The sequence below is a fragment of the Filicampus tigris genome, chromosome 9 (genome assembly GCF_054856515.1).
Source record: "Filicampus tigris isolate MCC_2025a chromosome 9, RoL_Ftig_1.0, whole genome shotgun sequence".
NCBI lineage: Eukaryota > Metazoa > Chordata > Actinopteri > Syngnathiformes > Syngnathidae > Filicampus > Filicampus tigris.
Genome location: NC_141225.1, coordinates 4,366,981 through 4,511,159, shown reverse-complemented (window position 1 = coordinate 4,511,159; position 144,179 = coordinate 4,366,981). Strand labels below are relative to the sequence as shown.

At 39.7% G+C, this 144,179-nt stretch overlaps 6 protein-coding genes across 10 annotated transcripts in view; 3 read left to right on the top strand and 3 right to left on the bottom strand.

Moving 5' to 3' along the window:
• Window positions 1-8,632, bottom strand: part of rdh5 (retinol dehydrogenase 5 (11-cis/9-cis)) — an 8,980-nt gene extending 348 nt beyond the window's left edge. The window contains exons 1-6 of the mRNA XM_086040525.1: window positions 8,495-8,632; window positions 7,193-7,267; window positions 5,401-5,723; window positions 2,593-2,851; window positions 740-903; window positions 1-146 (exon numbers count right to left, since the gene is read on the bottom strand). The exon at window positions 1-146 is cut by the window's left edge and continues 348 nt beyond it. Of these exons, the coding sequence (XP_085896651.1) occupies window positions 1-146; window positions 740-903; window positions 2,593-2,851; window positions 5,401-5,723; window positions 7,193-7,218 (918 nt within the window). The 5' untranslated portion in view covers window positions 7,219-7,267; window positions 8,495-8,632. The remainder of the gene's footprint in view (window positions 147-739; window positions 904-2,592; window positions 2,852-5,400; window positions 5,724-7,192; window positions 7,268-8,494) is intronic.
• A 1,882-nt stretch (window positions 8,633-10,514) lies between these two features.
• On the bottom strand, window positions 10,515-15,058 carry bloc1s1 (biogenesis of lysosomal organelles complex-1, subunit 1). 2 transcript variants are annotated; one of them, XR_015088107.1, is made up of 5 exons: window positions 13,922-15,058; window positions 13,643-13,715; window positions 12,237-12,369; window positions 11,378-11,516; window positions 11,164-11,300 (listed from the first exon to the last, which is right to left on the bottom strand). XR_015088107.1 is itself a non-coding variant. In XM_086040404.1 (4 exons), exons 1-4 carry the CDS (start codon window positions 13,986-13,988, stop codon window positions 11,190-11,192), a joined length of 384 nt encoding a protein of 127 aa, XP_085896530.1. In that variant the 5' UTR covers window positions 13,989-15,051; the 3' UTR covers window positions 10,515-11,189. The 2 variants fall into 2 exon arrangements, 1 of the variants encoding a protein (XP_085896530.1); XM_086040404.1 differs by lacking the exon at window positions 11,378-11,516 and having other exon boundaries at window positions 10,515-11,300; window positions 13,922-15,051.
• LOC147141692 (E3 ubiquitin-protein ligase Itchy-like) lies at window positions 14,447-36,635 on the top strand. Of its 3 annotated transcripts, none has more exons than XM_086040403.1 (24): window positions 14,447-14,606; window positions 15,668-15,724; window positions 17,748-17,889; window positions 17,991-18,115; window positions 19,859-19,990; window positions 20,293-20,338; window positions 20,480-20,634; window positions 20,747-20,984; window positions 21,225-21,320; window positions 21,844-22,018; window positions 22,126-22,195; window positions 22,741-22,825; window positions 24,105-24,233; window positions 24,312-24,384; window positions 26,702-26,773; window positions 27,472-27,560; window positions 27,936-28,095; window positions 30,404-30,537; window positions 30,673-30,813; window positions 30,903-31,023; window positions 31,112-31,216; window positions 32,755-32,851; window positions 32,975-33,047; window positions 35,532-36,635. In XM_086040403.1, the coding sequence occupies exons 2-24, from the start codon at window positions 15,700-15,702 to the stop codon at window positions 35,629-35,631; spliced, it is 2,583 nt and encodes an 860-aa protein (XP_085896529.1). In that variant the 5' UTR covers window positions 14,447-14,606; window positions 15,668-15,699; the 3' UTR covers window positions 35,632-36,635. The 3 variants fall into 3 exon arrangements, with proteins under 3 accessions (XP_085896529.1, XP_085896528.1, XP_085896527.1); XM_086040402.1 differs by having other exon boundaries at window positions 20,480-20,658; window positions 22,132-22,195; XM_086040401.1 differs by having other exon boundaries at window positions 20,480-20,658.
• Window positions 36,636-37,343: 708 nt separating this feature from the next.
• Window positions 37,344-40,201, top strand: pxmp4 (peroxisomal membrane protein 4). Its single transcript, XM_086040928.1, has 4 exons — window positions 37,344-37,614; window positions 37,754-37,816; window positions 38,641-38,839; window positions 39,786-40,201. Exons 1-4 carry the CDS (start codon window positions 37,502-37,504, stop codon window positions 40,053-40,055), a joined length of 645 nt encoding a protein of 214 aa, XP_085897054.1. The 5' UTR covers window positions 37,344-37,501; the 3' UTR covers window positions 40,056-40,201.
• Window positions 40,202-42,492: 2,291 nt separating this feature from the next.
• On the top strand, window positions 42,493-56,170 carry LOC147141690 (protein-glutamine gamma-glutamyltransferase 5-like). The gene is given in 14 exon segments (XM_086041434.1): window positions 42,493-42,740; window positions 42,983-43,216; window positions 45,031-45,149; window positions 45,244-45,372; window positions 46,348-46,438; window positions 46,441-46,524; window positions 46,641-46,776; window positions 49,830-49,933; window positions 50,062-50,301; window positions 51,704-51,772; window positions 51,858-52,058; window positions 53,628-53,785; window positions 54,912-55,048; window positions 55,715-56,170. Coding segments are annotated over 14 exon segments (2,028 nt in total). The 5' UTR covers window positions 42,493-42,565; the 3' UTR covers window positions 55,866-56,170.
• A 605-nt stretch (window positions 56,171-56,775) lies between these two features.
• On the bottom strand, window positions 56,776-104,237 carry eya2 (EYA transcriptional coactivator and phosphatase 2). Of its 2 annotated transcripts, none has more exons than XM_086040499.1 (16): window positions 104,038-104,237; window positions 86,457-86,537; window positions 85,928-85,970; window positions 85,227-85,353; window positions 81,563-81,679; window positions 77,271-77,347; window positions 76,270-76,453; window positions 75,906-76,054; window positions 74,938-75,021; window positions 70,512-70,601; window positions 61,634-61,692; window positions 60,284-60,444; window positions 59,069-59,183; window positions 58,491-58,612; window positions 58,301-58,401; window positions 56,776-57,536 (listed from the first exon to the last, which is right to left on the bottom strand). In XM_086040499.1, exons 4-16 carry the CDS (start codon window positions 85,342-85,344, stop codon window positions 57,456-57,458), a joined length of 1,458 nt encoding a protein of 485 aa, XP_085896625.1. In that variant the 5' UTR covers window positions 85,345-85,353; window positions 85,928-85,970; window positions 86,457-86,537; window positions 104,038-104,237; the 3' UTR covers window positions 56,776-57,455. The 2 variants fall into 2 exon arrangements, with proteins under 2 accessions (XP_085896625.1, XP_085896626.1); XM_086040500.1 differs by lacking the exon at window positions 104,038-104,237 and adding an exon at window positions 98,466-98,595.
• Window positions 104,238-144,179: the final 39,942 nt, after the last annotated feature.

Below are 144,179 nucleotides of genomic sequence, written 5' to 3'. Positions count from 1 at the left end.
CGGGATCCACAGGAGCTTGGCGTCCCACCCGGCGCTGTAGCGGGTCCGGGGGTACACGGCAGTCAGTGCGTGCTCCATGCAGCCAGTCACCTTGGTCAGGTCCGAGTCGCAGATGGCGTTCATGATGAAGCGCTGGATCCTAATGTCTGCAATTGATCAATCACCAATTGTTGATTGGTGAGTAGTTTTACTTTATTTTAGTTGTAATGTACATGCACATGAGGCAAGGTCTCCCTTTAACTTCCACCAACAACCTGGGCTAAATTTAGCTTCTCCCCGACAAACAGTATGTTTGTGTGTCTAAACAGATGATGATGAAACAGAGATGGCCCACTAGGCATTCTGATTAATATTGCAATTGTGGAATGTGAGTTAAGAAGCAAATTCCACCCCTTTTTCAGCCATCTCAGGGGATAACCATTTTGTCACTTCTGTTGACTGAAAATGAGACCACAGTTGCTCAGGGCTCAGATAACGACCAATCATGGCTCAGCTTCAGAAAACAGGTGAGCCGTGATTGGTCGTTAACTGAGCCCTGAGCAACTGTGATGTTATTTTCAGTTGACAGAAATGATCAAATTGCTGCTCCCTGAGATGGCTAAAAATGGGTGGATTAACTCTTACTCCACAAACGCAATATTAATCACTCAGAATGCCCTGTTTCAACTAGTGGGCCTGCATAGAACATTCTTGAAAAAAAAACGTTTGGGTTGACTTCCTCTTTGAGCATCTCACTCACACTTGTCCAGGTATTTGTCCCCGTAGCTTGCTTGCACTTCGGGGCTGAGCTGGTTCCACAAGCGGTGCAGTTCCCTCTCGATGGGTTCCAGGTTGGTCACAGCTGTCTTGAAGAAGCCCGGCTCAATGATGCACACGTTCACCCCAAAGTAGTTGATATCTCTCCTGTGGAAAGCCCCATCAAATGTTGCTATTATTTTGTGTTTGCGCTGACAGTAGTGTAGAAAGACAATCACTTGCTCTTCATATCTGTTTTACTGTTGGACATTTTATTTTACATGGGATATATTATGCATTTTATTCACAATCAAAAACAGCTCCCTGGTGTATTAGCAAAATTACACTAATTTGTGAGGTGGATCTGCTAATGTGGCACAAGCACACATTGCCAAAGACAAATATCCCTGCCACAACTTCACAGCATTTGAGTATCTGTTCGCAGAGAAATTTCTCACATAAAGGCCATAGCCAAGATTTGAATACCAAACCTGCTAATCGCAAGGATGTAGTGCTGCTTGTTATGTTAAAATGCAGCATAATTCAGATCAACATGACCATAGACACATTTTCACTAGGTAAAGAATAGGTAGATAAAAGATTTATAGTAATTTCACACGAGACAAATTTCACACAGAGACCCAACTATTTGTATACAACCAATCCATGTACCATTCTTTCTTTCCATTTTCCATTGGCAAGCAAAAATCAAAAAATGAAAAAGTGACTGATTATCAAATAAGTTTTTTAAAGCTAACAAAAAAGAAACCTAATGTTTCATATAGAAATTATAGTTTCAGATCAATAACACAAATAAAAAAAAATTGTTACATGCTATATACAGTACCTTACTCTGAAGTTTTGTAGTAAGCATTAGTAAAGAGATGGTATCTTGTAAAATAGCCTAATAACAAAATAACTATAGTACAGTAGTTTAATCTTTCGATTTTCCATTGCCGATTGAAAGTGGATGACAAAAGACACAAACAACGAAAAAGTAAATTTTCCAGATTATGTCACCATTATGGCAGTGGAGACTTGGTGAACAAACAATAACCTTTGTCCCAAACAATGCAATGCGTCATTTTTGACTCTGAGCTCAGTTTTATTCCTCATATTAAAAATGTAACCAAGATTGGTTTTTATCACCTTAAGAATATCGCCAGAGTCCGCCCGTTTCTCTCTCAGGCTAACACGGAAGTGCTGATGCATGCCTTTATTTCCTGTCGTTTAGATTACTGTAATGCCCTGCTCTCTGGCCTCCCGAAAAAGAGCATTTCACCACTGCAACTACTGCAGAATTCAGCCGCTCGGGTGCTGACGAGAACCAGAGGGCGGGAGCACATTACGCCAGTTTTTAAATTGCTGCATTGGCTCCCTGTGTGTTTCAGGATCGATTTTAAAGTACTTTTATTAGTTTATAAATGTGTTAATGGTCTTGGGCCATCTTATTTATCTGATTTGCTTTTATCATACCAGCCCTCGCGGATCCTGAGGTCCTCTGGCGCCGGCCTTTTATTTATTCCAAGGGTGAGGACCAAAATGCATGGCGAGGCTGCATTCAGCCATTTTGGTCCTCACCTTTGGAATAGCCTGCCAGAGGATGTCAGGTCTGCAGAGACTGTTGATATTTTTAAGAGGAAGCTCAAGACACACCTTTTTAGTTTGGCTTTCAACAACTTTTAAATAATTTATCTTTTCTTTTGATTGAAGATAATTCTATGTTTTGCTTTGAATGTTTTAAAGCACTTTGAGTTGCATTTTTATGTATGAAAAGTGCTATATAAATAAAATGTGATTGATTGATTGATCATTCCAAATAGCCTGAAATCTGAAATCACGAGAAGGCCTCCTCACCTGAGGCAGTCGGAGAAAGACTCCACGGCAAACTTGGAGATGCAGTAGCCACCGCCGTTTGCCGCCACTCGCCCCAACACGGATGCCACGTTGACCACGCGCCCGCGGGCTTTCTTGACCAGGGGCAGGAAAGTCACGGTCATGCCGATCACGCCGTTCATGTTGACCTTGAGCGTGCTGTGGAAGTCTTCCACTTTCATCCACTCGGTGGGGCCCATGGGCAGAGAGCGGCCGGCATTGTTCACAATACCCCAGAGTCCTTGTGGGAGAAATGACGTACAAATATAAAACATGAATATATAAATGAAGAAAACGGTCACAACTGCTCAGCAAGCTGCAGTAATATCTATCATTTTTTTGCAAATCAAATACAATCAAAGTAAAATGGAAACTATGTGGTTCTTTTATTTTGAAAGTTGTGCTTTTATTTTATATGCACACATGTGGATGTTACATACAAGTGAAGTAGCAAGCAAGAGCTATGACTTGGCTGAAGTGTTGACAAGCAAATATGACAACAGTCCTCATGTTCGCAACATTCTTATTTCCTGCAAGGTGGAGGTTAGAGAGCCAAGAAGATTTGGCCAGATATTACCGTACGCAAATCTACAGTTTCACATACTGTACAAATTGGTTTATTTATAAGTCATCACTGTCTCATTATACATTATTGTCAATCATATTACATTTCTCGCTTAACTATATATTTGGGAGTCCGGACTTGGAATGGCTAATGAGTTAGTGGTTGATGAACAAAATTTATGTTATCATGTTTAAAGTGGACAATGTCATGTCCACTTACAATTTTGCTTAACATTTGTGTTTCCTGATTTATAACAATACATACCATATCTACACGTGTAACAATTTATTGAAAGAAGACAATGTGCTTTTCCTAAATACAAATTCAAAGACAAGGTTAGCATGTTAGCTTGGCCCTCTGCAAGTATTCCAGTTTCTCATGTGGCCCCTTTGCACAATTAATTGTCCACCACTGCATTAGACAATAATAAAATAGTACAGTAAACTTCCACTGTATTGTTGCTCAGTTTTGGTTGTCCTGTTATATCACCAAAAGTGTTATTACAGTTGTATATATATTGTTTGGATAGTATTTTTGTGTTATCCGTTGCTCTTGCTCTCTCTCGATATATTATGTGTTTGAATGTGTTACTATTCAGGATGTCACAATATCGGCAATATTGTGATATCGCGATATTAAAAATGCCACGATATATTGTCGTCGGCATGTCACAATATTAATAGCAACATATCTGTTTCAAAGCCCGTTGTTTTCCATTTGTGCAGTTCCAGCACCCTCTGGTGGTTAATTTATTAGTGGCAGATACCACCTATGTTTAAGAGCCATGCTAATCGCCAGATGGAGGGCAACAACACATTTGAGTTCCTCCACAAATTGACCAAATTCCCAATGTGTGCATGCATTAGCAAGTAAGTGCTGTTATGTACAAGAATTTAGTGATTTTTTTTTTAGATTTCTTTTTACCAATATCGTGAGCTTTTATACAGTATCGTGAATTTTTTATATATCGCCAACCTTCCCACAATATCGTGTTAATTCTCATACACTGAGGTTCCTATAGTGATATTATCGTATCATGACATTTGGATATCGTGATATCTCTAGTTTTTATATTTTTATAATTACGTTTAAAGACCTTGAAAAATGTTTAAGAGCTATAAATCATGCCTAGAGTGCACGGGCGTAGCTACAAATGTTTCAGTGGAGTGGTGAGAGTGATACAACACCTGATACAACTGAGAGGTGGCCACTGGAAGGTGAAATCTTTGTGGGGGAATCTCTCGGGATTCCCACGGGATGGGAGTCGACTTTACCTTTCATCGCAGGATCAGGACGGTGCAGGATAAAATGTTCACGGGAGATGCGTAGCCATTTTTAATGTAACTGATCTCCAAAATGGAGTCATTTTCACCGGTAGAGGGATGAGATAAGATTTTTTTTTTTTTTTATAAACTATGGTTGAGGACTGGGACAGGACGACATTTTTACTGGGGTTGTGGGATGGGATGGGAGTGAAAATTCACTTCCGTGTCACCTTCTAGTGAAATAAAATTCACAAATATACAGAACCTTGCCCAACACACTCATAATAGAAGCAGAATCAAGTAAAAAGCAGCATTTTGCTTAATTTAACTCGATAATGCCATTTTATTTGCTGTTGTTTTACTTTTGTGTACTATCGCATATTCTACTTCTATTTTGTATACTGTGATAGATGGCTCATTAAAAATTACGGTGACGCAAATATTTATCATAATTCTAAATGTTCCTTTTAACTTGTTTTTTTTTCCCCTGATTGTTATGAGTGTGCTCGGCAAGATTGCTGTGCATTTTATGGCATGAAGCCGTGACTGTGGATGGTATGATAAACAATGACATCTCGGCCATGTTGGCCACGTTAGTTATGGAGTTGAAGTAATGATTTTCAGTTACATTGACTGCAAGAAATAAAAATGGTCTTTATTAAAGAGAGATTCCTATAAATGTACAATTATTGTAAATGTATTGTGGCAGAGAAATAGGGGATTTAAGAATACTATATCCATTTGAAAATAGCAAGAAAGTCACAGGTATTAAAAGCTTTCCTTGTTGCGGTGTTGGCGGCCAGAGAGTGACCACCGTTGGCCACCACATATAAGCCCTGCCCCTGCTAGGGTGTATTTAAACATGGTATTTCTATATCATGGACTGAGGACGGGATCTCCTGCGATGATTACTGAGTGGAATTACTGCATAATTTAATATTTGCAGGCCAATTCGCTCACCGCTGTCGCCAACCTCCTTCTTGGTCCATTCCATGGCTCTCTGGATGCTGTCCTGACTGGTCACGTCCAGCAGCACCGTCTTCAAGTAGGGCCCCGTCATCTTCCTCAGCTCCTCGGCTCCTTTTTCAGTGAGGCAGCCGGCCAGCACGTGGAAGCCCTTTCGCTCCAACTTCTTGCACAGCAAGTTTCCAAAGCCTGAGTCGCAGCCGCTCACAAAGACGTATTTGTCGGACACGTCTTCGATCTCGAGGCTGTCTCTGTACAACCACGCGGCAATCCACAACACCGCAAAGGTGGCGCTTATGTATAGCCAAGCATTGTCCCTGCAGACAGTAAGGATGTACGTAACCTATATGAGAAATATTATACTTGACTTATGAAATGGTGCGTACCAAGTGTCACTGTCGAAGTTTTTTTTTTAACTTATAAGAACGATAAATCCATTTATTTCAGTACAGTATTTCAATTGAAAAGTGAAATTGGATACAATATAGAGTCAATGAACACACAGAAAATTACTTTTAAGAAGGCTAATTCCAAACTAATTGGATTTTCTATAATCATTTAGATTTTTTAACGTGAAATGTTAATTTGATTTGATTAGCTATAGGTGATAATCATCAAAATCATTTTTTAAAAATCATTAAAAATGTCACTTTGTATGAGAGTGAGTCTGCATCTAAATTTTGATACCTTAATAGCATGTCTATTCATATTAGCAAGGGGTAAAAACCAAACAAACATTTTTTTTCTTATTGCTATTAAGTTCGCTGAAAAGGTTGTTGGTGAATTTACTCAGTTTTATTTTGTCAAGTGGTAGCACGAAATAAAAATATCTGGATCCAGATACATTTTTTATGCAGACTATATGTCTACTTAAAAATATATCTGGATGATGTGTGATGACTATCTACAGGTGGGTATCAATAAATGAGAAAATTGTGGATTTAAAAAAATATATATTTCTATATCTTAATTCAAAAAGTAAAACTCATATCGTTAGCCTAATTGTTTATCACCAAAGTTATTTTTAACGTTTACAAAATGGTATGTTGAACTTACTCAATTTTATTTCATCAAGTGGGTGCACAAAATGAAATCATCTGGATCCAGGTATATATTTTAAGTGGACATATAGACATTTAAAGACATTTAAAATGAGTTGCATTGACTCTTAATCTTGGTCAATTAGTTGTTGCTGGGCAGAATTCTTGGGGGGCAGTCAACCCCAAAATTAAACAAATGCAACATTTTTATGTTAAACAATTGTGTGGAACAGACAGTTAAAAATATTACTTAAAGTCATTTTATTTTATTATTTTTTTAAATATCAGCGTTCATGCTGATTCCTTGACAACTTGGGCCAGGGAGCGCTGCTGCCCCACACATAAAAGTAAGGACAAGGAAACACGGTGAAACTCATTGGCAATTAATGAAAGTAAACAAACAAACAAAAAAACATTGTTACGATAGTACAGTGTATCTGTATTCAATATAAATGAGGGATTTGGAAAAAAGGAAAAACAATTTTTTTGCAACACAGAACGAACTACTGGATTTGTTGCCTAAACTGCAAAATCATTGTGTTGTTTCTCAGGAGCAATTATGTTATGAGTCACTTTGACCTGCAGCATGTTTAATCATCCAAAACTGTCGACCTCATTATTAACTTATCTTACCAACTGTTGAGTGCAATTGCAGAAGTTTCATACTCAAAAACTTTTTTTTTAACTTTTAAATGGGTCAATTTGACCCACAACACAACATTAAAGGACAGTTAAACACTTCTTACCCTAAAAGCTCGTAAACAAACTCCATGTTTACTCTGCCTCTAGGCTCTGAAGTGGCTTTGCGGTCACCTGGAGGACTGCATAGGAAAAATAGTACAATATTACATGAAAGGAAATTGTCAAATCATAAAAATTATTCATTTATTATAAGTCTGACTGTAGCGCAGCACTACTCTCCATGTATGTACTCTACGTGTAGTTTTGCTGCTTGGGGCCACATGAGAAATCTTTGCTTAATACTCTTATGAAGGACAGAAAGGCATTTGTGAGGGATGGTGGGGGGTTTGGGGGGCGCTGCATTGTTTGTAAGTGGACATGTAATGCCCGTGACGGAGCTGCTTAGAAGCTGCTGGTAACCAATAACTTTCAAGTCCTATTACTGGGCCAAAAAAAGGTAATTCTATATTCAAATAGCTCAATGCTACACCACTTTTGCCACAATGTCCAGTTCAACTTGTGGGAACCCTGGGTTGGGCAAAGTATAGCCCACGGGCATATGGCCCTATCTTTTATACGGCCCAATGAACATTTACATTAATGAGAATTGTGTAATATTTGTTGCATAATTTTAGCCATTATGCCGCTGAAAATTGGTTAGCTAAAATGCATATATTCATTCATCATCATCATTTTCTTAATTTATTTTTAATGAATATGTCTAATTATTCTCAATAATTCGATAATTGAAAATAAAAATAGCAATAATATGAACTAATATTAATTAATTTAATTTAATACTATACGGAAACAATTTTACATTTAATGTTACATATATTTATTATTTTACTAATTAGTTAATTAATTAAACCAATTTTAAATAATACAAATTATTTATTTAATTATTTATCTAATTTGTCACACTTTTACATTTAACTTCTTGTTTTATCTTATCCAAGCAATAAATTACATTTAAGTTAACAACACTTCAATGCCAAAATAATGATAAATGATGAATTCAAGTGTAATATCCTGAAATATGACGGATACGCTTATAGCCAGAACACATATTTTACATTAGAAAAATCTCATACTTTGGCTCACCTCCAACAACGTCACAAAAACTGAACAAACAGGTGAATTATGTACCTTCTGCCATCTAGTGGAAAAGCATTCAATTATTTTACTTATCACTTTATGTCTCTAGCAAAGATAGATGAAGCAAGAATATACTCAACATTATTTGTAGTAAGTAAATAACTTTCAGACCATTTAAGTGAAATTGGGCAATTAGGAAAAAGTTAACAAAATTATATGCGAGACAGTGTATGTAATCAACCAACGTTTAAAAAATATTTTCATCCTACCTTCTTCCTGTTTTGGAGTAGTTATGGATGTGTACAAGTTATCCCTGTTCCTCCGTGTATGCTCACGTCCAACACCAAGGAGGCCACTCAAAGAGAGGCTTTCTCTCGCACTGCTGCTGCTTTATCCCTTAAGACAAGTCCGCCATTGCTAATCCCAAATCCATCAAGGCATTTGCTTTGTGCACTTTGAGGAGAAATATAGCAAAATGTCAGCATTTTGTTCAAGTCATTTAGATTAGCGATCTTCTGATTGCTGTATAGCATTGCATTACTTTCAAATTACTTTGGGATCAGTAAAGTGTTCTTTTCATGTGCAAAAACACAATAAGGCTTTTTTTTAAGCGTGTTAGTTAACGTAATCCCACTTGTGAAAGCCTTTTGTAAGACTTAAACATGTGCCAGATGTAAAGGGTGTCGTTTGTTTGCACGTGTAATACAAATGTTAAATCTTATTTGTGACAACTGGAAAACTATCTGTTCATTCATTCATTTTCTATAGTGCTCTGGCTCATTAGGGTCACAGGTGGGGTAGAGTCTACCATCTCACTTTTGGGCGAGAGAAACACCCTTGAGTGGTCGCCAGTCAGTTCATGGGCAAACGTAGACAAACAACCAATCACGTGCTCACAATATCTCTCGAGTCCTAACATGCATGTGTGGAGTCTACCCCAGTTTACTTTGAGTGAGAGAAGTAGAGTACATGATGGACTGGTGCCAGACAATTGCAGGGCATTTACAGACAAACAAGCATTCCTAGCAGTGGACAATTTAGCCTTCACACAGTTTAACATGCATGTTCGGAATTGCCGCCATGTGTGATATTCTGCATTCATATTTTGCCACCATTACAAAGCTAAAGTCATAATAGTTTCATTAAACACATCAAAAACAAAACTAGTTTACCAAGCATATTGTAAACACATCATTGCAGTGTATTCTTCTGTTCTGTAAGCAATTATTGTTCTACATCACGTGATCAACTGATTTTTTTTTTTCATCCGAATATTAGCAGCAGTGCAACAGCCTTGTGGTGTGCACCGGCATAACTTTGCTTTCACCCGTTACGCATGCCGCAAATAGTTTGGTCACCATGCAAACACTTATCTGTCAGTCATTTAGACCTTGAGAGTGACGCTTGTTGTTGTTTTCATCAAGTCAAGTGTTCTTTCACGCACAGCTTTTTTGTTTTTGGTAGAGAGCAAATATCATGGAAAATGGCTTGTATTGTAAGTACCGGTAGTGGGGTCTCCTTAAAGCGGAAGTTGACCCACAGATATTTTTTTCAAGAATATGTTCCCAGCAGGCCCACTAGTTGAAACACCGCATTCTGATTAATTTTGCGTTCGTGGAATATAAATTTATATAAATAGATTTTTAACCATCTCTGGGGGCAGCCATTTTGTCTTTTGTCGACTGAAAATGACATCACGGCTGACCTGTTTTCTCAATCTGAGCCGTGATTGGTCGTTGTGAGCAGTTGTGATGTCATTTTCAGTTGACAGAAGACAAAATGGCCGCCCCCCAGAGATGGCTAAAAACGAGTGGGTTAACACTTATTCCACAAACGCAATACTTATCAGAATGCCCTGTTTCAACTAGTGGGCTTGCATAGAACATCCATCCATCCATTATCGATACCGCTTATCCTCAGAAGGGTCACGGGGCGTGCTGGAGCCTATCCCAGCTGTCTTTGGGCAGTAGGCAGGGGACACCCTGAATTGGTTGCCAGCCAATCGCAGGGCACACAAAGACAAACATCCGCACTCACAATCACACCTAGGGGCAATTTAGAGAGTCCAATCAACCTATCAAGCATGTTTTTGGAATGTGGGAGGAAACCGGAGTACCCGGAGAAAACCCACGCAGGCACGGGGAGATCATGCAAACTCCACACAGGGAGGCCGGGGCCGGGATCGAATCCATGACCTCTGAACTGTGAGGCGGACGTGCTAACCAGTCAACCACCGTGCCGCCTGCATAGAACATATTTTTGAAAAAAAAAAAAAAAAAAAAAAAAACGTTTGTGTTGACTTCCACTTTAATGCCTGTTCACCCATCAAGTGTTGGTCATTTACAAACAAAAAACCCCCACAAAATGTCTACATCTATAACCACAAAACCAGGCTGAGTACAGATCAAACGCCACTTTGAAGCGATGGCTGGACAACACCGTCAGAGCCCATAAGGTTTTGACGTATAACAGGGGCAGTCCGCCCCCCACAACCAACAGTAGCTTGTTCCTGCCTGTCATTTCTATCGTTTAGCTTTTGATGACAGTTTTGTCAATGACATTAACACATTTCACTTCATTTTGATCTTCTCTATATTAAAAAAGAAATCAAACTTGACACATATCGTTGACAGTTAATACACATTAATACTGACATGCATGATTCCAGAGATGCTCTTTTACAAAAATGGACAAACAGGTTCATCCTCTTTATGCTCTGCTAAAAAGCCATAATTCGGTTTTCAGCAGTGCACATACTGTACATCAACTTTATAAATAAGCAAACATCATCGTGAGCTGACAGATTTTTTCATACTGATACAAACATTTCATTAAAAGAAAGTTGCCAGCCTTCACAATTTATGTTTAAAAAAAAAAAAGTCAGATTTTTTTGCATGACACGTCCATGTCATGTTTCGTTGTTTCATGGATCTTGGTAGCTTTCCGACACCTCTGCGGAAGCACCTAGGAGGGGGCTGACTGAAGCGGACCCTTGTGCACGTACTCCAGAGCTGTGGCGATGGTCCTCATGTCCATCTCGATGCTGCGGGCCCAGTTCTCCACATCACCAATTTCCTGTTTTCAAAACAAGCGTGTTCATTTCTTCCAATTATGGCAGAAGTTTGCAAATGCTTTCATTTCTACTAGACAACCTTTTTCTAAGGAGCAAGTTAGGATTAGTAGAAGAAGATGCCACTGGACTGGCCCAACTCAATGTCAGATTAGTCATTGTAAATACTGAACAGGTTTAACATTTAAAATTGCTGGTCCTGATCGATATCCAACCAGATCCTAGAGGGAAAAAAAAAACAAATCACTCCTAACGTATCCCACACCACAGGATAATCACTCACTCAGGATAATCTTTTCAAGAGATCCAACAATCACATCTTTGCTGACTTTGATTGGAATGTGGGAAAAATATTAATCTGGCCCAATTTTCAGTATGTGTGCACACCCCTTAAGACTGATTACGCAACTTGAGTTGATTCTTTCATTCAAATAAGTAGGACAAAGATGGATGACAAATACAATTTTTAGTAAAATGGCCAGCTCTGATTTCTACCTCCTCTGTCGATCTGAAATTTTTGTGCGTGTCACTCAACGTCATGCTTTGTGTGCATGCGTGTCACATTATGGGCTCATTACGTTCACAGTAGAAGTTGCATTTGTTTTGGGAATGTGAACGAGTACATAAAGGATTGGATTTAACAAAAAATCTGAATCGGGCATCACACCCTGCAGTGTGAATGCAGTCTTTAAAATGATGTTGCCTGGCTGACACCGCCTGGACAGCTAGCCAGCTACAATGTCTATCTAATATGTCAATATAATAAATGAACATAGCTGTAGACTGCGCATTGTGCCAGACGTGCACTGGGTATGAAAATAGGGCCCTTGGAATTTAGCCTGTTTTAAGTACCTCTTATCTTTTCTTACCCGGTTGGGTGTTTTAGACCTGGAAAAGTTGTTGATCTGTGTGAACTGTGGGCTCTTGAAGCCACATGTTACCTTCAGGGCCTGATTGAAGCCTTCCACCATGCTGATCCACTGTGCAGTCTGTTTGGAAAACTGACCGGCCTGCACTTGAAGTGTTTTCACCTCGTGGTCGAGCTTGCGCTGGTTGACATATGCCTGGGCCACGCTGAAAACGAGAAGCACCTCAGCTCAAAAAGAAGCACAAAATCCTCCACCGATGTTATGCTAGATAGCGGCAAATGATAACCCTACACAACCAGTAATGGAACATATTGCAAAAAAGTGGCTATGCACCAGCTACTCAGCACGAGCATGGCCAATGACAAGGTTTGGTGAACATGTTTGATAAAACAAGAATGACATATTACATGATTTGTACACCTGCTACATAACTTTGCAACTTGAATTATATTGGATTTTCCTTGGTATAATAAGACAACTTGTATCTTATAGTTCATATTTTCCTATTGTACTTCTCACGTCACCACACCAGACTCCTTTGTTTTGTAATGCTATGTCTCAATGTTATATTTTGCTTTGCAAATATTAGGGTTATCTGTATTTGTATCTTTTATATTTTATGACAATAAACGCAGGGCGGCACGGTGGTCGACTGGCTAGCACATCCACCTCACAGTTCAGAGGTCGTGGGTTCGATCATGGATCCGGCCTACCTGTGCGGAGTTTGCATGTTCTACCCGTGCCTGTGTGGGTTTTCTCCGGGTACGCCGGTTTTCCTCCCACATTCCAAAAAAAAACATGCATTGGACACTATAAATTGCCCCTAGATGTGATTGTGTGTGCCGATGTTTGTTTGTCTCTGTGTGCCCTGCGATTGGCTGGCAACCAATTCAGGGTGTCCCCCGCCTACTGCCCGAAGACTGCTGGGATAGGCTCCAGCACGCCCGCGACCCTTGTGAGGATAAGCGGTATGGATAATGGATGGATGGACAATAAACGCTATGAATTTGAATGTACATCGCAGTTAGAATGTACATCACAGTTAACTGTGTCCTCTGCATGCAAGATATGTTGGTTAACCTTTTTTGCCGCACTTATACTACAGGTAAGCGCGTCTGTTGTCAGAAAGTTGGCTTGGCAGTGAATCAAAGTTTGATTTTTTTTAAGACCACCTGGAATGTGGTAGACTTGGGATTTTCCACTGAAATTCCAACAGTGTAATAGTGTACCTTAGGTCTATTTAGTCACATTTACTATCATTTTGATGTCTAATGTTTGGGTCAACTGTTATATTATAAAGTTGCATCACACTACAGGAGAAGCACTAAGTGTGTAAACTGATTGTCTGTGTTTCTCAACATTTACAAATCAAATGTCGACCCAATTGAAAGTCATCATGTCAAAGCACCTAATTTACTACTTCTACTAAAATTAAATATAAAGATATTAAACGCCGCAAAACGTGAGGACGTTCTTACCCGACGTTGAGATGGTCCACCAGAGCTTCTGTAAGGCAGGTGGCTGCGGAAATAGCTTCACGTCTACGTCGTTCTGCGAAAGGACCAATAAAACGCAAAAATATTGAAATATATCACTATTAGCAGTGACGTTATAACGAGGCGTTTTGGACTGTAGTGTCGATTTTTTTATTTCTATTTATAGCACAGAAATATCCGGCTTTGACTTTTTTGTTTTTAGCATCTGCTAAATAGTGGCCAATCGGCTCAATAATGGCCGGTCGGGACAGCTCTGCTCACCCTGCTGCTCCTTCCGCTCGTTTTGCTTCGCCTGGTGCTCCTTCAGCAAACGAGACAACATCTTCATTCAAGTGGAAGTGTTTGGGAAGTTCGCAACAACGAATACAAAACACTGGCAAGATGCTCACAGCTGACAAGCAGTCACGAGACCACTGCGATGACGTCCTAGCGGACACTTCCGCGTTGCCCCTTAGATAAATGCCACTTTATTCTGATGAAAATAAAACTAAATAAAAATATGATGGAATGTAACAAAATGGGATATGATACACAATTTAAGTACGCGTTTGTGGTTTTATTTTTAATTCGTCTTTTAGAGAGATGACGTCAAACCAAAACAGCCTTTAAAATAAAAGTTATGCATTAAACAGGAACAGTCTTTCACGTTTTCGCGGTCATTGAGTCTACATCAAACTGACAAGCAGTTTTTTCATATGTTAGCTGTTACAAATTATCAGCCTTTACGAACAGTTTCAAGCAAACCTAGGGCGTATTACTTATAATTTATGTATTTTTATTGTGAAAATCTTACCACCGGAAAGGCTCGCATGTCTCTTGCTAACTATGCGAGCCTAAGGACTGGATGCAATGATGGCAAACAGACCGCAACCATAACGTGACAATAACCTCGGCCCGACGTAAGGAGGAATCAGCCCCGTGTCTCTTTATCGCCTGCCCACGTCAGGTACGCTGTGGTCTCGCTTGGGGCTCCCAATTTCCTCGACGGAAAGCCCGGAGCGCCGGTCGGCGTTAGCACAAATGCTGCGTTCAATGATTGTTTAATTATGTCAAGTTTGTCGACAACGGTACTTTCACGGCCAGCGCAAGAACTTTTTAGCATGTTTAGTCTTTTTTTTTCCACAAATTTCAACACCTGTCATAATAATAATTTAATGTTGATGTTATCCTTTCGGCTTTTCCCCTCAATAATTATCATAACAATTATTATTAGTATTGACGTCGACGTATAGCGTGATACGGGGGCCAGTTTGGCAAGTAGGCACCAGACGCAAAAGGTGTTAAGTGTTAACTATGGAACACCGTCCCTGATATTTTCTGTAAATTACAATGGACTATTCGGGGAGAAAGAATCGCATGCTAGCTTTAGCTCAGGGTGGGATTTTCTATGCTGCGGAAGCAACTCCCTCACTCCTCGAAATAGCCAAGCTTAACCAACCGCGTCATTGCATAACGTGATGTGAAGGCAGTGTCATTGGCGGATGGTATGTTGTTTAATATGCACGACATACACGCCTTCATGATATTGAATACAAGAACTGGATCACACATTTTCCATGCACTAATTTAGCTATGCGTTGATTACTGTGACTGTAGTCTCCTTATAACCTTATTTATCTTATTAAGACACCAAAACTGTCCAGTTATGAATTAGTATTTTTAACAAAAGTAATTGTCAGCATTTAATGCACTTAGCTGAAAGGTTAGGATGACTTTGGTAGCTGTGTAAACATCAAATAAACTGCTCCTTGTGTTCGCCAAATAGTGCTCCGACAGCTTGTGTTTGTTCTCTGGTAGCACCTCATCAACCTTTGCCACATGGCAATGGGACTGGCTGTGTAGTGCAGGTTTATATAATGTTATTGATAAACTTTTAAAGTGGCTAATTGTAAAAGGTTGTGCCTTTCATGTGCACATTCTATGGTAATAAGCGCAGGTGGCGATCATCCAAATCACTCTTGAAGTTGGTTGCATGTAATAATGCTGCATTTCCATCTCATGTTACAGTTGCTGGTTATTGGCAGTGTTATGGATGAACTATGAAGGCCCAATTACAAGTCACAGGTATCATATTATGCTTTTTTTTTTTTTTTTTTTACATTTTAAAACTATTCTCAGGTGTCTTAATAACGTATATGTGACAGGATTTTGTCTACAATATTCCAAGGGTCAAGAATTCTAGCTCGAACCCTTCTAGCCACAGATATTTGAACACAAATGGTGCATCAAGACATCTTGACAGACAATAACAATACTCACAGCCGTATTTTTTTCATGGTCACTTTCAGTAGTAGTGAACCTATTCTGTTTCGTTTGTGTTTGCATGACTTGAATTTTTTTTATTCATTTTAATGAGAAAAGATGACTTAAGATATGAATGGTGTGAGTTACAAGTGTGGTCACAGAACAGAATAAACTCGTATCCCACGGCACCACTCTATTTGCTGCTTATCAGAAGCTAGCGCTGTTAGCTGGCATGAATCTGTGAATTCAGCCGAAGTCAGTGCAGCTCTGTTTACCTTTTGGCCGTGACATGCTAGTGTTTTCAACCTTTTGAAATTGTTTTATATGTGTTTATGTCTCTGGCTTGAAAGTAGCTCTGGATATTTGTGCTGCCTACCTCCAATTCATGAGCAGAGAAGTATTATGTAGGGCAGTATTATGCAAATGATTTTCAATTAATATAATAACTTGTTAATTTCACACTTGATAGGAGGGCAGGCACAAACCGCATAAATTGTATTCAAGCAATGGAAAAGTCTTATTTTATGTGCCCTTATGTGCCCCTTAAAAGCCCATATCATGATATTTTAAGCGTTCCACAGTTTACTATAGGCATATGAAAAGTGCTATACAAATAAAATGTATTATTATTATTATTATATATATGATTATACAGTATATTACCTTTGGCACAATGGCGATCTAATTTCTTATTAAATATTAGTTATTTTGGTGGCTATATAACGTGGAAGTAAGATGCCTGGCTCACTAAAACCCGCTTCTCCCTAAAAGCCCTGTGTGGCTGCCTCGCCCCTTTCATGACGTCTCCCTAATGCTGTCCATGAAACAGTAAATAGTAATAATTAGGGCTGCAGCTAACAAATATTTTTGAATTTGGATATCATATTGAAAATTCTAGCGAATAATTGGGTATTCAGATAAAAATTAAAAAACATTTGTTTTGTCTGCTTGAAGCGGAAATCAACCCAAACATATTTTTCTCTAGGATATGTTCCCAGCAGGGCCACTAGTTGAAACACGGCATTCTGATTAATTTTGCGTTTGTGGAATATAAATTAAGCAGCAAAATGCAGTCATTTTTAGCCATCTCTGGGGGCAGCCATTTTGTCTTCTGTCGACTAAAAATGACATCACAACTGCTCAAAATGACCAAACACGGCTGACCTGTTTTCTGAATCTGAGCCGTGATTGGTCATTTTTGAGCAGTTGCGATGTCATTTTTAGTTGACAGAAGGCAAAATGACCAGTTAGCTTGATAACTTTTTCCTGACAGTGTACACGTATACAAGCAGATACTCAAGGCCTTACGTCCTCGATCCAGAGTCAAGTGGCAATCTTTACATGCGCCTCGGCCAGGGAGGCCGCTCTGAGCGCACTTTGATTTGACGCGTGTGCACGCGCACATACGGAGGTAGACTTCGGCAGAGCTCCGGCCAGGAAGGCCGGAGTCTTGCTCAAGGTGGCCGCTCATAGCGCCTCTTTCCCGGATACACTTGTTGGGCGTCCCGCTGGCTGCTTTGAGAAAGTGGGCGTGCGATTAGTCTGCAGGGGCGGTACGGTTGTGACTCACTCAATCCTATATGTATAAGATTGAGGACCCAATCGTTGTCTTGGTTTGGGCAGAGCTGGTTCTTAATGAGCAGGAATGCTCAGAGATGGGCAAATGGAGGAAAACACCACTTTGGGGGTCTTTTTGATGAGGTTAGGGTTTTAATATGGCTAAAAGCTCAACAAAGTTGATTTTGCATGATATAGGCCCTTAAAGATTCTAATTGAAAAATGATGTTGTTCCTCAGCAATTTTGAGCAATTATTACTATGTGATGTTTGGTATCCCTTCCCAGTGCTTTCTGCCAAACTCAAGGAAAACAAAAAGAACTGGTTCGGTCCCAGCCCATACGTAGAGGTAGCCGTGGATGGTCAATCAAAGCGGACAGAAAAGTGCAACAATACGCACAGTCCAAAATGGAAGCAGGCTCTCACCGTGTAAGTACCTTTTTTTTTTTAACCCTGCCTTTTTAGTGGGATATATTCCTTATTCTTCAAAACTTCTGCCAGGTCTTAACACGTCTCAGCTTTGCTTACAGAATCGTGACACCTCTCAGCAAGCTGATATTCCGCGTGTGGAGCCACCAGACGCTGAAGGCGGACATCTTGTTGGGAATGGCCACGCTGGAGATCTGCGACACCCTGAAGGCCAACGAGTTGAAATGTGAGCACTTGCTATTAATGTGCAGAGGAGTTGATATTTCCCCTCGGAGGTATGAAGGACTGGCTCAGACTTATCTGATCCAGGATCTATCAAGCGTGGACCCGTGTCTTGAAAATGAATGTCTATCAACAGCTTATCGTCCACGCTTTGCCAGAGGTTTTGCACCCTCATTACACAAGAGGCACCTGCTTTGTTTAGGGGAATGTTTTATAATGTGTTAGTGTAATTAACCTGAGATACTGGTCCTATCTTAGCTCTTGTCTCTACTTGTGTGTGTGTGTGCGTACATTCACTTGTGCATGTGTGTTTGTGTGTGAAAACTAGTGTAGGCCCCATTTTGCCAAGTGCAAGCCTAGCGCAAAGGCACAGTCTAATTGTGCGCATTAGTGGGGTTTTGTTTCTCCTGGTATTTTCAGACACCCACAGTTAGAAACGGGCATTTGCGCAGCTGTGGGAACGAACACAGCCGACTTGCTTCCCGACCAATGGAAGAGGCTCCTGGCATTCCCTTTAAATTCATTGTAGGAAAGGTGCACGGTCTACATCAGTGGTCCCCAACCTCTGTTCTACCATGGACCGGTTCATACAAGTCTATACCCTTCGCAGTCCTGGGGCAGGGGTGGGGGGCTTCGCAAATCTACCGTTTTTTAGAAATAATTTTTCGTCAATATTGAATGACTTTTTAGCCTAAGCGAAACGGCCCCCAAGTATGATGCTCTCAAGGCACTTACATTTGTTGACAAATCAGTTTTGAAATTTGCATTGACTGCACATGCTGTTGTGCATAGCAGCCTTCCTTCCTGCGTGGGAATCACTTTTCACCGTAAATCCTAAGTAGGTCTTCTGCTATTGTCATGTACCCTTCTTTTTCTTCATGGGCATAGCCTCTTGTGTTCAATTCTCACTGGGCCTTTTCCCCATTGCAAAGAAACTTTCCAAATATGTCTGTTTATCATTTGCTAGCTTGTGCATTTAATATTGGCGTTATGTGACGGAGACGACGTTACATACGTTGAGTCAGTCATAGATGGATGTAACGGAGAGAGTCCGGTCACTTTTCAAATTAAAATATTTTCAGCCTCAAGATAATAAATAAACCGGAAGTACTGTATGGTTTTTTTTTTCTTTCATCTGTACGGACAGCCGCGGCCTCGTCCAAAGTGGCCTGCCGCCCGGTACCGGTCCGCGGCCCGGAGGTTGGGAAGGGCTCTTCACCCTCTGACAGAAAAAAATGTTTTATCGCTATTCAATCTGGTGACCTGTGGTGCTTTCATTTCGCCAATCACCATGCTGACTGTGTGTATTATGTATATGAGGGGTGGGACTCAATTAAAAGCATTAATCTCTTTAATTAGAAGCCTTCTAATTAATTAATTGTGATTAATCACATTTTAATCATATAACCTAATTTGTCCTAAAACACTTTAGAAAATATATTTTAATGTATGAATGAAACAACGACAGATGTGAATATTTTTAACTCTGAATAAATGCATTTAACTACATTTCAATCTAAAACAGTAGAAAAAAATAACTGAGTTAAAGTCTCACTTTAGGACCAGGACAGTATCGGCTCTAAATGATTTCTGCATGGCATTTGAAAAGTTATACCACATGCACATAGCACGTTTTCTAATGATCTATCTTCTGCCACTAATAGTGGTCTACAGTCCAGAGCTACTACTTTGCTACTACTATTTTACTACTTAACTTGCTGTTTTTCTGTGGTTGTGTGGTCCTCAGTGTGCGAGGTGGTCCAAACGCTGCAGCTGTGCTCTGACAGAGATTCCCGGGATATCGTTGGTGACCTGTCTGTCTGTCTGGACGGCATGCATGTGGACCCGGAAGCCTTTTCCGCAGCAGAGAGAGACCATGGTGAAATGATTCTTCTACTACAACTCCAAAATACAGCAGACCGTGGTCCATTTTTCATTCATGTTGATTGTCAGTTGTCCTCAGCTTTGCAGAGTGCATTGCTGCCACCTACAGGACTGGAGTAGAATATTATAGATGACAGTTTTTATTATTGGAGTTGCAGTTTTCGTTAGTGCATAACTGCATGTGCAATTGACGGACCAAAATGTTAGAAAACACAATCAGTGCAGTTCTAGGCCACTGCAAACCAAAACCATCAATAATTAGTCAAAGGAAACATTTTTTCTGTCTTTTCATTCCAGCTTCTATTCTAAAAGATGGGGCGAGACCAAATGGAAGCGCTGGCAGGTGGAGTAAACTTTTTACTTTTCATCAAAACCCAGGACTCAACTATTTGTATACAAGCAATTAGAAAATAGATTTTCTCGAATATGTCCTCTTTAAACAAATAATAAACCCTCATCACAACCTTACATGCAAATATTGCAGGGCAAGCAGAGACGCATCACCCTCTAGTGACTTGGATGAGTGGGTCATAGTACCCGATGCTCGCACTGTCAATGGTGCGAGCTCCCCTTCCCATTCTCCAGGAGGCGGCGGTGGCTCTCGCCGCTCTGGATCGGCCCGGCCTTTTTCCGCACCCGGTAGACCTGCCGCCTCACCAAGTAGTACGATCACGTGATAAAGCTATGACATTCATTTCAATTTTTTAAATTGTTTAAAGCATCTCTAATTGTATGCCGCTGATCCTTCCAGCTTCGTCCAGCAGTTCCTCTCCTAGCGAGTTAAGCGAGGGTCCAGCAACTGACGCCTCCTCCCAGGCGTCCGCCAGCGGGGTTTCGGATCAGCACGTGGACTCGGGGGCAGCAGGAACGGCAGCGGGAGCTATTGCCAGGCCCCCTACGGCGAGTGGACCCAAACCAGCCACCCTGACAGCACCTGCCACAGCTGCTCCAAGAGTCTCGCCCGTGAGCAGCGGCCCCTTGCCACAAGGGTACAGACATCTTGCATTTACACTACTCACAAAAAATTACGAATATTCCGCCTTTGGGTGAAATTTTAGGATGAACATAATTCCACGATAGCCTTTATAGGTAAACTGAATTTGAATGTCTCTAAAGTTTTGAATGCACATCCAACTGCTCAGTGTTTCAGTACTATTTGTGGGTAATGTATGTTCTGCCTTGGGCTTGACATGCAGTCACACTGACGTGTCTCCTTTTGTTCAGTGCAGTTGGGAGCAGCGAGTGGACCAGAATGGACGCATGTACTTTGTAGATCACATTGAGAAGAGGACTACCTGGGAACGACCCGAGTCGCTGCCTACAGGGTAAGGCCTGCACCTGATGCGTGATAGTAAAGTCGTAAATAACAAGTGATGTGCACAAGTGCACAGATCCTGGTTTCGGTCCATTAGATACTGTAAATGACTATGTGTTAAATATGCTGTCAGAAGGCAATCCATTTGACACACAAACCTTTTTGAGATACACTCTTCATGCTATTTTTTGGCCACTTATTGCAATTTTGCTTACAGTGGTAGGCAAAGTATGGGTGGGCACATAATCCTGCTCATGATTAAACCTAACAACTTTGCCTCAAAAAGAGGATCCATCGTTAGTCCTGCAGTAGCTAAATTCACATGTAAGAGAAATTGTCAATCAAGTGGTCGTAATAGTGATGAAAGTACTAATTTGCAAACTATGTAATCTGCTCTATTCAAACTTGTGTATGTCACATGTTGAAAAAAAGCACACTTATGTAGAGGTAACTGTATACTACACTGTACATGGAGGTGTGTTGTAGAAGTTTTATTCAAGAATTAGTGGCTAGTGATATCATTGTGTGCACAGGTGGGAACGTAGGGTAGACCCCATGGGCCGTGTGTACTTTGTGGACCACATCACAAGGACCACCACTTGGCAGCGTCCCACGCAGGAGTCGGTGCGAAACTACGAGGAGTGGCAGCATCAGCGCAGCCAGCTGCAGGGGGCCATGCAGCAGTTCAACCAGAGGTTCATCTACGGGGTGAGAAGAGGTGGACCTTTAAAAATCAAAAGCCCAAGTTAAAAGAGTTTAGATGTTAAAGGCATTTTTTGTGCATTTTTGTGTTTTTTTTCCCCCCTTTCTTTAAGCTCCAGGACCAGTTGGCAGCCACGTCCAACAAAGAGTTCGATCCGATGGGCCCTTTGCCACATGGCTGGGGTAAATACCACCCATAACTGTAGTTGTTCACTTACGTACTCACTTAGAGGGGAAATCAACCCAAACACATGTTTTTCAAGAATATGTTCCCAGCAGGCCTACTAGTTGAAACACGGCATTCTGATTGTTACGTTTGTGGAATATGAGCTAAGTAGCAAAATCCACCCCTTTTTAGCCATCTCATGGTGCTGCCATTTTGTCACTTCTGTCATCTGAAAATGACATCACAACTGCTCAGGTCTCGGGTAACTACCAATCACGGCTGACATGTGTTCTGAAGCTGAGCCTGTTTTCCAAAGCTGAGCCGTGATTGGTCGTTACCTGAGCCCTGAGCAGTTGTGATGTCATTTTCAGTCGACAGAAATTACAAAACAGCCGCTAACAGAGTTGGCTAAAAACGGTTGGATTAACTCTTATTCCATAAACACAATATTTATCAGAATGGCTTGTTTCAACTACTGGGCTTGCATAGACCATATTCTTGAAAAAACATGTTTGAGTTGACTTTTTCGCTTTAAATGTTTTTCTCCTTTTTTTAATATCAGAAAAGAGGACAGACACAAATGGAAGAGTGTATTTTGTCCACCACCCGACTCGGACGACTCAATGGGAAGACCCCAGGACACAAGGGTGGGTGTGCATGGGCATAATGCTAATCTGAGCATGGTTGCTGCACAGTGAGTGTTGCGGCTAATCTGTCGCACAGTGTGTGGCCAATCACACATCATGGTCTTTTTCCATTTTGGGAAAAAAAAAAAGAATGAAAAATAAAACTTTGTCATCATTTATTTTATAAAAATACTTTTTTATTATAATTATAATTTTAAGAAAACATTCAGCTCAAAATGTCTGGCAGGACACCTTGTAATCATATACACTGTACCACATATAAAATAAGAATATATCCTGCCTTATATTGTGTTTAGTTGCCTTCTTAAATCCTAAACGGCCATATTAGACAGTAGGAGTTGATTTTTTTTTTTTTTTTTTGTTATGGGCAAAAGTGTTTTATAAAATAAATGAAGAAAAAGTTCTATTTATCCTTTTTTTTTTTCCTGCTGATCTGAAAAACTATCCGATCCGTGACCGATCCAAACCGTGACTTATGTGATCCGTTGAACCACTAGTGAGTACAAAACTCATGTGAGTAACCATGAAATCTGCACCCCTGACTATATTTTTAATATCCCATGTAGTAGTGGATGAAAATGTGAAATGCACGAGTATAAGCAATGAATGCAGCCAAAAGCCTCTTAAATATCCACTCTTCTTTTATTTCTGTACCATCTCCTCATTTTGTGTTAAAATGGCTACAGTGGCCAAGGCAATCTGCTTCTTCCTCGGTAATAGTGCCATGTTGTTTGTAGTTCAATGAAAAAAGAAAGTACAGTGTACGTGGCACCTAAACTTACAGGGGCTCCTCAGTTTGACAACATAGTTCCGTCACTACAGCGGCAACATAGGAATTTACATGTAAATTTTTCTGTAGCGCTTGTCCTCATTCGGGTTGCCAGTACGCTGGAGTCCATTAGCTATTTTTGCAATTTACCTTCCAAAATTAAGTTTCCTGAATCTGAATCAGTTTGAAATATACGACTGTTGTAATGATGTAGTCTTACCTGCAAAGGGCGCTATCCTTTCACTTTGCTCCTGTATTTCCTTTTAAAGTAACAAAGTGGATACGTGCAATTTTTTAAAAACTTTTTTGAAACAGCATGTGGCATTTCCGGTTAAATTTTATGTTATTTCTACTTCTCATGTCATGTGGCTATGCAATAATAATAATGCTAATGTTATTTAATCTGGGGTTTTGTTGGTATGCCCGAAATACTTACACATAACGCAAACTCAATAATGTAATGTAAACTATTCAGCACTATTTCAACATTGCTGTGGTGGTGCTTTTTAGGCTGCTGAATGACAAGCCTCTGCCCGAGGGCTGGGAGATGAGGTTTACCGTGGACGGCATCCCCTACTTTGTGGATCACAACAGGCGAACCACCACCTACATTGACCCTCGCACGGGCAAATCCTCGCTGTGAGTTGTCGGTTAAGCAGCCATAGATTTTTGATGGCTTTTTCTGGCTAAAATAGTCATACTGTTATTCCCCAACAGTGAAAATGGACCGCAGATTACCTACGTCAGGGACTTCAAAGCCAAAGTGCAATACTTCAGGTTCTGGTGTCAGGTAAGAAAGGCAGATTTTATTTGCATTGGAATTGAAACGCATTAGGCAAGGCAAGGAAGCTCCATTTAGGTAAGAAAGGCAGATTTTATTTGCATTGGAATTGAAACGCATTAGGCAAGGCAAGGAAGCTTCATTTAAATAGCACATTTCATATACAAGGCAACTCAATGTGCTTCACACAAGCAGAGACACAGCCCCTAAAATTATTCACAAACAAAACAGCTAACGACGTTTAGAATTAAAGCAGAAAAAAAACAAAAGTATCTTACCAAAATTACTATAAGAATGTTCATTGACAACATTTAAACACATTTGTGTTTGAAGACATTTAAAAGTAAAGAAATAAAAGTAGGTTTCTAACATTACTAAAAGGAAAAAAAACATAAGAGTGTTTAAAAGATTTTAATCAAAGGTATAGGAAAAAGAACCTGGATTTAAAAGCATTTACACTCGGGCTGACTTCACTTCTATTGGCAGCTTATTCCATTTGAGTGCAGCATAACAGCTAAATGAAGCTTTACCATGTTTACCTTGAACAGTGGGCTCCACTAATTGATCCAAGTCTGCAAATTTATTCCCGGTTTATATTCAGTCAGCTTTTCTTTCATATATTCAGACGCAGCGGTGGGCAGTTTACTAAATTTTACTGGTCCGTCATTCATCATCTGTCAGCGGCCAGGGTACAAGTCTGTCATTCGTCAGTCCGTCATCTTTTAAGCCAAACTGAATGGTAATCGTCAGTTGGTCAGTCAATCCATCAGTTAAATCTGTCACTTACTCTGTCAGAGGTCTGTGGGTCCGTCAGTCGATCAGTCAGTCCGACCCCCTACTCCCCAGCCCCAAAGAAATGTCAGCAAAACAGGACTCAGTCCGTCACTGACAGACGCGGTTAGTGACGGTCACACTTACGGACGAAATTCCACTACTATCATTTTTAAAAATTGTCCCGTTTTATGTCAATCGTCAGCAAAACGGGCGTTCATCACTGATGGACTGACGCACCGGTCCGTACGATTGACGGGAGCCAGTGTAAAATCTTTGGGAGTGGAGTACCCAAGCTGCAGCAGTCTGAATGTGCTTCAGCTGTTTGATGCTGTTTTGAGGGGGCCCACTCAGAAAATTATCGATCGTCGTTGATCGTTACAATAATCATGTTTACTGAAGTTAAAAACATAGATAAGTTTCTCCTGGTCTGCTTGGAGCATGCAACCCTTTAGTCTGGATATGTTTTTCAGATGGTAAAAGGCTGTTTTCGTCGTTGATTTGATAGGATTGCTGAAAAGTCAGCAATAATATTATCATATCAGCATCCCAAGATTTTGGACTAGGTGTTTGGTTTATAAAGACTCCAGGTGTTTTCTTTTTTTGTATTGCAGAAAACAATTACCTCTGTTTTGTTTTGTTTTTGTTTTGTTTTAGCTGAAGGAAAACTTTGATTCTTCCAGCTGTTACTTTGCTCCAAATAGTGACACAACACATTAATTAAAAGTCTGTCATTTGGGGACATTGATAAATATAGCTGTGTTTCATCTGCATAGCCATGATAACCAACATTGACGTTCTGAAGATTTTGACAGACAGAGGGTCCAAGGACTGACCCTTGAGGGACGTCACGTGTCATGGCCATTCGATCAGATTCAAAACTTTCAATGGTCACAAAACAACTCCTTTCCTGCAAGTAGGACCTGAACTATTTTATGACTGTTCCATTTAATCCCACTCAAGTTTCCAACCTGTTCAACTGAGTATTGTGATCAATTGCATCAAACTCAGTCTCTATCTCACTGCACTGAGATCCGATAAGACCAGGACGACACCTTTCCTGTATCAGTGTTCAATCTTATGTCATTTAGTACTTTAATAAGAGCATTTTCTGTACTTGGATGAGGTGAGAAACCTGATTGAAATGCATGAACAGTTAATTTAAATTCAAGAATTTGCTGAGTTGATTAAAAAACACCTTCTTGATAATCCTGGTTAAGAAGGGAAGGTTTCAGATGCGTCTATAATTTGCTAACAAGGAGACATCCAGTGTTCTCTTTTTTAGAAGGGGCTTAATGGTGGCTACTTTCAAAAGCTCGCCCGACTGCAGTGAGCAGTTGATTATTTGCTGTAACTCAGAGCAGATTTAACACTTGTTTTGAGAAAGTCATGTGGTATTGAGTCAAGACTAGTTGATGGTTTCAACTGCTCAACCAAATCTGTTATGTTTTGATCCATTATATTTGTATCAAATTCTGTCATGGTAATTGAATTATTCCTGGGTGATTTTAAGTGCTGCTTCATTACTATTTTTTATACTTTTATTTCCTCACAGCAACTGTCGATGCCTCAGCACATTAAGATTTCTGTATCCAGGAAAACCTTGTTTGAGGACTCATTCCAACAGGTAATGAAAAGAAGCCTTCATGACTTCTTCTGCTGGTGCTCAGTCATGTAAATCAGTGATTCTCAACTGGTGTGCTTTGGCACATTAGTGTGCCGTGAGAGATCATGAGGTGTGCTGCGGAAAATTATCCAATGTAAATTATTTTGACAAAAAAGAAAAAATAATAAATATATATATAAAAATAATATATATATACTGCATGTATATATTTATATATATATATATATATGTGTATATATATGCATGTGTATATATGTGTGTGTATATATATCTATGTGTGTGTATATATATATATATATATGTATGTGTATATATATATATATATATATATATATATATATATATATATATATATGTGTATATGTGTGTATGTGTATATATGTATATATATATATATATATATATAATGTTTATATATATATATATATATATATATATATATATATAATGTTTATATATATATATATATATATATATATATAATGTTTATATATATATATATATATATATATATATATATATATATATATATATATAATGTTTATATATATATATATATATATATATATATATATATAATGTTTATATATGTGTATATATGTGTGTATGTTTAAGGTACGTAACTAAACTGTGAATTGTTTTGCTAAGTGGTGTGCTGTGAATTTTTTTCTGATGTGATTGAACTGTTTCTTTCAAAGATCATGAGCTTCCATCCTCAAGATCTAAGACGGAGACTGTGGATTATTTTCCCCGGGGAGGAAGGTTTGGACTATGGCGGTGTAGCCAGGTAATCCCCTTCCCTTGGGTACTCTTTCCTCATATGGTTTCTCTGTGCCCTTCCATGTCTCTTTTTAAGGTTATATGTGTGTGCGTTTGTGCATGTGTGTGTGTGTGTGTGTGTGTGTGTGTGGGTGAGTGAGTGCAGGTGTGCTTGTGGATGTCTGTCTTTGTGTATACTGCGAGGGAGGGAGGGAAGGTGGCAGCGGGTTCTCTTTTTATGCTGTATTTTGACGTTCTTAATGTACAGCACTTTGAGTTGCATCTTGTGTGTGAAAAGTGCTATATAAATAAAATTTGATTTGATTTGATAATCTCACATCAGTGAACAAGGAGTGCATTGCTCTCTGTTATATTTATTCTTTCCTTGTGTCTCCACATTCAGGGAATGGTTCTTCTTGCTCTCTCACGAAGTGCTCAACCCCATGTACTGCCTGTTCGAGTATGCTGGCAAGGACAACTACTGTCTGCAGATCAACCCCGCCTCCTACATCAACCCCGACCACCTCAAGTACTTCAAGTTTATCGGGCGCTTCATCGCTATGGTAACCGCAGCTCAGTGTTCCATCAATCCGAAGTAGGCACAAGCAGCAATTGATGAAAAGAAAAAAAACATCAATTTGGGATTTTTTTTTTGTATTTCTACTGATATTAGATCAATCAATCACATTTTATTTATATAGCACTTTTCATACATAAAAATGCAACTCAAAGTGCTTTAAAACATTCAAAGCAAAACATAGAATTATCTTCAATCAAAAGAAAAGATAAATTATTTAAAAGTTGTTGAAAGCCAAACTAAAAAGGTGTGTCTTGAGCTTCCTCTTAAAAATATCAACAGTCTCTGCAGACCTGACATCCTCTGGCAGGCTATTCCAAAGGTGAGGACCAAAATGGCTGAATGCAGCCTCGCCATGCATTTTGGTCCTCACCCTTGGAATAAATAAAAGGCCGGCGCCAGAGGACCTCAGGATCCGCGAGGGCTGGTATGATAAAAGCAAATCAGATAAAGATGGCAGAGAATACTTAAAATGAAAAAAAAAGCACAAATGTCAAAATTGTTTTCAAGATTTTTGTTCACAAATAAGCACAAACTTCTTTGGACAGCTGAAGAGCAACCCAGGATAGAAACAGACCAAGGCTCGGAGCTAAATCTCTTCTACATGAAATGCATGCAAGAAAAATGTAACAAAGTAAAGGAACTGCAACGTGCTGACTGAAAAATATGAGTAACAAGTCTACAAGCAGCTTTGGATGATCAGTTTATGAGCTGAAAACACCCTCTCTCAAAGTAAGCAGGGAAAGAAAGAAACCTTACTCCATGTAATATTCCACTCCATTTATTTGTTTACTACAAAACAAAAATGTTGTTAAAACGTCTTGCACATGATCCTTTTGACAGCCTTTTTAGCCAGCACACTATCCATCCATTTTTGAGATGGCTTGCCTTCATTAGGGTTGAAGGTGATGAGAAACTCGGCTGACTTTCAGGGAGATGCCCTGGACTGGTCACAAGCAAATTACAGTCTACTTACTTATAGACAAACAACCATTCACTCGCACTTTCACACCTGTGCTCAATTTCCAATCTTCAATGAACCTATCGGACATGTTTTTGAATCAGGGAGAACCCAAAGTCTACACTGAGAGGCCTGAGCTGACATTCAAACAGCGAACTTCAGAACTGTGAGGCAGATGTGCCAACAACTTTTTAGAGTGCTGCCCAATTTGAATTCATTATGCCTTTCATACTTTTTGTGCGCAGCATAACTTTACTAACGACTTTAACACATTCAAGTGAGCTTTGTGTGGTTGAATAAAATCGAAATCTTAATGATCAAAAACAGATTATTTCATGGCCCTCTGGATCTGTTTTGGCAATGTTAATCTGCTAATTGAAACTGTTGCAATGTACTGTTTTAGACACGCAGGGCCTTATTTTTGTAGGCTGGCACATCATTCATTCATTTTTGTGCCATGGCAAGTCTCGTTTAGCGTGTTTGGGAATTTGGCAGACCGCAATGCGCTCGTTCTGGCGGACCGGGGACTTTTTCTTTCACACGCCACCGCCATACCTGACAATTTGGTGACAGAAAGTACACTACATTTTTGACAAGTTGAAAGCAGGTGTAAGGCACAGATGGTGAAACACAATTTTGGTGGATTTGATCAAGGTGCAGATAGAAAAATTCTGAGCTCCGCAGACATGTGTGGTCAATGTATTTATACTTTTTTCATAAATATGACAACAATGTGCATGAAACCCTCTGAATCATTGCATAAACCAATTCATTGAAAGCATTATTATCATCACCTTTAATATATTTTTAAAAGCACTCGCTTGGCTCAGCTATGTTGTGTTTGTGTGTGTGCACGTGCATGTGCGTGTGTGGTTGGAGGTGTGTCAAACACGGAAATGAGAAGGCCTGTTGAAGGCGGTCTCCAAGTGCTCATGTCAGAGCGGCCAACTTTAGATCATCCACCATTAGAGATGTTCTTGCTGTACCTTAGAAACGTACTTTGCGCGCCTCCATCTTCTATATGCACAGCGAGTCTGTTTATGCTTCCGCCATGTAGACCGCACGCTTTTCCTGCGCTGAATGTAAAGAGAATGAGTGTAACCACTTCCATCGGCATGGTTCCATGTCAACTGTGTTCACTCCCACAACAGCGCAAACGACTCTTTCTAACTGCGCTTGTCTACGAAAATATCAAAAGAAAAGTGCACCCATGTACACACTTGACTACAAGAAAATCGGGCCCGTAATGTGACTTTGTCAAATTTCTCTCTGTTCTGTAGTCAATGTACTGTAATAAATTAACTAGCTTTTCCCCCACGTGTTGTCATCTTAGGCTTTGTTCCATGGCAAGTTCATCGACACAGGCTTCTCGCTGCCCTTCTACAAGCGCATCCTGAACAAGCCTCTGGCCCTCAAAGACCTGGAGTCCGTGGATCCCGAGTTTTACAACTCGCTCATATGGATCAAGTAGGTTGGGGTGCGGGGGTTTCTAACTTTCGATGCTTGTCGATGGGTAGAAAGATGACAGTCTTTATTTGTTCAGTTTGTTTTGTTGTTAGAACACTATCAACAAGCTAATGTTATGAACCTTGGGTTTCCAAGGGATAACAACATAGAAGAGTGCGGTCTGGAGATGTTCTTCTCCGTCGACAAAGAGATCTTGGGTGAGGTCACCACACACGAGCTCAAGCCGGATGGCGGGAATGTCCAAGTGACTGAGGAAAACAAAGAGGAGTACATCAGGTGCCATTTTCGCACTCCAAGCATACACCTTGGAATCAAAAACTTAGGCCGCGGCGGGCAGCACATCCTTACTTTTTTGGTGATGTCAGGTTGGTGGCCGAGTGGAGGCTGTCCAGAGGTGTGGAGGAGCAGACCCAGGCCTTCTTTGAGGGCTTCAATGAAGTTCTACCGCAGCAGTACCTTCAATACTTTGATGCTAAGGAACTAGAGGTACTTGTGGATACCGTCGCGTGTGAGCTGTGAGGTCTAAACTCCGCAAGGTTTTTTTTCACTTTGCCCGCTCGCTTGCCGTCTTTAGGTGATGCTTTGCGGCATGCAGGAGATCGACCTCGTGGACTGGCAGAGAAACACCATCTACAGGCATTACGCTCGGACCAGCAAGCAAATTTATTGGTTCTGGCAGGTCGGTACTGTGCTCTTCTAATATACAGTACAAATATACAGTAGTATATGTCCTCAAATGGTGGCTTCTCTTATTACTGTATAAGCACAGACATGTTCTTATTCTCTTTTAAGCAGAACAGTAACAGGTGCTGCCACTAGGTGCATATACCATGGTGCCTGGAGATTCGAGTTTTGTTCTGTGACCATGATTGTAACTATGGCTGAACGATTAATTGCATTTGCAATATAATCCCAAGTTGGAAAAGTGTGATTTTGTCATCGCGAAGGCTGCGGTTTAAATGGTCATTACTTTACTGACAGAGGGGGGGGGGATTCACCGAACACTAAGATAACGCTGCCGCAGCTACAGCATGCTTGATCATTTTCACCTCGCATGGTTAATACTTCCAGCGCGTGGGGAAAAAACCTCACCATGGACATGTGTTGTCTCTTTTGTAATGTTTTGGCTGCCTTCGTATGTCGGAAGGCGTGTGTGAGGAAGTGAATACCATCAGAATCTAATATCGGCCCATGCCTACTCAAAGCCCCCGTATCTCGAATCATCATCCCACCCATTGAAATAAATGGAAATACCTTTAATCCATTCCAACATTCCCAATTGGCATTCATCAATACAATACAATACATTTGTATTTATATAGCGCATTTCATAACAGCTAGAGCTGTAACAAAGCACTTTACATACAAACAATCAAAATAACATAAAAAAAACATCAAAACTTTCATTCAAATACATTGTACTTAACAAAGATGCTAATACAGACCTCTTTTCATTGCTCCTGCCTTTCTGTGTGATCTACCAATAGCTCTCGTACATGCTGCTCTGAAAGTACTCAAAAAATATTTTCTGGGTTGATAAAATCCAGCTAGCAACAGTGTTGGTTGGCCTAGCCTCAGAATGTCTGTTTTTTTTTCTTGAAAATGTATTTTTAATCATAGTCAACATTGCCCTTGCCTATAAATCAATCTTTGGTGCACATATTTAGCTGAACCAAAGTGCCAGCCAGTTTCAGACACTCCTTTATCCTAATACAAATTCATTATATATAAATACACTAAGTACTGTACCTAGCATTGAATGTCTGGACTCATAAAAATACATCTTTGAGATTGTATTATCAGAGAACAGAAAAGTGCCTGTGTCACTTTGAGCTTTCACAAACGCGCAGAGTAGATTTTTCTTGTGATTGGTTAAACAAAACAAAAACAACCATGTCAATGGTGTGTGTGTGTGTGTGTGTGTGTGTGTGTGGTCGCCGCCAGCATTTGGATTTCTGACGGCCTTCGGCAAATTACATTTACATGGCAAGTGGCAACACATAGAAGCTGAAATCTGATTGGAAAAAAAAAAGAATTGAATCAACCCACAAACTCCTGGAAAATGCACAGCCAAGACACATGCAATCAAATGAAGATAATACACCGTTGGAAACAAATTATCACAATTTCACCTACGTTGTAAATGTCGGTCCTTGCCTCTGAAAGCATTTGGGTCAGCAGAGAAGGCCTTGAACATCCAACAATGTCTGTTTGCAGTTTGCAAAGGAGATGGACAATGAGAAGAGGATGCGACTGCTGCAGTTTGTGACTGGAACATGTCGCCTTCCCGTCGGCGGCTTCGCTGATCTCATGGGTACTTAAGTCACATTGTCCTTGTTTCTTATTATTATTACTAATTTGGTTTGCTTCATTTACATTTTCCACCTTATTTGATTTATTTTTGTCATTTTTTTTTTTTTTTATATAATAAATGAAGGAAGCAACGGCCCGCAGAAGTTCTGCATCGAGAAGGTGGGCAAAGAGAACTGGCTTCCGCGAAGCCACACATGGTACGTCAAGTTTACTTCTTACATACACATACTGATACTCTGGCTCAGTTTTAGTGAGCCACATTAAACATGCAATCTTGCAATAGTTTTACAAACCCCCCCTTCTTTGTTTTGTTTTTTAGCATATGTAGTGTTCAAACCTCCAAGCAAGATGAAACAAGTGTTAAATAAATGGGGAACAACTGTGTCTATTTTTTCTACCTGACCTTTCAAAAAGACCAACTTGTGCTTGCGAAGTTCAGTCCCCTTTTGAAAATTCCTGGTTGATGTTGGCATGGAGGGAAGTGAAGTACCGCTGAGGATGTGAAGCCTTGCTCAAACGAAGCCAAACATATGAGGCAGAATAATCCTGCAGAAAACCTCCCAGCATAGACCAGCATATGCTAGTTTTGCTGTGTATTTGTGTTGGTGTTGCTGTTTTGTTTTTGTTGTTTGTTTGGTTTTAGTGGGGTTGCCATTACATTCAACAAAAAACTGTTAAAACGTCCAACGTGTTTGACTTCACATTTTTTATTTTATTTATTTATTTTTTTTATTTTTTTTTCCCCACTCCTCCCATTTTGAGAGTGAACTTGGTAGGCAACACCACTCAGCGTTCTTGTCCCTCGATCTCATTTCCGTCAAAGTGCATGAGTGAGATTGCACGTAGCTGGTACCTCGCTTGCCGAATGTAATCTGTTCAATCACTGCGTTCAGACAAGCTCTTTATCATACGTGCAACAACATGCCCATATTTGGAAGTGCTGACGTAGCAGCCGACCAGGAAGTAAAAAGTGATGCCTTCCCCACTGGTTTTAGATGAGAAATCCATCTTTCATTGTTACAAAAGTAAGCCCAGTCTTTGGTCGTTTTTAAAAATTCAAATCAAGAGGAGACAAGATGTATCTTTCAGTGCCTATACAGTAAATGCACTTTATTTATTAAGGCTTCCTTCATTGTTCTCATGCCGCCAAAGTAGCAGTAAATCGCTTGCCACTCCCTCTCCTATTTCAAACACTTTCTGATGTCACAACGGCGCCACCGTAAAGTAGAATATATTTCAATCCGTGGGGATTTGGCGCCGTGGCAGATGTCCGAGTACGCACAGCGCCGCTCAGCAATGCTCCATTCTGTGGTGCTGCCCCTCACCACACACACAGTGAATGAGACTGACAATGGCGCGCTGCCATTTCAGAGTGAAAAATGCTTTAAGAGCCGCATGAAACCCTGCAAAGAGTCGCGGGTTGGCCAGGCTTGTTATAGCGCCTCCATAGTGGCGACAGCTGCAACTGCAGTTAAAATACGTGCTGCCGCAGACATCAATCAAGCTGTGTTGCCTAATATCAATCGCTCTGGCTGGAGGCGGGCACCAAATTAGCTGGAGGCCGTCGGCTCTCAATTTTGAATGCAGGAAAAACCCTGGTTATTTTAAAAGGAAATGAAAGACTTCCTGGTCGTAGGACGGCATTGGCAGATATTTTTACATTCAAGAGATGTGCCAGTTCCAGATAAGGACGTACTGTACTTCGCATGAAAAGGTATAAGGTATGTCCTGAATGTTAACAGTTAACATAACAAATTTGTGATCCACCTTTTTCCTTCACCCAACACATACTTTATCCCAGATTACACACACAAGACGGGCTCGTTGTGTTTCTGCCAGTCGTCAGTGAGTGAAATGCATCGTTTGGCATAATCCATGGTATTGCATGTGTTGAACCACTGAAGGGCAGACTTTACCTGTGCAGTATTACGGCAGGGAAAGCACATGAAAAAGTGTTGTTGCAGGCAGTTAATAAAGGTGGCTCAGTGGCATCGCAGAAGAGAACAGTGGTCTTGCTTTTTAAAAGAACCCAAACAAAACACCTCAGCCGGTACTTCACATGGTTAGGGACGATTAGAGGAACGGATGAAAACCCACTTCCCTCCTTGCTTAGTCCGTCCTTTTAAAAAATGTCTCATCATCCGTCCGTCAACAAAATGTCCCGGATGGAGGGACCGGTCCGTCCCTGGGACAGAATGCCCATCTCTGGTACTACGTCAGACATCTCGTGTGGGGGAGGAGACTCGATTATCGCTTGGGAGATTATGCGTGTGGTATGATTTGTGGGTCATCTGTAGTACACCACACACTGTAAAATCAGTAAAGCACACATGCCGATTTTTTTCAGGGTGTCTCACATTTAAAAAAAAAAAAAAATGGTTATAATATTGAAAATCATAATGTTTTGCTTTACCTTGCTTTAGCGTTTTGATGGTATGAATATTGTGGGATAGTTACTAAAAAAACCAGGAATAAACTATTCTTTGTCCTTATTAGTTAAACACATAATGACGTTTTTCCTTAAGAAGAGCAAGGGACTTCTTATGGGTGGAAAAATAACGTTACAGCCACTTGGAGATATGTTTTTTTCCATTTGGGGAATTGTTTCTTTCTTGTGACCTCATTCACACTAATGACCATTTCTGATTGTGTTATTTCTGTCCCTCTTTTGTCCCGTCAAGCTTTAATCGTCTGGACCTGCCTCCGTACAAGAGCTACGAGCAGCTAAAGGAGAAACTCATGTTTGCAATCGAGGAGACAGAAGGTTTCGGGCAGGAGTAACCACAGCACGCTGCACCTTCTTCATGGCGTCTCTACAGCCAAGAGCAGCGTTGATCTCAACATCACATCAACCGTATACAATCATAGCTGCTTCAAGAGCTGTTTGAGTCCTAGTCAGACAATTCTCCAGCTCCCCTCTGCATCGGCTCTGAAGTCACAACATTATGATGTGCGAGACCATGCACTCAGATTTTATTTTCAGAATTCATTTCCACTTTAATCCCAACAAAAGTGTTCTGACGGGACTAAGATGTAGCACACGATGTTCCTTTCTTCACCATTTAAAAAAAAAAAAAACGTGTCACTTTTCATTTCCCTGCTTTCTTGAACATAGTTTGCACATGAACTCAGAGCGGCAAAGACCGCGTGATTGTCCCGGAAAGAGCTTGTATTTTTTTAAGTGCAATAGTTTTGTAGCTCTACCAACAATCGTTTCTGATCACTTTATGAGATAAGTTTCCACTTTTTAGTGCTGATTTTACGCTCAGAATAATTTGTTTTTATTTCATAGGACCAAACTTTCCAGAAAAAGGGACACCTATGTAATATAAATATGTTGGACCTTGAGGGGCCGTTTTGTAATTGCGAATGAGTAACAAATAATTGGTTTTAAAAAAAATGTTACTGATGAAGTGGGAACAATCCTGTGTGATAGATTTGTAAAATAATGTCCTATTCCCACTGAGTGGTAGCAAAGTCTTTTGTGTATGTCTTTAAAATAATCCTATAGGTAGATAACCAAGAAGCGTAATCATAAGTATTTAGTAGGTTAAGTGACTAATGCAGTCGAAATACACTTGTTTACTATCTAAATACATATAATTCACACGTCGTCATTCTTTTTGTGATTGTGGTTTGGAAATAAAACACGGGTGGCTCTAGTTTTATAGGGCATCTTACACGCTGTTTGCAAGACAGCCATATTTAGAATATAAACAAAAAAAACAACACAAAACTGTCAGTAATTATATAATTTACCTATAAAGTTGCATACCTTAACTTCACCTTTGTCACTGTGTGTGATTCTTGATTGTCATGGCCACAACATTAGGTACACCTGCGTGTCTTATATTTTGCCCAACTTCACGTTAATTATCGTAGGAATGGCTTTAATATGGTGGAATGCAGTCGTACAGTACACACACACACATATATATTATATATATATATATATATATATATATATATATATATATATATATATATATATATATATATATATATATATATATATATATATATATATATATACGTTTTTCCTTTTTGGATGTTAAGGTTCTTTATGCTATGGCTGCTGAGTCTGTATTCACTCATACTGTACAACATTAAAATAATTTCACAAACTAGTGGTTGATTACCTGTGATTCGGGGGAAATTGTTTTTTCACTCCAAGGTTTGCACCTCAAAATGATTTTAAATGATCCACTTCTCTTGGTAATTGGAGATTATATAATATTTCAAATTAACAAAAACAAACAAATGTAAGATAGAATAGTAGATAATTGTATGATGCAGATACAATGAACGGGCTCTATACACCAAATGATGTAACTCCAAAAAAATACAGCACTTACGCACTTGTGCTAGGACAAGTGTAAGGACTGTACGAATTACATATCGGAATTACACAATCAATCAATGCAAAGCTCATACAGATAAAATTACATTGTGTAAAAAAAAGAAAGAAGATAATTTCATTTATAGTACTTATAGAAACAATACTAAGACCGCTTCAGCGTAATGTTACTTTTTGTCTCGTTGCAATTTGTATGTTTCACGACGGCACCATTTCAGTGTGACGCAGCGGTCTTTATTGAGCGTGTGTAACGTCAATTTATGCCCCTCTAACTAGACTTGTCAGTAAAAAGTCATGGCAGTTTCAGGGACGCTTAAAACTTTACTTTATACCGTCAATCACCTTTTACAACAAGAAAAATACAAAGCAGCTCTGGCTATTGTCAAAGGCTTCCGAAATGGTGCCGTGTGAGTGAGATAATTCAATATGACTCGTTGTAATTCAAGGTGTTAGTGATAGGATAATTTTGTGTTTTTATGTCTGTTTGATAATGACATTGAGTATAAAGTACTTGTCCTTAATTTGTCGCCATTTTGTGTGTCCCAGATATGGAGCTAAAATCAGAGCACCACATGCATTTGTCATGACTTTTTTATTCCGAAGTGGAAGGTAAGTTGTCAATAATGTTATTTCTCATCAGGACTGCTCCTGCAATTGTCCATAATCAATGGCAAGGTGTACATTTTATGACCATTATTACCATAGACACTCATCCATCTGAAGAGTCGATTGATTTACAGGTGCACAATTTGCACATAGATTATACTGTATGTGAATTGTATTGGGCTATCACTGAATGAAAGCGTTTGATTTAGTGTGTAAAGTATAAAAGCTTTACAGTGAACAAACACATTGGGAATGGAAATTAACCCTCGAAATTCTCCACATTCCTGCTACTGGATCATCAACCATCATGCTAAAGTTTTGGCTTGATTCATGCTGCCGTCCACTGCATTTTACTTGCTCGGTTTTGGTTCATAGACTAATTGAATTGTTATAACACACACGCTAAACAACAACAACAATCCAGTAGAACAATGATCTTCCACTTCTTCCTACTGCTCCGTGAGAGATGAATTTGATCAAAGAGGAGACTGAGGAAGCTAGTGCAAAGGTGGACAGTTTAAAGCTTTAGCAACCAAAGATAAGGCATAGCCGCTTGGTAGTTAGTCTGGGTATTTATTGTTGATATTTCTCAAGTGTTAAAATGGAAATGCGGGAGCAGAGTAGTTTCAAGGTGAGTACAGTTAGTACCATGCAATAGGCAATAACATTACATGGACGTATTGTTCATGTAGTGTTCTGCATGCTCTTATTTTGGTTTTAGTACGGGCATGTGTTGGTCCCACTTCTGAAGTATTTGCTACTATACTTCTTTTTTCCTGAAGTCAAAGTTATTGATTCAGTGTTGTGTTCTTTCTCGCCTTTAACAGTTTGGCAGAAAAACTCAGAGCCATTTTGAAGGCCACCTACACACACTCACGCAACCTGGCGTGCTTTGTGTTCACGTACAAGGGACTGCAGGCCCTGCAGGAGAAACTCCAGGGCCGCAGTTTGCAATCTCACTCCTTCCTGGCCGCCTGTGTAGGAGGATGGTTGGTGTTTGGTGACAACAACAACATCAACAGTCAGGTATGACAGGTCCATTGTTCTTCCTCTTTCCTTGTTTTCACAGTATTATATTGCAGAAGAATTTGGGCAGAATAGCGTGAGAGTGTTTTTTTTCCCCCATCATGTAAATTGAAACTGTAGCCGTCATAACGCCTTTATTAACTGCAAGTGATTTTTAAGTAACATTATAACATTCCTTGTCATACAAATATTAAGAGAATTCTGACTATGTAATGTAACTTAAATTAGGTAAAACTACACACTCTTCAACTTCTATAGTAAAACCTAAACAAAGTAATGGTACTTTATTCTTTCAATGAAAGTAAAGTAAAACTACCCACACATTACTGTATAATACAACTAAAATAGAGCTGCAATGATTAATTGACAACTAATCAATTATCAAATTAATTGATAATTATTTTTCATATTTGATTAATTGCTTAGATATTTTGTTTAATTCAGTTTCACAAAGTGCTCGGAATTTCAGCTTCCTTACAGTAAATATTGTCCAATTTCTGTAGTCTTTTTATTACAAAGTAGAACTACTTATTTTTTCGACTTCTATAGTAAATCTAAAATGAAGTGAAATCATGCATCGTTTGACTGAAAATAAAACTAAAGTAAAACTACTCATCCTTCCTCTGTACAACAACACAAACCTGAACTACCCATACTTGACTTTATAATTCACCTAAAGTACAGAATAGCTGCTCACTCTTGACCCTATAATAAAACTAAAATAAAGTCAAACTCCTCATATTTAGCATGTCGACTCTTTGACTGGAATATTCACCTAAATTAAGGACCAAAACTATTCATCCTTTGAAGCCACCTGACAGGGATCACATAAACACCAAAAAGCTACCATATTGGCATGATTCGTCTTTTGTCTGATCCGCGATCAGAAGTCCTGCGAGATTTACTAACATAGCACATCACCTCCGCTGGTCTGCCATGGTTCCAGATCAACATGTACTTGCTGTCCCGGATCCTGTTTGCCTTGTCGCGGCTGGCCGTGGAGAAAGGAGTGGTCCCGCAGCCTAAACGAGACCCCTTCCCGCTTTTCGCCACCCTGGTGTGGGGGGTGGTCTTGTGGCTCTTCGAGTACCACCCGCACACTCTGCAGCCGTCACTGCAGTCATCCATGAACTACCTCTACCACGACAGCAATGTGTGGCACGACATCTCGGACTTCCTGGTCTATAATAAGTCCAGGACTGCTGCTTGCAAATGACGCTCTCACGTGATGGACCACTTGTCTTGAAGAAGAGGGAGGACATGATTCATGTCAGGATGCCGTTCCATTTATGAATTTAAGGTGTATATAATTTATCTGATATGAATGCTGTCGCCACATAATAAAAGACTGATTGGACTGGATCTTCTGTTGCCGATTGTGTTCCACTGAAGCGGCTGCAACAGTTTTTAGTGCCACCTAAAAATAAAACTTAGCTCTCCATTACCACCATAATGACCAAAGGATTACTGTTTTATGAAAAACGTAACTCATTTCAGGAGTTTAAGTCAAAGGGCCATCATTTGGTAGACTGGCTCCTGTGCGCTCGTTGTAAAAATTGGTGTAACTTCCGGTGTGTTTGGCTCCGTATTGTGCTCATCTGGGCATGCTGGCGCACGAAGCAGCTTCGCCCCCGCCGTTCCTGATAATTTGGTGACAGAAAGTAGTCTGTGCGCCCCCCCCAATCCCCCATTGACCTAAGGTGCTTGTTGATCGGCTTTCAATAATGGATGAATTTGCATGTTGAAGTTGCATTCTGCGAATATGAAAATATAGAGTAACAATTGCCAGCCTCAGTTGTACCTTTCGCTGCAGTCATAATGCAATTCGGCAAGCCGACAGCCCTGATTTTTATCTTAGCGGTTAGAGCAACTTGGGTTTAGCTATTTATCTTTTTCCATGTCTAGGCCAAACTTGCTTGGTGTGCTTTTCTTCCACATATGAATGGTACTGCCCCCCCACCCCCCACACACACGCACACATGCACGCACATAGACAAAACAAGTTCAGAGCGTTCCAGCTGCTTTTGCTAACCTTTCCCTTAGAGCTGTGCTACCTTTCAGAGTGTTCCAGCTGCTTTCGCTAACCTTTCCCTTAGAGCTGGAACACCTTTGTAATCAGGGACTCCTAAGAAAATAAAAGGGAGGAGGCGCAGGAGCCGGGCAAATGATTTTAGGAACTATAATCGTACACTTCCCTGCGCTCAACCTTGCAAGTAAAAGACAAAATTGTGTTGAGTGCCTTCTCTCCTCATTGTGTGCGTTGTTTACTAATCTCTCACTTGGTGTGAACCTGACAGCTTCCAAGCTGGGGGCAAGAGTAGGCCTAAATTGGGTGGCTTTTCGTTTGCGCAATGTCACGCACGGCGTCCGCCGGCCGTGCACTCCGTACCGCCCTAATATGCAATTGAGGGATGCTGCGAGTATTGGCAAGGAAAAGTCAACTTCCATCCCACAAACGCCCCGTTAAGCCCGTTTCAACCTGCGCAAAGTCAAACAAAATTGCAAAAGAAAGAAAACAGAAAATTGCAAAAGAAAGAAAACTCCACCCACATGCACAGTTGCGCTAGCCTTACACTTGGCATGACCAAAGTGATTTTTTTTTTTTGTTGGGGGGGATGTGAGGGAAGTGATTTTGCGCTTTAATAAAAAACAAAAATCACCTTCTCAATTAATGTTACTTGAAGTAGTAAAAACGGCTTTTAATAAAGAAATTAGGGAGTGGCCTTCAGATTTTTAAAAAAGTTGAATTCATCCAAATTTCACCTTTTGAATTTAACCACTGATACCACGGCCACTATATTGGATTCTGCATTCCGAATAACACTAAACAATAACAGTGCTTGATGATTACTATAACGGTGCATAGATGGAGTCGGATTGCCTGTAATCTGCAGAAACAATAAAATATAAAGGAGTCAAAATTACACTGTAAATATCGATGTCTATATAAAATCAAATTAAAAGAGGTCAAATCAAATAATTCCAAGTTTAAAAAAAACTAACAGCGATTGAGGAATAATTTGCTGTCATCTAATTGATTCGGTGTAAAAAGGATTGCCATTTTAACAATATCGATAATGCAGCTATACATATAAGTATAACATATATAACATACAGTACATGTACACTAACAATCACAAGAAAGTCTCAACTGCATAGCAAATACATTTGTTTATGCAAAATAAACTGTTAAATACAATAACAGTTTTTAAAAGGAATTGCGCATTCATGTTTCAAATGATTGTCAACGATTGTCTGTAAAATTATAATCAAGTGTGCATGGGTGTGATTAGATCAGATTAGTTTCGATAATTAGTAGCATTACTTGAGAACGACAGTGTGTGTGACCCAAAAGCAGCTGGAAAATCTTGTTTAGTGTCGTCACTGATGCGCTGTAAATATGATAAGTTGGGTGAGTTCGATTAGTCACGCATGCCAATGAGCGTCGGTGTTTCCCTCCAGCAATTTAGAGGTGTGTGCATAACGCCAGTGTATGTTTTCATTGGAAACAACAATTAAAAACACAGTGTTCCAATTTCACTGAATGGAATGCCGGGGGTGGGTGTGGCAAAGGCGTTTATAGCTGGAATAACTGTCGCGCCGAGCTTCTGTCTATTGTCTAGAGTATAATAACGTAAGGTGAGCTACATCTCGCAGTCTTGTCTTGTCTTAAACGCAGACATTTTCCATTCCATTAATTTTCTGTGTCTGCCATCAGATTTCAGCATGCAACAAATCGAGTTGGAAATTGGGGAGAACCTGGAGCGCCACCGGACGGCCGGCTTCGGCCACTCCAAAGCTCTGGTGGTTCGGAGAGGGGAGCCGTTCAGAGTCAGCCTGCCCATGAAGAATCGCCCTTTCGACCCCCGCATCGACACGCTGAGGGTTAAAGTCATGCTCGGTATAGGACGTTTTGTTTGTGTTTGTTTGTCATCTTGAGCTTAGATTTAACATAAATACATTAATAATGCATCAAAATATTTATATATGTATGTATATATATATATATACATACAAACGTATATAAATATTTTGATGCATTATTAATGTATTTATGTAAAGAAGAACACTATGCAATTAATCTATTAATGTTATTAAAACCAATATTGATTTTTCAAAGAAAATATCTCTTTCTCTCCTCAGGCCGCCTGTACGTGACCATGCCCGTCACTATGTCTGAAAACTCTCCTTCGTCCCGTTGGGGGGCCTTTATGGACCTGGAGGGCCTGGATTTGACAAACCCGTCGGTGTTCATCCGCGCCCCCGCCTCAGCCTCGGTGGGCTGCTACAGTATCAAGCTGTTGTTATTCGCTCAAGACAAGCTGAAGTTTCGTGCTTCGGGCAAATTCATCCTGCTATGCAACCCCTGGTGTCGTGGTGAGTCACCCTTGAGACATTTTATTACATTTTTCTCATAATACTGTACAATTGTGAATAAACAAATGCAGGAATATGCACACAGTCTCATCCGTGCACCTTTAAAAATAGCTTGAGAACTGTTTCTAATATTTTGATTTCCTATTAAATGCTGCTCCGATCGATTGACCGCTGATCGTGATCGGACGATATCTATGGATAAGTACGCGACTGATCAACCTATGTTGATCATTGCCTTTCATTGCCGATCTCAAGAAAGAATCCCCCGCAGCTTGTACTTCGCAGCCTGCAGCGAATTAGAGACCAGCCTGTGTGCAGTGTAGTATCCACTGCTTTCCTTGACATTGCATGTGTTACGGAGCAAACCAGTAACTGTATAATACGTGTTTGTGCATTTTCGATTTGAAATGATGTCTTGTTTTTGTACAATAAAGGGATGGGAATTTGGATAGAATGTTTTTTTTATTCTAAAAAATTCATCAATTAATCAAAAAAACTGACACACTCTATTAACAGTTGGGTTAAAAAGGACCCCATTTTGTGTCACAAATGGACCGATCCACTTTCAATTTCAACTAACTTTCTGGGTTGTTTTTGCAGAAACGGCCCAAAAAATGGGTCCTTTTATACAAAACAACTCCCAATTGGGCTGTTTTTTACTAAAATAAAACCCAAAAGGTGGGTTGAATTGACAGAATTAGTGGATTGGTCCGTTTCTGACCCAAATTGGGTTAGTTTTGACTGAAGTGTTTTTAGAGTGATTAATCCATTTTAAAATAATTGCTAGTAAGCAGCTGTAAAATTGAAAATTTGATCAGAAACGGTATCTGCATTCTCACTCATGGATGATCGGTAGCGGAATCGGCAGCATAAAAACCTGATCGGAATATATATATATATATATATATATATATATATATATATATATATATATATATATATATATATATATATATATATATATATACATTTTCATCAAACATTTTTAATTAATAAAATGCATTGTTACTCTTTTTTAAATTGTAATGTAAATATACCGTACAATATTATTAAAATGATCCGTAATCAAAATATCCATGTTTGAAGGTTGGTTGTACCCATTGTTAATTTAATTGACAAGTGCAGGTCGGCGGCTCTTCAAGAGGGAGGGCTGCACGACTGTGGGATCTGTCACTGTTGACTTCATCCATGTTTTTTCATTCCTTTGAAATGCTTTGCGCTAGTCACGCAGTAGTGTCTCGACATGGCAGAAGTACATCTGTGCCATAAAGTGGACACTTGGAGACCGCCCCCCCCCAAACATCTTCGGTCATGTGCACCCCCACATAGCTCCGCCACCCAGTGGGATGATTTACATAAATATATGATACTGTACATTTATTTATAGTGTTTGATTCCGCTGCTCAAGTATTTATGAATGAATACGTTGCATTAGAACAAGCTTTCTCCCTGCGCCGCTGTTAGACGTGACCTGAGCCAGAGTAAAGTTTAGATCGACTTTCTGCCACCAAATTGTCACTCAGCCGGCTGCATCTCCAAGACACTCTTTCTGCTGGACCGGCCCGCCCATCTTTTCCAATGAAGTTTCTAAAAAAAAAAATCTTTCTTATTTGGCAGGGCAAGGCAGCAAGTTTATTTGTAGAACATAATTTGTACACAAGGCAATTCAAAGTGCTTTACAGTTACAGCTACATAACAATGACAATGACAAAGCATATAAAGTACTGTATGCATACAATACAGTAAAGTATTCATAAAATATCAACAGAACAAATGTAAATAAGTTGTCAAGACAAATGTTTACGTATTCACAGCTGACAGTGTCTACATTCCCTTCGAGGACCAGAGGGAGGAATACATCCAGAATGACTCGAGTTTGCTCTTCATGGGCACGGCTACCAACGTAGTGTCCAGACCGTGGTCCATGGACCAGGTATGAAAACAAAAAAGCGCACTTATTACACACATTATGCGCGTATAGGCCAAATTGCAGCCGTTCTTCAATCTCCGTCTTTATGCCTGCACAGTTTGAGCCACACGTCCTGGAAGCATGTCTCAACCTGCTCAATGTCAGCCCTCAGCACCAACACAATAAGAGGATGGACTACCTGTACCGCAACAACCCAGTCTACATCAGCCGGGTAGTTTCTGCCATGGTGAGTACACAATTAATCACCCAGCATTGCTGGGTATGCCCTTTGACTCACCGCCAGTCTCGACACTGGCGTCACTGCAGCCCATAAAGGAGGAACGTTGTCTGATGTGAACTATGTGTGCTGGAGAAACCTGCCAAGCAAAACAGTTTTGGACTAGTTGCAATTCAAACGAGGGGGCGGGGGGGGAAACGCCACAACAAGCAATGTGTATGGCAGGCATTACAAGCAACAAGAGAAGAATAAAGAAATGTAATCCATTTTAAACCTACTAACTTGAGCTCAACTTTGGAGAGGAGACAGGATAATTCCTGAAAAGAAGATTAAGGGTTAATGAATAATAAACATAACGTATGGCAGTAGGGAAGGTGCAGCAACTGTGAGAAAAATAAAACAAAGCATCTTTAAAACTGCTAACTTCAGCCATGTTTAAAAAAAAAAATCAGTTTTAGGGAGGGTAAAAAAACTCGTGAAAATAACATCAACTAATTAAAGGGTAAGGAATTACTGTACAGTACATGTGATGTTAGGGGAGGCTCAGCAGCTAGAATTAAAAGAACTATTCCTTTCTTAAAATGTATCCTAAGTTCATCTATGTTAATAAAAAAACAAACAAAAAAGGATTTTGGAGCAGCAAAAGAAAAACCCTGAAAATTAGTATCTGGGAATAAAGGAAAGGAATCCTGCTGGGTATTAGAAAAATCAAGTAAAAACACATTTGAACCTACTCAGCTGACTTCAGTGATGTCCAAGTAGATTGGCTTTAGAAAACTCAGGAAAAGAAGATACAGTTAACTAATTTTAAAGCTAACCTGACTGCTCTTGGAAAACACTTTCTCTAAATAAAAACTACTCCGTACTTCTTCCGTCATGTTGATAGTGCTGCTTTTCGAGTCACTTCCCTGTCGCCTCTTCCTGACCTTCCTCAACTGCGTGAAGCGGCAGTATTTTATTTGGTCTTCCTTGTGATCAACACAGATCAACTGCGAGGATGACCGCGGCGTGCTTAAGGGCAACTGGTCAGGCGACTTCAGCGGTGGGGTCCACGCCTCCACGTGGACCGGCAGCGGAACATCCTGAGGAGCTGGGCTCAGTCCGGGTACCGGCCGGTCAAGTACGGCCAGTGCTGGGTGTATGCTGCCGTCATGTGTACAGGTGATTGAGTACTCATGCAGTCGATGATGGAAGCGCGGGCGTCTTTTGTCATTTGTGATTGTTTGTAAAAAGAATGGTTCTCATGTTCCTCAATGTTGCAACGTTGTCTTTTTCAGTCATGCGCGTCCTTGGCATTCCTTGCCGCGTCGTCACCAACTTCAACTCGGCTCACGACACCAACGGCAACCTGGTCATCGAGGAGTTCTACAGCGAGACGGGAAAGAAGCTGAAGAGCACCAAAGACTCAATATGGTCAGTAGACAACCGGTAGCATGTTTCGTAAAGGGAACTGGCAAAATTAGCAGGAACAGAAGCCGCCCCGTTCATTAGCTTTTTCCTTTTGCATTCGCCACTGACGAAAACAAAACATATATCTGAAGTCTGCTAGCATAATGCTAACACTCAACGCAAAACACCATTGATGGGCTTGTGAAAATATCATCAACTTTGTGGCAGTAGCCCGTTTGCAGCAACAAATGTCGACACGCATGTGACCGAGCGGCTTCATCTTTAAGGACTAGGAAACATGGCTACGATGACTCTCGCGCACACCACGCACACACATTACATTTACACACTCATTCCTTCATTTCCAGCCCAGTTTAATATACACACTGGGCACCACATCAATCCCACTTCATTTACAGTGTCAGTAGAGCGACTGAGGGTGCATACTTACTGTAGTTGTTTTATTATGGTTTGAAACATACATTGACACACACGCTCACATTCACCAGTTACGAGACACTGCAGACGACACATGACACACCGTCTAGGAAAACAAAAAATTGGGCGTAGTTTACGAGCCGCTTAAATATATATTTTTTTCGCACGTTTCAGCTGTCGGGTGACTGAAAGTTTTTGTTTTATTAAATAACATGTTTTTTTTCATTACGTGGTAGTAGACGTGTGACCATATTTATATGAATTTATAGTGAGAACTAAAGGTGATTAAATTGCCTTTGTGCTGAAATAAAAGTAGATACATGTCTAATTGTACCAAAGGGAGGGGCTAAACACATGAGCCATTCTACCGAATTGTTTGAAGTTGCTGTCCCACAATTAAAGTCAAATTTTAAAAAACAATGAAGTGTTCAGACCTTGCATATTTAGTAATATCTTGTTACAATCTATTTTATCACAAGACATGAATTGAGATACTATTAAACTGAATGTATAAAAAGTCATCTTTTATATGTCACTTCCTATTGGGAGGTGGCTGTCCCAATCTCTAACTCCTAAATTTCAATTCATGAAAAAAATTTTAGATTTTTGCCAATTTAAAAAATACTTTACTTTTTAATAAAACATTTTGGTTGCTTTTAAATGTATTGTGAAAGATTTACATTGATTTTGTAGATTTTTTTCAAATTAGAAGTATTTATGTAAAAAAACTTGTCCCAACTTTTCATGTCACTACCGAAACGCAAAGAGTATTTGTCTGTAGGCAGGGCTTGGTTTTAGCCACATCCCCAGAAATTTCACCAGTAAGAGACATTACCTTCATATTCAACACTGGGCACATGGCGAGTAATAAGTTTACAGCATTATTAAGTTATGTGCCCTCCAAAGTCTGAAAATCAGCATGTGGTTTTTAGGACCGTCACTACCGAACACCTCATTTCGGCAATAAAAAATCTATCTCTGTACACATGCTCAAAACTGTCTGTGGTAGCCACATTGTTGAGTATTGTCAACAACTATCATAAAACGTCACTACCGAAACGGTCACTCCCGAATCATTCTGGTAGTGACAATATGATGTTTCTTTTTAAATAAAGTAAGTTTTAAATAATATAATACATAGATACATATGTCATACATATATCTTTCTGATTTTAACAATATTCTATTCCATATTTTATCTTAATTTGAAGGGAAAAATAAAACGGAAACAGTCACTACCGAAACATACAGAAAGGTTTCGGTTGTGACATAATGGTTTCGTTAATGACAATATGATGTTTATTTTTGAATAAAGTAAGTTTTAAATGATAAATCTGAAGAATATTTAATAAAGGAAAGAGAAAGATATAAGAGATGGAAGGAAGAAGGAAAGCTGAAGTCTACCAATGAAGTATCCAGCAGAGAGCTAAGGAAAGTCAGAAGAGCATGGAGCAAAAGACAAGACCACCAGAAGTCTCTAAAAAAAAAGAGAGAGGGGGAACATACATACAGGGAAATGTATGTTACAAAAATGTTTGTCATTCCAATTCAATTTTCATTTGGAAGGTGAAACCACAGTTTTTCAATGATGAAGAGCCCTGTGATGCGTGTACCCTGCTTTTGCCCTAAGTCAGCTGCCATCAACTCCAACCCCCTGCGACCCTGAGTACAGCTCAAAGCAGTAGAAAATGGAAAAAATAATGTTTCATTTGCAATCAACTGAACAGGGTTGTTATACTTGAATTCCATTCAGTGTTTTGTAAATGTAAATGTATATCCATCCATCCATCCATCCATTATCCAATCCACTTATCCTCACAAGGTTCGTGGGCGCGCTGGGTCCTAACCCAGCTGTCTTCGGGCAGTAGGCAGTGTACACCCTGGACTGGTTTCTAGCCAATCACAGGGCACACAGGGACAAACATACTCACAGGCATATATTCCTTCCTCTTTCTCTTCCAAAAACGACAACTGTTATTGCGGCTTATTGAGCTTCGAACAGACCGTCCCCTCTCTGTATTTACTCTATGTAAGTATTATACTGCCCTGCAATTGACTGGCAACCAATTCGGGCTGTCCCCCGCGGCCCGCCTAATGCCCGAAGACAGCTGGGATAGGCTCCAGCACGCCCGCTACCCTTGTGAGGAGAAGCAGTATATGGGTGAATGGATGGAAGTATTATACTGTCCTCTAGTGGCCAACACGTGCACAGCAGATGTCAATGGGCTGTCACTTGAATAGCGCTTTTGGGCAATGAAGCATTAAATCATGATGTACAAACGGTGTAATACTTTACAATGTAGTTCATTTTTTATTATTATTATGTTTTTATAAAGTACAATACTGGAAAGTGTGCTTTTAATAGAAGACAGCCACAATCTTTTTTGTTAGTTTTTTTTGTTTTGTTGTTGCAGTCAGTTTACTGATGGATGTAGCATGTGGATATAATTTTTCTTATTATAGAAATATTTTCAATGTGATGAAAACACAACAAAAAATAGCGTATCCAGTTAGAATCCACAGTTTAGCAGGTAGACACATTGCAGTTATTAATAGTGGACAGAGAAAGCTCCATTCTTCTGCAAAAACAAAGGATACTAACCTTCTCGACATGACTAACATTGACCTATCCCAAACAGGAACTTCCACGTGTGGGTGGAGTGTTGGATGACTCGTCGGGATTTGGGCAGCGACATGGATGGCTGGCAGGCTCTGGATCCCACCCCGCAGGAGAGGAGCAGAGGTTAGCAAAACAGACAGAAACAGAGACTCGAACCAAGTGTGAAGCAGACGTACTAACCACTAGGGTACCGTGCGCCCCTGTAGCGATATGTCTTCTTTAAATCCATACTGTCTTTCTGTCTTCACCAGGTGTGTTCTGCTGCGGGCCGGCTCCCGTCAAGGCCATCAAGGAGCGCCGTGTCGACCTCTTCTACGACATCCCCTTCGTCTACGCCGAGGTGAACGCCGACGTCCACACATGCGTGGTGAGCCAGGGTCGCGTGGTGAGCCGCAGCGTGGACACGGAGAGAGTGGGGCCGCTCATCTGCACCAAATCTGTGGGTTGCCCCAGGCTGCACAACATCACCAGGGATTATAAAAATATCAAAAGTAAGATCCAAAAAGCTAACAATGTGTATCGCCTTCAGGTGTACACTGCTAAAACTAAAATCTACTCTAAAATGTAATGTTCCAAGTCAAGGCAAAACACGTTTGTTTGTCCACCAAGATATTTCTTCCTATAAGGCTGGTTTTGTGAACAAGCATCTAACTTATTTCAAGCTTTTCCCCCCTAAAAAAATCTTAATAAATTAGAATTTTGGATTGAGATTTTATTATCGGGGCATGGTTTATCTTAAAATAACGTGTAGGTAGTGTAAATTAGTTTTAAGCAATTTTTTTTTTTGAAATCTGGAACATCTCCTACACAATAACAGGGGGTTGGTTCACTGTACGTTGTGTTTTTTTTGTTTTTTTTCGGCTAGCTTTATTTATGGTTGTAAGAAATCTCAAATTTTCCTGTTCTATCGGAAAATCATTTATCTTAAATAATATATTCCTAATTTTCAGAGGTGGGCATTTTACTACATTTTTCTGCTTCGTTATCATTCAGCGGCCTGGGTACACGTCCGTCATTCGTCAGTCCGTCATTTTTCGTGCTGAACCGAATTGTAACCGTCAGTTGCTGAGTCCGGCAGTTAAGTCCATCAGTTAGTCCGTCAGAAGTCTGTTGGTCCGTCAGTCGGTCCCCAAAAAAACGTTAGCAAAACGGGCGTCCAGTCCGTCACTTTGGATACGATTAGTGACGATTACTTAGAGGGGGAAAAAATCAACTTCCGTCACTGCTTAGTCCGTCTATCGTCAATCGTCAGCAAAACAGGCGTCTGTCAGTGATAGTCACCTCTGCTAATTTTACTACATTTTGTGTTTTTAAAAGGGACATCAACCCAAACATAATTTTTTCCCCAGAATATATTCTATGCAGACCCACAAATTGAGACATTCTGATTGATATTGTGTTTGTGGAATATGAGTTAAGCAGCAAAATGCACCTGCATTTTGCCATCTCAGTGGGCGGCCATTTTGTCACTTCTGTCAACTGAAAATGACATCAGAGTTGCTCAATGCTCAAGTAACGACCAATCACAGCTCACTTGTTTTCTCAAGCTGAGGCATGATTGGTTGTTACCTGAGCCCTGAGCAACATGTGATGTCATTTTCAGTCGGCAGAAGTGACAAAATGCGGGTGCATTTTGCTGCTTAACTCATATTCCACAAACACAATATCAATCAGAATGCCTTGTCTCAATTACAGAAGTGACAAAATGGCCGCCCCCTGAGATGGCTAAAAATGGGTGGATTTCTCATACTTCACAAAGGCAATATTAATCAGAAGGCCTCGTTTCAACTAGTGGGCCTGCATAGAATATATTCTGGAAAAAAAATGTTTCGGTTGACTTCCCCTCTCAACCCATTTTTTGCATTCTAAACACTTGTTTTCTTCCCAAAACAGGCCACTTTTCAACACTCTCATCAAACAGTTCCTCCCGCTCAGAATCCTCCACGCTAAGGCGAGGAACAAGTAAGAACCGCCATCCAAAATAAGTCTGCAACTGCGACATTTTAAGAACACCAACTTCTAAGTTCATTGCTTGATCTTCTAACAGGCAAGATGGCTGCCATTCTGGCACTGGATAAAACTCCCGTGGCTGGAGCGGTCATTCACATTACCTTGAAGGTCATCAACAAGCAGCCCGTTGCCAAAAGGGTGAAGGTCCACGTCAACGCGCAGATCAAAGAATACAACAGCAGCCCTGCAGACACTTTCTGGGAAATCCATAGTATGGTACAACTGGGCCCTCTGGAAGGTAGGCCACTGTTTCTATAAGAGATGGCCGTAGTCATTGATTAATTGATTGGCAATCACAGTGGTGCCTTGTCGCACGACTTTAATTAGTTCCGTGGCCACCCTTGTAACTCAAAACACGCATCTTAAATCATTTCACCCCTTTGAAATAAATGAGAATTACATTTGTCTGTACAAGCCCTCCGGCAACCCCAACAAAACTTTTTAAATGTTTTTTTTAATGAGACAAATAGCACTCTTCAGTATTATACTTATATAAAAAATACAGTAATAATAACATCATTAAAGTCTTGCTACCTTTTGTGTTCAAATAGAAATTGTTTAAAGGTTTAAAAGTAACGTTATGGCGGCCAATTAATGGCTTTTCCATTATGCGTAAGCATTAAACTAGTTAACTTTTGTAAGGCAAAGTTATCTGGTTTGGCGCTTGTTTGTTTCAGGTTCACAGCAAACTTCGAATGGGAATGTCCATCAATTTCTTACGGAAAGAACATTGCCTCTTTTCAAAAATTGTTATGATCCGCTTCTTGTTGCAAAGTTTGCTGCCAAGTAGCTACAATCAAGCTTCTAAACGCTCCTAAATCACATTTTTGGTTGCAACTCCTTCGGAACATTTAAAAGATTCAGAATCGATTCATAGGTATTAATAATCGATATTTCAAGTTAAAAAAAAGTTTTAAAAAACTAAAAGCATGTGCGTGTGTTTGTACGTCAGACGTCTGTGCTAGACTTAGCTAATCCGTGACAAGATGGCGGAACAAGCAAAACCGCATACGAGCGGCGCAAAGCCAAAGTGTGAAATATAAATCCTTGCTCTGCCTTGAGTTTTTTGATTTAAAAAAAGTACCAGTGTTTTACATGGACTATAAAATGTAAGCCAATGCAGTGACGCATCGGAATCGAATCATAGGCCTCTGAATCGGAATTGAATCGAATTGGGAGCCTTAGAATCATAATCGGATCAAATCGTGAGGTACCCATAGATTCCCACTCCAACCCAAAATATAGCTTGTTCCTTGAAAAAGGTATAAGATGGGCCTCAAGTTGAGGTACTACTGTATTCATTTGCTTGATTGTTCATTTGAATGTGCAGAAAATGAAGCAAAAATAAAACACAAAATGAGTGATTCACTGTCAACTACATTAGCTTGTTGTCTAAAGAAGTACAGCATGATGAGTGAGAAACTGTCACCACAAAATTATTCAAATTCAATATGAGCTTCTGAATTCATTGGCTAAGTAATGAATATTGATAATGTAATTATATTAAGAAACACATTTGATTTAATTTTCATTTATACTGTAATTAATTTCTTATTCATTGCATTTATATTTTTTGTTTACAGTATATTGTAATCAATTTGACCATTTATTTGTTATTCAATTTTATTCATGTTTATTTATTTTTTTTAATAGTGTAATTTATTTGAGCATTTTAATTTAATTTATTAATATGAGTGAGTTGGTATGACCCAGTATTAACAATGTTTAAAGTTCCACATTTAATCTGAATGAATTGATCCTTGAAACATAGTGAAACGTCCTTGTGTGTGTGTTTGCGTGTGTGCAGCGAAGCTTCTTAAGCATCAGATCCTTCCGAACCAGTACGAGGACGTGGTGGGGGACGACCTGATCAACCTGGCGGCGGTCCTGGAGGACGTGGCCACACACGAGCGCGTGCTGGCCTTCGAGGAGTTCAATGTGGCCACTCCGGAGCTCCTCATTCAGGTACACGCGCACATTCAAACAATATAGAAATACGCCCTATGTTACTATAGCATTTACAGCACTTACAATTCTTTAATAGTCTTAAAACACACTTTTAAAATGATACAAACAGATTTAAACATGTATAACATATTGACAGAACGGTGCCAATGAATAACATAAATACTGTACAACGTGTACTCGTGACGACTCACGACAATGATGATGATGAAACTGCCATACTCCCCTTTCAACGCTGAAATAAAGGTGTCTTCTTTGTAAAAAAAAAATTGGCAAAGGTATCATGTGTTGAAGTTGACCGTCAAATCTTTGGCCTGCATAGTAAGTAGTACAATTGCGTATGACCATAGTCTCAGCCCGTCTACATCGGTGACTTTTTTTCGTTTTTGTGACAAACATGGGCATGTGAGCATTTTTTCTGGCTGGCTGTGTTTCTTCTTTTGTATACCTGGGTGGCTCCGCCCATCGCGTTTTGGAACTGCAGTGCAGATCCATGTCAGGATGCCACTCCGCTAACATTGCATTCGGTCCAGGATGGGAAAATGTGGAAGTGAATCCACGATGCGTCCACTGACAGAATATAACACAACACAACAAAACACGCTCTGTTTGGCTAACTTTTCGTGATGCCTGTGATTTTAACTCAAAACGGCGTCGCAAAATTTCGGGCACACAGCGAAAATACACAATTATTCACACTTAGAAAAAATTCCATGAAACCAGAACCCAGGATGGAGAGGTTTTGCTCTACATTTAATTCTATACAGTGGAATCTCGATTCTCATGATTAATACGTTCACGCAGTCTAATTAAAAAACAAATTGCCAGGAGACCAAATGCAGAAAACAGATGAGCTATGTCGGTTGCAATTTGAGTCCAATGGCATTTGGACATCAATTTTAGTCGAGCAGTTTTGGCCAAAATGGCAGCCGCCTAAAATGGATGAACATGGATGGAGTAATCTGCTTAATTCTTACTCCACGAGCACATTAGTCAAAATACTGTGTTTGTATGAGTCGGGGCACGTAGAACATATTATTGCAAAGAAAATGTTTGCCTTTACTGGATGGATGGATTGTTGAGGTGTACCTAAGGAATTGGGTTTTAATGCTGCTTCTCCCTTCAGATTGAAAACGAAAACAACTTGGCAGTGAACCAGGAGCAGAGTGCCAGCGTGATCTTTACTAACCCGTTCTCGCATCCCGTAAACGGCGTGCTGAGTGTGTCCGGCGCCGGCCTCCTCCAAGGCCACGCCAACTTCAGGTAAGTCGCCATTTCCTCCTTCTTTCAACTCGGTAAGATGATAAGAGTGTGGAAGTTTTTTCGATGGACAAAGTGAAGCAGCATTAGTCATACTTTAATTGTTATGCTTATCACAAGGAATAATTGTTAGCCTCTTCCGACAGCCACCGCACACATTGTTATTTTGTGAAAATGTTCTGGTGTTGAGTGTAGAATGAAACCCATTTCACCCAATATTGTATGAGTCAATCCTTTCAGTAACATTACATAAAAAAAAGAAAATGTAGTTCTCCTGGTTTTCAATTAGGGATGGGTGAATACCAGGTATCAGTTTTGGGCCAATAACAGCCTTTTTTCAAGGTATCGAGTAAAAAAAAAAAAATCACATAGAGTAAGTCCTACTTTCCAGTAGTTGGGTCGCTACACTGCAGTCGTTTGACAAATCGACAAATCATCGTATGCATCAGAAAGAAAGTTCACAATTATCTGTCATTGTGTTAAATGAAATTATATCCATCAAAATTACTAGTGGTATCGGTGCTTGGTATCTGTTTAAAAAAAAAAAAATCCATCATTAAATTTCAATTGGCCAAAAGGGGCCATGATAGAGCCACAAGTAAAATTTGTAGTAAACAGTACATTATTGGTTGATGATAATTAAAGAGATGTTTTTTTCTTGTTTTTCAGGATGTTCCCGCTGCATCCAGGAGGAAGTGGAAAGCAACGCATCACCTTTGTCCCCAGCATGACAGGAACTCGGATGCTTCAGGCCTCGCTGACCCTCTCAAACAAGTCCACTGTCAGAGGATTCAAGATGGTCTCCGTCCGCCCGCTTTAGATCAAAATGTTTTTTGATTAACCATCAAATGTGAATGCCGTCAGACACTTGCAATTCAGCTTCTTTTAAATTGCCGAGCTCTGACATAGTTGTTTTTGTTCATATTAAAATATGTATTACGGTATATGCACACTGCTTCACCTTGGAAGCTAATTATTGCCACTAAATGATAAACAATTCATTTAATCTTAAACTGTTAAAGTATGTCCTTAAAATAGTGATGAATGAGTGTATATTCTTTTATATGTATTGTAGTATTTAGTAATTTATAAAATTGTACTTGGAAATAAAATCATTTGTTAAAATTCCTGGTATTTATTTAATCTTCTGAAAATTCACATTTAACCACATTTATTTTAATGTATACAATTAATCTTTACAACACATAGAAATTGATCATGTTTTATGTATCTAATAGTGTTGCGTCAGGAAGGGCATCCGGCATAAAATACTTTGCCAACTCAATGATGCGAATAGAGCGTGCACTTGATTCGCTGTGGCGACCCCTGAGGGAAAAAGCCGAAAGGATAACAACAATGTTGGTTTGCTGTTCAGCAGTTTTGTGCCAGCCATCCTTGAATGGTATTTTTTTTTTTATATACAAGAGAGTCCTTTTTACAGTACTGGGAAAAAAAATCTCAGTATGTGGTTGTTTTGTAGTTGTTTTCTGTTCAAATCCTTTGTTTTTGGGTTAGGATAGTGCACATTTTATTCTTGCATTGAGAAATGTATTAAGAAAAATGAAATATATTAAGAGCATGTAGTTTGCAGGCATGCGCATATTTTGCCCATATCTAAAATGGCATTTTTGTCATACATCATACGTGGCCCCACCGAGTAGCACTGATGAAAAATGGTGGCCCCCTCCAGCATTTAAGTTGGCCATCCCTGAGATGAGTCCTCCAAATGGTGCAATTAACTTATTTTTTTATTTGTCTATTTGAACCGCGTGTCAAAACAAATGGAGCACAAAGCATTATATACACATCATCATAGCTAAGCTGACAGGCACATGCGTGACCTTAACAGTCTGTCTAATTTACAAAAGAGGCAATTCGGGAGACAAAAGGAGGGTTAAAAAGCACAAAAGCGAACAAACATTTACATCCCGAAACAAGGCAGTGGAAACAGAAGAAACTTCTCATCTCTTCCATTTTTTTGGAGGCAATTTCATGAATGACAATAAATAGCTCACTTTTTAACTGGTAGGATTTCTCCTAGCCTCTATGACGCATTCCCCCCACCCCCCTAACAAATCTATGTCATTACTTGGGGACTTCAAATCAAGAATCAAATCAAGAGATGTCATTCTTTAAACTGAGATGAATTGAATTGAAGAGACAGCGAAGAAAAAAAAAAGACATTTCAAGAAGTTCCCTGGGGTGAGCACTGAAGCTTTGGTCCTCTCGCCGTTTGTTTTGGTCATTTTCAACATTCAAACTTTCCGCCGACTTGACTCAGCAACACTGACTGGGAATCATCAGTCTCATTTTGTTCAAGAGTAAAGGAGTTTTTAGTGATGGTGGTGTGTGTGTGTGTGTGTGTGGGTGTGTGTGCATGGGGAGGAGCATGGGTGGTGGTTGACGCCATCTACAGGTAGTCCAGCTCCAGTGCGTGGCTCAGAGCCTCCAGGTCGGCTCGGCAGGACACCCTCCAGAAGGGCATGTTTTTCTGAGGACGCGTAAAAGGACACGTTTTAATGTATCCAGTACATTACGAAAGCAAAATTTCATATCATGATTATCACAACAAATATCATCACAGGTATTAAAACCATTTCAACATATGATTTTCCTTCGAAAAATGACAAACTCAACATCGTTGTGTAGTTTTTTTGACATTAGAAAAATTTTAACAAAACAGCTACGACAGAGTTAATTTTTATACATCGTATCGAAATGAGAGGACAGTATGGAAATGTTTTTATTCAATTTAGATTTAGGTCTATATTTAATTGGTTTATTTATAGTTAAAATTTAGATTCAACATTTATATTTAGACTTAACCTTTATTCATCCATTTTCCAAACCTTTTGTTATTTTTTTAGGTTTAAAGTTTAATATTTGGATTTAACTATTTAAGGTGACAAAGATTGTAAATGTGTCTCTAAATGTCACCCGAAAAGCTAAATGTGAGAAAAAAAATGCTGCTTTTCAGCATGAGCCACTTTACAAACGGTGCCCCCATACAGGTACGCTACATTCAACGTCATAGTGAGTTTTTTATTTTTTTTTAAATCATTTGTTTCCATTCCACTCCCTAGAAATACAGCGATACGTGAAACCCATCCGTGGTGCAAAAAAGGTTGGGGACTGCTGTACAAAGGCGATTCATTGACTTTGACTAGGCTTTTATCACACTATAGTCGATGAGAATTTTTTTGAGTTGTTCAACCCCTTGTTGAGACACAATAAAAATTTGAAAGTGAGCCTCACCTTCTTGGCCACCGTCTCCTCTTCGGTTCCGTCTCCGACCACCACGTAGACGGCTCTCCTGCCAAACCTCTGAGAGATGCGATCGAAGCAGCTCTCCTTGCCTGCCACAGGCACCAATGACACATTGTCATTTTAAGAAAAGATTGAGCATGCATGTTTCTGTTTTCTTTTTCCCCCCGCACTCACTCACCGATCTTGGTGGCACTGTAGATGTTCTCTATGGGAAAGGCGGCTCCCAGACCATACAGTAGCACTTTGGAGAGGGCCGGGACCAGCTGGGTGGTGGTCACCAGCACGTTCACGCAGTTGGGCCTAAGATCACACGGATGACGCACTCAATTTGATGCTAAGTCAGCGATCAAGGATTCAACGTTCCTCATATATTGTACAGTGGGTACAGAAAGTCTACACACCCCGGTTCAAATGCCAGGTTTTTGTGTTATTAAAAAATATGGGACCAAGGTAAATCATTTCCTATAAATGTGAGCTATATCCTATAGAGCCAACTAGAACAGCTGAATTTCATTTAGGGTTAGTCTTTAAATTGAGGCAAGTGAAATTTAACATGCATTTGAATGTTATGGATGTTATTATGCCATAAATGTAAAGTACCGTATTCATATTTTGAAGACGTCCCAATTTAAACTACTGTTTTGCCCCCAAAATACAAGTTGGTTTTTTTACAGTGTAGGTGATCTTGACAGGTTATCACGTCGAAAAAGATGGCTGTCTAAAAAGCCAAAGCAAAAGCCAAATTAGTCAACTGACCTAGTGCTGATGAGCGCCAGAGCCTTGAGCGCTTGGGTGAGCCACAGGTCAGTGAGGATCTCCATCTCCCGTCTCAGCTGGAGCCACTCCTCCCGCTTGGGGCTTCCCAGCAAACCTGACCACCAGGGGGCGGTACAAGCGTCAACGTGAGAACGTGACAGAGTTTGCAGACAATTGAATGGAAGCTGCAAATCATTTAGTTAATTACAAGACACTTGATCCGTAATTACAGCTCATTGTGGCTTATGATAATGTCACTGTAAGACAGGTTTTCGTTTGTTGTCCTTTGTGTCCTCTCTCTGAACTTACAAGTTGTTCAACAGCCCACTTTCATTTTGGTAGAATTCAATGTGTATTTTTCTTTGAATTGTAAACAAAAACTTCAAGTTGTTGGACTGCGTTTTGTCCTTTAAACTTTAATTGAGATTCGGAAGGTGTTAGACAGTGTATTTTTCTTTCATTTTAGGAATTCCAAGTTGTTAAACAAGCATTTTCTTTCAAATGTATTTTGAAATTTCAAGAAAAATACAGTGTCTAACCACGGCTTGGAATTTCTTGTAATTATCTTTAAATTGTAGGTGATGTTTAAGGAAACAACAACCTCATTTTACTGTAATCTAATTTAACAAATTTCAGGCACGGTGAGTTTGACACTGTAATTTTTCTTCAAACTGAAGGTAAATTCCCATATTGTTAGCATATTTTAGGATGAAGTTGAAATTATTATAATTTTTTTTTAGTCAGTGTGTTATCTTTAATTTTAGGTGAAATTACATTTTTTTAAATAGCTGGTGAAATTCCAAGTTGTTTGAAAGCATAGTTTTCTTTAAACATTCAAAGAAATTTCAAGCTGTTAAACAGTGTATTTTCGTGTATTCGTCGGTGACATTTTATGTTCTTGATGTGTTTTCCTTTACAATTTAGGTGACATTAGACATTTTTAGACAGTGTATTTCTTTCAATTATAAGCGAAATTCCAAGTGGTTCAGATGTTTTCCTGTAAATATCAGATACAATTTCAAGTTGCGGAACAACAAAATGTCTTTGAAATTTTGGGTGAAACTTCTAGTGTTTAGTGTAGTTTATAAAAAGAAAAAAGCAACAAAGGAAAAAAAGGAGGAAAAAATCCATTTTTCATCCCCTTTCCTAATTCTCATGTAACCAAACCAAGCAAGAGCTAACTGAACATTACACTAAACGGAGTAAAGGCCTTACCTCCGACATTATTTTTGTAGGTGTTGTAAATCTCCTTGACCCGCCGGTATCGGAACGCCAACTTCCTCATCCAGTCCACTCCTCCGTGAACCCCCGAGCCCAGGCACAGGGAGCCGGCCCCCGCCGGGCTCTGGAAGCCGTCTGTCGTGAAATTGTATGTGCTGCAATACAAAACGGCCGCTTGATATACAGTAACCTATATAACATTGAAACCACAAGTGATCCTAACAATTAATTATGAACGTTCAGTTGATTGTTGACTGCAAATTTTCAGTAAAATTGAATGAAATGGTCTCTGATATGACAGATCATAAAAAGGTGTTTTGCAGTGCAATTTCCCCACATTTCCATATGGGGCGCTAATGAGGACCTTATGTCATGCTACAGGGACAAGAGGTCACATATACTGTAGATCAGGGGTGCCCATTACGTCGATCGCGATCGCAAAGGCATCGTGGGTAGATCACCAGCCTATCATCCGTCCTCACTTCTGTATCGCTACGTTCACACCAACTGTGTCGGGAGCGTTTCTGGCGGTGCGTTTCAATTGGAAATAAATGTAGTTAGCGCGGGCGGGCGCGGTTGCGTGCGGTGTGGCGCGAATGATGCGTTTGAAAATCCGCCCATTCGGTCCACTCGGCGTGTATAAACAAGTCACCTTTTTTGCCATTCCGCCTCGCGGCAGCCATTCGCCATCGGCCATACGTCATACATAGCGTCCTGTTCACTCGGCGCCTTCTTTTTTTAAACAGTTCTTAAACTTTACAGACAGCAATATTTATAGCATTGATAGCATTAGCATAGTGTAAAAAGTTGACTTGTTTAATAAATGTTTACGTGCCGAATGGAGCGAATGGGCGGATTGTTGTTGCTGCAAATCTGCTTGAGGCTGGCTGTCAGCAGCTACTGTCCGGACTATGCGTCCCTGGCTGATTCCATTCAATGCAAGTCATCAGAGTAAGGTACAAACATTGTTTTGTTGTATTGTGCTATATAGGTTGATGCAGTCATGCAAGGTACACCAGCATATACAGTACATATAAAAATAATTCTCAATATATTTATAAATAATGTGTTTTGCATTTTTAGTAGGTGGTAGGTCATTTTGACTCGGTCATGTCATAAGTAGCTCTCAGGCTGAAAATGTGGGGGCACCCCTGCTGTAGATAAACAATAAACAAAATGTCCACTGTGAGTTCAAACAGGAATGAAATTATCACAGAAAGTCACAGAAACAGTGCATGGAATATAAAGAGAATTCTAAAGAATGAATGTGGTGACACAGCCCCATAAATGGGCTTCTATTTTTACTTTTAACTCACTTCAAAAACATGAAGCATGGTTTTATACCTCAGGTCCTGACCGTTGTCGTCCGACGCCACGTCGTCGATATGGACCTGGTCACACTCCTAACAAACGAAAAGGAAAAAGACACAAATGTAGAATAAAAAGCTAAGCATGATTATCCCTGCAAATGCTCGTAAAATTGATTGAATGTATTTCCCTTCTTATTTTGAGGTGAAACTCCAAGGAGACTTTCAGTTAAGGTATTATTACAAGTTGTCCAACAGCACATTTTCCTTTCAATTAATGAGCATTTTTCACATTTTAACACAAATAAAAAACGATTTTAAATTTAAGTAAAATAACTATGTATATTTCTAGAAATTTGCCTTGCAATTCCATCAGCCCACGGGTGGGCTTTCGCGTCGTGCCCGCGGGACTTGCTAAACACAGAACAACTTCGAAGTAGTCCCGGGCATGTTATATATGGTTAGAAAACTGAGTTTCCGCAAATTCGAATGATACCAAACATTAAAAGATACAATCATATCTGCAGGCTCGGCGAGCGTTTAAGTCAAAACAATCGCTAACACACAAAAAAATACGGAACACACCATTTCAGCCTCAAATGTCCGACACAATTTCATAATCCATCAGAAATAATCATATTACATCAACAAGGGTCCAGTAAAAGTATTCCAGTAATATAGTTAGTCCACACAAGCCTGACATCCACAAAGCCACGTTATTAGCTGCTCCAACCGTTATATGTTGCCATCAGATACGCATATTTTGTACATATTTTCCATCATAGATTGAGTTAGCTTTGACGATTCAGCCACACGAGATTTCAAAACATAAGATGGACCTTATGTTTGTTTGATTGATTGCTTACTTGATCCAATAAACAAATGTTTCCCGTGTCAGGAGTACAACAACAGCCAATGAACAAATTAGAAATTGGAAACAAATTAAAATAGCACCAAGTCTTAATTTTCATTGGAACTCATGATTGTTGAAGCATTCCACAATAGCAGCCTTTTCCCCTACGTATGTGATAAGGGTGGGAATCTATGAGTACCTCACGATTCGATTCGATTCCGATGCATCACTACAATGGCTTACATTTTATAGTTAATCTAAAACACCGGTACCTTTTTTTTTTTAAAAACAATTGCATAACTCAAGGAAGAGTAAGGATTTATAGTTCAGTTGTTTACATGCGTCAACACAAATTTCAAAAAGTGCCAATGGCAGCATGTGTTGCAACAAATGTCTGTAACTTCTCCTATAAAAAATGATCAAAACATATTTAAACTTAATTTAGCGTAACCTGTATTTTAATACTTTAAGTGCAATATGCATCGTCTGATTGACATTACTGTGTAACTTAGCAATGAACGCTGCTTTTATTTAAGCTAATGTAGCACCTGGTGTCATATACTTTCTTTTAAATGATATTGCAATTTTCCCTGCGATTGGCTGGCAACCAATTCAGGATGTACCTTCTGCCCGAAGACAGCACCCCCGTGACTCTCGTGAGGATAAAGCGGTTTAGATAATGGATGATGGATGATATTTCAATTGGTGACCTTTATTTCACATGTAGTTTATGTTAGACGTGATATTGTGTTTATTGATATTACAGCAGAGGGCAGTGTTGAACATTGTGTGAAAAATGACTGTTGGTGAAGTGAACCAGAGAGCAAGAATGTCCCTGGGCGGACAAAAACAAAAGAGAACGAGACTGAAGAAAGAAAAAGGCGCGCAGTGCTGTAGCGATATAGCTGATATAAGTACTGTACTGTGTATTTCCTCTGTTAAAGAGCAACAAAAGTTCGCGCTCGTTCCACAGCTTACTGTGAGTTGTGTAATTAACACTAACATTAAGCCCTGAAAAATTGCCATCAAACAGAACAGCTTTATTATTCGAAATATAAAGCAGCATATTTTGTAACAATAAATAACAGACTTTAAACTGTTAATCTTGCATATGGTGTGCATATTCTAGGTTTTTGTGTGAGGAAAGACGCAATCTACATGCTCTGCGGGAATTTTATATACAGCGTCACTGTGCAACGGGGCTTCCTTCCACAACCGATTCGGGCGCAAATCTGATGCAATGTACTCTGCAATGGATTGGGTAATTTTTCTTAGTCTTTCGGGGTTTGGTGGGAGAGTTGCGAGAGCACCTGACAGAGTAAGTTTAGTCGGCTGTTATCATCTCCGACGGGTCGCAGCACTCAACTCTGGGTGGTAAACGTGTCACCTTTGTTGGGTTCCCGAAATGTTTTTTATCAACGTCTCACACTTAATAAATAAACGAAATGTCTCCAAACCGATGCTTTTAACGAGGATTGCGCCGCTCGTGTGAGGTTTTGTTTTTCCCGCCATCTTGTCACGTAAGCCTGGGCACAGATGTCTGACGTATACGCACGTAATCGCTTGCACATCTTTTATTCATTTTATTTTATACTTAAAACATTGATTATTAATAACTCCGAATCGATGCAGAATCGTTTTAATAAAACAAACGATGCATTGAAAAAACGATTATCGTTCCCACCCCTTGTATGTTAACATGGTTGCAATTGGATCACCCAAATGGCACACTTTTGGTTCGCCTGGACATCCGCTTTTGTAAAACTTGTGTAAAATGCGAATTTTCTGTCGTATTATTGTCAAATTTTAAATGGAATTGGAGGAGCCTTTGAGCTGTAATCCTGTTGTGTTAAAAAAAAAAGAGGCGGACATAAAATCCGCCTTCTTTTATGTATTCAAACTTCAAAGCCAGTAGCACTTAAAAAGATTCTGATAGTTGAGGAGAAAAATTCAAAGTGTTATCCTCAAAAAGAGACCAAAACTATGCTGATACTCCAATAGTACAGCTGTGAATCTCAGCTGTGTGGGATATTGCACATGCCCCTAATAAACATCACCTGTGGGCTTAACCAGCAAACAAACAGAACTAGTTGACAACATGAATGAGTGTTAATGTGATTAACAATACAATCACAACACCTCAAAGCCATCCCCAGCTAGCACGCTAACTAACATACCTCGTACGAGCAGGCAGACGCTACCTCATCTTCCCTGCACGCATACCTCAAGTCTCAGGGGCGCCGAACCGACGCCCACCATGTGGAGACCCCTGCACAGCTGCTACTGTGTATGTGCGCAACATGGAGGGGGGAGTGGAAGCACAACAGCCACCATGTGACCTCATTAAGTGGTCCAGCCACCTTTCATTGATGATTATTTAGCATGTTTGTTATGTTGTAGCTTGTTGGTGCTAAAAACAAACAAAAAAAAACATCTGGAGTGTTCTCCCATTTTCACGCAGGATCTCTGGTGCTCAGCCAGTGAGAAGAAGTTTCTTAGTAATCATTTCTAGGCGATTTCCCCCCAAACGTTGGAATTAATTATTGAGGCACACACAGCGCTATCGAGGCTTACTCACTCCCTGGCTACAACAAACGATATTTTGAAAACAATAGATTGTAATCTCTTCCAAGTTTCATGCCAGTACATCAATGTTTATTTACAACAAAAGCACACACTGTATGAATGTTGTGACACTCCAGAACACTAACAGCACTCTCTCTCACCTGTTTTCTCAAGCTGAGCCATGATTGCTCGTTACCTGAACCCTGAGCAACTCTCATGTCACTTTCAGTCGACAGAAGTGACAAAATGGCCGCCCCCTGAGATGGCTAAAAACGGGTGGATTTTGCTATTTAACTCATATTCCACAAGAGATGGGAAAAGTACTGACATTTTGCACTTGAGTAAAAGTACAAATACCTGTATAAAAATGACTCTGGCAAAAGTACTCAGTCAAATAATTACTCAAGTAAAAATAAAAAAGTACAGGCTCTAAAATGTGACAAAAATAAAAGTAAAATAAAATTAAAAAGTAGTAAAAAGTTTTACAGGATGTTTCTTCTTCATGTCATATAATTTGAAGGCTATTCAATTTGAAAGGTCATCACTTAAAACTCATTCACTGCAAGACATTTTCGGACCCTCTTTTACGCTCACATTTGAAAAAAATAGAAAAAAATATAAATATCAGAGGCGGCACGGTGGTCGACTGGTTAGCACGTCCGCCTCACAGTTCAGAGGTCGTGGGTTCGATCCCGGCTCCGGCCTCCCTGTGTGGAGTTTGCATGTTCTCCCCGTGCCTGCGTGGGTTTTCTCCGGGCACTCCGGTTTCCTCCCACATTCCAAAAACATGCATGGTAAGTTGATTGGATACTCTAAATTGCCCCTAGGTGTGATTGTGAGTGCGGATGTTTGTCTCTGTGTGCCCTGTGATTGGCTGGCAACCAGTTCAGGGTGTCCCCCGCCTACTGCCCAAAGACAGCTGGGATAGGCTCCAGCACGCCCCGCGACCCTTGTGAGGAGAAGCGGTACAGATAATGGATGGATGGATAAATATCAGAAATATAAATTTCTGGGATTGAATGTCTGACCTGTTAAAAGACAAATAAATTTGTCTTTGGCAGTGAATGAGCTAACACACTCTTTAACCCATTAAGGGGGGGAGCGCATAACCGCGTTTCTACCACTAGAGCCGGGAGCGCTTTTGGGTCTTGCTACCCTTAAAGCCGAGAGCGCGTACACGTAATTTTCTTTGTATTATTTAATTATTGGTCTCTTAACCAATAAAATGCATCAGAATAGACATGTGACAATATCGTAAGCCCGCGGCGGATGTTCCGGTATTCTTGCGACTCATAATGGCGGTTGACAGTCGATCGTGGGAGCTCTGAAATGTGTAACGGCACTGATATAGACGACGCGCTTGTGGACTTTGAACCAGTAGAACCAGCCGAACATGACATATAGTTAAGATATATGTTTGTAGACAATGACAAAATCGACGTCTTTGTAACAGAATAGAGGATGGATTTACCACTCTATTTTTTACATTAAAAATAGTGCGTTAAGTGCTTACTGACACTTTATTTTTACATCTTTGATTGAAACAGTAAAAATGAATAAAATCGGGCCTGTGTGCAAGCCACATGTCTAAGGTCTAAAATTCTTTTGGAATTGTGTTTCTGTCTGCTACAGGGGCTGAGATATTAATTATTTTGTACGTGTTGAATATCTGGGAACACTTCAGGTTTTCAGGGTAATTCCAAAGACGACGTTAGGTTTTGGGGAGCTGTTGAGCCAGGCGCTTTAGGCCTTAATGGGTTAAACTGACTGGATTGTTTTTTTTTGGGTTCTGAAACTTCAAAATTTCAAGTTGTTCCTGAGAACAAACAAATGAAACCAAATGGTCTTCCACACAACTGTAGTATGTTAGGCTAAACTAACATCATTAACCATGGTCAAGCTAACGAAATTGTAATCATTTAGCTTTACCTCGACATGTTTTCTCAGATTAGATGGGGAATTATTGTAGGTGGGAAGCTCAGGACTCTGGGTTTACACAAGACAATGAATTCGCTAAGAATCGTTCGTCAGCACACTCCACTTCGTCGATCCTTTTTCTTCTTCTCACCTTCCAATTAAATTCTTCTGTAGCGAGTAGCATAGCGTCTTCTCGGGTGATGTCATAGCTTGAGATAGAGCTAATTACAAGCTGGGATGTCCCAGATCGGTGATCTGCCAAATTGTCCTACTCCATCGAAACTTCCTATCGGAGGCTGAGGAGACAGCCCTCAACCTACCCCTCAACCTAACCCTAAACTCAACCTAACATCACCTCACTATCGGCCAGAGCTGGGCATTTTACTGAGCGCCTGTCATTAGTCATCCGTCAGCAGTGGGTACCCTTCTGGTACTTCCTAACCTTTTTTTTTTCAAGAATATGTTCAAACATGCATATTTTTTTCAAGAATATGTTCTATGCAAGCCCACTAGTTGAAACAAGCCATTCTGATAAATATTGCATTTGTGGAATAAGAGTTAATCCACCTATTTTCATCAATCTCTGGGGGCGGCCATTTTGTCATATCTGTCCACTGAAAATGACATCACAACTGCTCAGGTAACGACCAATCACGACTGACCAGTTTTCTGAAGCTGAGCAGTGATTGGTTGTTACCTGAGCCCTGTGCAGTTGTGATGTCATTTTCAATCGACAGAAGTGACAAAATGGCCGCATCTGAGATGGCTAAAAAGGGACGGATTTTGTTGCTTAACTCATATTCCACAAACGAAATATTAATCAGAATGCCGTGTTTCAACTAGTGGGCCTGCTGGGAAAATATTCTAGAAAAAAATGTGTTTGGGTTGATTTCCTCTTTTAGGACCAGCAGCTACTTCGTCACGCCCTCAAAACGTATGAATTATAGACTCAAATTTCTATGAATTGTAAGTGAAATTCCAAGTTGTTAGAAATATATTTAACATTTTTCTTTAAAGCGGAAGTCAACCAAGTCAAGTCAAGTCACTAAACACCATATTTCTCGATAAACTTTAGGTGAAATTCCAAGTTGTTGGACAGTGTATTTTAAAGGAAATTTGACTTTAACTTGACACCTAATTTTCCTTCAGGTTTTAGGTTAAATTCCAAGTTGCTTGCTAATAAACAGTAATGTAAGGCTTTTCGCGTGTGAATTTGAAGACAAAGCAGGTGGAGACGTCCTTGACAGCCTTAATACGAGTCTGTGAGTGGTGACACGGCAGAGACGAGATAATTGCACCTTAAGACTTTAGCAGCAGTTGTCAGCCACATGCTGTTGCTGCTTAAGAGATTTAAGTGAAGCCTGAAAACAATGAGAAAAAAGAAAAACGGGTTTTGTTGGCTCCTTTCCGTCCGTTCATTCTCTCCTCCGCCCACTCTACTAATGTTTCTGTCACACACACACACACACAAACTCTTTTTCATCTGTTTGACAAGCACGCACACATCATTCACAAGCTTATTGTGCGTTAAGTAATTCATTGTTTTACAGGTACAAGCTTAGCTGCTAATGCTACTAGTAACAAAACTTGCCATTATTTTGATTGAAAAAGTCACAGTAGTATTCAAGGAACAATGTTCATTTATTGTGCGTATAAAGTCATCACCCAGATTGGTGCTACTAATATTTTGACCTGCCCAGGCTGTTCCCAATAATAAATAGTAAAATAAATATCTGAAAATCCAAAAAGAGTGAAGTAATAAAATAATAAACAAATAAAGTGACCTGTTTTTATGGTGACTTTAAAACTCCGTCGTAGCTTCTTTTTTTTATTTATTTATTAAATTTTTGTTCCCCGTTGTGTCAAATAAAGGAACAAAAAGGTCAGTAGATGTATTAGAAAAAATCCTCACACAATTGAAGAAAAAACATTACGTGCGGAAAAAATAAAAACAATAAAGGGAATTATAGAATTTTATTCAATACTCACCAAACCATTTTAATGAATACATTCTATGTTCTTTCAATATTTATTATGAATATCATTATTCTATAATATTATATGATGGTATTTTAAGGGTGTAACATATATAATTATGCACAATATGTAAAATATCATCAATGGTTGCTAAAGTGTCAAATGCCACCTCAAAAAATACTCAGCCCTCCAAGTACCACCATCATGCCCAACATTAAAATACAGGAAGAAGTAGGCCAAAGTGTTCATCAAAAATGAGGCAAAGGTTTTACTCCCAAAAGGTGTATTTGATATAATATCTATCTATCTATCTATCTATCTATCTATCTATATATCTATATATATATACACAGTTCAGAGGTCGTGGGTTCGATTCCGATTGTGAGTATATGCATGTTCTCCCCGTGCCTGCGTGGGTTTTCTCCAGGTACTCCGGTTTCCTCCCACATTCCAAAAAAAAGCATGGTAGATTCATTGGACACTCTAAATTGCCCCTAGGTGTGATTGTGAGTGCGGATGTTTGTCTTTGTGTGCCATGCGATAGGATGGCAACCAATTCAGGGCGTCCCCTGCCTACTGCCCAAAGACAGCTGGGATAGGCTCCAGCACGCCCCGCGACCCTTGTGAGGAGAAGCGGTATCAATAATGGATGGATGGATGTTCTATGCAAGCCCACTAGTTGAAACAGGGCATTCTGATAAGTATTGCGTTTGTGGAATAAGTGTTCACCCACTCGTTTTGAGCCATCTCTGGGGGGCAGCCATTTTGTCTTCTGTCAACTGAAAATGACATCACAACTGCTCACAACGACCAATCACGGCTCAGATTCAGAAAACAGGTCAGCCGTGATGTCATTTTCAGTCGACAGACGACAAAATGGCTGCCCAAAATGAGTGCATTTTGCTGCTTAACTTATATTCCACAAACGCAAAATTAATCAGAATGCCGTGTTTCAACTAGTGGGCCTGCTGGGAACATATTCTTGAAAAAAATATCTGTGGGTTGACTTCCGCTTTAAGGATACCCCACTACCGGTACTTACAATACAAGCCATTTTCCATGATATTTGCTCTCTACCAAAAACAAAAAAGCTGGGTGATTGTGAGTGCAAATGTTTATTTGTCTCTGTGTGCCCTGCGATTGGCTGGCAACCAGTTCGGGGTTTACCCTGCCTACTGCCTGATGACAGCTGGGATAGGCTCCAGCACGCCCGCAACCCTTGTGAGAATAAGCAGGAAATATATATATATATATATACACACACATATACACACTGTAAATTTGATTCAGGGACTCTATCGTATATCACCAACGTACCACCACTGGTATTTGTACCACACGTGTACTGCACTGCATTTTTTTGTTTCAGTCGTGTGTGTTGTTTTTTTTTTAGCTATTTTATTTATATCGTGATTAGTATTCCGCATGTTACATGCTGTTTTAATTTATATTGTTACTATTATAATATGAGTATTATTTTGCATAGCCCATTGTATTACTAACGTGATCAGTAAAGTTTGCGTGGATGATGATTTAATAAATACTTCACTTGATTTATTTATTTCGTGTTATCCTTTAGAAAAGAAAAAGCTTCCTAATTTACCTCCAAATCGTTGAAGAAGAGTCGTGAATCGGCCAGATTGAAGATCATCTCCTCCATCCACAAACCCAGTGAAACAGCTTTGGATGAATCCTGCAACATGATCAGATTCCAACAGGCAGCTCAATTAAGAGTACTAAATAAAAAGATAAGATCTGCAGATTGACAGCTTTGGCGGTATTCGGCACTATCGCGTCGGTCTGATTTGGGGAACAATCATTCATCTTGACAAATGTTCCCGGCCTTGTCGATGCAGGCTGCCTGCTCTGAGCGGGAAGTCAGTGGCTTCCGCTGTCAACTGGCAGAGCGTCAACCGCGTTCCAGAACAGGCAAGTGTGAATCAGCTTTAATGCACCTCTGATTCTTATCGTTATCTGGATCCCTTCATTTACACCTGAACACTTTTTGTGACAGCACATTTTTAATGTGTCATTTTTTCTGACAAAATACTATTACAATTTAAATAATGAGATTGTCATTAGCCTCGCAAATGCTAATCATGCTTTCCGATAATAAACGCTAAAGTAAATACATGTAATTTTGTATTGTAATCTGTGTATACCTTTTCAACGACCATTTTTGGACAAATGATCTGAAAGTGGTAATGTCCAGTGCAACTGAAAATCGTTGCTTTAGTCCAATTAAAATTGATATACATCAAATGAATAGAAATGTTAGTACAATAGTACAACAGTAGTACAAATTTGGGCTTGCACTTTTACTTTGTGCACCAGCAAAATGCGCGCCGGGAAGCTGCGTGGGCGGGACGTCCCTCGAGATGACAAAAGCAGTTGTGAGCGCAGATGTGCGCCGCATTGTTTAGAGTGTTGTCGTAGTCGCCGGCGGCGCGCTGGCTGGGAGAGGCAGCGGGATGTTAGCCAAAGGTGAACGCCAGATTAGCACACTCACATTGACAGGCCAAGTCTCCGGCTGGCAGGTGAATAATTACCCAAACAGAAAATAAGCCCTTTTGTACATACAAATGAAGGGGCAATGATGGAAATAATGCTCAGTGAGGGGGCATCACAGGCCAGAAGAAAAAGAGATGAATGAAAGGATGAAGGAGGCGGAGTTGAAGGATTAAAAAGGGATTGTTCTTCTTCTCTAATAATTGGAATAATTATCTGTAATCACCCTTTCCAACATATAAAAGCCTTTCTCGGATAATCCAGAGGAAGAAAGATTTGAAAACATCAAGTTCTCGACTCACGCAGAGGGAGTTGTGGGTAAAGGAGTGCACACATTGGGAGTTCTGGTCAAACCTTTGTTTTGGGTACATGGAAGGCGGAATGGAAAAGAAAAAAAAATGGAATGGCACTCAGAGAGAAAGCAGACCTCCTCTGTTGAAACAACAACATGTATTTATTCATTTTTCCGTTAGCACATGAAACCTCGTAATAGCCACGTTTCATTATTCATTTTATATTTGCTATTCGCTGAAGAAGGCACCTACTTGTCGTATTTGTGCTCTTTCTGCAATGCCTTAAAATGCCACAAGGGAAGGTCTAATGGGAAAATGTGTGTGTTGTTCTCAAGGAAGTATGTTGAAATGATAAGTGTCGACTGAGAGACAAGCTAGGCATTTTGAGCAGGAGCTAGTTTAGTCTGGGTTCTTGGTGAAATTTATGGAGAGTCTCCACCTGCATGTACATGTGCACTTTGAGTGCATTTTTTCCCAAATCAAGTCTTCTGTGAGCAATTTATTTTTTAGGGTAATGTAAGATTAGATTGAAATGATATTGATTTGGGATCACATCTCAGCTGGGTTCCTGTAATGCATTTTACTTTGGAGTCAGCCAGCACTTCCTCAAATGTTTCCAGTTGGTTCAAAATGCTTCTACTCACCACTTAACTGGAACACGTAGAAGGGAGCACATAAGCTCTATTCTGGCATCCCCACGATCCCTTTCTGCTGTGTACTTGAGAGTTGTTGTTGGTTTTTAACTTTAATGTTTGTTTTTTAAATGATGTTATGTTTGATTGTGTTTTTTGTACAATTTGTATGTATTTATGTACTCTTTGTTTCAGATGTGGTTATTTTTGAAATGCTCAATAAATAAATTTGAATTGAGTGGAGTTGGGCTTGTCATTGTCCATGAAGCAGGAGGTAGCTTGCTAATGAACAAATAATTGACAAGTAAGTAGATGGATTTTTTGGGGGCCTTGGCTGAGTGACATTCCCATTCAAGTTTTGAGCTGAGTCCAAGTGAGCTTCCTCGGTTCCAGCGGAGAGGCATTTGGGCTCTGGGAATTAATCAGGAATTTTTGGCATATGAGTCACATTTCAACACTCTGCGAGCCATATTTTGTTCTCCTCTCTGTTGAAGGTTTGGAAAAAAAAACGGAAGAGAAAAAAAAAGAATAATAATAACAGCATTCAGCATGAGGCCATCGCCGACCCCACTCTCAAATCCCCGTCAGCCTTGCGTCGAGCCGCAGGGGGACCGTGAGAATTCAAAACACGAGATTCCAGGCCAAAAGCAAGAAACGCACCACTGTCCGCACCCCCTCTGTTGCTCCCGTGTTATGTAAAACGTCCCACCGGCTGTCAATCATGCCGCAGGAAGCCGGCATAGCTAAACAGGCCGGCTGCGTTAAGAAAAGAAACAATGCGGGGCAGAGCAGCAAAACAGCTAGCGTGTGAAACACTTCACAAATGTCCACTGCGCTTCATCCGAGCAGTTCGACCACATTTGAATATTAATGTAGTGAACTCCGAATTATTAGCGGTTCGCTACTCACAAATTCAGCTACAGTAAACTTCCTCTATCGTAGGCGTTCCAGACCATGCCGTCAATAAGTGAAATCTGCGATATAGGAACACTGTAGTAAAATACTCCCTAAGCATGTTTTTGTAGCATTTAATGCACTTATTCTTTTTTGAGGTCTCTAAACACACTTTAAAAAATTTAAAAAACACATTTAAAACATTTAATATATTGAGAGAGAGCAATGGATGAGATAAAGATATTGATCACCCTGGCCAACTTTACATCATCCGAGAGTGGAGATCTTGTTGCAGTTCTTTCAAAACGTACTTTGCGCGTGTTGATCTCCTGTATGGACTCCTTGGAGTCATGGAGTCTTTTTCTGCTTATGCCATGTTGAAGACTGTGTACGTTTCCTGTGCTGAATTTAAAGAGAATTGAGAGGAGCTGCTTCAATTGGCCGGGAAACAAGTCAGCTGTGTTCATTCCCACAACAGCGCAAACGCCCCTTTCTAACTTTGCCCGTCTACAAAAATACCAAAAGAAAGAAAACTCCACCTATGCGCACGGTTGTAGACTTACGCTGGGTACGAAAATAGGGCCTGTCCTCTCACAACATGCAGCAATAATCATGCCCAAACATGTACATTATAAGATTAAACTGCATCCATTCCTGCTTGCCAAAAAAGCACTGAGACATTCCATAATCTTTTTTGTCACCAAAAATTAGGCTGAGCTTGAACTACTTTGTTTTCATTGTTTGTCTTTCAAATTGACAATGATAAACAAAATAAAGTGCTACCATCTAGTAGCCAACAGTGAAATAATACCAAAATAAACAAATAAAAGTGAGTTATAACTGGACAAAAAAAAAAACGTGGACCCAGAACCCACAATGGAGGGGGTTTACTGTACAGTATTTTCATGTTGTTTTCCAGAGCTGGGCATCGCCTAACCGCCACAGAGTTCCCGACTGAATATTTAAACGACTCATGTGGTCCCAGTCTGTCCCTCGTCGGTGACAGTCAATCGGTCAAGTCAAGAACGCAATCTGCACGTCACACGCAGGTCTTTGTCACATGTGCATGTACACGTGCACGTCTAGTTGCATTTTTTTCAATATCAAATCACGAGACGGTCATTTTTAAGGGTCTGTTATAAGATAAGTTTGAAATTATATTCATCTTTTGTGCGATCATTAGTGGTATACCTATGGCTTAAACTATTTACGGAGGCAATTCCAAAAACAAAAACTAAAAAAAAAAATTTTAAAAACAAAGAAAAAAAATTTGGCAGAGGTCATGCCACCTGTGTGGAGTTTGTATGTTCTCCCTGTGGCTGACTGGGTTTCCTCCGGGTACTCAGATTTCCTCCCACATTCCCAAAACATGCATGCATAGGTTAATTGGACACTCTAATTTGGTGTGATTGTGAGTGCAAATGTTTGTTTGTCCCTGTGTGCCCCGCGATTGGCTGGCAACCAGTTCGGGTTGTATCCCGCCTACTGCCCAAAGACACCTGGGATAGGCTCCAGCACGCCCTCGGGCCTTGTGAGGCTAAGCGGATTGGATAATGGATGGATGGAAGAAAAAATTGGGGTGTTTCCAAATACTTGCAGTTTACTCTCCCTGAATTATTGCACACATGAACGTGAGTGAAGGGTAGTTGGGAAAGGGAGGGGGGGGGGGGATTGTGGGAGGAGGTGGGCGGTGTGATTGTACCTTGCCAAATCTTGAGGAGAAGGTCCCCGTGAGGAGAGAGTGGAAAATGATGATGGTTTCATCCAGGTCCCAGATAAACACCCGCTGCAGTGAAATAACACACATTGTAGCGTTAACCTCAGAAGACGAGAGTGCGCTGTGCAGGAAAGGCAAAAACAAAAGCATCTCCTCCCGTCTTTCATGTAACGTTTTCCTCAAACATCTGGGATGACAGGTCATTCAAAATCAATAGGGTTTATTGCTCGGACACCAAAAATGGTCCGTGATATATTCAACATTGTGTCAAATGGAACAAAGAAAGGTATCTCCTGATTAAACATTAAAAGGGACTCTGTGTTAATAATTTGAATGTCTTGCATACGAATGATTGAATCTCTGAGGGCCTGACCACCCATCAAATGATATGAAACAACCAAGTTCTGATCTATCTGCTGCATGTGCCACAAGCATGGATCCACACAGAAATTGGCAGAGCATAATTCTGTGAATTATAGGTGAGGTTCTACCTCCAAAATTGAATCTGTATGGACACTTGTTTTATGGAGGGGGATATGGTTAAATTTGAGCAATCATTTGCAGTCTGGACGTGGAGGGACGAATGTCACAGATCTCTAATAACATATAAAGTTGCCAGAGGGGTTGGAAAAGTTGCTAACGTTAAGCGCCGCTATAGCTTTGCCGCAAAGCCATTGCTCCGCCCCCAGTCTTCAGACAGAAAGGGCTCTCAAAAACAGTGTGATTCCAAGCAGAGTTTCCTTTAAAAGATGGGGATCTTTTAAAATCCAAATCTTTCAAAAACAACAGTTAGTCATTTAAAGAATTTTAATTAATGCATTTAAATATGTTTGACTACCACCTGTCTGGGTTTGGCTATCAGTCAAAATCAATAGGGCTCAATAATCAATCAGTGTTTGGGTATGGATGGATGGATGACAGGTAGGTAAATCGGTAGGTAAGTAGATGTTTACCTCAATGTCAGCATCCAAAGGCGGCGCCGGGTCACTGACTTTTTTCCTCCCCCTCAACTTCCCATCGGAGCCCCGCCGCATGGAAACTGTCCCCCTCTCCCCCTCCTCTTTACCCGGTGTAGGGGGGCTAGGCGGTAGGTGGTACTCTCCTAAAATACAAAACACGAAAATCAGTCCCTTTCTATTGAAATGTACAGTGCATCCAAAAGTGTAGGGATAAAATATTGGGCTTTTTGGCGGAATTTGAGGATGAAACCAAAAAAGCACGATAAACCTTTACAGGTGAACTCAATTTGAGCTTCTGTAAAGTTCAGCCTGAAATTCCACCAGATGTTCGTGGATTTAGCATGAGTAGCAAACGCACCCGTGTGAGACTCTGGGCTGTGATTGGGTAACATGACGGGGTGCTCCGGGTGCTGATAGGCTAACGGGGTGCTGATGGAGGCGGGGCTGATGTTGCTGCCGCTCAGGTACGGGTTGTTGTAGTGATGCGAGTTGTAATATGGCGAGTACTGACTCTGACTGTAGCTGGAATACGATGAAAACTCCTGGAAAGAATCAACAAGTAAGCTGATGCCAAATACACACACATGCAAAAATTGACACATATACTCATTTTTTTTTTTAATACTGCTCATTTAATTGATATATGATCTAGGAATAGGTGGCAAAATGATATCACAACATTCTTAATTTGTAAGAAGTATTGCAACAATATTTTGATACCAATCATGGTAACAGTGTGTTTGAGGGAGCCAAATTTAAGACTTTTTAAATACTTTTTTTAACTAACTTCCATTAGATTCGAGGCCTCCCAGTCAATAAATATGATTATTGGGCATAGGCAATATAGCCTCAAAATTCCATCACAACATTTTAGACGGTTATCTGAATAATTAAGAATTAGATACAAGGGTATCTGTGGGTTTTTTAAGGTCTCATTCAATTAAATTTAAGACCTCTCAGTCTGTACATATATTGTAGATACTTTGTCTGATTTTGTGAACCAAGGTATCCGCAAGCATAAGCAAAAAAACCTTGAGACTTTTAAATTAAGAAAAAAAAAAAAAAATGAGAAGGCCCCTTCGTTCAAATTTAAGACCTCTCATTCATAAAATATGTGAAGAAGCAGTGTACAACATGACCTCAAATTGATATCACAATACTTTTAATAACATCTATGGATTTAATGGAGCCAAAACGTTTTTCCTCAGACTTTTGAACGGTGGATTTTAGGATTACTGTAAAATCCCGTATTATACACGGGTGTGTGTTATTAATGGGATTTTATGGTAATTTTTTTATCATAATTAAAGCCTTCATTTTGGAAAATTATATATCAGGACATCTGATGGACACACTCACTTGCTGCGTGGTGTTGAACGGCGTGGACGTGGAGATAGCGTGGCCGCCTTGGAAAATGCTCGGGGAAATACCTGCACCTGGAAAAGCACCAGAAGCCAAAGGTTCAAACTCTGTTCATCAACTCATCAGATGGAGATTGTGATCAGCAATAATGAATCAACGGTTATTTATTATATCGGTCGTGTGTGGGAAGTTGTAGCTTCTTGAGTGATTTATGTTTGACACGCAACAACAACGCAAGTGCTTCTCCAATCAAGTTGGGACAGGAACATCTTCCTCCGAGCTAATTTCCTCCCGCAACCCTGTCCTGTTTGTCTGGTGGATTGTATCGCTTGTAATCTTATCACCTCCGCACATGGAAAGAATTCCCACATTTTCGCTCCACCGCCCGACCTCCTGTTTGTGTACGAAGCGCATACCCTGGCGTGCTGTGATTTGAGGTGTGTAAATTCACACGGAGTGTTTGTTTGGGAACCGGGGAGCAACTTATGAAGATTTATGGCACCAGCTGGCTTTGTTTTGCAAGCAAAAAGCCACGCCGGGACATCGGCCCTGTAAATAGAATGCCAACATCTTTGCTGGAAATCATTTTACATGGGATTCACACATACTGATAATCTGGCCTATTTTAAGCATGTTTAGTTCATTCATTGCTGTCGACCGATTTCCTCATTTGCACGAAGAAATAGAGTTTATAGAACTAATTTCGCCCAAATTAATGAAAATGTACACAATTTAGCAAATCGTTTTGAAGCAAACAATTAACAACTAACACTCTTGTCATAAATTCCAATCATTTATATTATTCAAATTTAAATGACTGTTTTAGCCCCCCAAAACTACAAAATGTGTTTTTTACAGTGTGGCCAAAAAATTAAGTACTCCTGTAACAATGCCATATCCCAAATCCCTGCCCTTTTGATCAATTGTTACCAATATGTTTACACTGTATGACATTCACACCTGTTCCTAATATTTTGACCATCATAAGCATCTACAATACACAGCAAAATGTTAAGAACGGCGCTCAGCACAATGTAGTACATTTTTAGACCACTGCAAACTATAACCACAAAAGTGTTAGTGTTACATTAATCAGAACTGAGCATTATTAATTGTGTAAAGGCAGGACATTGAACCTTATGAGAAAGAGTAAGCGCACCTAATACATTTTCATTCAGCATTCATGAATTATTACTAAAGAATGAGTCACTGGAAGCTCCCTGGTGTGACTCTTCAAAATAGATCGAGTTCAAAAAAGTGTAAACAAGTAAAACAAAAAGAGTCCCATAAGGACAATTGCAGACACCCTGCAAACATTTGGCCTGCGTGGCACTTTACGACCACTTAAGAATATTTGCACACATCATTGTTATGGTTTTGTGTCTTGCTGCTTGGAAGGCAACATGGTCGCGTTGCAGGCTTTGCGCTGTGTGTGTTTACAGAAACATTTACATTCCTGCATAATGTCTGACATGTGTATTCTCTCCAAAAGAAAAGGAAAGTGAAGTCTCGAGAAGAAAGAAGGACGGATCGCATGTCACGTTGTGATATGACATCACGTTCATGAAAATTCACTACATTTATTCATTTTGCCTGTGCGGACTGTGAAATACTGATTCAGACAAAAAAATTATTCCTCGCACATTCCTAGCCTTAAAAGTAGACTGGATTCATGAAAACACTGATGTCAAATGACACGAATGGATGGATGACTTTGATTTGTTCAAAGAATCGGGCCAATCAGGAGGTAGCACACAAATGGACACAGTCAAGCAAAATGGGTCATTTAGCTTGTTGACAATTGTGTGACCAACTGAGATTAGCATTGATGCTAACCTAGCCATTTTAGCGGAACTGGATATTAGGGAAAGACGTTTTTTAACACTCTTTATTGTTGATGTGATTGGAGGCTAATAGATGTGATAAGTACAACCTTTGTCCAATCACCTTCCAAGTTTTTTTTTTTTTTAAATAAATAATTTTTATACGTTACTTTGTGACTGGGAGTCATTGGTTTGTGATCTTGCAATGCCATTACAAAAGCAAAGACCCAAAAGCAGTGCAAGTAAAACAGGAAGAAGGTAAAAACGTGCCGAGGATCTCGGTCAAAATTGCGATATGCCAGATAATACCTCACATCTGGCCCGGAAACAGATTCAGATTTTGAATTTGATCAAGTAACCTGGTTGGCTTGGACAAGGCCAACAAAACATTCGTTAACCAAGTACCATAACATTTATTCTGTGCTTATATTTGCGTTTTATTTGGCTCTTTGTAGTGTGTCTTTTTTTTCAACAATGACTAAAAATCATGACACTCTATATTATAACAATAGAAAGGGAGGAAACAGGCAAGACTTAAAGGAGAAAGGGAAAATTGGAAAAGCTGTTGGCCCCATTTATGGACCGCACTCGTGCATTTTCCGCAACAGGGATTCTCCATGCGTTGCTTTTATGCCACAGGTACATACAGTATAAAATTAGAAATATAGTACTACTGTGAAATGCAATACATGGGTATACTGTTCATACTGTATTGGCACAGCCAGATCCCGCTTCGTGAAAGCTATTAAGTATTTCGGTTACAGGGACACTGCGCTTTTTAGCCACAGGTATGTACAGTACTGTATGCTCATCTAAATAAAGTTAAGGATTGTAAAACGCAACATATAGTCTATATTTACTGTGTAGTTTGCCAGCTAGATGCTGCTTGGTACCCGGAAACGTCCTTTTTGTTGTGAAAGCTCATGTGATACAACATGGCATTTCCGACCGGCCGATACATCTGCCAATGCGACAGCACTCACCAGGGATTCAAATTTCCATTAGCAGCAAAACTAGTTTAGACGGTTGGCTACTCATGAAAACTAGTTGCAGAAGCCCACACAATGGGCAACAGCTCAGTGGTGTTCGGTTGCATTGCTGGATGTGTAGCAGTCCTTAAACCAAGGTAAGTACTGAACCCTGATTTAAAAGTACGAAAAAGTAATCAAAATTAACTGACCAATAAGAAGGAATCTTATTCAACAGTAATCAATCTTCTATCTTTTCCCTATAATTGTGTCGCTTTTGTTGCATCTCATTCATAGCGCGGAGGTCATTAAACCCCTTCAGCCCCTTGTAAAACTCACTTTAACCTCACCCCCGTCACGCCCAAGGTCAATTTCACGCTGCTTTCAAAGTCTTCGGGATCAGGACGTGTGCTGCCAACATTTTGATCTGAGCCTCTTTCAGCTCTTTTGTTTTCTTCACTCCTTCCATCCAGTCCTCTCCCTCTCTGTCCGCCCATCTGTCTGTTTTCTCACTTTCCCTCCGTCCTCGCCATGCCTGTTGTGCTGTTGGCCTTAGCGGGAAAAGTGGGGCGTGGGTTGACCCTGAGAAAGGAGGAGGTGGGCTCGGGAGGGCCGGGGGGTGGGGGGGGGGACGTGGAGACGTTTGACGCCAAGAGTCCAGACCGCAGCTAATGGGGAACAGGTGTGGGGGGCGAGCGAGGCGGAGGAGGAGAGGGAGGTCACACAAACTGAGACGAGAGGTGAGGAGGGAGACGGACGCTCTTTCCAAAGCAAAGCTGGTCAATGCGAGGTCTTCCAGCCTCGACGCTCGGCCGATGTGGCAAGGAATCATGCGTACCACACGTCTCGGTAGAAGACATTTGAACCATGTGACTTCTGCCAGCCATTCAATGAAGGCAGTTCCATATTATATCAGAGATTATTTTATAGATACCAGCGGTGGACAGTCTGTCAGTAACGACGGAAGGTTCGGCACTGACAGACTCCCGTTTCGTTGGCACTCTGACGATTGACGGAAATCTTGAAACACTGACGGACTAAGCGCCAACGGGAAAGATTTTTGGCCATCACCAAGATGAAAAGCGAAGATGAACTTCGGCAAATAACGTTTTGCGGCACACGTCGCGTCCACAGATAGATAGATAGATAGATAGATAGATAGATATCATTTCAACCCTAAATATTCCACAAAAAAATGATCATTAAATATGTTTTTTAATTACAAAACTTTGTACATCTATCTATACCAGTGATATGGGGACAGGCAGAACAAGTACAAAGGTACATGCTATTACTAGATGGCAAAAGGTCCTATTAACCTTTGTATCTACATGTTGCTATTCATAAAACAGAATAATGTCTTTGAGTCCAACTAAACAGGCCCACATTTAACACGTCAATTTGTGGGTAAATTGAGATGAGATTGCCTTAACAAAGGTTGGGAAACACTGCTTTCATGACAGCAAACACCCTAATAGTTAAGTCGGCTCCGGCTCACCGTGTGTGTGTGAGTAGCCGTAGAGGCTCTGACTGGCAGGGGCGCTGCTGAAGTTGGAGTAGCCCAAAAGACCCGTCTGGCCTGGCGAGTGGCTCAGGCCCTCTTCTGTCTTAATGTCTGCGCACACACAAAAACACACACAAATCATTAAATTCACTTTAAAGGGTCTTTAACATTCATGCATTATTTGTAAAAAAGAAAGGACAAAAAAAAGCTAAGTGTGTCTTAAATGTTATGTATTGTATTCTGGATAATCCTGCTAATTAACAAACAAATAAATGGAAATGAAAACCTCCTAAATGCTTGGACTTGTGTGTGGAAACTCAAGTTTTAGCTTGAAATACTCGTTTATGTATCAAGTTTTAGCTTGAAATACTCGTTTATGTTACAGGCAGGGCCAGCTCACCCATTAGGCGAGATAGGCGGATGCTAAGGCCGCCATGGACTCTAAGGGGGCGTCAAAAATCTGGTGAAAATTCTCCTTCAATATATTTTTATTTAAAGGAACTCTATTAAATCTTAATTTTAAGTCAAAAGGAAAGAAGAGTAAATTGAAATGAATATAAATAGTTAAATAACCAAAGAGCAGCAAGGTGAATTCATTTGAAATCAGCGTTCCTGCCACGGCAGCGCTGCGGTTAACACACTGTGCGTCACCTGCAGTTGAATTTAACTCTTGATTGCTCGGGTTACTTGCTGTGTATTTCTGAATTTAGAATGGTGGTAGTTTCAAATGTTTTGTGAAAATTAATGATTGAGTAACAACATTTGAACTAATCAATTTTTGGGGGGTAAATATTAGTGGTGGAACAGTTGACAAAATCCGCATTTTGCTTTGGTTTTCAGTTTTGTGCTCAAGGTTTTTAGTTCGGTTCATTACGCCATCCATCCATCCATTATCCAAACCGCTCATCCTCACAAGGGTCGTGGGCGTGCTGGAGCCTATCCCAGCTGTCTTCGGGCAGTAGGTGGGGTAAACCCTGAACCGGTTGCCAACCAATCATAGGGTTCATTGTCCGTTTTTTTTCAACAATGACTAAAAATCATGACACTCTATATTATAACAATAGAAAGGAAGGAAACAGGCAAGACTTAAAGGAGAAAGGGAAAATTGGAAAAGCTGTTGGCCCATTTTTTCTCTGTTTTATGGCCCCCATTTATGGAACAGCCTGCCAGAGAACATCAAGGCCGTAGAGAACTTTCTTATTTTTAAAACTAAATTCAAGATCCACCTCTTCTATTCTTTTAACTAATATTTATCTATTTACTTTTAAAAAACGTTTTAAGCTTTTAACTAACAATTATTTATTCACTGTACTTATACAAATGTTTACTACTTTCAGTCTTTTATTACTATTCATTTTTGTCTCAGATTTTAATCTGTCAATCTTTTTTAATTATAGAGTTATAGGTCTTTTATGCTTATAATTTTTCAAGTTTTTTAAATTGTTTATTATATTTTAGCAATAGTCATAGTGATGGGAGTTGTCATGAGTGCAGGGTAGAGGACCCAAATGCAGGAGGCAAAAATGAAGTGCAATATAAGGTATTTAATTTAAAGAAAACAAAAAGGCTAACAAGGTACTGGGATAATACCAAAACAACAAGGACGAAAACAAACTAAACAAGCACTAGGACATAACTTGGCTTGACTTTGACAAATAACAAACCACAATGAACCAACAAGGACTGAAAGAAAGCAGGGAACTAAATACAGACAAGTTGATGATACAACGAGGGACACCTGGACAAGATACAGAGGGTAGGAGGGAGCTGGTTGGCTGGCACAAGGGACCAGGATGACGAGCACAGGTGGACTCAATAACTTAACGAGAGACAGACAAAGGAACACAAGGAAAAACATGAAACTAAAGTCAAAAACCAAACTCAAAAGACAGACTATGACAGGAGTCCTAAGGTCATGTTACTTTTAAAAATGTATGTACGATTAAGGTATGAAACAAAGTGGATGCTAATCTACTTTTTTTGTCTCCTTTTCCCACCAAAAAAGTATCGATAAGAGAATTGATAAAGAAATGAATTGTTAAACAGAATCAATAATGGAATCAGAATCGTAAAAATATTAGCAATTCCCACCCCTAAATAGTCATTATTTTCCTGTGTTTTTGAGAGCCCTCTGCCTCTGGGAGCTATGGTGGGCCATGTCTGTGGTCCACGTTAGCTGTCCGCGCAGGCACCTGCAGCACTGCTGTACTGGGGGCTCAATGCTGGCAGCCTGTGGCTGTGGCCTGCGATTTGGTCCTGGTGCAGAGGGCTCCACGCGATGGTGTTTTCCACAGAAGATTTCTCTGTTCTTTTAGTCCTCATTTATCATTTTACTTTTTTATTTGTTTATGTGCATATGTGTGATTGGGTCCTTGCGAGTGGTGGGGTGGTGCAGGATGAGCGAAATGGATGCCTCTTCAAAAAATGTGGTCACATGACCAACTTCTATGGTTGTCTGAATAACAGGGGTGGCATTACTTGCCCCTTGGCACAAATTACCCCACTCACCCCTACGTCACACGCTGGAGCAGCAGAAGAAGACTCGAGTTTAAAAAAACTAAACAAACTGTGTTGTATACATTTCGGTCCCACAGACCGCAATGACATTGTCCCATATTGTTTTTGTTTCACCAATCACCGCAATGTGTGTGTGTCGGTTGTTGGCTTTTTCTTTGTGCGTGTGAGGTAGTAAGTACGTTCTCCAACGCCAACGACAATGGACTGAGACGGCCTGAAATAATAAAGGAAGGAAGACGGACTGACGTCCTACCTCTGCTGAAGCCTAAACGCGCATTTGAGGTTATTTCAGTAAAAGCGATAAAAGATTCAATTGAACTAAATAGAGAGAATAAAAGTGTTGGAGTTAACATATCACGTGAAACTTGGAGAATTTAGGACGATGATGATGATGTTGAAATATTATGCTTAAAATAAACATAATGGTGTACAACTACACAAGTTGAGTAAATTTACTTCCCTTTCTACAATGGCTATTTGATAGACTTTTATATGATGCTAGTTTTATTAATTTGGTTTGTAAGCATGCCAACTCCAGCCCTTTATTTTGGTCATTGTGGTTGGTGCCTTTGGTGCCGATTATTAGCATTCATTTGTTCATTCATCTTCCGAACTGCTCAAAAAATAAAAGCATAACCTTAAGATACAGAATATAGATGCATTAAGGTTATTTGTGGAATAGTCCCATATTATAGTGTTTCAGTGGTTTCATATGTTGTATTTATTTATACATATATATATATATATATATATATATATATATATTTATTTATTTATGTATTTATTTATTTATCTATTTACCACTTTAGATAATCTAACTAGAGCGTGCCAAGTCACAGGTCGGGATAACAATAAAGTAAATGTCTGCAACACAAACATGAATCACTAGTCGGCTGCGCTCCACTAATAAGAGGGGGCAAATCAAAGCCAAAATGCCAGCGCTGATTTTTTGTCCCTTTCCAGCCCTGTCTGAAACATAACCATGCGATGGAGGTGGCCATACAATAATAATGATTTTAGAAAAAGTCTCGCTAAAATTTGTGGTCTATAGAGCGAGGTGACAAGGAATAGATACAGTACCAACCTCGCCTCAAGAATTTTGTTTTACTGAAAATCAATAGGAAGTTTTGTGTGTACTCACTGTAGGACGGCACACTGTAGCTTTGCGTGTGGTGCGTGTAAGGGGTGTAGGGTCCGGCAGCTTGGAGGGTGGGGCTGTACTGGGTCTGTCCGTACGCCGCCATGATGCCGTCCCCCATAAAATGAGCCTGGAAAAGAAAAAAGGCAAAGATTTCAGTGGCAAGTAGCGATGACTGGGCCCTCTCGCCCTCTTTCGTGTGACAAATCCTCAAAATGACCATCAGACCTTTACGCCATGCTCCACCCACATTAAAAAGAACCTTTGCAATTTCACATTACCCATCAGTCTAGGATTCTTGCTTCTGATTGGGGCTCATTTGGACACATTGTAGTCAAAGTTCATCCAAGTATGATGCTGTAAATTGTCCAAATGGCTGCCTTAAACCAAAACGGCTAACGGCCTCTGCATGTGTCTTGTTATGTAAGATAAGTCCACCAAATTTTCTGCCTATCAGTGGTACAGGTGTTGGGCGTCCATTTTTCATTTCAGGGGGAGCTACTGAGTGAGTTTGTGGGGGCAACACTTCTACCAGAATACACATATGTACAAAACTTAGTGAATGAATTGTAAGGACTGTTGAAGCCCCCCAAAAAACGATTTATTTGTCTAAAAAAAATAACGATTAAAGCAATTCTGTGATGAACACGTGTGATGGAGTTTTGTCTTCTTAATTTAGTAAATGAAAGTCTTACAAATCTCACCAGTTGAAGGTTTGAGGGAGTTTCCAATCAACGATGAGAAGCCCTGCAAAAGACAGCAGAGTCGCCTTAAAATGAGAGTACTCGGGTAACAGAAGATTACTACTACGACAACGACAGCTAGTGCAATTGCATGACTTGTATCTTGAGGGACCACTGTAAAACGAAATATAGTTTATTACATTAATTTATTGTTTTTGTAATGTTTTAAATTTCAGCTATTAAATGACAAAGTAAACAAATAAAATGTAATAACTAGTTGAAAAATCAACAAACAATAAATAAAAAATAACATTATTAACTAAAATAATTAATGTTGTAAAGCATATGAGTTACATGAACTTACATTTTAAAGTATTATGATGAATGCCTGGTTCGCAAAAATATTTATCCAAAATGAAATGCCCTTTTTTAATATTAAATAATTATATTCAGAATTAATATTCAGTTTTGTCCCTTTCATCACTAGCGAATAAAATAAAATACAATTTCGGGTCTACTACAACCTCCCACTTGTCAAGCGAGGTCTCACCTGTTTCGAAAACGAGAGCCTGGTCCACTTTTTCTGCTGTTAGCACGGATCCGGTCAGGTTTTGTCGTGTCCTCAGCTCTCCTGGAGAGAGACGGAAAAAACTGAGAAGCTAGCACACACCATCAGCACTCAGCCGTCCACGTGAATAATGATTGGTAAGTACTGGTACGGTCTTTACACAGCATGTTACGAGTAGCACGTGTTGTGGATTGTCATGGTGCCTGACAGTTGCTACAAGGTGCAAAATATGTGCACGGGCAAGACAAGTTGCGTCACAAGAAATAAAGTAGGAGGAAGGGGGAATACTATTTTTAAACCTGAATCAGCATTGACGTCTTGTGTATGTTTTGTTCTCTTTGTTCTACTGCCTCATTGCCATGAAAATATTATGAATGATTTGTTGCTGACAGCTTCGGCTGATAGAAATGCTTCATTTGCTCAGTTTTTCATGATTTGTCCTCAATGTGTCAAATCATCTTTCCCCATTGAAATGAATGGGAATTCAATAACGAATATCGATTTGAATCAGAATACCATTTTTGATTTATTCAAATCAAATCGAATTGTGACATTTTAAAATGCAATATCCTTGAATCGTATCGCACCCTGTATATCGAGATAAGTGTTAAATCGTCTTTTACAAAAGATAAATCGGTATAAATTGGTTTGATGTTGCCGATGGTAACTTGTTTCTTTGAATTTAATTAACTTGAATAGTTTGGACTTTGTACATGTTGATACCTTTTAATAAACATCAAATCAAATTTTACTTATAGCACCCATAAATGAAAAATGTAACACTAAATTCTGTAAAAAGATAAAAACAATCAATAGAGGAGAGAAAGGGGGAAAAAAACACAAGCATAAGAAAATCTTCCCCTCCCATCAATCACATGTAAGTGAATGTATGAACACACCCACCCACATGTACACAAGCACACAAAACATTTATTAAGTGACGGTGGTGGATAGGTGGAAGCAATCCACACCGAGAGGTGCCATAGTTGGACCACCCCAACCTAGGCGGGTGGACAGGGGTAAACTCCTCACATTGTGAGGAGCCCCATCCAGTTCACAGGATGACATCCCCGCGCACGGAACAAGCGCACCTCCCAATATGGAAGCTCCCATGAGGTGACACTGGAGTTAAAGCTTTACAAATATTTAAACTGAGACTAAACGTCAATGAGACAAAACTAAATAAAAAAATAAAGAACAATAGGGGAGAAATTAAATACAATGCGATAAAACATTTATTGAATGGATGAATTAATGAATAGGTGAGTAGCACAGTCTTAGTGAAGGCCTACGTCTGAAAGTCACTGGAGGAAGCTGTACTGTGAAAAACACTACTGTCCATTTTTGTTTTCATTTTTCTTATGGTGTTTCCACGTTACAGACATCGCATTATTATTTTTTTTTTAATTCCCAAATTGGACATATGTGTTTTTGACAGAACAGCGACGATATATAGATAAAAAGAAGTGGACCTAAAATTGAACCTTGTTATGCACCCCCAGTGCATAACAAAAGCTACAGCCATACCATATTCAATCAAATCATAATCCCACTGAATCAAACCGAATCGTTCCACATGAAATTGTACCGTTCATGAATCGTATCATACCCCATTTATTGATATACATCTCAATAATCTTTTATGCATATCCTTAATTAATGAAAATACAATTTAACGGTTCCAGGCCCCCCAAAAACATAAAAAAAAAATATTTTGTCAATGTGTTTTTTCATGAGGAAAGAATGCATTAAACTCAAGTATTATATGGCATAAAAGCAGAGTAATAACATTTGCTCTCCACATAACCTGCAATCACAGACAATGCTAGCACAAAACGTGACTGTCCCACTTGTTCTTCTTCTGTGGGGGTCTATTGGCGCTTGGCAAACCAGTTTAATGACACATTACTGCCACCAATGAAATGTGCCCTTCCACTGCTAGGAAAACAACGTGAATTGATGTTGGCCAGACATTGTGACGTTTGCTGGTGCCATCTATGAGTGCAGATCTGAAGCTCGTATCTCGTTTCTCATACCTCAAGACAAAAAAAATGGTCAAGCGACTCTCATCTCTCTCTCCCCCCAAAAATACTGTACTTCCTTGACACCAATTAGGCCACGTTAAGATCATGATGCAGAATTTTTTTGTGTCAGATTTGATCAAAATTGGAATTATACTGCTCACAGCATTATAAAAATCAGGCACGTCTCGCATGGGGGAAAAAAAAAAAGAGAATTAACATTCAGTGTGAACGCAGCTCAAATGTACTACTTTCCTATTTGGACAGGGCTTTCGCTGCATTTTGTGGCATCTTAAGGAATTTCAGAAAGAGCACAAAAACTGTGACAAGGTGAGTTTTTCAGTGAATAGTGGGGGATAACTTGTACACTGAAAATGAAACATCATATGGTGGATTAGATAATATTGAAGCACGAATATGCGGGAAATTGCTCATGTGGTCAGGCTCAAAAACAACCCCGGGAAGGTCCCACTTCCCAAGGATCCAAAGTGAAAGGGACGTCTGCTCAGAAACCTCTTGACATCAGCTGCATCCCTTTTTGCAACACACACATTTTACACACAAAAGGCGAGTGTGTGATACCGAAGACACTTCCTGGTTAAGGACGAGTTATGCGAGAAACCATGGGAACGGCAGGACACCTGAGGGAGTACGAGTGGAAGCTCAGCGGAGATGTAGATGGCAGAGGGATGAAACTGAAGCTAAAACAAACCCAGCAGGGCTGCGCTGAGGCCGAGTGGAGGTCACGGGGGGTCACGAGGGGCCACAAGGTCAAGTCCCGCAATGCTTCACCTGAGTCTCACGCTTCTGTTTGACCGATTCCTACACGGAAGCGTCACATGATTGCGCTGGGATGGCGCGATTGCGAGTGGCCTGGTTAGCGGTTAGCATGTCTGACTTCAAGTTAGGATGTCCGTGGTTCAAATCCTGACTCGGGTGTTTTGTGTGTGGAGTTACATAAAATATATGTGTACAATACATACATAACAATCTCTTCTCAAACTAGACTGGGTAAAGCGTTTCATCCTCACTGTTGCATGCTGCTCACGTGGAGTTGCCAATGCTTTTTCTGTAAACTGCACATCGTCAGCCTAATAGCAGAACTAGCCCGAATCATTTTGAACTCAATCAATATCAATATCAATAAAAAAATGTTCTTGATAATAATTGTGTTTTTTTCATCATGTCTAATTGATCAGTCATCCAGATTACGGTAATCCGAAAAGGTTGAATCGAGGCAATTGGACTCTTTGTTTGTTGTTTATTCTTGTTTCCCAGAAAGATTCACAAATGGCCTGGGTAAGTATGCTATTAGGCAAAAGATACTGAATACTTGAATACAATGAGAGGGGGCACGTGCAAGTGCAGTGGTACGTCATTTGCGAGTTCCCCGATTTACGAGTTTTTCAAGTAATGAGCTGTCACTTGCTTTGAGGTACAAGCCAAAATTTGAGTCAAAAGCAAGCTTCACAAACACCACCGCTTGAGTGAATTGGAAAAAAAAAATGGAACAATTATAGCACCCTTACAAGTGGGAAAACGGAGCCACAAGTACTGGTGCACTTTTAGCCGTTTATCGAACTGCAGAAACAGTCAAAAACACAAATACAAAATGAAAACAATAACAAGAAGCAAGGAGCATTTCTGAAATAAACGCCCAAATCGACTGATTTAGCTCCGGATGTCACTCACCAGGCCACACCCCTTAAAGGCATACATCAACACAAATACTATTGTGTGTGTGTGACTTTCATCTTAATTAAACATTAAAAAAATTTTTTATCTGCAATTGGCCTGTGTTCAGGGTGTGCCATGCCTACAGCCCAAAGACAGCTGGGTTAGTCTCAGCAAGCCCACGACCCTTTAAATTCTCTGTCAGAACTATTTTTCTTTCTTAAAACATGTTTTGTTTTGTGGGTTTTTTTTTTGGCCTAGAACGGATTAATGGCATTTTAGCTCATTTCATCTGGGACAATTGATTTGATATATGTCAACATTTCAGGACCACCTGCACGTGAAGAACTTATTCACTTAGCCATTCCCGTAAAAACATCGCCTAAATCTTCAAAAAGCGAATGTTCTATATGCTGGAGCCGTTCCTAGCTGACTGATCACCTGTCAATCACAGACTTATGTTAAAATATTCCACTGCTCAGCCCCAAACCTTAAAGGTTAATCATTTTAGTCAGCCAAGTCTCCCGAGGGGAGCAATTATTCATTCAACTTTTACTGTGTTTACAGTGTGCATGTGTGTGTCTGTGTGTGCTGAGTCAAGGCCTCTCCAAATGGCTACATGCCTCGGTGACCCCTCCAATACTTTGACCTTTTTTATTGAAGCATCTCCATCAGCGGCCTGACAAGGTGAACCCGCCAGGCTGTGCTTGTGCCATATGGAAGCACACCTGGAGGCCTCCATTTGGACAGACTGCCCTAAGGGTGGGGCTGCATTGGGGAGATGGGGGTGTGTGTGCGTGTGTGTGTGCGTGTGCGTGTGTGTGTACAGAGCTTTTCTTTATTTGCCTGCTAAAAGAAAAGACAAAGAACAAGGGCCAACATGAGCATCCTACTCCCTTGTCGAAACTGCCCACAGCTGTTGCTCGCTGTTTTCTTTTAAGCACTCAGCTGATGGTGCCACACAGCAATGTTTTGCACTTCAGCGGTACGTTGACTTATGAATGCCCCAACTTGGGAGTTCCGAGCCGTCGCTGGTATTTTTTTGCTCTGGTGTTGTGATTTCTGTATTCATTTACGAACCACATACTGTGCTTTGCTTAGCGAAAGGCCACTAGCTTAATGCTAACACATCATGTTAACTAGCATACACAAGTAACAAATCAAACAGTGATGCCACAGTACTTATAAACCTTTAAATAACTGACATTTAGACAACAGCGCAGCAACACATTCAGACAAAGCATGTTTGTTCAACCATTAACATTGCATAATCAAAGACAGCAAGCCATTTTCAGCGCTATACATTGGTCAATCATTTGTAAAAGAATTAAATACATTTATGAAAAAAATAACACCCACACATGCCACCTACCAATAATATAGATTTGTGGGGGAAAAAATATGAATTTACAATTTATTTTATTATGAATTTACCAAACTGTGACATTGGAGGTTATGGCCTACTTATCTGTCATATTATTCATATTGTGTGTCATATTATACTGCCCCCAGGTGGCCAAGACAAAAACACCAGAAGCAGCACAATGCCCATTGAATTAGGATATAAAGAATTGAACAGTTTTTCCAATATGAATAATATTGCAAAAACTGTTCAATTCTATACATTGTATTGAATTATGCTATGACCGTATGGTTTATATAGTACAATAACTAAAAAGTACTATTTTCTTATTTAAAAAAAAAACAACGTTATGAAAATGCGTAGGTGTTTTTTGGGGGCTGGAACAGAATACCGGCATTTTCATTTATTTCAGTGGGAAATGTAGATTTGGGATACAAACATAGTCACGGAATGAACTGAACTCATAAGCAAGGTACCAGTGTACAAAGTATAAACAATACCATACACTTCATTAGGTACACTCCCACACATCTTCATTTGTGTCTGCCTGTGTTTTACTAGGCTGTTGTATATTCTCATAATAAAATTTGACAAGGTCAAAGTTAAGTTTTTTGAAGGATAGCAAACTTTTTCAAAATTGAAATAAACAAATAACACTTCATTTGTTTTAGAACATTTAAGTAATAGTCACTTTTAAAATCTGAAATTATAAGTACATTTCAACATTACAAGAGCTAACTCAAAAAAGTATTTTAAAATGTAGCTATCACACTAATACTAATAACTTTTTGCTTTGCCGCCAATAGCACCAAACTGAAATTTATACTGGATTCAGCCTTTTTAAAACATGTTTAACAGCAATCACCATCAGCAAAGGTTCTATCAAAAGTTCTTACTTGACAAACGTAGTAATGCTCATTTTTTTATTGACACTGCCAGATTATATCCATTTGACAATGTTTGTTTATTGTTGTTCAAGGCAATTCAACAAATAAATTTGACTTCATAGTTAGTTTTCATTTTCTGGGGGACATAATGACATATACACGTGTGATAGTGATGATGATAATACTCAATCATTTGTTTGTGTTAAATGTCTCATACCCTCATGTAACCATATGGATTTACATATGAGCTATTAGGTGTCATACTCATCTGGATGTTGACAAGGAGTTTTATTTGTATTTTAAACCTAAAATCAAAGCAATTTAAAAGGAGCTCCATTACTTGGAAATTTTGAAAAAAGGTGTCCCTGCGCTAATGAATAAATGTATGCGTTGAAAAATAAAATGATAAAAAGTACTACACATTTGCAATTGCGTGTGAAGGCTGAAATGCTGAATGAAAGAATTGTGGAAGCAAGTGGAATGAAATGGAATGATTTTGAAGTTTGTGGAATAAGGATATGGTGTAATCCTGAAAATATGGTATGATATGAAATTAATATAATGGATTTTTTTAAGGTGTTATTGGGAATGAATGGATTTTTTTTGTGGGGTGTAAAAAGTGTGCCGAATTTAGAATGGGAATGGTGTGAATAAGTTTTTTTAATGTGTCATTGTGAATGAATAAGGAATATTTTGTGGGAATTATACTGGTGAAAACTTTGATTTAAAAAATGCATATAGTAATTTTTGGCATGTAGAAAATCATTCCTATGATTAAACACAATGAGCTGAACATTTTGAATTTCAAATGGAACTGAGGTGACTCTGTTTTGTTGAACAACAAACATTTAGATTTTTTTGGCAGTAATTTTTATGGGGGGTGACTTTTTAGCAAATTTGAATTTTTGGGATGTGAATTGAATGAGCTGAACGTGTTGAATTTCAATAGGAACAACATGAATCTGTCTACTCGAATGAATAGAGATTTTTGTGCGTGTGTTGATATTTTAATGGTGAAAATGTAGAATTTTTGGTAAATGGGATTGCTGAATGTGTCATTGGGAATAACTCGGGATTTTTTTTTATATGGGGCGCGAGGGGGAAGTTAGAATTTTGGGAAAACTGTGAATATCTTCAATGGAAAATTAGTAGTACGGCCCATGGTGTGAATATTTGGAATTATTAGAATGATGTGAATCAAGTGAATTATGTTGCATTCACTGTTATTAAACAATGTAGGCTGTTACATTTGCATTGTTTCCCTTGTGAGTAATTATTAATACATTTGTGTCACATGTCTTTCATGTCACATTTCTTAATAGGTAAATACACAGCTTCTTGGTGAACTCTTATGAGATTTCAGTAGAAAAAAAAAAACAATGAGCAAGCACTACAACAAATTATTTTCCAGTGCCATTGTCCATGAACATGAAAGAGGGTAAAAGTTGAGTAAAACAACACATCCTTTGGAACTCTTACAAATAGGTGTGAATAAAATAAGAACAAATTAGATCATTCTCCAGTGCCATTGTCCCTCAGCTAATAATCTAATTTCCTTTTTAATGTAATGCCTGTAAATGTATAGAAGGAGTTTTTTTTGTGTGTGTTGAACCTCAATTTAAAAGGATGGGGTATTTAAAATATTTTAGGAGAAAATCTTTCGCAAGCAAGAAAAAATAAGTACAGTCCAGGGCCACTGTCTCTAAGCATGTGCAGGAATTAAAATTCGAGTCTTGTTGTAACACAACACATCCATTATATTTGAGTTGGAAATCTTACAAAAAGGGTGTTAGACTTTACTCTTTACTATTACCGGTACTTTTAATTATCTAATTGTGTTTTCGTTTATCAATTCTGTTGAATTATTTATGTTCGATTGTTGCAAATGTCACTTTTCAACAAATTGCAGAGAAACTGGGAGAGAAATTAGGCATAAATGATGAAATTCAGGTGCGGTGTTGTGTTCTATATTTGCATCAACGCTTGACCGCCGCGCCGCCGCAGTAACTTTGTGGCAGTGTGACAGCCGGCGAGTTTATTGACAACAACCCGCAATGAGGGAAAACTTGAGCAACCAGCTGGAGAGGCAACAAATCCCTCGACTCACAACTTTTTCCTGGAGCGAGCCAAGCGGACGGTGCGCGTCTCGCTAATGCCTTTCACGGCGACGACAGATGCCGAGGCTCTCGGAAAGAAGCTCCATAAACTCAATAAATCTTGGGCGAGGGGGTGAACCTGCTGCAGACCCCGTAACTTTACCTCGCGCACGGCGCACGCCCCGCCCCCCATTTCCACTTGACTAATTCCTGCAGCCCCTCCGCACCCACTAATGACGAGTTCTTTTTTAGACAATGCCATTGCTTTATCTCTTTGCGCCCTTCTACATTTCATCAAATCGCTCATTATCAAAAGCAATGCATGTTAATTTGTGCAGCACCATTCGGACACAAGCAAATCCACGGTGCTTTACAAAAGTATAATAAGAAATAATGATTAAAATCAAAATGAAATGAAAGGGTGAAAATCTGAATAAAATGCCTTTAAAGGAGGATAAACAAAAAGGTCAAACAAAAGAGTTGAATGACAAAACTGAGATTATCAACTTAAAATAACAAATGAGCCCCAGTTTATAGCAAAGGATACATTCCGTAACCACCACCAGTAGGTGAAAATCTGGGATATGTATTTGCTTTAAATGTATTATTAATTATTATTATTATTATTTTTAAACACATTCAAATCAGATTTTAACACACATAAATAAAATAGCAAGTAGAACATATTGAAAACCATGTAGACATTGAGGTGCCAGTGTACGTGTGCCTTTAACAGGCAGGACTTGGTGGGGTGACGTGTAACGTCTGTGAGTCTAGGTTTGCATGTCTGGGTGTGAGCTGTGGCTGACAGCAGGTTCAGCGTGGGAATGCTGGGAGTACAACAATTGGCCCCTGCTAGTTGCAGAATATGAAAATCGGCAAGAAAATGACACCGTCCAAAAAGGCTCATAATTCCCTTTAGATGCCACAAGAAGCAAGCACACTACTTTTTCCTAAATGAAGCTCCTCAACTCACTTCGACAAAGTTCCTTGGCACCAAGACGTCAAAAGATGGCACAGAAGCAATACTTTCATTGAATTGACCTTAGAGGTGAGTTTTTCAGCGTGGGGAAAAAAAATCTGAAAATGACTGTACATGTGTAAGATTTGCTGTAATATTTTTTTATTTACAAAAAAAAAGCAGTGTACAATAACATTTCCAGGGCAGAATTGACCAAGCTATATCAGCAAGTTTTAAGATCCCCCAAAAAGTTTAGGAACAAACAGAATGATTTTTCATTTTTCTGAAAACACTCAATAAAGCCTGCACCTGATGACCTGACTAGTCTGGATGTTAAGTTTTATGTCTTGACTATATTTAAAAGTCAGTCCTTTGTAGACTGAGAGTAAGGTTTTAAAATCTATTCATAGACATGAACATTTGCGAAATTATGGGAATTTTGAAATGTGGACTTTTTTCATGTGTGAGAATAAACGGGAATAAAAGAGATATTTACAGAAGTGAAGGTTGGCACAATGCCAATTTGGAATATTATCCCATATTAGCCAATTTAAATTCTCACCGAAATTTACCAGAAAAGAATTAAATAAAGTCATCTGTTGGTTTAGAACACTCACAGAAAAGGAACCACCTACGCCCAGGTAAAAGAAAAGGTAAATGGCCGGGGTTCAAACCCCCAACCTTTGGGTAGGGAGACGACCACTCTACCACTGATCCATGGCGCCCTATGAATAGGTTTCTCCCAGGACCAGGATCCCAGAGAGGGGGCCAGGATTGTGGTGGCAGACCACCTGGCAGACCCCCCTCCATCAACCACCCAACAGCAGCGTCGAGAGGTTGCAAGCGTGTGCTGACCCCAGTCAGATGGTGGTCCCACTCCCAGGTGAACAACATCTGGTGCACCCAGATGGAGACGGAGGTCACACACGCACTTGCACGCTTTCCCGAATCCACTTAGATACACACACACACACACACACACACACACACACACAACCACGCATGGGCACACATACGCTACAATATTAGCCCCACTGCTAATAATCCTAAAAAAACTGAAGCCCTGACAGACTCAATAAGGACCAATTACAGTGATTTGCCTGTTCATGGTGGGAGATCATATTAAGACCCAGCATCAAAAGGGGAAAATCTGCTTTATAGACACCATATATATATATATATATATATATATATATATATATATATATATATATATATATATATATATATATATATATATATATATATATATATATATATAGTTCCAAATACTCACCTTAACATGATTTAAACACATTAAAATTTAACATACATACTTTTTAAACATGTTGTTAATATATGTGAACACAGGTTTTGTATTGTTGTTGTGTTTTTTTTTATATATATATATATGGGTAACAGAAATATCTGCAATATAGCTGGCCCATACAAAATGTTCAGAAAATATGTAATAACAACGGACTAAAACATTTTTATTTCTTGAGCCTTACAGCCCAATTGCCAAGGTCATTTTTAAACGTTTATGAAAAACAAAAGAAAAAAAAGCCACAGCAAAATTAACAAATATATGCAATTTTTAGAATTTTTTTTTTTTTTTTTTTAATCAATATTGTGACGTTAAATTAAAAATGACTTGGGCAATTGTGCTATTAGGCAAAACATTTGTTTCATAGTTTAAGCCTTAAAATGTCCCCTGCACATGCTGTAATCACTTTGAAACATATTAAAGTAAACAGTAAACATAGATGTTGTATATAAATAGTGACGTAACTGGCAAACGTAGTGTCCTTTAAAACATTTTTCTTTGTTTGATTGTTAATAATTCTGTCAATGGTGTGGAATTGATTGTTGATTTATCATTTAAAACTACTGTAAAAAAAAACAAAAAAAAAACATGGAACAGCTTTAGGTATTCTAAAAACGTATACGTTTAAATGTTATAAACATTGCAGAATTATACAGAACAATGTATTGGTTAAATGGAATTTTTCTTTTTCTACACTTCCAATTGACACTCGTTCATTTGAAGAGGACCATCCAGAGGAGCCACAAAGTACTGACCTGTTTAGAAATCAAATTGGATTTACTTTTATGCACATAATAATATCATATATACAGTGTACCAATAATTTATCACCAGAGAAAACACACTGCTGGAGCAACATTTGATAATTATCCATGCGTATATGCGTAAGGGAGAGACTATAAAATCCAAGAAGGAAAAACGGTGGAAAAATGCTGAAGCAAAATTCAGACACCTAACTAAATAGTCCCACAGCCGCAACCTCTTATTACATTTCAGTGGAAAGTAAAGATGATTATCTGTACATGTGTAAGGGGAGGGAAAAAAACGTCTGTTTGCAAAGGCAGTGCTGCGATGTGGGTGGCGACATGGATCGGAGGGACAGCTGTCTTCTGATGACAGCATTGCTTATCACATTCCTTCCATCCATCCACCATTATTAATTAGTTTATTTATGAAAAGTAGCATGATACAATATCTTCTAATTTGTAACTCTCAGTAACTTTTTTTTTTCAATTGACATGTTAACTATATAGTCTATTGTATGCAAATCACTATATAATGATTCGGGAGTAGGGAATGAGTCACCACAGATTGGGGATTTGTTTAACGGCAGGGGTTTTTACCCTTGTTGGAGCTACTGAATTGCGCAAGTTTCATAAACGCATTCAAGTGACATGGATGCTTTTCCCACTTGTTGGTCTATTGTCGTTAGTGCCACAGAAATGAATAGAGGACTTAAATACGCCAGCACGCTGTAGCAGCCCGGCGGCTAAGCCACGTGCTTATGTTGCAGCCATGTTGGTAAATTCCCATCAAAGTCAATACATGTATATTTGAAAAAAATAATTTTAAGGTGCTTATTCATTTCTGAACCGATTTGAATTGTTTACTTTTTCGTAAATGTCAAAGCTTGAGCTTATTACACAAACCATTTGAAAAAATGCGTAGAAAAATTAGTCTCACCTGAAAAAGGTTATTCCCAGTTTTTTTGTTGTTATTCCACGTTGTGTGCAACTGTAGCAGCACTATGTAGGGTCCTTGTTGTTTTTGTTTTAGTGTCATCCCCAAACATGACATGCGCCAACACTTTGCCCCACTAGCTTAGCGTTGCCACAGGTAGGCGGCTAATAGGGCCGTGCCTTACTTATTGTTCATATGTACAGTTACCACTCTGAAATCACTTCGCCAAACACTCTCTCCTATTGGGTGCACATTTGTCTGATGTCAAAGCAGAGCTTCTCCTGACACCGCTCCCGAATTGATCATTTGTCAGCTTGAGGCTCGGCCCCATCACAGCAAACGCCCACCTTGAGCATCGCTAGGCAACGCGTCATGGACTACGTTTACATGTAGTCAATAATTCTTTCAAAACCTGAATATTAGCAATACTCTAAAATTCCATGTAAACACACAGAAAAACCCAAACAAGACACCTGGGTTATTCCTTTTCTGATCCGAATGTTGGTTATATAAATGTGTATCAGAATACCTCCATTGAAATTGGTTTGTGTACATTTGTTTGTGTACTGCCCATTCGCTATCCACAAGGAATCTTGGTCGCCAAGGCAAGAAGTGAAGCCACCGCCGGCCATCTTACATCGCCACTTGTTAAGCAAGCCTAATGAATACGTTGATTTATCCGTGGTATCTGTTTGTATGACACACAACCCACTGGAAATACACAAGTACAGGTAAACATCCATGACGAAAATCAGACGCAGCACAGCGGCACACTTTTGGAGCAAGGAGGAAACCCACTGCTTTATTAGTGTGGTGAAAGAGAAGAATATAATGTCTAATACACAGTAGAAAGTAAGACGCGAAAATGACATCTACTGTATTTGCATCATGACATCTCGGCATCGTAGTTCAGATGAGGATATTCCAATTAATCACAATCCCCATGTATATGGGAATAACTCTGTGCGCTCCCGCATGTCAACGGGTTATCCCGCAAGTTTTAGAAACCGGAATTTTGACTTTAACCCGAATATTGACTGCATGAAAATGTAGTCATGGAGTTCTGTCATCGTGCCCTCACAGCATATACACAATAAATGGGTTTGTTGAATCTGCACTCCGCCCTGTTAAATGCAGTGTAAAAGGCTTAATACAGATGGACATACACACGTGCACACGTACACAGACACACGCGCGCACACACTCTACGTGTGTCTTGATGCCTGTCAAATTCCTGAGATTGTCTCACTGAAACTCTGGGGTTCAATCAAATGCAAGTTAAAAACCACAGTTTAAAAATAAAATAAAATAAAACAATGATGATGACAGCTTTTAATCGTGTGGTAATGATATTTGGCTGAGATTAATGAGATGATTATCGTAAAGTGATACATTTTGAACGCCTACACGCTCTTACCGAAAAAGGGCTGAATAAGGTTAATGAATACACAATCCGGCAAATATTTAAATAACAATAACAAATCCTGGATTCACACTGTTTCATGACTTCACAAAATTTGGTGGAAATTTCTCATGCGTTTAATCCTGCTAATAAACTAATGAAAATGCAACCACTGACCAATGAAAAGCATATGTCACTAAATTAGTCAAACCGAATTTGCGTTGTGTTTGGAGCAATATGCTTGACTCCTTGGCGAAGGCAACAAGTGCATGGTGACGCTATCCACACAGTAACTGAGAAATGGCTAAAGAAAAAACAGCAGCAACCGTCATGCTTTTCCCAAATATTTTCTTAACTCCAATAGCTGTGTATCATTTACCACTTTTACAGAATCAGCCCTGCTTACTTTAATACAAGACATGAATCAAAGTGCACTGTGGCTGACATCTGATCTCTTTACGATGCGTTTCACACACTTAGAGCCGGAGCTGTCAGACCGACTGTGAACTGCTGTCTAACACCAGAGCTGTGTTGGGAATCACTCTCTAAGCATGATATAGAAGTGTTCCAAAACTAGAGTATTTTTTATTTGACTTATTAGTCAACCATAAAGTCCTCTGCATATACAATATTGTTGCTGTCCTGTGAAAAACACTTATGTCCAATTTTTAAATTTTTTTTAAATTTTCACTTTAATGCGATGTCTGTAACGTGGAAACACCATTCACGTAAAAATAAGAAAGTTGAAAAAAAATTGACTCACGTGTTTTTCACATTACAGCGACGATAAATACAAATCGAGAATAGGGAATGAGGAAGGGATTTCGCCCTACTCTGCTGGTCACTATAAAGTGGCACCTTGACTTAAGAGTCAATTAATTCCATGGCCATGCTCGTCACTCAAGGCAGCTCAAGGAAGTTATATTGGGTTTTGCAAACTTAGTTTGTAGTAGCCTTTGGCTTACCCCAACTGTCATAAGCAAAAACGTTTCCAAATGGGGTGATGCTTTTTGCTCCCTGAAGCCGACTGTCAATAGCTGGAGCCCTACTCATAGATCATAACACACACACACAAAAAAAGAAGAAAGACTGGGTGAGTGCTTGTAACTCTAAAAATCCCTAAATTGGGACATTCATAAATCAAGGTACTGCTGTATAGTGATCAGGGGGTAGGGAAGGAGTACGAGTGTTTGATGCACAGCAATGAGTCACGCTGATTCGGTGCAGCAAGTTATATTTGCAAAGTGAGATGTATAAGAAATGAGGAAGAGCGAGCTCCCTATGAAAATATTTATCATTCCACAAAGGGTTGGCTTACAGAAGGGTTTGGAATTAATTTGTGTTTTCTTGGGGGGATGGCGGGGCTAACAGGGCTGGGGTGACGGGATGTCTTACAGGATGGGGAATTCTCTGAGCAGCAGACTTTTTCGGGGCTTATTCACAATTTATTAGAGCCAGTAATAAGAACCGTGGAGGGTTATGGAAGGTTTCGTGGGGGGTGGGGTGATGTGAGGTGGTGTGTGTGTGGCTGGTGGAGGGGGGGGCAGTGATTGGTGAAGAGGGGGGGGGCGTCCCGCTGCAGAGTCCATAAACTTGAGGCCTGATGTTATTAGGAGACAAACCACAGCGCTAAATCAAACAGCGTTCGGCATACTAACACCTTCAGTATTTGCACACCTTACACTCCCCCCCTCCACATACAGACACAAGCATACACCACTATCATGTGTGTGTGCGTGTGGGGGTGTGCGTGCCCGTGTGTGTGAAGGGGATATGCAAGGAGATTTAATGTTTGAGCATCTGTAACAGAATGAATGTGATACTACAACTGCTTATGGGAAGCCATTTGAGCATTTATCTTATATTAGTTTAGGGTCCATGCACGAGTACACTCTTTGCACTCACTAGTAAGACAATTCAGCGCACCAACAGAACAACCGTGCCTTACAAGGAAAGTATTTTCCGCTACTGCCTTCGACAATGCGCACTATTGAATGGCTGTTTCTTGTGAGGCAAAACTTGGCACTAGTTGACAACTGCGTGCTACTAATACTACTAGTGACATTACATATTTTACTAGTTAACATCTAGTAATTCAATGGTAGTAATAGAAGTGCACAGATGTCAACTTGTGCACAGTTTTGCCTCATTAGCAACATACTTGTATGCCAAAGTTGTAAAAAACCCTTTTATTAGTTAAGACAGTAATTCCGCCAGTGGACCGTAGCCGTTCTAGTAGTACGCTAAATTGTCTAACTAGTGAGGACAACAAGCGCACTAGTACATGAATCTTAAACTGGATATCAAGGATATTGGATACTGTAAATGCTCAAATGCCGTCCCATAATTGCTCCATTTTGAAACTCTCTTTAAAAAAAATGTTATGTATTCACTAGGTAAGCAACACTACATTATCTGCACATTTGAGGTGTTTTTGTGAATGTATATCCAATTTATCCATCCATCCATTACATATACCGCTTATACTCACAAGGATTGTATTTATTTTTTAATGAAAACAATTTGGAAATACTTGCTTTTTGTTGGACTGTGGTTCACATGGAATAACAATACTGGAGTTGTATTAAAAACATATTGCCTTTGAAGGTAAATAACATCCAATTTTGCTGTCGGAAAACTGTATCATACTACAAAAATTCTAATAAAGTTCCCATGAAATAAAATGAAAAAAATCTTCCAAATAATATAAAAAGTTTCAAATTATATAATGTATCTCTCGTGTAGTAAAATGAATAAAATAAGTACTAATAGAAACGCCCCAGTGACTAACCCTAACCAGTGAAAAAGACCACCACATTAATGAACATATTATTATGGAAATGTATCAATCAATACTAAGGATTATTCTCATTATAAGATAAATTTACTGGATGATGCAGTTGTACCTAATGTTGCATTTAAAACATTTCTGTGCAGATGCAAGATGCTGAAATGAAATTTAAAGCCACAATCTGCATGTATGTGATATTAATAATTGTAGTGATTTACACAACATTCGTTAATTAATGCAGATGGATAAACGCTGGAATGGTTGTGAAACCAGTGAGCTACCGGGGAAATCGTGACATGAAAATGTTTAGTGAGGCACCCCTAATCTAGTTGATGACGGTCCCTGCGTGGCGGCTGTGGACACCCCACAGTGAGTGCAATATTGTGTGTTCGATTGCACTCTTAAAGACTTGACCCCCCCACCCCGCACACCCACAAAAAAGAAAAAAAAAGGGGGGGAGGGTGAGTTTATGGGTTAAATGTTTTGGATTCGTCAGAGATTTTATTTGTTTCTTTTGGTCAGATCAAATGCTCTGGTGGGATCAATGGGGCCCACAGGCCTTAGGTTACCCACCACTGATACTGACTGAATTATTAGGGTGGGTATGCACTTTGTCCAAACACAGTCAGTAAACAGAAATTACTTGGGGGGTAAGACAAAAACGTGGTAAAACATTAATTTCTATTCATTTCTATTATGCCTTTCAAGGATGCCTTAAAAATGTAAATACTAATCAAGTCAGTCATTCGGGTTTTACAGAAGAACACGGTAGAATGTTTAAAAAGAAAAAGAATAAAAAGAGGCTGTTATATATAACGTTTTTGATTGATGAAGTTGCTTGTATATCGTGTATATAAATATATAAAGCCTATGATGATATAATAATTTATATAAACTTGGTTATTTGTGCTCGCTGATCTGTAGTGTGAAGTAATAAATAAACTAGTATATTATATTTTTTATATTCTTATTTAACGGTAAAAGACGTTCATAATAATGTTGCCATTCTTGATTCATTAATAATGCCAAAAAAGGGACCTTATAAGTGTATTTTTATTGAGTAATTTTGACATGCATAATAATAATAATAATAATAATAACAACAATAATGGTAATAATAATAACAATAATAATCATAACAATAACAATAATAATAATAATAATAATAATAATAATAATAATAATTCATTTTGTACTTTACATAAATATGAGTTAAATCCACAATTACATGTCGCACAAAGATAAATGTGTTGCTTTTTAAGAGAAATCTGAAGTGAGATCCAAAGTAAAAGTGAAAATATTATGTTGTCTTTAAATCCCACCATTAGTCAACACAACGAAAAAGTTGAATAAGAATTAGTGAAGATATTTTGGGCTCTTACCATCATTGTGCGCGAGCGGGACGTGTGGAGCAAATCCGATTATCCATGTGCAAAAAAAGGAATTTAAACAAACAACACCAACAACGGTGGCTGCGGCGGCGTGTCCGTGTGGAGGTAAGCTGCGAAAGTGACAGCTTTCCACGCACTTCTAAGTCGAGTGTCCCACGATCCGCAGCCTGCGTGCGTGCAGCGTGTTTGCTTTGGCCGAGGTGGGAAGTCACGTTAAGTAAATGCACGCACTTATCTTGCTGCTCCTCCCTCTTTCGGTGCGCGCGCACTCTCCTCATCCTCCTCCTCACCACACTTTTTCTTTTGACTCCTCCAATCTTTGTTTGGGATCATTATTTGCTTAAGAGCTCTTCAGTATGATTGTTTACACAAGCAAGAAGCTCTCAGTCCATACGCCAGATAGAAGGATTTGTTAGTTTTGCACTAAATAACTGCCAGCAATGTGCGTGTGTGTGCCTGCAATGAAATAAAGGGGAAAACGAAACAAAAGATTATCAAAAGTCCTCTTTTTTAATCCAGTGATTTTTTTGGGTCATACATGTTGATGAATATCTGTCATGGAAATATCTTCCTATCAAGATGCTGTAATTTCAATATTTTTGTGTAATTTGCGTCAGGAATGGAAATAATATATTTTCCTATTAAAGTGACAGTGTGTTCAATGTTTTGATTTTTCAAAGTTCATTCATTTTAAAAACAATATTAATTAAAAAAATATGTTGTATCATTTTTTTCAAAAATATAATCGTAGGTCTAGTACTCTCTAATTACATTACATAGGGCACGTCTCTTCATAGGAGGCTGCCATGTTTTGCCATCATCTTTCTGCTACGGGTACCCGAAGGAGACAAATTTAGCGAAATTAGTTCCTCAGGATCATGACTACAGCAAGTGTAAGAAATGCAATCCACTTACTTTGTCATTTGAGGGAATACGAGAAGTCGTTTGTGATGAAATTTTGCTTGCACCTCTGCTGAGGGAATTAGTGGTAGGCTTGCAAAGTATGGTCATTCTGAGGCACCGTAGCATGTGTGCTTCAAAATGCATGCACTTTGAGCGTAGGTCATTGCATTCTATTAGTTTACCAATAGATGGCACTAAATGATATACATCGGACATTTAAGCACTGCAATCTATAATCAAATGCGATATGTTGCTTTAAACCTGCTGTAATATCGATATGATTGTATACTTGTTCTGCAATTTCTGATAAAAATGATATGTTTCATTCAAATTTTGTTGGTAATTTAATTTTTTTTTACCACTTTTATTAGATTTTGTTGTAATTTGTCATACAAATTCTGCACTTTGCTATAAAAGTTCTGTAGTTTCCAGAGCTGGCCACTTCACCCTTTTTTGTCGCTCCGGCCGCGACCCTCCACCCTTGACCCGGGTACCCTTCTGGCCGCGACCCTCCACATAAACATTGTCGGCCCGCGCCAGCTTAATATACTCCCGGACACAAGTTGTTTTGAAACCGTTAAGTTCCAAGTCGGGAGGGCGTCGCTTCAAAAAGACAGCGACAACAATAGATATCGTACCTGCTACAACCATAAAGGGACCGAGATGATTAGACTATGCATTTAATTTTATTTCCAAACTAGTTTGCTTTTGCAGCAGCAACGAGCTGCGTGCTGCATCCTCTCTCTCCTCTCCATGCGGGAAACTGTATGTCATCGCAACATGTGACATAATGGACCGATCAGAGCAGCAACAATTCTTGATGGTTGCGTGGCATGTGTTGCAGACCTGTCGCCAACAGCACAATGGTCGGGCACGTGAATCAATGCGGCAGTTGACGGTCGCGCAGACCCAGGAGTAGAAAGAAGCCTAAAAAGAAGCTTTTCACTGAGTAGGCTGAGATGAAATTTGGCCGCCTCGCGACCACATCACACGCATTGGGGCCGATTAGTGGACCGTACTAAAATCCACTTCCGGCCATGCTTAGTCCAGCCATTTTGTTTTAATTTGTCGCTATCGGCCCCCCGTACCAAAAATGGGCATCCGGCCCGGCCGGAGGGTCCGACCGGTCCGTCCGGCCCAGGGACGGATGCCCAGCTCTGGTAGTTTCTATATTTCAATCGAAAAGAGTTGTAATATGACATGGAGATGCTATATTTTACCATCAAAGTGCTGAATTTTCTATATTTTGCAGTTAAAAGAGCTGTAAATTTGATCCCAGCCACCTCCAGCACACCCGCGACTATAGTGAGGATAAGCGGTACCGAAATGGAATGGATGGATGTATAAAATAGTAAAAGGAGTATATTTTATAAGAGTATATTTTAGCACCTTTGAAGTGACGCTTGAGAGGAAAATACATTTAAATTGTTGTGAATGAATGAATGCTAATAGATTACACAAAAAAAAAATCATAGATTTAGCTCACACCTATTTGAAAATGTAGTGTAGGAGCGTATGAGTTAACAATATTTAGCATTACTGCCTCCTACAGGACTGGAGTGTTACAGTATTTCTTCAGTGACTGATTCATAAAAGCCTCGCATGTATGCGTGTTTGTGTTTACTTTAGGTTCACTCTGTAAAGTACCTCGTCATACTATATGGCTGTTCAAAGTTGTCAAATAACTTGACATTGATTGCTTGCCTGGCCAATTTGCATTCAAATGAAAAGGAAAGCCTGGAGCCCATCACCTGTGCGCATGTGGTGAGATGTCAAACACTACTGGAGGTTACCAAAACAGGTCGCACACACATAATCCTCAACACCCAAAGATTTGACAAGCACGTCCACCATCATAATTTCGCCCTCACAAGTGAGGAGGCGTGACGCCAGTGTCACTGCCCCTCGGCCTTGTTTGTCCGATAGCATCAGTGGATGTGCCTTATTGTGTGCCTGTGTACTCTGTAAGATGAGCACCAATGTGCTGGACCTGCCAGCACTGACTCACAAGGAAGCAGAAGGGGGGACAACAGGATGGCTAACCCCCCGGCACCTGTGCACATGGAGACATGAGGGCACCCCTGAGGGCAGGGGGGTCCGAGCTGCGGCACCGTCTGGCATCTAAGAGCACATCCTCAGAGGGGTATCGCTTTCAGCTGAAAATAAGAGGAAAAGGGAGAAAAGGGGAGATAAGGGAATCTTCATGAAATATCATCCTTGTCTTGAAGTTAGACTCAGCACAAAAAATGCAGTTAGTGGACAACTGACACATTTTAGGTTGAACACTTGTTGAGTTTTGCACTTGCAGGTGAGTTGTGAGTTTACACGCTTTATATATATATGTGGGAGGCGCGGGTTACGTGATGTGACAATGGGGAAATACAAACACGCTTGAGCGCACGTTGCTGTCTCACATGTTGCGATGACATACAGTTTCCCACACGGAGACGGATGAGCCACGCAGCTCGTTGCTGCTGCTGCAAAGTCCCATCACTCAAAGTAAATAAGCTACTCACCCACGTTCCCCCTTAGCCGCCACCTTCCAGATCGTTTTCGCAATAAAATTAAATGCATCGTCTAGTCATCTCTTTATGGTTGTAGCAGGCACGATATGCATTGTTGTCACTGTCTTTTTGAAGCGACGCCCCCCGACTTGTTTCAAAACAATTTGTGTCCACGAGTATATTCTGAGGCTAGCACATCAAGGTGGAGTTCATGCACTTTTTCTGGCGTTCACTACTTCCGGAAATAAGCCATAGCAAACCTGCAGTGTATAGTGGTTTGCTGGTATGCTTTTATTTTGAAGTCCGGGAAGGAGGGGAAGTGTGCAAAATAAATAAGTAACTTGATTACGACTTCTGCGACTTCTTGTTCCACGACTCTTCTCTATAATTATTGGACCCAAATAATTATACAATACAAGTCCAACCCCGGGGCTCACAATGCAAGGAAGCACGCAGTTGGGTAAATACTACTGGCGCATTTGAAGCGTGTCCACAGCGGGTTTGAATAGTAAATTAGCCAGCTAATGATCCTTAAAAAGCCTCTGCCTCTGCCTTTAGCGTCTCCCCCGCAGTGACGTCAATCACGGACGCTTTTTTTTTTTTTTTTGGGTCGGGGGACGGAATGGGGCCGGGGCCGACAAAGTTTATGAATATGGCCGGAGGGTTGCGGCCGTAAGGATACCCAAGTCAAGAGTGGAGGGTCGCGGCCGGACCGGCAAAAAATGGTCAAGTGCATATATATATATATATATATATAAATATATATATAAATTCAAATGGTCTCTTACTCGTTAAGAGGTCAAGAAATTCAAGCTATTAACTCTTGATAATGCACAGCTGTGAATTGAAAATCATTCCAGGTCATAAAGCGTCATCATCAAGCTGACTGAGAAAATAAATTATAAAACATATCGCTGCCGTTGGCCAAATCCTCATAAGTCGCATTTTGGTAAATTTTTAATTTTTTCAAATATCTATGTTACTGGTCAGTGTGGGTGTTGTTTCTACACATTATTGACTTGTTGTCATTCATGACGCAATGCTAATGATTGAACAAAGTTGCCATTTTTGAAGTCTCCTGAAAAGTGACTATTTCGAAAGTTTTGGCCCGACGCCAGCGATATTCTGTTTTGATTAACATTTATTTGTTTGCCAAATAAATCCATCAATATTGTTTCATAATGTTGATGACTTGAGTATTAATCGACAATTTAGGACATTTTTAAATCATGAAAAAACACTGAATTAAAGGATGTTTCCAAACTTTTGACTGGTACTGTACATATGTACATATATACTGTACATACATATATACATATAAATAAAGCCTACTGACCGACCAATCTGACGCCGTTTTTTTTTCAACCCCCAAAAACTGCAACCTTTGCAATTTGGAAATTGCATTGCACACATAGTAATGTCGATTTGAATTTGATTAAAGGGACGGTGGGGCCGGGATGGACATGTTTTCACTAACAAGTTCATTTTATATATTTTTTGATCAGGAAAATGAAAAGAGTTGCCATTTTCTATTTTATCCATTCATTTTGGAGAAATTAGGAAATAAGTAACTCCATGAATAACACCCCTGGATAATGAGCACAATGGCCGCACCCTCAACCGTTCTATCCTTGTTCGGCCGGAGTCACGCGAGGAACCGATTCCAAACCCTCCATTGGAAATTATTGTACTTTTATTTCTTATCACGTCCAAAAACGGCGATCAATTGGCACCAAAATTTATGTGGACATCTCTACTAATGCCCACTTCAACATATCAATAGGATTAACCTCTCCGTAGCTGATTTATATGAGAATGAGGAAATGTGGAAGTGAGCAGCTAGATTTAGGCTAGGACGAGCGCACACTGCTTCTTTGCTTAAAAAACAAACAAAAAAAACACTGCTTCTTTGCCTTAAAAAAAAAAAAAGGCTTCTTTGCTGATCACGGTTAGGATGGGTGAGGCATTAAACACTAGTCAGGATATTTACAGAGACTGAAGTGGGAATGCGTAGACGTGCACATTTTGCACATTTATTTGGATGAGGGAATGGCCCCGCAGTTTTTCGACTTACAACGCGGCGTCCAATTTGGAAGGTAACAGCCAAAATGGCACGTTCCAATGCGGCCTCACTCGGCTGTGCAGTCAGCCTCGTTAGAAATTTTTGTTCGCTGTTCGATGAGGGATTTCGGCACTCTCACGCTGCTTCAGTCGGGCAGAAGGTGGCGGCTGCAAGCAAGCAAGCAGGGACACTGCACGCGACTGCTTGTGAGGTGACATGAAGACACAGGCTCATCTTCACCTCCACACGCTGGGCGGACAGTAAGGAGCAAATGTTGTTGTGCTAACGCCTTTTGTTTTAACGGCCTGGAGCTAGTTGTTGCTATTAGCCGTCCCATTATCCTACTTTTAGCCAGGGAGGGAAGAAGGGGACGTAAACCTCCAATCTGCCTGCTGCTGCAAGCCGCCGTCTCTCTGAGACATGAGTTTAGCGTCGCTAAATGTCCGACTAGTCGGGGTTCGTGTGCGTTTTCATGCAATGCAAATGCAGACACTACGTAGTTGATTGATTGTTTGATTCAGTTATTATTTCATCCAATTTGACGTCTTTTCCAAAGATAGTTTGAATCATACTAAATTCGAAAAAAAGAAAATCTTTGCTAATCACACAATAAAATTTAGGAAATGTAAACTTTTCATGATTGTTATTTCATATATTTGCATTATCTGCAATGCAAATGCAGACACTACGTAGTTGATTGATTGTTTGATTCAGTTATTATTTCATCCAATTTGACGTTCAGCAAATGCATTTGCATTTTGGTGGCGATCGGTCACCGTTTTAGACAACAGAACTGACAAAGCGAGTAATATTACCAAGCATGCCATCCTTGTGTGACGTAGACCGCTGAGGCCGAAAACATAACATAAACCACGCCCTTTTTGGGGCGGGGAATTTTGTCGTAAACCTAATCACAAAAAAAGACTTTAAATCACTACAGAGTCTTTTGAGGTGGGCATTTTAGTACTAATGTCATTTTTACATGCAAACCGATTATATAAGTGCCAATGTTAAGATCACCCAAGTGTCACTTTAATTGTTCAGCCCTAGCTTAACCCTCCAGTCCAGTATGTGAAGAAACGAAAGAGACACAACGGAGATGCGACTTGGACGATGACTCACCACTGACCTTGAGGCTCAAACATCCCTACAAAATAAGATTTGCTGGTGTTACAGTTAAAAACATGTCATCATCATCATCACAATAGCAACTTTGAAGTGATGCTTGAGAGGAAATCTGGTCTGCTAGTGTTGACTCGCACACTTGACATGTTTTCCAGAAGTCGTGTACAAAATGACGCCAATTCAGGGGAAGTACCACGACCCAGACACTGAACGAGTCAGTGTGGGGCGCACAGGCCGATGGTGGAATATGAGCAGGAGAAATAAAAGCCGCCATTGTCTCGCTCTTCCTCCAATCGGCCATCTGTCTATCATCCTGGCAGCTGGCGGTTCGGTTGACACACGATGTGTCATGTACGTTCTCCGAGCAAAGGCGCACACTCTTTGCGATTAGAGTGTGTAAAGGCGCGACAGGTTTAGGGCTAAGCATGTTGTGTCAAGGTCACATATAGGCCAAGTGGCACAGCAGTGACTCGGTAAAGTGAGGGTGAGAGCATATAAACACGAGGGGAAGTGAATGTAATGGTATATGTTATGCTGTTTAACACAGCGTTAGTTGAAGACAAACTTGAAAACCACAAACGGCGCTCGAAATAAGTACCGTGGTGTCGTCGCCTCCGCTCAACAATAACTTTTCCCCACGAAAAAAAAAAGAAACATTAAAGTATGTACTGATATTAACTTGAGTATCATGAAATATGTAATGGGTTGTTGAACATTGTTGTAATCTTATGATTTCATTGAAAATACATCTTCTAAAAGATATCATTCAAAATCAGTTATGTTGCTTTTACAGGATGCAATTGGCGATAATGCAAATATATGAAATAACAATCATGAAAAGTTTACATTTCCTAAATTTTATTGTGTGATTAGCAAAGATTTTCTTTTTTTCGAATTTAGTATGATTCAAACTGTCTTTGGAAAAGACGTCAAATTGGATGAAATAATAACTGAATCAAACAATCAATCAACTACGTAGTGTCTGCCAGTTTCATGCTCATATCCATTGGGGAACTCTAAGTCAGGGGTCCCCAACCACCGGGCCGCGGCGGACCGCTCAGATGAAAGAAAGAAAAAAAAAGTACAGTACTTCCGGTTTATTTATTATCCGAGGCTGAAAAACATTTTATTTTGAAAAGTGACCGGATTCGCTCCGTTAGAGCCATCTATGACTGACTCTTAACACATGTCAAGTTGTCTCCGTCGAGTAACGGTAATATTAAATGGACAAGCTAGCAAATGAGTAAAATAAACAGATGTATTTGGAAAGTTTCTAGATCTTGGGTCAAAAAAGGTTGGGCACCCCTTCTGGTGGTTGGTTGGTGTGATTGTGTGTGTGATCGTGTAGTTGTTCATCTATGTGATCCCTGCGATTGGCTGGTGACCAGTTCAGGGTGTATCCCGCTTAACACCTGAAAACAGCTGCGGTAGGCTGAGGACAAGGTTATAATATTGCCAAATACAAATACTAAATGAATTGTTCACTGTTATTGGAATATAGGGGTTTAAGGTGTATTGCTTAGTAAAATGAGTGTTATACTGATGGGTCAGTAATAAATGTTTTCCCCCACACCTATGATTAAAGGGCCACATCTCATATGTATACCATTTGCAGCAGTAAAACGTTAATATTTTGTCTATAAATAATTTGTTAACTTCATTATTTTTCATGTACAATTTTTAAATGTGTATCTTTAAAAATGTTTTTTTTTAAATAATATAGCTGGCCGCCATGTTCATTAATCACCTCACTAGATAACTGTCACACGTGTGTAAACATTGGACAAGACTGCACACACCTCGTTGCTCGTTAAAAATACACGGCACAGCATTGGTTTTTAATGTCACAAGTGTAGCGTTTCCCATCTGAAACTGTAAACAACTCCTCCTTGCTGAAATGTTCACTGCACATGTACACATTGAGTGTTCCTGCCACCATTATACAGTCTGGGGAAAATACCCCCATGTCTCACTACCTTAAATAAAACATGAGAAGATTTCAATTCAAAAACAAGTTTTTTAATCCAGTTCACACAGCTCACACGAAACAGTAGGGCACCATGTATGTTGTTTCATCATTTCCATGTGAAAACTGCCCATCATGATGCCAAATATAATCAGGTCAGACTCACCAAAAACAGTGAACAAATCCTCCTCAATTCTAAATGCAATCAGGAAATCATCAAAACCCAAAGTAATTGTTGTTCTGCAGCGGATCTTTCATATAGCGTTCGGGAGGCATTCCATCTCTCTTCCGAAGCTGTGGTCTCTGTTGACATCTATGCAGACGAACTTACTTCGTCACCGAGAACACACAAGACAGGAGATATGTTTATCTTTTTAGCTAGTCGCCAGACTCGCCACAATGCCCAATTCTGGCTCAACAAAAGTACCGGGAGGCTCTGCCTTTATTTTATTTTCAAACAACTGGGCGTAACCTTACGCACAATAATGTAGCGCCAACAAAATAGTAGAGTGGCAAACATCGCAGTGAAAAGGAAAAATATTTGAGGTCAAATGAAATGTCTTATTAAGTCATGAAGATATTAACAATTTTCCTGAAAGAAGGGAATTCATTTTGGGTACCCACACATACAAATGTTCCAGTTTGTCATTCAGTTCCAAGTTTTTCCCCAGCAGGTAGTGACAACACATCACTTGGTCTGGATAGTGTGGCATCTCTCTGTGCGTGAACGTTGCTTTCATTTTGAAACTTTGATAACCGGCTAGTTCACCGAACATTTCATCATGGACATGCATTCATCAATGGACGGCTGTTCAGATGTTGAGGGGCCTTGCAGAGGCTTTGGGCCACCTTCAAAATTGCATGGCAACAAAACAGACAGAAGAATATGGACACAAAACAATTAACATTACATTCTCAATTCCATTTCCAGATGGCCAAATGAGAAAACCCTAAATGTTTTTTTGCAACTCAATACTCACGTAGGTTGCCTTGTCTTCCAGACTGGGGAAGAGTGTGACAATTCCACGAACATGGATAATGTGGACTTTAACTTTTCACACGAATACTTCAATGCAATCAAATTCCTTTCATATCATCTTATCTCAACTTGGTAATATTACTCAACTTATGGGTCAAAGACTTGAGACTTGCTTTGGACTTTCAAGACTTTTACCCATGCAACACCGACAATCTCTTTTTAACACTGTCCCTGGACTTTTAACACTGGCCAATTTGCAGTACTGTATACACACAAGGCTGCTGATTACTCTGGTCAACAGAAAATTAGAATCACAGATGGCTAAACATAGTTTAGACTCTGATTTCAAGCACATCGTGTTTTTTAGATTTTTTCCTTTATGTTTTTAAGTTTGACCTATGAAAGCTTGCACAGTACGAATTATACTATGCGCTGCAATTTATAACTATGACGTTTCAGAAAAAAAATCTTCCTGTTGCTAAACCTAACCTTTAATTCACAAATATTACTACTATATTATACGGATGTCCCAATATCTGCAATATTGTGATACTGCAATATTAAAATTGCCACAATATATCGTCATCGTCATGTCACGGTATTAATAGCAGCAAATCTGTTTAAAAGCCCAAGTTTTTTTCCATTTGTGCAGTTCCACCCCCCTCTGGTGGTTAGTTTATTAGTGCAGTTTAATTTGATGCCACATGTTTAAGATCCACGCTAATTGCCAGTAGGATCCCATGACTGGCCAAGTCTATTTCTTTGTGAATGCTGTTATTATGTACAAAAACAGAATATCGTGATTTTCTCTTTTTTTTACAATATCATGAGCTTTTTATATATCGCCAACCTCCCCACAATATCGTGATAATTATCGAATCGTGACATTTGGATATCGTGACATCCCTACTATAGTGCTATATTACATATTATATTATTGTTATGACCCTACTATTATTGTGAATTAAAAAAAACGGAAAAACGGCAACAGGAAAAAACGAGGGCAGAATCAGTGCAAAAAAATAATCTAGAAACGTTTACTTGCATTTAAAAAAAAATATATCGTACAACATTGTTAACCAGTGTTTTGGGCTTTTCGCTGCTCATTCTCAACAGCTGGTGTTGTAAAACTGTACAGATCGTATGCCTTTGATATTCTTGTTCCTGTGTGATGCTTCTGCCACTGAATTTCCCCACTGCTGTATGTATAAAGGTCATGATGTATTTTCCCACTCAGTGGCAAGATAGTAAGTAGAGTAATGGTATCCGTTCAGAACTGCAGTCCAAATTATGAGCAAAAGCAAGAAATACTACTTTCATGTTTTACATGCATATTGGTTCTGGAGCATAAATACAGAAATAGTGTGGACCTGCGCTTACATACTCCACCCCCGCCGCGCTACATTACACTCTCACTCCTTGCCCCCTGTGTCTCAGGAATGTGGGAATAATTGCCTTAATTTCATAAAGCACACGGCTTCCTTTGGTTCAATTTTCACCCAAGCCATAAAAAAGGGAAAAAAAGAAGCAGTTGTAAGGTCAGCAAGAAGCCATCTGGTTTCGCCATCGCTGCAGCTTTAATGACCAGCTAATAAAAGTTCAATTTGAGAGAAATTACAACAGATGTTCGGGGCTCGGAACACAGTCGGGTGAAACCTCAGCCTGCGGGAGCTGCCCTGCCGCTTTGATATACGGCCTAATATTACTAATGTTTCTCCACTTTATGGTGTATTAAAGCGACACAACACAGTGCCGAGGGAGGGGGTCCCAAAGATGACTGTTAAATACGAGATAGTAAAACCCACTTTTGGTAGGCGTACGCCACGGCGGAAATGCTAACATTCAAATAGCAGCAAAGGTTTCTCTCATCTTAGATATTTGTGCGATTCGCCGCAGTGCTGCGAGTTCCACCGTATCAAATGTTCTTCTTCTTGCAAAATACAACCTAAAAACAGACATCAAGTTGAGTTACTCCCTGTCTGACAGCGTTTAGGTAATACTGAACGGCTCTCCACCGTGACTTTGAATAACTCATTCTTGGACATTTTTTCAAAGAACTGTCAGAGATGAAGTTATTGCCGATTATCAGCGAGCGGTATTGTTCCAAATCCGTGGGCTTATTTCTCTGAACATAGCTTTAATGGGGCAAAAAGTAGGATGCAGTGTGCAGAGTCGATGAGGAACATGAGATACGTTGAGGCCTACAGATTTGACATATGATTGTAGTTACTTGGGGTTGATAGGTTAAAGATCTTATTTTGTTTTCGACTGCGATGCGATGAAAGTCGTATGATACCATGACTGTATGGAATTTTATAATGGAGGCATCCATAACATATTAAAATTTGGTGGAGGATGAAATGCTTTTTTTACTTAAAGGTACAATATGTAGAATTTAGTGTCATCTAGTGGCAAACTAATAGAATGCATCGACCTAAGTCTGAAGCACGTGCATTTTGCACTTGCATTTGCACTTCGCAAATCTACCACCATTTTTTTCAGCAGAGGGGCAATCAAAATGCTATAATGGAAAACTGGAATAATGGAATACTATAGTATTCCCTTAAGTGACGAAGTATGTGCATTGCATTTGTTACCCATGCTGTAGTCATGATGTTGAGGAACTACGTGTGCTAAGTTAGTCTCCTTCGGGTCTCCGTAGCAGAAAGATGGCGGCGAAACATGACAGCCTCTTGTTGGGGAGGCCTGCCCTATGTAATGTAATTAGTGATTAATTCACCTACAATAACATGAAAAAAAATTACGTTGATGTGATAGAGCATGTTTTTTTTGCATATTATGGAAAATAATCATGGGTTTTTGAAGTAATGAACATTGAAAAATCAACAAAATTTTACACACTGTCTCTTTAAAAAACTAAATCAGCAAAAACAACAACAACCCAACAGCAATGAACTTGACCTTCGATTAAATATTATTTAGTTTTTCTTGCTATCACATTGTTGAACTGTGTGGAATCAAGTGAAACAGGTATAATTGGATTAGTATATTAACGGCTTATTTGAGACATGTTTTGAGAAATTGAAATATAGGCTTATCTTCTATTTTGGGTTCATACTTTTACCATTTTCACCAGTCACAAACCTCACTGCATGTCACTGCCCTTACGCTAATTGTGGTTGTTGTATTTGTTGGGAATCCTGCGCATGTTTCTCTTCAACAGATCAACAGAAAAAAAAGTTGTTCTCTGTTTCACTGCTACTACTTCACTTGTGCTTTTATTATATTTAAGAATGGACTTGTCTCATTACCAGTTAAAGGGACGTCAACCCAAATATATTTCTTTCAAGAATATGTCCTATGCAAGCCCACTAGTTGAAACAAGGCATTTTGATAAATATTGCGTTTGTGGAATAAGAGTTAATTCACCCGTTTTTAGACATCTCTGGGGGCGGCCATTTTGTCACTTCTGTTGACTGAAAATGACATCACAACTAGTCAGAGCTCAGGTAGCGACCAATCTGACCTGTTTTCTGAAGCTGACCCGTGATTGGTTGTTACCTGAGCCCTGAGCAGTTGTGATGTCATTTTCACTAATCAAAAATCCATCCATTTTCTAAAATCCTCATTAAAACTCATTCACTGCCATTGACAAATATACTTGTCTTTTAAATTTTTTCAACAAGGATGGGTTCGGGAGCGTCTGACGCTTAGCAACTGTAAATTTTAAACTTGCAAACAACTTTACTGATGCACACCCACCAGTAGATGACACCAATTCCCCATTTTTAGATATGAGATAAGCATAGTTTGTGAGTCCGCTTTTGTGCAACCTACCTTTTTCTTACGCTAATTATAAAAGAATGGAAGGTGAAAGGAGAGAGTCTATTCTTTCATTTGGTAGTTTGTTGTATAAGAGCCATTCTACCGAATTGGTTGAAATTGCTGTCCCACAATGAAAATCACATTTTAAAAAACAATGAAGTGTTCATACCTTGCATATTTAGTCGTATCTTGTTATGATCTATTTTATCACAAGACATTAATTGAGATACTATTAAACTGGATGTATAAAAAGTCATCTTTTATATGTCACTTCCTATTGGGAGGTGGCTGTCCCAATCTCTAATTCCTGAATTTCAATTCATGAAAAAAAATTTTTGAAGATTTTTTCCAATTTACAAAATACTTTACTTTAAAAGAACATTTTGGTTGTTTTTAAATGTATTGTGAAAGATTCACATTGATTTTGTAGATTTTTTTTCAAATTAAAAGTTTTTATGTAAAAAAACCTGTCACTTTTCATGTCACTACCAAAACGCAAAGAGTATGTCTGTTGGCAGGGCTTGGTTTTAGCCACATCCCCAGAAATTTCACCAGTAAGAGACATTACCTTCATGTTCATCACCGGCCACATGGCGAGTAATTAGTTTGCAGCATTATTAAGTTATGTGCCCCCCAAAGTCTGAAAGTCAGCATGTGGTTTTAAGGACCGTCACTACCGAACACCTCTTTTCGGCACTTGAGCACTTTTGATTTTAATGCTAAATGTACTGTTTTCTATCTCCGTACACATGCTCAAAACTCTGTGGTAGCCACATTGTGCCTAGCATTCTTGAGTACTGTCAACAACTATCATAAAACGTCACTACCGAAACGGTCACTAGCGAAACGTTTCGGTAGTGACATAATGGTTTCGGTAGTGAGAATATGATGTTTATTTTTGAATAAAGTAAGTTTTAAATAATATAATACATAGATATATATATCATACATAGATCTATCTGATGTTAACAATATTCTATTCCATATTTTATCTTAATTTGAAGGGAAAAACACCAAAATGCCAAAAAGCCTAGCAGAGACAGAGTGCGGGCGAAGGGTTACAATGACCCAGTGAAATCCAAAGAATATTTAATAAAGGAAAGAGAAAGAAATAAGAGATGGAAGGAAGAAGGAAAGCTGAAATCTACCAATGAAGTATCCAGCAGACATCAAAGGAAAGTCAGAAGAGTCAAAAGTCAGACCACCGGAAGTCTCTAAAAAAAAAGAGAGAGGGGGAACATACATACAGGGAAATGTATGTTACAAAAATGTTTGTCATTCCAATTAAATTGACCTTTTGGAAGGTGAAACCACAGTTTTTCAATGATGAAGAGCCCTGTGATGGACAAGTGACCAGTCCAGCATGTACCTTGCTTTTGCCCTAAGTCAGCTGCAATCAACTCCAACCCCTGAGTACAGCACAAAGCAATACAAAATGGAAAAAATAATGTTTCATTAGTTATAATACACGTTAAGAGTTCAAATACAGCAAAACTAGTTAAGTGATTACAATGCTACCCTCACACAAAGTATTACTGCAACAGCAGCGACAATATGGTCACTACTGAAATGTTGCAGTCATTTTGCACAAACTGATGTTTTAAGAAAAATAAAAAGTATTGAATTATCAACCAACAATTTTTGATAATGAATGTTTAAGGGTATGTTTGTTTTAATTAATGATGACTTTTGAAGTCAATATGATCAACTTTCTACATTTTACAATGAAAAATAGCGTATCAATTTTGATTTATTTTGGAAAAAGGCATATCAAATTCTGTAAAACATTCATTTTGATTGGTTTTGATGTCAAAACCATATATATTAATTCATAAAAATACTCTGTAGAGGGGGGAATGGAAAAGAATATGAATCGGCTAGTAGAATTATTTTCATTCTTCTCTAATTGTGTGTTTCGGTAGTGACACATTTTAGGGACAGGCAAAATATAAGGGAAAGCTAGAAAATAGCATTTGAAAATTGACTGTACTTTTACTATATTTGTCCCCCTTAGATATGGTGCAACATGAATTTAATAAAAGTTTTTCTGAAATAAAATACAAATTTCACACATTTTCCAACTCTGAATTTGAACCATTTCAGTAGAATGGCCCGTATACCTGTATAATCATTGACAACAATATCCTGTTGGTGTCGAAAATGTCTAAATGCCCTAAAATGGCTAGCTGTGAATGAGTTGAAGCTCGTGGGTGAGCTGGAAAATATCCCAGCTGAGTTCAGGGAGGGTACACATTGGACTGGTTACCAGCCACTGGCAGCGCAGGGTCTAACATGCATATTTTTTGAATGCAGGAGGAAGCTAGAGTACCCGAGGAAAACCCGGGCAAGCAGAAAGAGAACATACAAACTCCACACAGGGAGGACGGAGCCAAGATTTGAATCAAGGACTTCAGGAATATTGCGATTGCCAAGGTGTGAAAAAGGAACCCTATCCCTTCACTTCCTGCTATTCACACAGTTTTGGTTTTGACATCTGTAGTAAAGCAAGTGTGAGCTAGTCAGTTTCAATGGTGAACCGTGAGAAAGTGTTTGGATGGCTGCTTGACATGTTTCTCACCCGATGCAGGAAGTGTAATACGTGGGCAATCAACTTTTAAAGGAATGTTTGGCGCGGAAATATCCAATTGAACATCCTCGGGGCAGGTATTAATGTTTCTGTGTGCCTTTTCTCATGTTTGCCAGTGTGCAAAGTGGCTGTGTACCGGTGTGAACCTCAGCAGGCATTCCTGCTTTCTGTACACAAAGTGTGACTCAACACACATTTGGACATGATGCTAACTCTTCACAGGTGGGATGGGAATAAACAGCACAAATGCAACACTTGTTGTGTACTTTTTTTCTTCCCCTTTAATGACATTTTAAAGCTGTCTTTACAGGTTTACAGGAAAGAGAGAATCCAATGGAGAATTGACTTGTCAATAGCTTGTATACAAATAGTTGGTTCTCTGGAATAGCTCCCCATCCATCAAGCATGATCGTATGTGGATCCGGAAGTCATTATCAGCGACGTGTGTGCGTCTTATCTTCAGGCAGGAGCTTATGTTTTTGCATTCATTTTAAATGAATCCAATAAAAGCAATTTAAACATAACGGAAAGCTTAGGAGACGTTGCAAATTGAAAGTTCACCTGTCAATGTGGTCCATCAGATAACCCCCACAAAAAAACGAAAATGAGAAGAAAAAAAATGCTATTTTAAATCTGGACAAAATCATGCATATGTGCAAAATACATGCTTTTAATATATTTCATTTTTGATCATGCAATTTTCAATCCATGTATACAATATCCACTATCTTAACCTAACAACAAGCAAACAACAAAATAACCACATACTGTAACTTTTTCCCAGTGCAAAGACTCACTTACATAAAAATGACCATTCAAGGATGGCACAAAACTGTTGAAGAGCAAATCAACATCAAGAACTCACTGTGTGCATTTTTTCACAAAAATCAACTCACTCAAAATTGTAATATTATTGAGGTACCGTACTATGTTTGTCCTGCATATCATTCCAAATCCCCCCAAAAAATATTAGGGCCTACGCTCATAGTGTACGGCAGTATAAGACCCAGTCCAAGCACAACTAAGACAAGTCTGCCTGCTAGTGGTGATTGGTGATATTACAACTTAAAACTACAGTCGACCGCTGCACATTCACGGATAAAAAATGTTGTTTTAAACATTTTCAATATTTTTACACATTTTGGATTTTTGACGTTCTTTCTGGGATTTTGTTTCCCATTTGTTTTTCCAAAATGTGTATAAAATGTTTAATGTCTTTTGAAGAATTATTTGGATACATAAATACATTTAAAAAAAAATAATATATATATATATATATATATATATATATATATATATATATATATATATATATATATATATATATATATATGTATTTGTTTTTTGTTAATCAAGGTGCCACTGAGTGTGGCCGCAGGCCACGTGCCATAGATCATATTTAGTGGCACCAAATAGTAGTAGTAGTAGCAGTGGTGGTAGAATTTGTAATAGCCATTTATAAAATTGATCATTTCAGAGGTAAATTGGGCACCTTGACTCAGTTGCCTCACTAAGCCCTCCCCTCTAGTCACCCTGTTCTTGTCCCCCTCCCCTAGCCATTTACAGTACTAATCGTCTGTCATGGCAGTTACCATTTATGAGGTCTCTAAACTTGGGACCGCTCTATTTTTCCCTCTTTTCATTTTTTTAATCAGGTTTGTTAAAAACAAGGAATCACTATTGTGGCCCTAAAGAAGTGATTTTCAACCACTGATCGGTCAAAATTCCATTTCACTTATTTGGTCAAAATTGGATTATTTATTGGGTACTATCTATCTTTGCCCATCTATCTCTGTCATCTATGTATGGTGACAGGCAGAACAATTCAATTTAAGTGTATACACCTGTTACCATTCATTCAACACCATAACAGCTTTGAAGTTCTAACTGAACAGGCGCAGATTTCACTGAGAGAGTACTTTATATTTCTGAGTAGATCAAGACAAGATCATCATTATTTGAATATAACCTATAGATACTTTTCGTATGGTGGTGTGCTGTGAGATTCTTCCAATTTAAAATATTTGCTTTGGCTAAATAAATCTTGGAGCACACCACACTGCCCTTAATGGTCAATAAAAATGTTAAATCATCGCTAAAAGTCAGACTGGGACATCATCGTTCACTACCGCTTTACTACCGCTTTACAGATATTTACCAGCTTAACGAGGCCTTTTGTTGGCATATAGGAAATGATGCAATGGTGCCCACGTTTACATTTTTGACTAGTGTGTATACTCTTGTCCGTCTCCAACATGCTGGAGAATAACTCATGCGATTGACACTTGTACGCCGGCGCGGTGATTGATCATCCCCCTCTTGAATGCAAAATAAAGCAAAAATCTCAGCCAGGCTGCCTCGCTCACATGATGGATGAGCTCCTGGGAGAATTTCGGCCCCCTGAAACTGGGGCCACGCTCCAAAACCGACACGCCAAAACACACTCTGCAGCCGCTCGGCTTCCTCCGCTCAGCTCCCCGAGGTGAGAGATAAGTTCACTTGTGGGGTTTTGAGCGCGTTCCCACGGCGGGCCAGAATACGACGGGGCGTACAACACGGCTACGTTCTCTCGTGCTGACAAAGACGAGGTGTGTCAAGAGTATTGGGTTTCTGTGACTCACGGGCAGGGGTGAAATACCTTTGGAACAACATGCGCTATTGTTTTGTTGACAATGCAGGATGTTTTGTTGGTGGGAGCCCAGCAGCGTCGGTGGTGGGTGATGCCGATACTCTGTGGATAGTTTTCCTTCAGGGTCTTTTTTTTTTTTTTTTTTTAATTGGGTGTGGACTCTAAATTTCAGTGTGCTTGTGACCGTTTAGCATTTTGAATCGGACTCAACAATTTCAAACCGAATTTGTCGTAACAGACATAAAAGCACCGTGCAGCAGTTCGAACACCAGCACTTCTCAATTTTAGCCTTTAGAGAAAGTCAACGCCCAAATTTTCTTGAAATTAATATGTATGCATCACTAGTCCAAACATGGCATTCTGATTGATATGGCGTTTGTGGAATGTGGGTTGAGCAGTAAAATCCACCCGTTTTTGTCCATCTCAGGGGGCGGCCATTTTGCCACTTGCTGTTGACTGAAAATGACTACACGGTTGCTCAGGGCTCAGATAATGATCAATCATGGTTCAGCTTCAGAAAACAGGTGAGCCGTGATTGGTCGTTACCTTTGCTTGTTAACTCATATTCCACAAATGCAATATTAATCAGGATGCCATGTTTAGACTAGTGAAGGCGCATAGAACATATTATTGCACAGATTTTGGGGGGGTTGACTTCCCCTGTAAGCGACACAAACCAGGACTTTTTACAGCATAGTGGGACTTCACATGAGCCCACAGTACCCTCTCTTGATCTATTTCTTTCATGCACTTTTTGATACTTATACAACGCTTATGGTACCTCAAAATAAAAAATAAAAAAGGGGAAAAAAATTGCCTTCGGTAAAAGTTTATTTGACGTGTGCACCATTATTTAGACATTTCAAGGAAGCTGCAAACATACTCGTAACGTAACACACCACCAACGCAAAGGCTAACTTCAAAATAAAAATGACAAAATAATACTTTGGTACCAACACAGCCATAGTAGGCTTTTATTCTTAAGTTGGCCCACATGACTGCCTGACGGCTAATTTGATTTGTCTCTTCAACATTTTGGCTTGCCATTACAGTTTTATTGCCATTAGTTGCTACTAACATCAGCACAATGCCATCCCCAAATCATGGTCAATCGCTAATTTAAGACGCTACGAAAATGCTAGTTAAGTTAATTATGCAGTCTTTGTAATATATGGCACAAGTCTCCACCGTTCGCAGTCAGCAGCTAGCTGCGAGCAACAAGTGCCGAGCTGGCAACATCATGTAGTCCAACGGCTGCTGCTTTTTTTTTCTTTTTTTCTTCTTTTTGAATGATGTGGACATAGTCTAGTTTGTAATAAAGGAGGAGGATGTGTCTTAAATTGCCCTTTGAGGTCATTTTTTCATTGTCCATTTACAAAATAAGAAAGTATCCTGCCTTGTAGTACATTTAAAGTAATGTTGCTAAATTCTAAACAGCTATATTTGACATATTGTGTTGAATGTTTTTTTAAATGTATTTATTTAATGGTCAAAATGTACCTTTATGTATCTTGTTTTATTGGTTGTTTTTCATTCATTTCTTCTACTGATCAGAAAAATGATCCATTCCATTACTCAAATCTGCTATCCAATCCGAATTGTGAGGTTTTTTTTTATCTATTGCACCGATAACTGGCATACACCATGCGCCCGGCCCTTGTGAGGCGCTCAAGAGTCAAGTGCATGTGTGGCCGAAAAGAATCGAAAACAGTTGAACCCAAATGTTGACGTGGTTTCAAATGGGGCCAAAGACAACTCAGACTAGTGATGAAGCGAGTGAAGATCACACATTAATCTTGCAAGTGAAGAGCAGCCAGCAAACAGTAACGCATCTGATATACTTGTTGCTAGCAATTTCAACAATAATTGCACAGAACAAGATGGTCAAACAAAAATAAGATATTTATTTATTTATTTAAATGAGTACCGGCACTTATTTTTTTCCACTTAAAGAACTACATAATAGCATAGCACTCAACCATTCAAACTCATTTTCCTCTTCGGCAACGTCTGAAACGTCATCAAAATAATTGCACAGAACAAGAATGGCTGGACTGATGGTCAAACAAAAATAAGGGATTTATTTATTTATTTATTTATTTATTTGTTTGTTTGTTTGTTATCCATTATCCATTCGTCTATTTATTAATCAACTTACTGTTACCCACCGCCTAATTTAGCTGACAGCAGTCAAATAAGTGCTTGGGAGTACCGGCACTTTTTTTTTTTCCACTTAAAGAACGACATAAAAGCATAATATTCAACCATTAAAAGTCATTTTCCTGTTCAGCAATGTCTGAAACTTCATCAAGAAATAATCATGTGTTTTCACATATTTTTATTTTTGGGGGTTGAAACAGTCATTTTAAATAGTCATGGATAACAATGCAATTACAAAAAGAAAAGGTTAATGCAAAGTCTTGAAGTGGCACAGGGATCATTTTCCCCCACATGGATTAATATTATTGCAGATGCACGCACCACCCGAATGAGCAAGCATCGCGAATATCACTACATACATTACATATGACAATTAAGAGTGTTCAAATGATGCTTAGAATATTGTTTGCACACCTTATAAAAGGTTTTACAATTGTTATTTCCTACTGGAAAAATGCTTTAAAACCCCAGCAAATCAGAAGTCTAAAAGCAAACGAGTTATTAAGATGCAGTCAATGATTAAAGTTAAGATTCAAATTGAGGGATTACTATGTCACTCAACGCAAAACGATTTACCCACACATCAATCATCGCCTGTCGACTGACAAGCAAGAACGCTGAGGACTTCCCCTGTGAGAAGAATTAATTACCCCTAATTATATTTTCACACGTTGACCTTTCAGTCAACTTCAGTTTGCGCTTTCTTGGCATTGCTAAAAGACAGACAGGGAAGAGTGTGAGTCCAAATTGTTGCTTTCAGCCTTTAAAAATATGCCAACAATTACTGTAATGGTTGTAAAATGTGTTTTCATCAGCAGATTTCTCCACCTTTTACTTTATAATGTGCAGATTCTGTGGCTCATTAACTGCTGAATGGCTACTGGAAAGTGTAAGAAAAGTGAGGTAACAGCAGCAGCGTGTAAAAATGAATGAAGATTAATTGGTGAGGTGTAGGACAGGAAGTGCCTGTATGGATGTCAAAGGTTCATTCAAACTAATGACTTATGCTTTGTGACGAGAAAAAAATAATAGCTCCCTGTTTGCTACTCAACATGGCATGACACTAACATTTCCTTACGCATCTTGGTTACCCTCTAAGGGGCCATTTTAATGATGGAAGATCCATCCTCTTGCTGACGAAAGGACGTTTTCAGCCGAGACTTTCAGTACATGGCTCTGTATTGCGCTCTGAATGTGGTGAAGTCACCCTCAATCCCAAAATATAACACCTCCATGCATGACTGTGTGGATTGGTGCTCTTTGGGTCATACTCTTCATTCTCCAAACACGGCTGGATGGAGTTCATGTCAAAAAGTTGAACTTTAATTTCATCTGACAACAGCATTCTCTCCCAAGCCTTCTCTGAGTCATGTAGATGTTCATTGGCCAATTTGTGGCGGGCCTGAACATGTACTTTCTTGAGCAGGGAGACCTTGCGGGCATCGCTTGATTTCAATCCATTCCGTCTAGTGTGTTACCAACTGTCTTCTTGATGACTGAGGTCCCATGTGAACAAGTTCCTGTTTTTTATTCTGCCTTGTACTTTGAGGCTGCTCCTTTATGTTTCGCTTGATCATCCTCACTTCCTATGGCAAGCTCTTGCTTGGTTGTTGGATATTCCATCATGCTGGTGATTAATGCTTTGCGATGTGTGGAAAAATAAAAATTGTTTCCTGTGTGCTTTTCATCATGAAACCATGAAATCATTTTCTTAAGCATTCTTTTCGCTCTTCGGGCGTTACTGTCATGTTGGAGACACATTCACGGCCCATATTCAGTGTTCTTGCTGAGGAAAGGAGGTTTTTGGTAAAATTGAATTTAATCTGATCACATCACTTTCTCCCAAGCCATCTGAGTCATTCATATTATCTCCAGTATACTTATTATTGTAATGGCTTCCCTCAAATGAGCATCAAACAGCTGCAGCTCGTTCAGAATGTTGCAGCTTGAGTTATGACCAGAACAGAAAGATCAGGAATATTACTCCAGTTCTGAAGACTTTACACTGGCTCCCGGTCAGATGTACAGTTGATTTTAAAATTATGATACTGGCCTTTTAAATCACTGAATGGTTTAGGTCCTGACCTCATTAAGAAATGCTAATTGAATATAAACCCAGCAGGGCTCTGAGATCTGCAAACTACGGTCAATTAGTGGAGCCCAGAGTTCAAAGCAAACATGGTGAATCAAGTGAAGTCAGCCCCAAATGTGAATGATTTGAAATCCAGTTTAAAATCTATCCCCCCCCCGACCTATTATTAAAGGTAAAGGGCTACTTCACATATGTATGCTATTTGCAGCAGTAAAAAGTTAATATTTAGTCTGTAATTAATTTGATAAGTGAATTATTTTTCATGCCCATTTAATAACTTTAAAATCGATTTTAAAATGAATATAGCTTGCCGCCAAGTTCATTAAACACGTCGCTAGATGTCCCACTGTCCCACGTGTGTAAATGTTGGACTAGACAGCACAATGATGTACACACACAGCTTTGCCGAATGGAATGAACCTATAGCATTAATCCTGAAAGAATGAGGCCATATTGTTTCCAGCCAACACTATGAAATAAGTCTACCGAGTGAGATTCCACTTTGGTGTGAAAAATGCAGCATCGGATGGCACAAAATACCCTTTGGTGAATGAGTAGACCAGGAAGTGCGGCAGACAGCACCACGTCTGCCATATCTTTGCTCGCTACATAGTACACACGCATGGCCAATGCTGTAATTAATATGCCCTCGTACCTTACCAGCATTAAGGTATGAGTGCTGCTTTGGTCTCAGCGGCTGGACTCCGCTCATATAATGGAAATAACGCCGCCTGCGTCCACCGGGAATCACAAAGGGTCGAAACAAAGCGGATCCTCAATCTGGAAATTAATATCCTCTACCACTTCTTGCTAGTTAAAAATATTCGACACAGCGTTTGTTTTTAATGCCATCTGCCTAGCATGTCTCCTCTCCAACTGTAAATGACTCCTTGAAATGTTCACTGCACATGCCTGCCTGTTCTTGCGCAGTTTTGCACATAGGGGGTTCGACAAAACTTCAGTAAGTCTCTCTTTTTGTAAAACTTTTGGAATAACATGCCAGTGTTCACCTTGTTTGCTGTTTCTGGTCAAACCCTTGCAAATGTTTGCTATGCATTCTGGCATTGTCTTTCTTTGTGTCCTCCTTGTTGTTGTTTATCATAGTATAGTAGTAAATGACACAGTCTCATTGGACCCAACATGGACATACGTGTTGAAAATGTTGCCATAAAAATGAAATATACCAATATAGAGGTGTATTTTTCCAAGCTAAACTAATTAATAACAGCCAAGCAAGCCAGACATGTAGAATGAATCAAGCCTTCCTTTAAGAGGGAAATTAACCCAGACATATTTTTTTCAAGAATATGTTCCCAGCAGGCCCACTAGTTAAAACACAGCATTCTGATTAATATTGTGTTTATGGAATATGAGTTAAGCAGCAAAATCCACCCCTTTTTAGCCATCTCAGGGGGCGGCCATTTTGTCACTTCTGTTGACTGAAAATGACATCACAAATGCTCAGGGCTCAGGTAACGACCAATCACGGCTCAGCTTCAGAAAACAGGTCAGCCGTGATTGGTCGTTATTTGAGCCATGAGCAGTTGTGATGTCATTTTCAGTCGACAGAAGTGACAAAATGGCCGCCCCCGAAGATGGCTAAAAACGGGTGGATTAACTCTTATTCCACAAACGCAATATTTATCAGAATGCCTTGTTTCAACTAGTGGGCTTGCATAGAACATATTTTTCAAAAAAGGTTTTAAGGTCTTAAATGTTTGAAACATATTAATATTACATTTCCCCCAAAGTAAGTACCGGTAAGCTATTTATTTATTATTTATTTATTTATTTAAATGTCTTAAATTCTTTTGTTTGTTAACACTTTGAAATATTGTACGTTTTGATTATGTGAAGCACACTGCACAAGCAAATTGCACAGTTACCTTGTGTATGAAATACACTACACCGCGACCCTTGTGAGGATAAGCGGTATCGATAATGGATGGATGGATGTCCTTCTTTCTCTTCTTTAGATCATTACATGTTCCGTCCATGTACTTTGAGGCTGCTCTGAGATCATGTTTGTCTTCACTCCATCATACCTGGAGGTCAAAAGTGCATTAATGTTTTGTGATATGTTAAAAAGTCATGTATTGAAGTGGCTTCTGCATGCGTCTCGTCATGGCACCACACAAACATTTCGTTATGCATCCTTTTTACTCCTTAATTGCCAGTGCATCATCTTTGCAGTGACGTGATGTAAATCTAAGTATTGTCAAGCGTAACCATACCAGCATTATGGCGAAAGGAGACACTCAAAGCCGCTGTTGTGGTAACGCAAGCGAACAAAGCAATCAGACGAGGGGGATTCCCGCTTTTTAAAGTGCCCGCCAGCGACCAACTTTTAATGACAAACATCTCATGAGCGCACACGCTGACCTTTTACCATAAATATGCATTTTTATACCTGTTCCACTTTCTTGTGTTTGGGTCGAAAAAGTCTGTTAAAGCGTGTTTTCTCAGCTTCAGAGAACATGAGGTCATTGCTACATAATGTCAAGCTGCATTCCCATGACCGAGAGTCTTCAAAAGCTCGCTGTGTGACCTGTGAGTGTAAGTTTGTGACTTTTTTGATAGGCAACACTTGAGTCACTGGAAAATGAATTCCATCTACAGCTAGTTCATTTTAATTGAAATATATAGTATGCTTTTTCAGAATACACAATGCTATATGCTGCATCTTTAGATATAGGCTAAAATGTCCAAAACACATACAACCTATGTAGGTTTATTTGGGGAAAGTAAATTACACATGGATACGTACATACATACATTATACGTACTAGAAATACTGTACTAGAAATACTGGAAATACGTAAAATATACAATACAAATGCTATAGAATACACTTATAGAAATAGATTTCTAAGAAATAATACAATTAAATTTGCTATACAAATAAATGCATATACTGAATATGCAATACATACCTAAAAATACATAAAAGAAAAGATGCAGCACTATATAATTATGCTATACAAATAAATATTTATATAAATGTAACGTTTTACACAATTACCGTAAATGCCCAAATATAAATATAAATAATGTATATTTCAGACATTTATTTATGTTTTAAATTTCTATGTCGTATATAATTCCACATACAGTATTTTACATTTTTACTTAAAGTCAACACAAACATCTTTTTTTCCAGAATATGTCTATGCAGGCCCACTAGTCTAGTCACGCCATTCTGATTAAAACTGCATTTGTGGAATATGAGAAATCCACCCGTTTTTAGCCATCTCAGGGGGGAGCCATTTTGTCACTTCTGTCGACTGAAAATGACATCGAAGTTGCTCAGGGTTCGGGTAACGACCAATCACGACTCACCTGTTTTCTGAAGCTGAGCCATGATTGGTCATTATCTGAGCCCTGAGCAACTATGATGTCATCTTCAGTCAACAGCAGTGACCAAATGGCCACCCCCCGAGATGGCTAAAAGTGGGCGGATTTTGCTGTTTAACTTATATTCAATGAACACAATATTAACCAGAATGCCGTGTTTGAACTAGTGGGCCTGCTGGGAACATATTCCTGAAAAAAATATGTTTGGGTTGACTTCCTATTTAAGTTAAAATGTATAATACTGTATGTGGAATTATATATGACATATAAACATAAATGTCTGAAATATACATTTAAGAAACATTTATAGTATAATTAAATATTATACAGTACCAGTCAAAAGTTTGGAAACACCTAATTCAGTGTTTTTTCCTTATTTCAAAATGTCCTGAATTGTAGATTGATACTTTATGGAATTATTTGGTAACCAAAAAATGTCAATCAAAATAGAATGTTTTATAATTTAGATTCTTCAAAGTAGGCACCTTTTAACAAGATAACATCTTTGCACTTCTTGGTATTTTCACAGTCAGCTTTATGACCTGAAATGATTTTTAGTTCACAACTGTGCATTATCAAGAGGTAATAGGTAGAAATTGAAGAGATAATAGGTAGAAATTGTTGACCGTAAATTTGAAAGTGTTTCCAAACTTTTGACTGGTACTATATATGCTATAGAAATAAATGTACGGGTATAAGTATTATACACATTTGAACTGGTTTCATGTTGTATGTGGTCTCCTCTGCAGAGGTGGGTAGTAACGAGTTACATTTACCCCGTTACATTTACTTGAGTAAGTTTTGGGAAATGTTGTACTTCTAGGAGTAGTTTTAAATCACTATACTTTTTACTTCTAATTGAGTAGATTTTTGAAGAAGAAACTGTACTCTTACGATCTCGCTATATTAGGCCACATTGAACCCGTTACTTAAATTGTATGTCATCTCCGTTTCTTAAATCGTACGTCATCTCCCTCTCTCTCTCTCTCTCTCTCTCTCTGTCTCTCTCTCTTTCTTTCTCTCTCTCTCTCTCTCTCTCTTTCTTTTTCTCTCTCTCTCTCTCAGAGAAAGGCACATTTACTTTGTCAGAGACCTGCACCAGGCTCTACCATGTGACTGTATTTCACCAAACAAACGTAGCCGTATGGCTGTATAGCCCTGCAGTCTCGTCACGTGAACATATTCGACTTCAGCTACGGGAGAGTTGTTACTATTATTATTTTATTCTTTATTAAAGTACTTGAATTTACCTTAAAATTGTTTTAAGTTATTCTTTAATTAAATGTAATTCATTTTATTGATTGGATTGACTTTAATTTGCCTGAAGATGATTATTTTGTATTTTCGTCTGATTGAATGGTTGTTTTAAAGAAATAAAAAAATAAATGAGACGCTACAGTTACTCAGTACTTGAGTAGTTTTATCACCAAGTACATTTTTACTTTTACTCAAGTAATTAATTGGATGACTACTTTTTACTTCTACTTGAGTCATATTATTCTGAAGTAACAGTACTTTTACTTGAGTACAGGTTGTGGCTAGTCTACCCACCCCTGCTCCTCTGTTGCAATATTTCTGAATAAAATTATGAAAAAAAAGTTTTGATTATCACAAGTAAAAACCAATCTAATGAATTGCCACGGCTGGTTTACCCATCTGCTCGGCGGCGGTCATATCGATCGACTCCCCAATGAAATGGGTGGGAAGGCGACCTGCCCTTGACCTTTGAACTCCCAGGCCCTACCAGTCAAAGCTGGAGCAGTGACCTGTGGAAATCAATTATTTCAATGGAAATGATGTAAGCCGATAGCCAGAGAGGAAGGCAAATGGATGACTTGGCTGAGTTAAAAGGTGCTTTTAGAGCTGAACTCGTCCAGATCAGTTTGACGGCTGGAGACAAATCACTGATTTGGTTTCAAAAGAGGACAGCTACTTGTGTTCATTTATCTCATTTGTCTCAAGAATAGGAGTCAAACAACTGACTGTATGGATGAAATGTGTCCCCCGTGTCAGAATCCAAACTGCTGGGGAAGACATCCCTGGGGGGATTCCACATGAAATAAAATCAGAAAACATAGGACGGAACTCAATGAAGAACCAAGCCGCTCAGTTAAGTGAGGTAGACGAATATAGATTCTGTCATCAGGCTGATTTGAGCATATTTCCCCACTTTAGATCAAAGTAAGCAAAAGCCTGTATGTTTGAGATATGTAAGACATTATCCTAAGTGATTATCCTGTAGGATGGGGTGCGTTAAGAGTGAAAAGATCGCACATAAGGATTTCTGAACTAATAGTCTGTTGCCTGTCTAAAGTATAAATAACATTGAGTTGCTTGGTGATTTGAATTCGAAAAGCACTGGCTCTCAAATTCATCCCTGAGGGACTCCACACGGAATCAATGCATGAATAAAAAGGCAATATTGACTATATTACTGCAAGGAACATTGGAAATATTCATTCACTTCCTTCAAGAAAAGCGATATCACATTCGAATGAATGAGGAGTTTCAGGATCACAAACACACAATTGTGGAAAGTTACTCTGGATATGACGTGCAAAATGACTTGGCAGAAGAAGCCATATCCTCGTTCACCAATTGTTAAGATATTTTCATCTGATCACATGATGATGTCGCAGCGCAGACGGTTGGTAAATTTCAGCTCGTAAATTTCCAAGACAGCAAAATCATGTTCAGTGTTGATTGACACTGCTGGAGCGGTAAGGGAGTCTTGGAATCATTCCGATGAATGAATCACATTTTGGGGGCCTCAACATGCCCAAAACCTCAATACTTTTTGCAAGCATGTGAATTCTGGTGAAAATGTATATATTTAGGCATCTCAAACAAGATTTCTCCCAAAACTCATTTACTAGTAAGTAAAAAGTACATCCAAAAAATAAGCTCACCCGATAGACATTAAATCCAATGGACATGTTTATGATAACAGTACGTAAAAGTCTCAAGGAATTATTATTTAATCATTGTTATTGTTATTATTATTATCACTGTAATAAAGGAGTTAAGTTTACAGCTAAATTAAACCAACTGAACCAAGAAGTGGAAGAAACCTGTTTACCTCAGTTTATTAGCCTGTGTGTATACGAGTGAAACTTCCCTGGGGCTTCGCTTCTCATTTTCTTTCCTTTTTTCGCAACAAAAAAAGAAGGAGGGGGGCCATCGGTGACCTTTTGGGATTATCCACCTGATGCCTGGGGTGGATGAGCAAGCGAGTGAATGAGTGAGTGAGCTGGTTGTGCTACAGGTGAAGGCGTGGAGGATAGCGGAGAGAAAAAAAAAGAAGCTGCAGCGTGTTCATTTCCTCTCTTGGTTTGCTTGGTGGCTCCAGGCGTTGGATTTTCACGGTGGCCTCACCTTCTTGCACATTGTCTTGTCACGGAAAGTGTGTGAAAACCCCTCCCACAGAGCGCCAAACGGGCTGGGAGAAATTGTCTTGAGGAGGGAAGAGACATGGAAATACTTTAATACTCTTGTCTATCTGATTGCTATCACTGTCTTCAGAATGACATTCAAAGCGGAAGTCAACCCAAACATATTTTTTTCAAGCATATGTTCCCAGCGGTCCCTATTAGTTGAAACAAGGCATTCTGATTAATTTTGCGTTTGTGGAATATAAGTTAAGCAGCAAAATGCACTCGTTTTTAGCCATCTCTGGGGGCGGTCGGCTGACCTGTTTTCTGAATCTGAGCCGTGATTGGTCGTTGTGAGCAGTTGTGATGTCATTTTCAGTAGACACAAGACAAAATGGCCGCCCTCAGAGATGGCTAAAAACGAGTGGAACACTTATTCTACAAACGCAATATTTATCAGAATGCCTTGTTTCAACTGGTGGGCTTGCATAGAACATATTCTTGAAAAAAGTATGTTTGCGTTAACTTCCACTTTAAAGTCAATTTCCTCATGAAAATCTAATGATGATGGGATGATAATGTCACTCTGAGTGTCTGTGTATTGGTTTTACCAATTCTCTACCCCATTTTGTGTTCATTGGTGAAGCTCTCAGGGGCTATTTTTTTTCCAACTTACCAATTACTTACAATTCCAATTGCGCCTGAGTGATTTTCAGTAGGGTACGATAAGGAGTCTTCTTGATCGCTAACATAGAGTCCTTGAACTTTTTGACCCTTTGCCACATTTCCTTCTTACTATTTTGTGTACATCTGGAGAGTGATATTTTTGCTCATCGTTTCTTGCAAAACATCTCCAGCTCAGGTAGGTTAGATGGAGAACGTTTGTGAACAGCAGTTTTCAGGTCTTTCCACAGATCCTCGATTGGATTCTGGTCTAGACTTTGACTTGGCCATTCTAACACTTGTTGGAAGGTAAAGTTTGGCCTTGGTCTCAGGTCTTTTGCAGACTTCAACAGGTTCCCTTCCAAAATGGCCCTGTATTTGGCTCTGTTCATCTTCCCATCTAACCGGGTCAAGTACCGACTAATGTGTGTTGTGTTGGGTTCTTTGAAAAAGAAAGACCACTGTTCTCATCTGCGATACCACACTCACAGGCATAGTCTGCCCTCTAGTGGTTCAACACATGTAATACCATGGATTACACCACAGGACGCTCACTTTACTGATGGGGAAAAAGGTGGATAGCAATTTTGTTTTGTTAACTGCAACTGTTAACATTTAGTATATAGCGTCATCTCTAGAGCATAAAAATCTCTCCAAGAGGACGGACGGGGTCAACGAACGATTATTTTCATATGGACGGAAGGACGATGACGGAAGGGTGCCCGGGTCGCGGACGTAGAACGAACCGGCATAATAGTGTAAAGTGCCCTTCTCTGGTAATTTGTGACAAAAATCAACCTAGTTTGTTACTTTTATTTCAGCACACAGGGCATTTTAAGTATAATTAATTAAGTCTCAATACAATCTGTATAAATATGGTCCCACATCATCCACTCATAATGGAAAACATGTCATTTAATAAAACATTTCTAGTCACCTGTCCTCTGAAACATGAAAGAGCTTCATTTAAGCCGTTGTATGCTTCAAAAAGTGTAAAACAATTGAGTGTGTGCACCTACGGTCACACTATTAAGACTGACAGGTAAGTGGGAATGGCGTGGTGTCTTGTTTGTAGATTAAAATAGGATAGAAATGAAGGAATGAGTGTAGAAGTATGATGTGTGTGCATAGTGTGCGCCAGCCACAGTGTCATCATGGGAGGGTGAGTGACGTGCGCAAATGTTCACGCACGTAGTTTAGAGGGAGCATTGGTGTCAGTACCATATTTAACAGTGGGGATGGTGTTTTCAGCGTGATCAGTGTTTTTTACGCCAAACAGTGTTTTGCATTTAGCCTAAAATAGTTCGATTTTGGTCTCATCTGACGTGAGCACCTTCTTCCACATGTTTGTTGTGTCTCCCAGATGGCTTGTCAAACTTCAAACGGACTTTTTATGGTTGTCTTTGAGGAATGTCTTTCTTCGTGCCACTCTTCCATAAAGGTCAGGGGCCTCATTTATCAAGCGTGCGTACGCACAGAAGTGTGCGTAAAGCATGCGTACGAACATTAAGTGTGGGATATATCAATTTGGACTTTGCAGCACCGACCATGTGGACGCAAAGCTCCTTGAAATCAATGCACGACAGTCACAGAGTTAACAAACGTGTTCCCCCTTTCCTCCCATTGTACAATTTCATAATTCATTCGAAAATTCTAACGATTGGTGTGACAGGTTATGAAAGGCAGCGCAGCAGTAACAGAACAACAAAAGCCTAATTGAAATGCACATGCCGTCACTTTTGTTGACTTGGCGAACTATGCACTCAGACGGCAGCGTGTTTTCAAAGAGCGTGCCGAGCCATTCCGTATATTTCATCCAGAGTGGCTTCGGAGCAGGTATCGCTTCCCCAAAAATATATTGCTTGATTTGTGCCGTGATTTGCTATGTTGGAGCGGGAGAAGAAAAGCACCAGAGCTGATTGATGAGCGTTTCAACATTTCAATATTATTTTGTGGGCTCCGTGTGGTTAATCATAACATCTCCACGGGTGATCTGGGCTATCCACTGAAGCTTCGGCTAACGACTGCCGTAGCCACCCCAAAGACACCGCAAAGCAGCATTCCAACCGGACCCAAGCACGTTCGAGAAGCGCCGTCGAACGCGCAATAGGCCCGCTAAAAGGACGATGGCGGTGCTTGTCCGACGCAGGGGGGACGCTTCAATATGAGCCGGAAAAAATCTGCCGCATCATCTTGGCTTGTGCCGCACTGCACAATGTAGCCCTCAGACAAGGCGTCCCTTTGCAGGAACCGCCCAGAGCAGATGAGCCGATGCCAGCCTGTCCACCCCCTCAATGCCGCCGCCATTCCAACAAGACAGGGGATCGTACGGAGATTGTAGGCAGGCCTGCCTGATAACTATGTATTGATAAGCAAAATATTTCAGGTTGAAAGTGAAGTGAAAATAGTCTCATCATTTGACATGTCAATTTTTTTTTTTGTTGAGCTTTTTTGTTGCGCATGTAGCAATCTGTACCAGTCATTCATTCATTTTCTGTAGAATGTTCGCAATATTTGTCAATAGATCCTTAATGGCTTTGGTTGTGATTTTGCGGCACTGCCAGCGTCAGCACCCTCGCTCGTTTTTTATTATACCTGCAATGTGGCTGATTGATGGGTTTGTTTGGAGAGCATCTGTGTGGCCATCGGGTATGATCCCCCTTACTGACGTGTCCCCTATTATGCTGGCAACACGGAAAAGATGGGTTGTTGTTTGTCCTCCTCCAGTTAATGACATCTCCCGCCTGTGGGCCGTGACTCATTGTTTGGCACAGAGTTGGATGTCAAACCATTTTTTTTTATTTCAGAGACCGCTCTTTCCTCCGATCCAACGGAATTAACGGCAGCGGTTATATCTTCCCATGTCGTTTGTTTTTTGGTTTTGGGTTACGCCCGCATTGAGGGTTCCAAATAGTACATTTCGATTTTTGTCCACTTCTCCGACAAGAACATCTATCTCCGTCTTGGAAAAATTTCTTTTCTTGGTCCTTTTTGCCATGATATCGGATGAGGAAATGGTCCGTTGGCGCATTCTTAAAGAGATTTCTATTATTCTATCTGGTCAATTTCTCACCGCAAATAAGGTTACCTACATGGCACTTTAGAGCAGGTGGGATTTATCCAGAGCTGGGCGGTCTGTCCCGGTGCCGGACCGGTCGGACCCTCCGGCCGGGCCGGATGCCCATTTGTGGGGCGGAGTTGTGGGGGGTGACAAATAAAAAAAATGGCTGGACTAAATAAGCATGGCCGGAAGTGGATTTTAGTCCGGCCCACTAATCGGTCGCGAGGCGTACAAATTTCATCTCAGTGAAAGGCTTCTTTCTAGCCTTCTTTCTACTCCCGCGTCGGCGCGAGCGACAACTGCCGCATTACCGACGCATTGTGCTGTTGGCGAAGGGTCTGCGACACATGCCACGCACCCATCAGGAATTGTTGCTGCTCTGATCAGTCCATTATGTCACATGTTGCGATGACATACAGTTTCCTACACGGAGAGGAGAGAGAGGATGCAGCACGCAGCTCGTTGCTGCTGCAAAAGCAAATGAGTTTGGTAACAAAATTAAATGCATAGTCTAGTCATCTCGGTCCCTTTATGGTTGTAGCAGGTACGATATCCATTGTTGTCGCTGTCTTTTTGAAGCGACGCCCCCCGACTTGGAACTGAACGGTTTCAAAACAACCTGTGTCTGGGTGTATATTAAAGCTGCGTGCAGCACTCAAGTATGACACTGCCACATCAAGGTGGGGTTCATGCACTTCTTCTGGCGTCTTCTACTTCCGGAAATACGCCGTAGCAAACCTACTGTGTGCAGTGGTTTGCTGGTATGCTTTTATTTTGAAGGCCGTGAACGAAGGGAAGTGTGGAACATAAATAACATGTTGAATGCAACTTCTGGCCGTCTGTTGGACCCAAATAATTATACTTTACGACAAAACCAACCCCAGGGCTTGTAATGGAAGTAAGCGACACGCAGTTGGGTAAGTAGTAAAGTACTAGTGGCGCATTTTGAAGCGTGTCCACAGCGGGTTCGAATAGTACTTCATCCCTGTTCTGCCTACTGTGTTCCTTCATCTCTGTGATGCTGTTTGATCCCCAATTTTCTTTTAACGGACCTCTGAGACCTTGACAGAGCAGGTGCATTTATGCAGGGACTAGATTACACACAGGTGACTGTAATTATCATCATCAGTCATTTAGGTCAACATCAGATCATTCTGAATTCATCAGAGAACTTCTGGAGTCAGTTGGCTGCACTGACAATAAAGGGGACGAATAATATCGCAGGCTCCAATTAATTTGGTTTATTACTAAAAAAAATAAAATAAAAACAGGAAAGGTTAAAATATCATATGAATTTCATTCCACTTCATGATTGTGTCCCACATGGTGTTGATTCTTCACAAATTTTTTTGGGGTGAAGAAAATATATATATATTTGTTTTATATCTTTCGGTTTAAAGCCTGAAAGATCAAAAAGTTCAAGGGAGTCGAATACTCTTGCAAGCCACTGTATGACATTTTGCACAACTGTATCTTAAAAACTGAATTTTTAATGGAGTCAATCTCATCCATATGGGGCAATTATCTATTATGAATGAACTCCCGATCAGGGAGCCCACCGGCTTATCAATAATTCATATATGTGACCGGGAACACATTCCCTACTTAATTATCTGACAAGTAAAGAAGCTTTTAAAAGATGGTGTTCTTTCTGTTAAGTGTATTGATGAAACCACCCCGATGGATGATCGAGCTGATAGTCGTGGGAACGCTGCAGATGGATGCTGATTGTATTTAACAACTCGCAACGTTAAGTGTATTGTAATTTGTGATCCTCATGATATTTTTACAAAAGATGTTATAAGACACCGGGGAACTGTTTTAAATTGTTCTGTCAAGTTGGCCCGCTCCATTTCGGTCATCCTGAGCTCACTGAACGCCCTCATCCACTGACGGTACACGAGCACATGAGCCGCGCTGTGATTTTGACAAATAGGAGCAGTTTTCCTAATGACGCTTGGCCGAGGAGAACGCCATGGAGAATGTGCGGCTCTTCTGGGCTCGGGGGGTGACCATAATGGGCCTTGAGGGATCCACAAACGCAGACGACTGCGTGTCTCAGTGTGTGAATCATGTTTTCTGCTTCTGAACGCAGCTTGAGCTGTATGGTTTGAATTTGGGAAGAAATGTTGTTGCTGGTCTCCGTCTTTGGTCGTCAGATGTGGGAGACGAGACGCCACATCGTGTGCTGGTGTGGTTGGAATCATTTACAGCGAAGATGATAACTCGAACCCGGTGGACGTTTTTAGGAGTGCGCTGTATGAATGTTACGAATTCAGGGAAGAAAAATCGTAGTTTGCAGTTTGGGTTCTGAAAATTATCTTTTGTGACACCAGTTCTGAAAGCTTTCAAACAAACCATGTACAAGCCATTCAAGTATTTTTCCATTATAAGTCCCCTTTAAATGTGTTCTTAAAAATTTGCATCAACAATCATTCAAGGTTTTATGATGTCGACAGTTTGATTATTTTCTATTTCCTGCGAGAAAGAGTGGCTCAAAAATCCAGTCAAATGGACATATGGGCTTGTTTTCAACGTCACTGGTTTATTTCAAAATCATGCACAGATCCCTCTTGCAAAACAAAAGATTTTCTCTATCACACACATTCATTGCCAAGATTACCAAATGGTCTCTCCAAAGAAAATTACCAAAAGGAATGTAAGGAAAAAAAAAAAAAAAATAAGTGACCCATGTGTGAAACCTCACAACGCAAGTATGAAGTCTTTTTCAGCTCCAAACAGCTGCTGCTGCTGCTGCACTTTCTCTCATGTAGCCGAGAAACCTGAGCCGTAGTATTGATCAGGCTTCCACTAGCAGGTTATTAGTAGCCTGATGTCTCCACATTCTCCTCAAGATTGTGTGTGTGTGTGTGTTCATTGCTGTGTGGGCGTGTGTGCGTGTGTGTGCGTGTGATGAATGATCGACCAAAATACAGCCTGTAAATCTTCCCAGTAGAATCGAGGCATCGGGAGGAAGTCGTGTCTATTTCAAATATGTTTTTGATCCTGACCAGTAATTCCTTCAACCCATTATTGGTGTGACCGATCAGTTCCTCTTCTACATGCATATTCAATCATAGTTACATATTACATGTGATGGCTGCTACAATGTGGAAGATTACACAAATTTATGGCTATTTTAGCATAGCTGTAATGCACTCTTAAGTAATCTCTTTATCTGTCAGTTTTCATTAGAACTTTAGCAAACTGTCATCCAACTGTGTTTGTGAGAATCTAGTGGAAGACTGTAAAAATAAAATATGTATGACAATTCATGAGAATTGGATTCGAATTTTGCTGCCAAAACATTTTTTTTTTTTGCAGTCATTTCACAGTGCACATAAAGAACTTCATAAAATTGATTTAATTTGCCTTCCAGAGTACAAGATTGTCTACTAATTACTACACATGAATCTTTTGTACAAAATCCAATTACGGGAGATTATCTGAAAAACAGACTCCAACAATCGGCTATACACTGTGCTGAGAGAGAGAGAGAGAGAGAGAGAGAGAGAGAGAGAGTTAAAGTAAATCATTAACTATGGAGATTAATTAAAATTTTATCATGCATTTTAAAAAAATTAACTCCGTTAACTCAGTTTTATTTTCTTCCTGCGGCAGCTCCCTCTGCTCACTTTGAAGCCAAACTTAAAGGAGAGTCCTTGTCGGAAAGACATACTTTTAAGTAGTTTTACTTTAAAAAGTTGCTCGATGGCTGATTGGAGAAATCCAAAGTGATTTGTGCACTTTGCAAAGCCAAATTCAAATACCGTATTAGTTGTTGTTGTGTATCGTTCAACTGTTGTATTTTACAGGCAAAGAATCAAAATATACTTTTATTTTTTTCCAGATTAATTCCAAGATTTTACTTAAGTAAATATCAGTTCCGAGCTTCGTAAAAAATTGTAGTTGAAAAATACGATAAATTGCGATCAATTATGGACAATTTTGCGATTAATTAGCAACATTTTTTAATACTAAAAATTGAGCGTCCGTTACTTCATTCATCTGCAGCATGGGTACCCTTCCGTCATCCGTCATTCGCCTTTTTTTTCGGGGGTAGAAAATAGTACCCATTTATAGGCCGATCCACCTCTATTTTTAAACACGCGTCCGTCGGCGAGTCCGACTAAACTTTCACCACAAGCTGGATGATATTTGAAGAGAAATAGTGACTCACTGCGCTTTTGGAAGCCTCTTTACAGCCTGGTCACTCACTCAAATCTGTCCCCCAAACAACAACAACTATTTTCCTCACCGCGCTCGTCACAGCCGTCGAAAAAAATAGACTGACGGACTGCAGACGGATGGCGGACTAAATAAAGCGGTTTCCCTCTATGCTTAATCCATCTTTTTAAAAAAAAAAATTGCCTCATTCGTCAGCAAAACGGGCGTCCGTCAGTGACGGATAAACGGACTGGTTAAACCACCATTCATCACACAATAACACCTAGGTACAATTTAGAGTTCAGTTAACCTACCATGCATGATTTTGGAACGTGGGAAGAAACTGAAGAAAACACACAGGCACGTGAAGAACAACACTCCACATAGTAAGGCCGGAGGCCAGATTCGAACCCACACCCTCTGCACTGTGAAGCGGATGTGCTAACCAGTCATCTACCATGCCGCCATAAATATCACATTTGGTCTAATGTACGGTTAAGGGAAAGGCAGGAGTTTGTCGGGGCAGGGGTCTGGGGAGGAACGGCCTTGTGCAAAAGCACCTCTTAAGTAAAGAAAAACACAGGAGTTGAGGAGAAACAGCTGTGTGCACTGAAGCCTGACATGCCGGGGGACAAAAACATGTGTGTTTTATAATAATAATAATGATGATAGTGATACACAAATATGCCTGTGTTCCTAATAAAAGGGCTTGGAGCCAGGCGAGGGGATGACTTGCATCCCAGAAACGTCAACACATCAACTCATCCACGATAGAAGAAGGGCTAAAGTAAGGGATGACAGGTAGCATGTTAACACGAGTGCTGCCTGGTTTATGTAGTAGGCTATGCATGCTGTAAATAGAGTGGTGCCTTGAGATATGAGTCTAGTTTGTTCGGTGACCACGCTCATAACTCAAAACACTTGTATTACAAATCATCTTTCCACATTGAAAAGAATGGAAATGCCATCAGTACTCTGCAGCCCCCAAGCTGACAAAAACAAAATTTGCTGTATTTCTTAATAAGAAAAATAACACTCAATAATATTATTGTACTATACAAAACCATACACTAATGACATGAATAAATGAATGATGAAATAAATGAATAAATGGCATGCAAAGAATAAAACATTTTGTGTATCATGATTAATTCAATGTGATTTTTATGGCTCATTTTGGTGTGTGCTTGTTGACCAGTTTGGGGAAAACATATGAAACCGGTCAAAATTCCTCAATAAGCTACAGTGATATTGGAATTTCTTCACCGAGAATAAAGAATATATGGTTGTGAGTATTCTTATCTTATCTGTCTACATGTGTTGCTCCACGGTTTGTGTTCAAATATCCATTGCTTAAAGAGTTATTCATAATGTATAGTTCAAGTTTAAATAGATCGTTAAAATACATAGCAAGGCTGAGCACAGAGTGGAGTGAAGAAGACGAAGTGCCATCACAGAAGGCCGTCAGCAACAGGAGCTGTTAGCAGCTCGAAGCCGCCGAATCAGAGCCGCACAAAGACCGCCCTGCCCCAGGCCGACGGAGGAGTCAGGACCACAGGCAGAATACTGAGGCCAAGATCCACAATCCCCACACACCTCCGTGGCCAAGGCTCACCACGACTGCTGTCACTGACGCCCCCCGGTGAGGAAATGCTGAAACATCAAAACAAAATTAAAAAACGAACTAAAACATAAACTAATACTGCAAACGATGTAGGATATAGAACTGCAATGTATAAATTAAACTAAACAGCAGACATTAGCAATAAATAACAAAATATAGATGGTAAAATAAATAAGAGTAAACTACATATACAAAGCATAAAAGTATATGAACTATCCATCTAAACTCAGGTAACCTAAACTGCTATTATGACATGCTTTATAGGTTAAATAGGAATAAAAGAAAAAATACAAATCAATATTAGGCATAACATAAATGGAGTCATAATCAGTTAAAAGATAGAATAAAAAGGTGGGACTCCTTTTAATTTGTGATTTATTCTTATCAACAAATCTTCTTGGATCAGGGTGACCTGTAGTATGTTTTTTTTTTTTAAATCAAAAAATATATCAATGCAAATATTGTCAACAAGTTCAAATGGGTCAATCAAATTAAAAAGCCTACTGAAACATCTGAACTATGAATGGTAGCAAGTGTGTGCTGACTCTCCATCCATCCATTATCTGTACCGCTTATCCTCACAAGGGTCGCAGGCGTGCTGGAGCCTATCCCAGCTGTCTTTGGGCAGTAGGCGGGGGACACCCTGAACTGGTTTCCAGCCAATCGCAGGGCACACAGAGACAAACATCCGCACTCACAATCACACCTAGGGGCAATTTAGACAGTCCAATCAACTTACCATGCATGTTTTTGGAATGTGGGAGGAAACCGGAGTACCCGGAGAAAACCCACGCAGGCACGGGGAGAACATGCAAACTCCACACAGGGAGGCCTGGGCTGGGATCGAACCCACGACCTCTGAACTGTGAGGCGGACGTGCTAACCAGTCGACCACCGTGCCGCCCGTGCTGACTCTCCTTTAGCATGAATTTAAATGTAATTGGTTAATTCTGAACAGTCACATCCCCAGTCATAAGAGGCTGTGCAAATTGTGCAACCACATTATTTCAGTTGAGTATTTTTACTTCCAGTCTTGAAAAGAGTTCTTTTTTTTTTTTTTTTCAATTGAGTTGTACGAGTTATAGGTCTTAAAACATTCG

Bases quoted from the DNA above. Each gene is read 5' to 3' on its own strand.
- pxmp4 (XM_086040928.1), top strand. From the start codon at position 37,502: ATGGCAGTTTCAGGGACGCTTAAAACTTTACTTTATACCGTCAATCAC. The intron at 37,615-37,753 runs GTGAGTGAGATA...TGTGTGTCCCAG, and splicing joins GGCTTCCGAAATGGTGCCGT to ATATGGAGCTAAAATCAGAG. The intron at 37,817-38,640 runs GTAAGTTGTCAA...CGCCTTTAACAG, and splicing joins TTTTTATTCCGAAGTGGAAG to TTTGGCAGAAAAACTCAGAG.
- LOC147141692 (XM_086040401.1), top strand. From the start codon at position 15,700: ATGAAGGCCCAATTACAAGTCACAG. The intron at 18,116-19,858 runs GTGAGCACTTGC...TGTGGTCCTCAG, and splicing joins GAAGGCCAACGAGTTGAAAT to TGTGCGAGGTGGTCCAAACG. The intron at 31,217-32,754 runs GTCGGTACTGTG...GTCTGTTTGCAG, and splicing joins AAATTTATTGGTTCTGGCAG to TTTGCAAAGGAGATGGACAA.
- eya2 (XM_086040499.1), bottom strand. From the start codon at position 85,344: ATGGGGGACGGCATCATGGCGGCGTACGGACAGACCCAGTACAGCCCC. The intron at 76,454-77,270 runs GTGAGTGTGTCC...GATTCTTTCCAG, and splicing joins CGTTCAACACCACGCAGCAA to GAGTTTTCATCGTATTCCAG. The intron at 58,613-59,068 runs GTCAGTTGACTA...GTGTGATCTTAG, and splicing joins CTGGCGCTCATCAGCACTAG to GCCCAACTGCGTGAACGTGC.
- bloc1s1 (XM_086040404.1), bottom strand. From the start codon at position 13,988: ATGAAGATGTTGTCTCGTTTGCTGAAGGAGCACCAGGCGAAGCAAAAC. The intron at 12,370-13,642 runs GTAAGAACGTCC...TCTCGTTTTCAG, and splicing joins GTGGACCATCTCAACGTCGG to CGTGGCCCAGGCATATGTCA. The intron at 11,301-12,236 runs GTAACATGTGGC...TTTTGAAAACAG, and splicing joins GCTTCAATCAGGCCCTGAAG to GAAATTGGTGATGTGGAGAA.